We start from the raw sequence: 144179 nt of genomic DNA on the forward strand, positions 1-144179 counted from the left end.
CCAAACAACTCATATACTACACACTGAATGACACATTGAAACTTTTTCTCAGGGACTGAACTGTTGTTTTAACTGTTGAGTCCCCAAACAGATGTGCCTGTTGGCTGTATAACAATACATTCTCACACATGAACAGCACATTTAGGCCCCGTTCACACTGGTGAAAGTCAATCCAGTTAGAGTAGGTTTGAATCCAGATAGCCTGTCCACGCTCAATCCAGCTTAATCAGGCATGTTTGCTGTCCTCCAAACCACTAGGCGTGCCTCGTAATATACAGAGTCTGTTCAGGATCACGTGATCATGTGTCGTGCATTTTTTTTGTCCTGTGTCGTTCGCTCTTTCGTTTTTTGGGGGGGTTCAAAAAGCAGTTTATTTCTTTGTAGCATTGTTGAAAATAAACTCTGGGCAAAGCTGTAGTAGTTTGACAGCTGTTTATATACGGCTTTAGTACGCGACCCAAACACTGTCCCTGTGAACCTGTAAGTATGACGTTGCTAGCCGCATTTGCATTCAGAACTGAGCCAGATGTAAGCCAATCTGGCTTCACCTCCAAGAGGTGGATCGAGATCTATCGGGATATATCTGGATTCGCATTGTTCAGACTCGGGAAAAAAAACTATCCAGATATTAAAAATCCGGATTGATTTCCCCAGTGTGAACGGGGTTTTAGTCTACTCTAACCTGCTCCAGGACTATACAAGCTCAGTTTCTGGAAAGTCTTCACCTGCTGGACCCTCTTTTAGCTGCAGCGTCTGCCCCCGCTTTATTCCTTCAGCTCTATACTCAGGCTGACTGTGCTAACCTGGCAATAAACTGTGAAAAAATTACTAAAACATTCCATTTTTGCTATCAAATACATGCTTAACCAAGCAGCAACCCCTGGATTCCCAGAGAAAGAGCAGCATTCAAGAGCGTTTTATCTCAACCGACGACAAAAACAGAGAGAACATTTAAAATCAGTGGATGCTTTTTACACTATGTCCAGCATTCAAATGGTGTAATGATCATGTTGGAACTGATCTGAGTGAAACCTCATCATTTGCTTCATTCAGTGAGACAAACAAAGCCGCAGTGAGCTGCCATATTAAAACATGTATACAAAGTTTAAACCAGCGACGTTCTTCAAACATGCCTTATTTACAAATTCATACATCCCCTACATACATAATAAAAATGTGATTTTTCCCCATTGTTTCAGCCTCCATGTTGTTTCAGCCTCCCTGATGATGCATTGTGAACACCTGCAGTGCCGTTAGGACACAAGCTCAGAGAGAATTGAATATGCAGAGCCTCTGGACTTTAATTGGAGCATAATCAAATCTACAGTAGACTTCTGTGGCATGATTTATGCTGCTTTGCATTTTAGACAGCAAGAATGGAAATTTTTTTTTTTATATTAAAAAAAAATCTGCTAATTTAGGCCACTAGATTTGGCCAAATACCAAGAACACGGAAGGATACAGATGCTACTTGTAGTTTTATTGGTGCAAAACTTTTGAAGCTGCTTGTCCTACAGCAGAAAAACACCTGATGTCACATTACTGTATGTTTGGGGGGGGTGCTGTATTATGGCTGATTAAAAACACTCATACCTAAATGCCAGGATGGATCCTGTCTGCTGTGCTGTGCAGGGACTGCAAATCAAATATCCATTTCAATAATTCAGGAACCAATTACACAATTTAATTCATTGCCTTGATGTTTTTATGACTCTATGGTTCATAACCTTAATGTGGTAGATGTTATTAGCGTGCAGGTGTGAAAGCAAGAGACATCTAAGCGTAGCATGGGACGGTAAAGACACATACTATCAGACATGGTGTACAAGCTTTGATGTGTAGAAATGAACTGGAACTGTGCAGACGCCAAGGATTGAGCTAATACACGTCATAACACACACACACCGAGGCAGCACGCTACACTGCTACACAGCTAGAGAATGCACTGTGTCTTAATTCAACACCTTCAGATTTTTCATCTTTTTTTTTCTCTCATGTGTTGCTGGTTTTTACACCCAGGAAAAACAGAAATCGAAACTAAAAAGTGAAATCCAAAGACTGTAGCCTGGAGCGATCACTGCAGACGCCGTGATGCCAGCAGCTCCTCTCCCTCCTGTGTCCGTTTGGGTATCTATTGGCATAAAGTGATTAGACACCAGTCAGGTCGGTAAACATGAGCAGGCTGTGCACGGTTTACAAACAGGATTTTAGGGTTTCTAAGTTCAGTTTCTCCTCCCGCCTCTGCGCGTCTGTAAAAAGTTGCATCTTAACATCAATTAGACCCTTAAGGGAAAGAATGGAGCTGTACTTTAAAAAAAAGAAGCTATTAAACAAATGTGAATTATGGAAATGGCATTTTCAATCCATAGGCCTGGTTCTAAACGCACTCTGCAGGGACCATTTGGCCAGCGGGAACAGGTGACTAAACCTCCATTACACATTCATTTGTGTTTTTATTCAAATTTCTTATTCGCATTAAAAAAAAAAGGGGAGAAAACACAAAAAGCAAACAGAAATGAGGGAAATGGCTTTCACTGCCATTAGATAATGACATGCTATACAATATAAGAAGGCAGTTAAACCACTCAACACCTCTACATAAACAGCTTAACCCATTCACAGGTGCTAAAAGGGATAATCGCAGTTTTTCAGCAGCGTGATGTTTGATGCTGAGTTCAGGACTAAGTGAAAAACATTACATTTCCACCCCTGACTGACTCTCCTCTGGTTGTTAAAGGCCTAACAACAGCTTTAAATCACACAGCAAACCTCCCCGACAAGTAATTGCCAAACTTTATCTGATTAGCTAAGTGCAGAATATATTTTCTGTGGGTTCCGCCTCATCACGCTCATCCTGCCCTTTGTCGTGGAGGCAGAGACGAGACAGACCCAGATCAGAGCGTCGCCTGATGAATGTGTCCGAGATATACCTCACAGGTACCGCTTTACACAGAATTACAAATATGGCGAGGCAGCTTGTGACAGGGCAACAGTGCGGCTAGCGGTGTGCACCCAAGTGAGACAAAATACAGCCAGATAGTAAATCACTGGCTCTGGCTCCTGGGCTGAGAGCAGCAGCAGCAGCGGCGGCGGCGGTGGTGGAGGCAGTCAGACTGTTGAGCTGCATTGAGGATGAGGCGCCGTATTGGCAGTGATCTCAGGATGTGTTTGAAGTGATGAATAGTGGGACGCAAATATACAACATATCTGGGCATATCCAGTCACTCAGCATACAGCCAGGCTTTGCTCTTACAGGATAAAACCACCTCACCTCCTCAGTCCAGAAGAAAACCCCTCGAGCTTTCTGTTTCCGCTCAAACACAAACACTACCTGCACATTTCTGAACGGAAACAGTCTGTGTGCTGTGAAATCATTTTTACACCTGACCAGGATGCAGACTCCACTTTTGGAACTGAATGTTGTTGAAGAACAAATTGCCGTTAGCCTGCCATTACCATTGTGCCTGCTGCAGAGCCAACAGTACAGTGATCGCTCGCTATAACGTGGTTCACCTTTAGCGGCCTCGCAGTTTCACTGATTCTTTTTGAGTCTAATTTTCTGCATCCTGATTGGCTGTAGACCAATGTCAATCAGTCTCCTCGGTGCTGTGTTTCCTGTACAGTGCAGAATGCGTACTGATAGCAGGTATTGATCTTTGGTTTCATTCTATAATACTGGACTTATTTTTTACGAAGGTTTGAACTTTGAGGGTGTCTAAACAAGACAGAAAGTGTGAGAATGTTAATGTCTGTCTGAGAAAGGTGTATAAAGTGTGTAGTGAGGGGTTTTACAGCCTTAAAACATTGATAATAATTGTAAAAAACAAAGCGGACTACTTCAGGGATTTCGCCTATCACAGGTTATTTTTGGAGCGTAACCCCCGCGATTAACAAGGGTCCACTGTATATCTTTACAAACAAGTATCAAAGGAAAATGTTCAAGCGACAGCTTTCTGATAACTTCATAATTAAATGTTCTGTTACTTGTGAAGTGGACCAGATCTCATCAAGGTGTCCTGCAATGTAGGAGGCAGTCTACTGAGGTGTGGACCCCATCTGAAGGAGACGCTGACACATGACACAACAAGGCTGTCCCCTGCCTTGTTGTGTCATGTGTCACTACCTCCAACAGCCATTAGTCCTTCTTCTTCTTCTTCTAAAATCTTAAAACACAACAATGCTAACGAGCCTCAAGTGGTGTGCTATTTGAATTCAATGCCATGTATGGTGACAGAGACGTCATTCAAGGGTGCAATGACGGAGTGGATAAAATGATCTATATGTTGAAGTAGCTGCATAAAGCCTCCCTGCACTTTTCAATTTTAAAAACCTGCAACCCTTTATGTCTTCTCTACACTGTGTGATTTTTATCAGTCTTATAAGACCATTGCATGACACACTATGCGACGTGAATCTAATAAACTTTGGTTTGACATCAAGTTTGATGCGTGCAGATTGTACGATGACCATATCCTTAATGGCAGGCGACCACAGGTTACAACGTACGTCAAGATGCGAGGAGGAGGAGGAAGACGTGGATGCGGGGTGACAGGTCGTAGCAGCTGTCACACTGTGAGTCAGTCATCCTAAATTTCTGACACCGCTAGAATTTTATCTCAGCTCATCTTTGGTTGCAGGACGCTGACAACGGCCGGCGTGGAACCTGCCTCACAGTGCGATGTAAGACCACCGATTTAGAGCCACGACCAAAGATATCTCCACGATTCTCCTACGATGGTCATCTTTCGTCTGTGACAGGCCAAAATCGTGCAGAGTAAAATGGGCTTGAGCTGCTGGCGGAAGGTTTGGTTGTTGTCCTGCTTCATGGAGGAACACAAAAGGTAACACAACCAAAGGGTAACAAGGCCAACGACTGTAACAGCCCATAGGAGGATCTGCCCTATGTGGTCCGACCACAGACTTCCCTGGAGCCGTGATTTCTGACACCGAACCTTAAAAAAAGAAAAACAACTTCAAAATTTTTTCCTAGTCTCTCTTGGCTGCAGTTCAGGAGTGAAATACCAGAGCTAGAAATGAAAAAATCCCACATTCAATATCTGTACAAGAGAGTCAGGGTGTGTGCTCCTTACTCTGACTGTGTGCCACGTTGAAGAAATAAGAGGGAATGTAAAAAAAGTACATTTTGCAGACCTTGTCACAAGGGATTAAAGAGTATTGGGACATGATACACAAATATGACAAACTTGTGATAACAGTGACGGAATGGAATTGGAAATGTTGTACTAAGTTTAAAGAATTTCCTTTTATATCACACCCGAACCCACCCTGCTGTCAGAGTGATACACCGACTTCTGGGCTCGGCGCTGTAATATCAGAGGAGTCCTAATTCCTTTGTTGTGAGGTGTTGTTGTAATTTCTTTAACACTTCACATGCAGTGGTGAAGGCATCACTTCAGTTCAGCAGACCGGCAACATTATTAGTGAATATGTTTCCTTGTTTAAACAACACATCCTCACACACAAACAGCAGGATAGACTGATCACCAGTGAAGCCCAAACATTATGTAGAAAAGGCCGATGGAATTTTAGTCAACACTAAGTGACAGCAACTCCCTCACTACTCTGTTTTTACTTTACTGGTGTTCATGGTTTGGTTTGATCTGAGCACCGGGTTCAGGAAGAGGAAGAGTTTTAGATACAAATCTCAAAGAGGAGATTTAATGCTAACTATATGATGCTAACATAAAACTGCCAAAGGGTGCACATGAGGGTGGCCCCCGAAAATGAGATAAAAATTTTATCACCACTCTAAGCAAGCATGACTATTTTTATATCAATGTATTTATATCAAACATGGGAACTGGTTTAATAACGTTTTTTTTTTTTTTAAATTACATTAAGGATTAATATACCGTATTTTCTGGACTATAAGTCACACTTTTTTTCATCCTTTGGCTGGGTATGCGACTTATCCTCAGGTGCGACTTATATATAAAAATATATATTAGCCTTGTGCCCTGACGTTCATCACAGATATAATGGCAGCTGTTCTGTCCCTCTTCTGACGGTTCTCTTCCACCTCCAGCTTGTCCACACTTTGCATTCCGAGCATAGGTGACGCGCACATTCATTGAACGTGTGCTTGCAGCTGAAAAGATTGGTCGATAGGTCGCTAATTCCAGATATGAGCGCACAGTAGTCTGTCCTTTACCTATTTATAGGATGTTTATAGGCATTTCTGTGCGGTGAAGCGAATCATTTCCCCACGTGAGAACTTGTTGAAATGTTTCTCACTCTCAGTGCGTGAGACTTGAGAGCCCTGCAGCCGCACCACTTAAGTGAAGAGAAATTCAAGAGGCAACGTAACGCTAAAAACTTAGTGATTTTACATAGGCCCGCCTCTTGTGGTCGCCACAGAATAGACACCACTCTGTGTTTATTAATGGAGACAGCGAATAAACGCGCAGTGGCGCGTTTTACTACATGTATTTCAGGAACCTGACTGTACAGAAAATCCAAAGTCTGTAACCTGTGACCCAAAAAATTACAATATTTCAGAGCTCCCCCTAAAAGTCTCAAAGTCGGCTTTTCCCTTGGAGCTTGTGTCCTTTCTTTGGCTGGCACGACTAATAGTCCAGAAAATATGGTATAATAAGGACATAAAGCAAACATACAAGGTTTTATAAAAACCTTAATTAGAAAAACTTTGTTTAATAACACCTGTCCTGAAATCATCTCCTTTTTTTAATGTGTACGGCTTGTTATTTTACCAGCCATATGGCCGTCTCTCAGGAATTAATTAATTTCATTTATACCTTTGGAAAGATGGCCTTTCTGCGACGCACACACAGTGACATCAACATGCTGCAAACACGGAGCTCTTAGAACACCCTGTTGCGGCCCACCGTACTTCCTGTGCCACTCCTGCCAGACTGCATGAAAACATATTTACATATATTTTAAGGTTACACACACACACAAAGAGACACAGTCTTACATGATTCATTCTGCTGCTCAGTATTCCTCTGGGTAAAGGACATGTTCTCTTATCATTACCACTCAAATATATGGTGTATGATTAATGTAGGTATATAGTGTATATCTGGAAAAGTCTGAATTATACTTTAGTGATATAACATTTGACAGCCAGTGCTGTTTCCATCTGTGTTGTTCCCAGATGAGAAATAAAGGTTAAACTCCATCCTCATGGGGCATGTGTGACGGCTGTACATTATCTTATGACTCTCTCGGCTGCCTCATCAAACAATGCCATTATCCCTGATCAGTGTGTGCTACATGGGAAGATAAGACCCGCTACATTATACAGAGGTTGTATATACTGCAAGAGGCAGACAGTACACTCTCCCCGGCAGCCACATTAAATCACATCCTCTCAGCAGAAAGGTGTCTCCTCTGGTTTGAACTCATGTATAAGCCTTTGCAGCGTGGGGGCCTCATCTCCCTTTTAAAACACCTCCCATTCGTCCTCTGTGGAGGTCTCTGATGTCCTGCAGCACACATTACTAAACAGTGCAGTGCACGGATAGACTCCTTTGCAGATCCAAATTCTAATTATGTAAATGAAGAAGATTTTATTTTAAGATGGAATGCTGATGGTGAACTTTTCATTTTTTGGTGGGGGTAAAACATGATTCTGCTTGGCTGGAAGGTCAGTCGCTTTCTTTCATTAAATGTCCGTCCGTGAAGTATGGCCAACAAGGTATAATCACCGCTCTGTGTTAATATGCTTATCAAATCCTGGGTTCCAGGCACAGACGTTAGACGTTTCCTATCAGATATTCAGCATCAAATATGCACCGGGATCACTAGGGCAGTTTTGGGGACACTGCACCTGCTACAGGGTTCCTTCCTGACATCACATAAAGGATCGTGCAGCCTGAATCGTGGCTACGCCTGACTGAAGACATCATCTACAATCTGTTTGGGCTGAGGCGTTGTGCATTCTAAATGCATGCTGCAGAGGGAAATTACCCGGGCTCATCTGAATGTGTGTTATTCCAGCGCACAAGAAGTTTAAATTCACAATAAAGGCGTTTCAATGTAATGCATTCTGTCAGTGTTTGGTCTGCTTTATGGAACAGAAATTGTTTACTTTAAAGGTATGTCCTTTAAAGTAAACAAATTCATCACAAATTCATCTCACCAGGTTTCAAACTGTGTTCTTGTGGACGAACCACAGGTGGACCGGACTGGCCGCTATGCTTGTGAGGAAGTGCTGACATGACAGTTAAAGGCAACTTTTTTAAACACTCAGACTGAACACTAATTAGCATTAGCACGCTAACTCCCAAAGAGCAGCTGTGTTTTCCCTTTGGTGATTAGTTGAAGGCTGATGACAGACACATTGTAAAGTCTCAGTCTACACTGTGACCTTTTAACCTAACCAAATAGTTTTGCTACCTAATTCTATTTAACTACAGTGCCCCTAAATGTAGGTTTCTGCCACCTTGAAAAGGCAGCTGGAAATGTTGGTGATTAGTGACATCACAAATTCATCTCACCAGGCTTTGAGCTATACTTGTGGCCGAACCACAGGTGGACTGGACTGGTCATAGGCGTAGTTTTAGCATGGACAGAGGGGACGCATCCCCACCAATAATTTGATTACCTTCTAAAAATCCTCATTGGGTGCAGGAAGATCCAATGGAATCTTCGATCCCCACCAATGTCTACACCCTTGGGACTGGTCGTTATGCTTGTGCTGACATGACAGTGAGTAGCAACTATTATGTAAACACAACCACCAAACGCTATGTAGCATTAGCATGCTAGCTCCCATAGATCCTAAGCAGCCGTGTTTTCCCTTTGGTGATGACAGGCAGATGGTTCAGCCAATCAATGACAGAAATTGGAGGCGTGTATGTGAAATCATCACAACAGAAGCCAAGACACTGATGCGGGTTGGAGAAACTAGGCTTGTACCACATGGTAAAGTTTCAGTCTACACCTTACCAAGTAGTTTTGCTGCCTATTTCTATTTAAACTGCAAATATAAGAAAAGTGAGACAGTTGAGACTGCATAACAAGATCCCTTTCCACTGGAGGAGCAGTGGAAGAAAAGTGACCGTGCATTTCGAAGCTCCACTTAATGCAAAGGATAAAAAAAAGAAACTATATCTTTGTTGAAGTCCTGTAGTGATGCTGATGCAGTCAGAACAAGCACATCAAACCTCGCAGCATCACTGTCATCCCCATAATCACAGTAAAGAATGTCCGCTCCGCTACGTCTCTCCTCGGAGGAACTGTGCGGAGGAAGGCCTGCCAGCCATGCCAGGATGGTTTCACATATGATCCCCTGTCCAACGCACAGTGCATACCTGTTTTATTTTTAAGTTTGCCGCTAACAGAAAGTGAAATGAAATAATTTGTATTTATGCTTTACATGAAGGTAAAATTGGAATGCAAACTGAGTAAAGTGTTGTCTGGGGTTATTTTCATCGCTCAAATATTGAAACCAAAACACCGCATCATGCTAAACAGATACAAGCTTCAGTAAACCCTGCAGTGTTCCTAGATTTGTACCTCACAAACTCGTGGCGCACACAAATCTCTGAGCAGTGATAACTGTCATCCTGAAGGTCAAGACTTTCAATAGCCTGTCTTCAGAATCTGAGATAGCCAAGGTATGAAGAGATGGAGATAGAATAAGAAAAAATGATTATAGTGGAATCTGGCATTTTCTGGATGAATGCACTTTGGCACTCAGAGACTGATTGTGAGTGACACTCTATGACCAGTCCCAGCCTGTCTGAGCATCTGTGCTGTCAGAGACGGCGAGGGGGAGAAAGGGGGTCTGGTTGTGTTATCATGCGGCTGTTATTCTCCAGCTGAATAACTTACAGCTGGAAGATTACACTCGACAATGGTATGAAAGAATAAAGTGAGGTTGGCATTTCTTCCTCTTCTCGCGGAGCTCTGTCAGGTGACTTAATGCACTCCTGGCAGCCATGTTTGGAGACCTTTAGCTCGCAGCTTCACTGCTTTTTAACGGCTGATTGTGCTTCTAGACAAAGTGACAACTCTGTTGTGGTGAGTGAATGTATTAGATGTGGCTTAGATTTGCATTGGATTGATTCTGTGTCAGGCTAATGATGTCAGCTCGTTTGCTTGTGAAACATAGCATGACTTGCTATAACTGTCTTAGTTTTAACACATCAGATTTTCACACCAGATAATTAGAGCTACCAGAGCTGTGTGCGTGGCCAGGGGGATAAACCTCAGCATCCAGGAATGGAAACACCAAACACTGATTCTTATTTTGTATTTTCAGACTCATTGGATCTAATAAAATCAATGGGTGGATATATGTTTAAAAACAAAGCCTACACTGCTGGGCAGACATTGTAACTTGAATGCATGGTTGATGTTTGGCGAATGTTGTGAAATGTAGTCTCGAGGGTTACATATGCCGTATTAACAGCTGTCAGAAATGACCTCTGCCTCAACTGAAAGACCGGCAAAGATTTCCTCGCTCCACTATCCTGTGTTTATTCATTGCATTTATTGGGAGCCATACTTTAACTTATTTTTAATAATTGTCTTGTATTAATATGAACCTGATTTATATTATTTCACTGCAGATACCACGTTTGGTTTCTTTAGTGCTGTAGCTATGACAACAAGAAGCCTGTTAGCAGCAATAATGTCAGAAGGTACCATGAGTAACTTTGAAATACACATACCTTGTCATCCAAGGGATTAATTCTGTGCAATAATAATAACAGTAATTAGCCTGCCAAACCATTTCTATTTACTCAGCCAAAATTCTCTGGAGTCGCTTCCCCTCACACTTCCAAACCCTCTTCCACCAATTCTAACCGTTTATCTAACATGGAGTGGGATTCATGCGATGACCTGCTTCAACAATATATGCAGAGTTGCTAATAATGCCTTAGATTTTAAAGTTTAAAACTTAAAACCAACAGTTGTGATTCACAAGTGAATGTTTGGATGTTTTTCTGTTTTTCTGGCTCTCACTCGGACACTCACATGACCTGCTTCATATCTGTGATGGTTGCATGTCCTTCCAATTGCACTCATCACAATTTTATTCACACATTTCCCAAAATGTATGACACCATCTTGTCCTAGCAGAGCTGGCATTGACAGCGACAACTTTGACACTGACTAAAGTGATACAAACAAACAATCATCGTACATCCAGCACAAACATGACCTTCCCCTGTGTCACTTTTAGCTTGGTAGTCACTGTCACTGCCAGTTAGCTGATGCTAACTATTGTCAATGTTGGACAAGAAGGGGTGTCTGGTGTGGTGGAAAAATGCTGAATCATATCATTTGTCCTTGTATACTGCCTTGTTAGAGCTAATCTGACTACACATGTGTATGTGGTAGATAGAGAAGAACTGCACCTGCATCACACTCATAGAGGGTTATTGTTTGCAGCCACAATGTCTCACATGATGCCAGGGGAGAACCACTGAGAGCTGTGTCAGACCTGTTGATGTGCTTCTCTCCATGCATCTGCTTGTAATAAAATATAACTTATCAGTGAGTCTTTTCAGAATCTTTATTTTTTGCCACGACACTGGAAATATGTCAATAAAATAGCTGTTACTGTGGCAGTGTCTTTTAAATGATGCTAACTACAGCCAGCGTTTCATTTCCTCATTAGCACTGGTCTGGTTTTACAGGTCAGGGATATGCTTGGCATCCCCTGATAGAGTAGGAGTATCACGTCAAGTCATGTTGCATGGTCTCACTATGCATGTTGTTGTTTTAGTGCATAATTTCATGCTGTGCAGTGTCGATGAAAGACCACCTACAGTTGTTTTAATGTAGCATAAAATGACACAAAATGCCTCGATGTGAAGAACAAAAAGTCGCCCGCAGAGGCGCACTGTTAACATGCTACTCCATGTTAGCATGTAGCCTCACACATTAAAATAATTCATATAAAGTAGTTGCAAAAAAGTAGTATTACATTTAGTTTTTTTAAGAAAGGAGCATACTGAGCGGTACGGCACGGAAACAACCAGCAAAAACCCACTCTCTGAAAAGCTGCAAAACACACACCATGCTGCTATTGTTACCCAAATATTACACCTACAGCCTGAGACATTATGATTCACTTGTTTGCTCTGGCTGTCATTCATTTTTCAGCAGTTAGTAGATAGAAATTCTACATGACAGTCTTCTTTTTTAGGTATCTCTTTCTGATCTGGCTGTTTGGACAGTTTTCCAGTGGACCTCCGTGGTGTTGTCAGTTGTAGCTGCCTGGAGATTTATGATGCAATCGCACAGCCTCCATAGAAAAAAGGAAAGAAAAGTGAGCACGGCAAACAGCCATATCAGGATATAAAAGATATAATTCAGCTTAAACTCATTCCTGCCTGTTCTGCCAATAAGAAGGAGTCAAGACAGAAATGTTTGAATATAATATCAGTCTTTTTCATGCTGATAGCCTCCGCTGCCGCTCATTGTGGTACGGGGAGGAAGATAACATATTTGAAGGTGTGATCTGATTGGAGAGCTGCAATTGTAGGCTGCTGCATGAAACAAAGGTTTCCTTTGGCTGGGAGAAGCAGTTAGGCTGCTTTGTTCTCTCTGCACAGCTCCTGTTGGCTTGACCTAAGTCAGGATGACATGTTCACCTCCTATCCTCAGTACCTATTTCTGGATGACTGTAATTTACTCTGACATTGCTAGGGGCAGCACTTCCTCTGTATTACTCACAATAGAAAATCTCACTAATGTATTTTGGCTGTTATTTATCTCAGGCCAAAAAAAAAGAGGTACAGAAGGATAATATGTGTTTTAGATTATATACTGCACTGTGCATAAGGATTCATCCACATTCAGCAGCTCATTGAACATGAGCACAGCAGCAAAAAGCTCCTAAAACATGTAACAGAGTGACCTTCATTGTTTGCACTAAAGTACTAAAATCTTTAAAAAATATACTTCAGTGAAGAGCCGGGGGCTCTTTCAGAAGCACAGAAGTACAGTAAAAAGAGCAAAAACAGTTCACGTCAGAAAGAACCATGATTCACACTAACAGTGGAAGAACGGTCCTGCCAATGGGTGAGGGTGGCGAGGTACACCTGGACAGGTAATCCAGTCTGTCACAGAGTCCCCGATTCACCTAACATGCCTGTCTGAAGCCAGAATACCCAGAGAATGTCAGGAGAAGTCCTGCAGTATGCGGCTGGGTAGCTAGTCGGGTATTTAATGTCCCTAACAAGGTCGGTACTCAAAGAATCCGTCCACAGAGGCAACAGTAATTCAGGGCTTTGCCAAGGTGGTGTCTTAGTCTGGGCCTGGGTTCTATAACATGAGGACAGTCCTCCAGGCAAAGGCACCAACAGTTGGAAACGCAAACTCACAAGTCCATAATTCAGTCCAGGTCCAGTACCAATGAAGCAGTCCACTCAGGCATCAGTACAGACAGGGAGTAGGCAGGAGACAAAGTCCAAAATGAGGCAGTCAGTAACACAAAGGCAAGAGAGGCGATCGCTGGAATGCTCGGGAGTACAACAACAAGACGATCTGGCAAAGAGTCAGAGGGGGAACAGAGTCCGAAATACAGGAAGACATCCAGGTAGATCAAAGCGTGGTCTCTGTCACTGGTGGGAAAACCCGAAGGAGACGACAGAGAAAACCCACCCAGGTACGGAGAGAACACGCAAACCCAACACAGAAGGCCCGAGGAAACTTCCTGCTGTAACCTGACGGTGCTACCCTCTGCACCATGCCTGGCATCATGCAGTCTTATCCTAGTTTGATCATATCGTGGGTGCATGAAACACTTGAATCCTCTTTATTTTGAATATTTACAGTACTCAGGTTTCTGATCATCTCATCAGATGCTGTGTCCTTCAACTGATTGATTTCACCAGCGTGTTCAGAAACCTGAATAAAGTGTTTTAAAAGCATCTGTGATCCAAACATGTGATCCATGTGTCTGAAGTGTTTTCATAGACACAGGAAGCTGCTGCTTTAAGGAAAGAACAGTCTGATTCTTTTCGACATTTCACAGTCTCTGTGTCATTTTCACTGAGATTTGGAAATTAATCTGTAAATATCTCGTCATTACCTTTGAGAATATCTAAGAGGAACGCATGCTGAGTACTTTCATTTGACTGATCCAGCAGTACATACTTGTAACTCTCTGTATTTTTGGTGAACCATGAAGTGTGTTTTTTTTTCCAGGGACCTTTGGGAATATGTGGTAAAGTGAGGCCGAGTTAACTGGAAACTCATTTTAATCAACCTTTTTCTCACCACACATAATAGGCTACATTTTGCTATCTAGTCCATCAGGATAATCACCTTTGGTGTCTAATGGTGCAATCAGGTTTGAGTCTGTATCACAGTTTAAATCAAAGAACCTGGCATAAAAGGAGTCTTTCAGAGGTCTGAGGGTCTGATGGAGGAGGAGGGCCGCCGCAGCACGGCCATTTGAATAAAATATGCTTGAAGATTAAAACCAGCCTTTGCTGCCATTCTAAAGGGGAAACATGGGGAAATTTATATAATCAAAGGGGCGCTTATGAATGGCAGCGTGCTTTGCTTTGGATTGGAGTTCAATTTTTCTTTTTCTTTTTTCTTCAGCAGCAGAGACAAATTAAAGAGATGGAGATAACGTTCCCTCAAAGGCAGTCACTTATACTCGGGGCTGTAATGTTGCCTGCTAGACTGCGATTTTCTATTATTATTATTTTTTTGAATATTCTTTATCTCAGCATTGTGAGAAAAAAAACTGAAAATATTGTCAATCAAGGAAGTTCAAACAGAAACTCTGAGTCAACAGTGAAAAGCAACAAACACAATTTCAGGGTTGTGAATCTCACCGCTTGTTGTCAGATATTGATTTAGACGTGGAGCGAGCAAATTGACAAATTAACTGCTGCTGTTCTGTGATTCAGACTTAAAAGGTAAACAAGCCACATGCTAGTTATTATTATCAGTGATGTTGTTGTATTGCTGCGTTTCTGGAGCTCAGACCTGTAGCGACCGGCGAGATGCAGCCAGATCCTGAGAGGGCTGGGAGCTGTGCTCTATTTATAAAGCACGGGGCACTTGGCTGTCCTCATGAATAAACTGCAGTGGGATGACTGCTTCCCACTGGGCTTACAGTACGGAAGTGAATGGGAGGATGATATCCACTGGTGTTTATAGGCGGGAAAAAATGCTGGTGGTTCTATTTTGAATTATACTTACACTGCCAACTGGTAACTGATTAATATATCTATATATATATAATTTAAAGCAACTCAACTGCAGTCCTTTTTCCCATCTGGCCATCCTGACGTGCGTCTGTTCTCTAAATGCTTGCTCACCATAGCCTCTGAGCACCCAGTGTCCACAGCATTCAACTGGATCACACTATGTGTGTGAATCCACTGGTCCATGTGTGACCTCGACTTTTTTCACCTCCTCTGCCAAATGCTTCAGATCTCTGGGAGTATGATAAATGTAGTTTAGTTTAGTTTAGTTTAGTTTAGTTTAGTTTAGTTTAGTTTAGTTTAGTTTAGTTTAGTTTAGTTTAGTTTAGTTTAGTTTAGTTTGGTTTAGTTTTCGCTTATTTGACAGTTATTAAAGTTATTCATAATTACTGTGATATATACAGATATATAGACATATGTTTGAGACCTCGTGGCGCAATGGTAGCGCATCTGACTCCAGATCAGAAGGTTGCGTGTTCAAATCATGCCGGGGTCATGACAGTTCTTTACCTGAATTTCCCCTCAGGGATCAATAAAGTATCAATCTGCCTCTATATATTTCAAACACATGGCTGTTATGTTTTGTTGAACTTGTTTGCTTTCATTTTCAGTCTGTATTTCTCATTTTGACATTTTAATTTGAAATTTAGTTGCTGTATTGAATGAATTCCTCGCTGACTGCCTAGTTAGTTAGTATTGTTACCATGGCAACCTTGTTTTTTTTGTTCATTTACAGCTGTAAAGTAGTAAACATATTTTTGTTGTTGTGTGTATTTTACAGTTTTCTTGTGTTTTCATTCGATGCTGTGGAAGAGAAGAATTTTTTTTTTTCTTGTCAAACTAAACGTCACCATCAGTGACTCTTGGCTTTGGTGCTGTGTAAATTCCACATTCAACTGCAGCTTAATCCAGGTTAAAGTAATTCTAATTATTGAAAATAGTTTCTAACATTATCTGTTACAGAACGTTAAGGTGATGTATCAACAAAGTCCTTTTATATGAAATAGTCAGAATATGTAATTAAGGTGTAATTAGGTGTTAATAATATGTAATTAGGTGTTAAAAAGCAGAGTAATGTGATGGCTGTCACTATGATTATTTGTGTCGGTAAATCATGTCAATATTTCAAAAGGAAAAAAACATGCTCCAGACATGAAACACAATTCCAACTGAAATGTGTTCAATTGTTAAAATCATGATTTCACACGAAACAGTCAGGTGACTAGTTCACCTCAGTGCTGGATGAGACTTGGCTGGATGTACTGCAGGTTTGTATTCTGTCGTAATTTATCAGATATTGATGTTTGTCTAAGGTGCTGCTCACTGTCCTATGGGTTACATGTTTCACATGTAAACAGCCAATCAGTACAGTCAGTACAGTCCTCCATGTCTGCGGCAGTAACCATGATCGCCACAGTCATGTAGCGATGCTGAGGTTTCATATATTATGTGCACAGAGAGTGAACTGTGTGGGTGTACCGAGAGCAGGAACCTCTGTTTAATGAAGGGCGAAGGAGATGAGAGCGAACGCGATGTGAAGACACTGTGTTTGTATTGTCTGTGATGATTAATACTTCTATTGACCTTTGGATTGCACTGTAGCATAAAAGTCATGACTCAGGCAGCATGACTCAGGAGTGCACTCTGTGACTCTCTGCTGTTGGAGCATTATTAGAGTATGATATGTTTTTCTCTGTGACATCCTCAAACATGCAGTTTCCTGTTTAATCTGCCACTCAGCCATTAAATGTGTCCTCACTACTGAAGCCTGTTGCTTGAGAAATTCCAAATGGAAACCGGCGACAACGTTACAGAGTGATGCCAAAAAACTGCCAGTCACCTCCTCCTTATATTTAATACCACAACAGCAGCCGCGGTTTACTTTTTAATTCCCTTCTCCGACAAAGAACAGAACAGGCGTCTGAATTTGTAAACAACTGTCTGTGTTTTTTCCATCTGAGTGCTCTGATGTGACCCTAAGGTGCTGCCAATGGGATTGACAACAACAACGCTCCTGCAGGGTTTCTGGATTTGGAATAAATCACCGAGACAGGGCCCTACCCTCTCGGTGCTGTGCTCCCGGACACTAATATATCTCCCGTATAGCTCGCTGCCCTAGTCGCTCCGTTCAGATGAGAAAAACGACAAGGTGCCTGGAGGGGGGGGAGGAAATGAATTGCATGCATGCAATTTACTAATACATGGAAGAGATAACACCTCATAAATGTCGGTAGGTAAGAGGGAGATTTGACAGCGATTAATTTATTCCCAGCTACGCACAGCTTATGATGCAGACTGAAGGTGTGCAGCAGACATAAATGAAGACTATCGAGTTTAAATTCACACAATCAGCTCTGTAGAAAGGTGGAAAACAAAAGAAAGGTGATCAGCAGTCCAAATTTCAGATGAAGTGTTATTTAACTGTGTCGTATCTGCACAGCAGCTCTGAGCCTGACAGCTGAAACGACAAACACCTTTTTAGCCGAGGCGCTGTCACAGGAAAATGAGCCCGTACTTTTCTGTGTTCTGTTTGATTAGGTTTTGCCAGAAACGGTCGCAGCAGGAGACGGCATATTGCATTACACCCAGATTAATGCAAAAAAAGAAAAAAAGAAAAAATCCATGCTGGCAGATTATCCTATGGCTGCATCACATCTTATTTCACGGGTAAATAAAGGATCAAGAACACATTAGAGACTACTCTGGTATTTAATCAAGTTACAAGCTGAACATTATTTGCACACATGACATAATAAAATGTTTCATTTGAAGTGGATGTTAAGTATTCATGCCAGAAATCACATGACCTCTCAAAATATCTCTGTCTTTTTCATATTTTATGCCTCCTGCCTAATTTAAAGGAAAGAATTAGAGCATAAAATTACTTAGCTCTGGATGGGGGGAGGGAGGGGAGGAGCCGCGGACACACACTTGACATTAAGCGCCATCCTTTCCCTCACCCCGAGCTGATCCCAACAAAAGAGACACTCTGTGTTTGCTACACGATCTGAAGATGCGCCGTTTAATAAAACCTCCCTCAGGATCAGAGAAGTCTGAGTTTTTCGGACATATGAAGCCGTTCTGCACCTACTCACATTCAAACATGTAGTTCAGGGGGGTGGGAGAAGGATTACATGTTGCACAAATACAAGAACCTGATTAATTCAGACATAAGCTGCTGCCAAGCATGCAGAGCAGCACGTTCCTCATTACGGTCAGTAAGATTTAAACACAATCACTAAAACAACATGTTAAGATGGCGGCTGTTGAAGTGACACACATCAAACTATCTGCTCCGTGTACAATGTGTGTATCAATTTAGGGGAAGCTGCAGATTAAATTTATTTATGAGTGATTTCTATTTGGATTATTTTCCATCTTACACTCACAATAAACCAAAAACTCTGCTGCCTTAAACATTTAAAGCCTCCATGTAATCATATTTATGTGTCGAGGTCCTGCCCTATATGGCAGCATGAGGCCCAATGACTGCAGAATTATGAATATTTCACAATGTGTCATTTTTTTTGTGGAATATGTTGATGACTCAGAGATGCAGAATTAGCATCCAGTGAAACTCCTTCATGGAGCTCCCTGCTCCTGTCATCATTGTGTCTCCACAGTTCCCAGGACAGAGCTGTGTGATGTCATAAAGTGCAGCTGTGTACGTATTTGTTACATAATATTATATTTTTACAGTTTTATTATAGCTTTTGGAGTTTTTTATGGAATCATTCCATCTTTAATGGTGCTTCAGAGTCTCATTAAGATGGGTCCAATATTTATAAAGTATCTTTTAGAAACTGCGCTCACCTTTATTTCTTCTATCAAAGCTAAAGCAGATGATAGATGCTTAATTAATCCTGAGGGAAATCATCTACAGGGTGAATTACAAGTCATAGAATCATTGTTCACACCTGATTTTAGGATATACAATATTAATTATACATCAGAAGCGGCCTGGAAAGTATTTTTTTTCAGCGTTCCTACAGCTATAGACATATCAAGTTAGCATTCTTCTTACATCTTACAACACAGAGTCCTCAGATATGCACATATATACTGTATATCTATCCACAGGGGCTCTGCTGCTGTCTGTTGGATGTTTAATATCAAGCTGGCTGATGGCGTCAGTTGCCTCATGGTGTATGACTTCAGTGGTTACAGAAAAGTATTTTTCTTGTAAGTAAGTAAAAAAACGCCTAAAATTTGAAAACTGAATCTGTATCTGTTGTGTTAGGACGAGAAGAAATCTTTTAACTTCACGAATGTTACATTTGTGGCCTTTAGCTCCATACGACCCCGTTCATTCTGGCTGTCTATGGAACAGGATTCAGAACCTTTCCTCAAAGACAGCCTTTGATTGTAGTCCCCTTTAAAGGGTTCGCTAGGGCAGCGGTGAAACCGGTGTGACACAGGAAAGGTGACTAAAGTGCACCTCCTCTTCAGAGCAGACCAATCGGAGGTGTTCTTCCAAACTCCATGTGTTTATATGTAAATATGCAGAAACAACAGCACTCTGCCAGCTACAGCATGGGAGCTTTGACGTCAATAATGCATGTGCGGTATCTTTTCTGTAGCAGTAACCAAAATAGCATGTTGTTGATCAGGAAATAGTACAAAGCTGGAAGTGAGAACAAAGACTGCGTCTAGATGTGATACAGTGTCTACAGTCTGTGAGTACACTAAGGATGAATCGCTTTGCAGGATCATGAGGAGCACTAGTAAAGATATTTGTGACATTTGAAAAAAAAATCTACTCAGAACTTCACAACAAGCATCACGCTGCTGCACCACTGAATTCACACCCATTCTAAATAGCCGGCACAACTGAAGAGAGACACATCGACACATTTACCTAACGAGCCAAGGAACACGTGCAACCACACACACACACACACACACATTGTGATCTAACCAGTGCAATGACAGCCTTACATTCCCAGTGACAAATGATACATTTGCTGCCTGACGTGCTCCAGCCTTGTAATCTTAATCTCTCTTTCTGGCTTCTTTCATGTCGAGACATGAGGCATGGCTGCAAATGGTGCCCTGTGCACAGCATACACAGGGAGGATGCTTTTATTATGATACAGAGAGAAAAGAAACACTTATTTCTTTGACTCAAAAAAACAAAAAACACAAAGGCTCTGCATTTATGAGCTCCAGTGTAAATACACAACAATGCACTGAGTGGTGTATAGCTTGTTGTCTCTGTTGTAGAGAAGCATTTAATACAAAAGCTATTTGGACTCACTGTGACACGCTCATGTCATTGTATACATTGCACACATTTGTATGTATAAAAAAAAAGTAGAGCAAAGGCATTGACCTCTACAAGAGGAGTCACTTCTCAGCCTCCAGAGACTCTGCAGAGCAATCTCACTGCAGTGTAACAGGATGTAAAACATGCATGAGTAGCTCGTAGCATCATGGGCTGTGTTAGCTAAGCCAGCCTTGACATCTCTTATATAATGGTAATAGGGAATGCTACGTTGGGCTCTAACCAGTCTTTGGTAGTCTCACAGCGATTCCACTCCCAACATAAAATATTCCAGCTCCCTTCTCCTGTAGTTCTGCCTCGTCTGTTATTCTTTTATTATCCTTTTTTTTTGCATAAATAAAATGAACGACCTGCACGCCTCAAATGGACTTAAATGCACTGCCTCTGCTCACACCAGATGCACATAGTGCTCATTGCTCAGTCAGTCATTTCAAATGTAGGAAATCCATTAAACATGCATCATTGATTTTAAGCTGCATTTGCATTGTGTGCAGCCTTAGGTGTTAGAAAAAAAGAGCTGTGTTTTCACTGGCAAACAAAAACTCCAGCTAAAGCAGACACTAAGCACTTTGTTTTCTTCCAGTTTGGGTTTCATTATTGGCGCCTTTCATGAATTAATAACAGCGGGAGCAGATGAAAAATGACATTTCGCACTGCGGAGGCTTTGATTTTCCTCAGACCAGCGTGTTAAAGATCATCCAGTTCAGCTCCAGAGCTGCAACACTTGTTAGAAAATCTACAACTTTTTAAAGAATATTTCTGCAAAAAAAAAAAAAAAAAATCAGGTTATAATACACACAGCGTTTCTTTTAGGCAGTGCTGCTTGTGTTTGCACTGCTGGATCAACTCTTTGATTACAGAGTCGGAGTGTGGGATGTCACGCACTCATTTAGAAGTCAAATGTGGCACAGCCTACAGCTGCACCTCTCTGAGTGTCTGGCTCCAATCCTCCAGCATCGAGGTGGCAGCCAGTCTATATTTTGTTCTAAAGAATGCAATCATTTCCTCCAAACATTCATTTAAGAAAAAAAAAAACTTGTAAACAAAAGAGGACTCACGCCACAGACAGGTAAGACACACACAATTAGAAATGTGTTGTTTTCTAATTATAATCTAGACTGTGTGGTTTTAACACAGCATTGTGGCAGGACTGTTATCAGCAGCCCCAGACTTTCTAAATTTTTTAACATGACATTAATCACAAACACTTAAAAACAAAACTTTAAGCTCCAAACTTTAGCTATAGAAACAAATGTATTTATCTGTCCCTTTAAATCTCCTTGTTGTTGTTGTTCTGTCTCTGTCTGACCCTCTGTTGTGACCTCCATCTTCGCATCAGCACAACTCCCATTTCCTGATTGCATGCACATCAGATTTATTTGCATTTTATTTACAACAGACATTGATGATGTGTCTCCAGTGACCAAGATATCGCCTCTCGGCACATTTGCATACTCATGAGACCTTGAGACGGCGAGCACGCAAGTATACTACTGAAGTGTCTTTGAGCCAAGACATCGCGAGCAGCTCGAGGCGATCTTTAAGCTCGGAACAACACCCTGACCTCTGTGGAAACATACGTACATATATAGGAATCTGCAGCTTCTCACGCATAAAGACAATTCAGACTGTGACAGCTTTCCTCTTTGATTACACGAATAAAACGCAGAATATACACAGAGAGGTCCGTAACTGAGCTCGATTCATGAGAAAGAATCTAAGAGAAGGTTTCAGTGAAAATGCGGAAATTGCTCTCGACTGTGGCAATGATTAGTCTAAGTGCTAATCAATGTCAGCTATAATTACAGAATGTTGCAATGTCTGTTCGTGGCTTGATAAACTGTTTTCCTATCTCAACCCCCCCCCCACACCCATCACATTTTATTTTGTCTGTCGCTCGGCAGGACATAAAAAACAAGAAAAAAACTGGGCTGTGTCCCTTACCAGAGGGAGAGGACGGTCTCCAGAGAGCGTGTGCAACAGACATGATTATCATCCATCTGTTCAATTAACTGTCAGCTTTCTCAGAAATGAATGGGAGAAACTAAAGTACATTGATGAAGTCAGGAGACAAATTGAAACAGTGGCCTCGTGCATTTGAAGCCGTGAAATATTAAAATCGAAACATAAAATGCAAACAGGGGAAAGAAAAAAAAAAGGATGGATTTAGCTAATTTCCGACAAGAGCCCCGCAAAATATGCATAATATCGATATCTTGCCTCTCTGACAAGCGATAAGAATAATGAGCTTTTCTTCTTCCTCTGCTGGATTCAAGGAAATCACATTCTCTGTGTTACAGATGTAAGTCTCATTATCTGACCTGGGTTTCTCCACTTCAGTTCCCACAGTCTTTGCTCACTAAGCGCATCAGGCTGATTAAAGAACTTTTTTCTAGGAGACTAAGCCTGTTTTATGCGTGGGTCCTGCTGTGTTATCACACCACAAGCACGGCCCTGTGCTCGGGCGGCCAAACAGATAGGTAGTGTACAGCCCACGCATCCCCAAAGCTGCAGCTTTAAGTCAGACGGCAGCTCATCACCTTCTTCCATTCCTCAGGTTTCCTCTCCTTCAAACAGCATCGCACATAAACGCGCGCCGTGGTGCAGGCCCATCAAAGCATCCATGCAGTCAGCTGTGCAGCACTTTTACCAAACAGAATCACATCTTACAGCCGGCTGGCTTTGCTCATATTCACATATTTAAAGATATCAGAGGGGTCCTTTCAGAGGCAGTAACAGATTTCCAAAACTATGCCTGTGTTTCAACATTTGCTGCTTTTATCACTTTGAAATTCTCATATTTTTGCATTATTGGACAGATACGGCCATATAGAAGAATATAAAGATGGTCACTCCACCTTCAGGGGGATGGCTCTGCCTGCTGCTATGTAAACCTGACTCCACCTGATCAAAAAGACTGACTCTGAGTGGAGCTATAACCACTAATAAAAAAAAGGTCAGCAGCACCTGGTCAGCACCTTCATGGACACAGCAGGGCTTGTTCACACACAAAAATGACAGACATATCTTCCAGGATGCCACTTACAGGTTTCTGATGAGGAACTCTGAGTCTTGACCGATGTCGCAGCGTCTAAGTCCACTTTATAATGCAGATACAGGTGCTGAGGTGGCGCTGAGGTGGGCGGGCGATCGTAGAAGCAGAAGGTGTGCAATCTGAGTCGGCACCTGCCTCAGGATGCCTTTACTCAGGCTCTGTATTATGCAAAATATGGAGTGTTAATATCATAAAAATCATCTTAAAAAACATATAAATAGAGAGCAAAAACTGCACACACATCATTTGTTAGCTGTGTAGGTTGACACTTGGATAATATTTGTAATTTCATGGACAGATGATTCTTTCATATGGTATTATGAACCTGCCAACATAATCCACATATTCATTAAGGGACAGTTTAAATAAGCAAGCATTAAACAATGATTATCAGCCTTGATAAGTTTTTCTAATTAAATCAATTGTATTGGTTTTGACTTGTTAGTGCCTATATTTGTTATATTTTTTAACACCAGCTGGAGTTTAACAGCAGTTCCCTGCAAATATTAGACCTACTGGCTGGACTGTGTTAATGTAGCATCGCTCGTGTCATTCTGCAGCGGTCCCCGTTGGCTGGAAAGGTCACGCAGCAGATTTTATTTTCAAATGTTGAGTCCTCCACATTCCACAAACTGTGAAATGATGTTGGAGATGGCGTTTGATGGAGTCACTGTGATGGCTCCTTCCTGCATTCCATGGGGACGGCAAAAATATTGTCAGGTCAACTCATCATCAGAAAAGAGCCTCAGACCATCAAGCATCTGGCAGCCTGGTGGGACCGTGGCAACGTTTCCATGGTAACTATATGTTTAGTTAAAGGGGCTTGCTTTGTGGTAATTTGCATGCAGCATCTTTCAGTTATATAACTCTTATCACTTTGTATAAAGGCTGCAGAGACAACTGTTTGTTTTTTTAACCCAGTTTCAAAGGCGGAGAGATATTATCTTCAAATATGATTTTTTTTTTTTCTAATTAAACCACATCAGATCAGTTCTATTTTATTTCCTATAAACATTAAGGCGATATGCTCATCCTCCATCAGCAGACACCTTTCTGTTTGTCTGCAACAAAAGGATCCATTTTCCCTTTGTTATGCCATTCAGTGCACATTCCTCTTTAGAAACACAGCATGGCGCTTTGCAAATGATTCCATCAGTTATTTCTGCTGTAGTAGCTGCAGCATGGCTGGATTCATCCTACAGGATAAATAAAATAACCTCATCAGTGCTCATCAGTGATGTTCCTCCTCCTTCTTAGTTTAAATCTTTTGGCTTGGCTAGTTAGCACGCCGCTGCTAACGGTCAGCATACCAAGCAGGAGAGAAGGCTGAAAGAGAATAACTAATGTACTTCAACATTTGAAAAGAATTATGTGAAAAGAAGTTAAAGGGAGAATCTGTTTGATTCCATATAAATATATTTTGACTTTATGGGTCATGCAATTTTGCAGAAAATCAGGGAAATATTGTTCAGAAGCTGCATTTCTCTCAGTGCTGTAACCGTAGCAGCATCTCCAGTCTAATAAAAGCCTGCTTTGTCTTTAGACTATGTGCAGTTTTCCTTTCTATTTCACCCTCCCCACCATTGTTCCACTGATCTGTGTTGCTTCTGATGGATTTCTGTTCTCATGTTGAATTTAACCAGTCAGTATCCAGTTTTCACGGCCTCACAAACAGACAGAGGTCTTACGTGGGAGGTTCTGACACCAGTTGGCTGCTTCCTTCAACTCCACCCATCCTTTGGCTTGGGATTTATATTTTAAAATGTATGTGTCAGATGCTGGTTGACAAAGTTGCTAGGCAACGTGAGGTGTGGGGGGGACTTTGGGTCAGCTGAGAATGATATGAAATCCTACCTAGCCTGCAGAAGTGGGGCCTTCATAGGAGAGGCCGTGTCCTTTGAAGGATGCAACACCTGAAGTGAGACACAGATAATGTTTAATTATAATCATTTAAAGGGCAGCAGTTGTTGTCCAATAACCGGAAGGTTGGTGGTTCAATCCCAACTCCTCCCCAGTCATTGTTGTGTGTCCTTGGGCAAGGCACTTTACCCACATTGCCTCCAGTGCACTCACTGTTGTGTGGTGCTCTTTGCTGGGCAGCCTTAAGCAATTTCCCTGATGGGATTATTAAAAAAAATAAAATAATAAACAGACGTGTTGCAATGATAGCCAAAAAGCTACAGGAATGGTTTTCCCTTTAAAATGTGTTTAATGTTATGAATTTGTGTACCTCACCCTGCTTGTTAGTTTAGATTAGTAACTCTAATCTCAAAAAAACAAAAAAACAAAACAGCACACAATTTTTGTGAAGACGATCAGACAGAAACCAAACCTCTCTCAGCAGTAATTAACATTATTTTATCATGAGCTGATCTCAAACACTTTGATGTTGTCCGTTTGTAAGCCTGGCATTTGCTGCCATTTTTATTTCTAAGGGAATCATGAGTGGCTTATCCTTTGTACAATTGTAAGAGTGTATTTCAAGAGCAGGATGCTGTGATGGAGTTACAAGGTCATTCTGTCCAGACACGAAGGTCCTAACCTGCACAACACTTTGATCAGTATTTATGGGTCAGCTGCCGGGTCAGCACAGGCTGAAAAGCACAGCAGCTCCACCGGCGCCGGCTTTTCATGCTCCTCTAAGGAGGTTAGAAGCCCAAGGGGGACGTATGTTAGCATCAGCAGGGGAACATGCCTCGCTTCTCTGAAACATGCATTGGAAAGTCACACAATGTTAGATCAGTTCAGGGACAGGACAGCTCGTCCCTCCCATCTGAACCCTGTGGAGTCCTTCAACCATCATAAACATTCAAGTTTCCGGTAGCATAGAGTAAAACATTCACGCTGAAAGACTTGCAGGCCTCGGCTCCCCCACGCGTCCCAAAAGTGGTCCTTGAACTTAAGCTATTTGACTATCACAGACAGACGGCGGTATCCATTCCTTTCTACCATTTTGTTCCGTAGATTTTGGTTAGATCAGCAGAATCCACATGCAGAGGGAAACAGGCTGTAATCAATTTCACCATCCTGAAGTCTTATCAGCTGCAGCAGATCCTCTTCTACTTATTTATTTATTTTGAGCTATCTTCCTATTCTCAAATGTTGCTACCTTAGCTGGAAAAAAAAAAAAAAAACACACACGCACTTTTTCAACAACAACTTTATAAGGCAGGTTGTTACCAGGAGGTGAAAGCTGATAACCCCCTGGCATGCTCAGAGGGTATTATTCAAACTCATGCAGGCAAAGAGGCAGCACAGATAGGCTGCTGAACTGTTGGGGTTTTTAAACAGGAATATGAGACCAACATGACAGGATCGTGTTTTTTGTGATTGAGGGTGTGGATTTATTAATCTGAGGCTGTTGACTGAGGTTTATTTTCTGTTAGACGGCTTATATTCCTGCAGCACGCTTGATCTCTTTGAATCAGATTGCACCTTATCGGAAGAAACAGACTGTGCAGAGCTATCTTAAGATACTGCAGCTGGCTGAGCTCTCCATCCGTGTGTCGTTCGATAGGCACATTAGCCACATCATTATTGTGGGCCTATAGTGACACTGCGGCTTCTTTGAGGTAACCCCCTGTTGTCTGGCTTGCTAAATATCTAATTGAAAAGCAGATGTTTCTCTCACACATAAAGCGTTAAAGAGGATTGATCTCGAGTTGATTCCATGCCCCCACTGTGATAATACCAAAGTAAACAAGATGCACTTTAGCACTCCTGATATAAACAGCGTCCCGTCTCTGCGCTGTCAAACAGAACGTGCGTTCCCTGATCTTTCACAAAACAATACATGCTGCATGTGAATGTGTTAACATCTTTCTCCGCTGGTTTTTATCGCAGATGAGGAATAATATGACGTTTCAGCCAGAATAAAACATGGTGGTGGAGGTGACTGACGCCTGCAGCCAGGATTTATTCAGGCAGACAGAAGTAATTTTGTCCTATGTGCACCTCCAAAATGCTGCCTGTGATGAGCCCTGTGTCACTGCCCACCCATTTGCTGATAGCCTACTGGTCACTCAGCAACTCTTTCATTTTCTCAGTGCAGGCCTTTGAAGCCCAAGACTGAAATTAAAGATCTCCTGATATAACCCTTTCTTGGCAGCACTTCTTTCTCCATCTGGCTCAGCAGCTTGACTCCACATACAAGTCTTCTAGACTATGACTTACATTGTTTTATGTCACATTAACCCTTTCAACCCCACCTATAGGCTTTTGCATGCACCCAAAAATAAAAGCCATAAAACACTGTACTATCCATGTAAAAAAAATAATCATATTGCATATCAAATTAAACAGGAGAAACTTTACTACAAGCACATGTAAGCCATATTTACACACATCAAACATAACTCCAACACCATGCAAATCAATTATCAATCATCAAAATAAAACTCTCATATCAAAGTCAACCTGCCACATGGTTATTGCTAGCTCTCTGATACTTCAAGTCACACAAACAAACATGTGTCATATGAAAGCTGAGACTTTACCAATTGACACTGTTGCATTTGTTTTGCTATAGTATGAATATTTGGTCAATTAGAATTAGAGCAAATCTCCCAGGTGTTCCCTTTTGTTATGACACCAATAGTATTCAAATACACCTTGTGGTTGCTGAGATATACTCTGTTCGGTATTCTGGAGGAAAGGGTTAACCCAAGAATTAATGTAGATTTTTGTGTCAAAAGAGTTTTTGAGTTGTAGCAAAAGAAAACTTTTTTCCTCCATCTTAATCTTTGAGCTTCTGACCACCAGCTACAGATAATAATCCCCCCTCAAATGACAGCATAAAATATATCTCCTGCCTGCAGTGCATTTCCTGAAAGCTCAACATAAGAGCCATTGATTGAATTTGGATGCACATCTGATGGCTTTTATAATTGTTAATATTGATGGCGGTGCAGAATATTACATTGAAATTTGCAAGAACACAAGCAGAGAAATTACTTTTCCGTCTGCTGCCACGCTGTTAAAAGCATTAAAGTGTATTTATGGAGTGCAGATATTGTCTGACTCCCTTATTATGTGAATGAATCAGACCTTCGTCGGCCTCGTCTGAAAACTCAAATCATGTCCTTCTCTTATATTCTACACTGATTGATTAGGAGTACGCCGACCTTCTCCCACCGTGATTATCTGATTGTTGTAAAATGAGACAAATCTTTGCCTTAATGTCCAGAATTATAGAAAGTTTAGACAATGCATGATGGGGTCATTTCAGCAAGGTAGTACAAGTCCACAAATTAGGGTTTTTATACTCACACTGTACAGGACCAAGTGGATTAAGAGGATGAAGGGGGTGGATGGATGGATGGATGGAGGGATGGATGGAGGGATGGATGGATGGATGATTAACCCATGTCCAGATTGTGGGCTGGACCCTCACTTTATCACCTTACTTCCATCTTCACTGACTCACTGTTGGGATGACACACAGCAAAACAAGCAAGTGTAACTATAACAATCACTGTCATGGGGGTTTAAGACACACTGAATATTCCAGAAATCCTTTGCAGCACTCTTGCTCTGGTCTCTCTGCTTTGGAAAAGGGGGCAAATTGCAGCTTCCAAAAGCTTTTTTCAAGTGTGCCAAATGGCCTGACCCACCTCAGGCGCACAAGGCAGCTTGTCAGTCTGTAACTAGCAGCTATACTTAGCATGAGAACAACCTGAGGATAAAAAAAATCTAGAGTCACTGTGAAGCTTTCAGCCAAACCAGCTGGAACGTGGATCTGTATGATCTGTAGATTTTGATGCTTTAACGTGTCTGGTGGAGGACATCAGAAAATAATGATGATCCTTGTTCATTTCTTGGACCAGCTGCTCTACACAATAGTGCGTTTTTTGTCCATTCCAGTTACTTAACCGCAGCAACAAAAATCTTGCTTACTAGTTCATCTGCTGCAACCTCTAGTGTAGATGATTTCATTAAAATGCGACCTCCAAAATGGCCACTCCTGCAGCCTGCAGCTACAGATGTGCTTCTCAAACTCATATTTCAGAGATGAGTATCACCTCAGTTAGCCTAATGGCACACCTCTCGAGTAAAGAGTGTGTTTGTGTTATTTTAACATCATTTTTCGGTAAATGGCTTACAGACCCTCAGCTAATAGAACATATGCACGTATTGCTGACATGTTACATTTACCTGAACATAAAGAAGTATGATGGGGACAGCAATGCAGTGAACTTTCACTCAGGAGTCAGAGATTCCCTCTGACAGCACCACAGCTGGGTTTTGCATAAAAACTACTAAAAAGTACATTTAATAAAAAAGAAAACCAGTGGACACACAGAGGAATGTGCATCTTGTTCTGTTTTCAAGGACTGAATATCGCCCTCATGTGATGGTGATGATGCAGCATGTTTTTAGGCCATCCTTGGCCGCTGATAAACAGCTTTTTTAAAAGTAGGGTAGGAGATTTTGAAAACTCAGTGAGAGTCAGCCAGATTTCCAAAGTAAACACACGCCCCTTTCTCTCGGAGCTCACCCCGAAGCCACGCCTCCCAATCACATGGACGCGCATTACCTGAAGACGAGCTGCGGTCTGTGACTTCGGCCATCATGCACGTACCTCTCTGGTGCGCGCAGAGCAGGAAGAGAGTGACAACCAGCCAATCCTCCGGGTGGACCCTGCGCGGAGTATTGGCTGGTTGTCACTCTCTTCCTGCTGATCCTCCTGATGTTTTTAGTGTTTTATAGCTTCCACAGATGATTAATGTTCTTCGCTTTAATGCGAAACTGCCGAACTAATTGGTTGCTATCGGATTGTAAAGAGAAGTTACACTAATTGAACAAAAAGTGCCTCAGAATGAAATCTCCTACCCTAACCTTTAATGGACGTCATTACTGAACTGGACCATATAAACAAGCCTTGTCCATGCATACTAAACTAGTGCAGAAGGACTCAGCGCTGTGTCGTCTGTTTAAGGATTCCTGCTAAATCTGGGATGGTGAATTTCCTAGAAGTTTATCTCCATGCTCCTATTCATATTCTGAACAGCCGGCTTATTTTAAGTGACTTTTTTTTGCATTAATATGAAACCGAGAGTGACCGTTTGTGTCACTCCTTCCTGATAAATATATGCTAATAAGCAGCTGGTAAATAAATCATGAAATATAAATAGAAGTTAATAGGCTCCAACAGAAAGCATGTGTCTCTCTGCAAACACTTTTAATGATGCATTCCTTTGAAATAAAGAAATGAAATCGCCTGCCTCGGGCAACAGTCGAGAACAGCCTGAGCACGATGCAGTCAGCATTTCAAAATGTCCAAACTAGATTTTTGTATTTACTTTGCATTAATTTACACCAAGTCCAAGGAAAACAACATTTCCTCTGAATCCATTTCTTTTTCTGTCATCACCAATTTCAGCTGTTTTTATTGGTTTATCAAGCATGTGTGTGTGTGTGTGTGTGTGTGTGTGTGTGTGATTACTTGCAGTCAAAAGCACAGAAATGACAAACCTGTCATAAACAGTACAAACTGTCTCACAGACAGAACTAATACTTGTTTTAAACAAAATAAACATCGGGGCTATGAAGATCTGCAAACACTCACTCCACAATGAGCCGGGTTTAATGCTCCCAGCATAGATGATAGACAACGTAATTACTGTGCATTAACAGGTAATTTGGTTAACTTAATGCTGAGCCATCAAGCATCCCGACTGGTGGTTTGAGACTGTGATGGTTACATGGTGGCGGAGCAGCTGTGTCACCTTCAGGTGTCTGACAAGTTTCCATTATTACTTTGCAGAACTGCTGATGTAGTCTGCATGCTGACGTTTTTTTTCACATTACTTTTTGACCTTGATATTTGCATCACCTGTTTTTTTGTTACTCTCTAGATACTGAGTCTGCCCTTAAAGGCGTGGTTTGTAGGCATTTTAAATTGTCCTTAAATATTCCTGAAGCTAAGGCGATGGAGAGACTTCAAGGGTTTTACAGCACAACGGGGGTTGTTTTCCAGCATAGTAAATCCTTGTTGTATAGGCCCAAGAAGGATGTCAATTGTATTAGGGTATTTTTTTTTATCAGGGAGGACCTGCCTGCAGTATTTTCTGCAAATTTGTGAAAGCACATGTGCTAAATGGTTTCTTTGAATGCTGGGTTTCAATTCGTTCTCCACTCAGCAATCAATTCAGCAAAGTGGATTTTTTTTTCCAAATTTCACAAAAAAAAGCTTTTGGCATGAAAAGATTGTCATACCCAACCAGGAAATATCAGAGTGAATATTCAACCGTGAACAAATGAAACCATTTCTATTTACAACCTGAATTGATTGGATCCAAAGCAAAATCATCTCTGGCTGACACACGTAGACATCATCAACATGAACGCTTAGGCCTATTTTTAGCTCTGATGAGTGAAATAAATGTGGCCTATTGCCCTCAGGACTGTTCTGTGATTATGAAACCGTGAGTGATTTAAGAGCGCCCGATAGCACCTTCAGATTCATCATCTCCTTTTCATGTCAGAGGAAATCTGCTCTCTTCTGAAACATCCACATTTTAACAAGGAGGCCCCGGCCAAAGTGGAGAGACGGCCCATCCCAGGCTGCGGGAAGCTGAAGTGGCTTGAAATTGAGTCCACTGAAAGATAGTTAGAACCATGTAACTTAGCATGTCCTGCCATGTGATCCATCTCATTATCCTCAGAGCTCAGATCTGATCCTGCTGCCACTGCAAAAGCGCCTCCGTGCTGAGATGTAGCTCTCGGATCTGCACTCACAAAGATAATGCAAGCGCAACACTTCTGCACATTCTCAGCTCCAGATCAGAGTCAGACAAGTCACATGTGAAGGAAATAATACGACACTGAATATCAGGAAGGAAGGACAGCAGGAGAGGCTGTGGTGCAGATGAAGGTGATATTTTGGTTGTAGAAGATAAATAAAGATAAAAACTGATTGAGTTTGATGCATGCATGTCTCTTCCTCCATCTTAAAGCCAATTAACACAGTGGGCTGTATCAGATTGTACAAAAAGGTTATCTTAAGGGTAGGGTAGGAGATTTAGACTTTTTGTTAAATTAGTGTAACTTCTCTTTACAATCCGATAGCAACCAATTTGTTCGACAGTTTCGCTTTAACCTCTTAATGCTAGCAAATGCTAGCTAAGCTTATTCTAGATTTTATTCTGATGCACTTTTTGCCTGATAGCAACCAATTAGTTTGGCAGTTAAGCTTTAATACGAAGAATATGAATCATCTGTGGAAGCTATAAAACGCTAAAAACATCAGCCAATCCTCCGGGTGGACCCTGCGCGGAGTATTGGCTGGTTGTCACTCTCTTCCTGCTCTGTGCACACCAGAGAGGTACGTGCATGATGGCCGAAGTCACAGACCGCAGCTCGTCTTCAGGTTAATGGGCATCCATGTGATTGGGAGGCGTGGCTTCGGGGTGAGCTCCGAAAGAAAGGGGCGTGTGTTTACTTTCCAAATCTGGGTGACTCTCACTGAGTTTTCAAAATCTCCTTCCCTACCTTTAACATGAGCGGGGCACCGTTGTTGTAATAAAGTAATAAAGTTTTATTTTGGATGTTACAAGATAAGGAAATAAATCAGAGGAAGGATGACTGGTCATATCACTGCAGCTGTGAGAAGGCTCAGACTGAGAAATGCTGTAGCATGTTTACCTGCAAAGTTTACAGAGTGTAATTACACTCACTACCAACAGGGGGAGACAAATACGACACGCTGTAGATTTAAATACAGCACTTCTATCTATCTATCTATCTATCTATCTATCTATCTATCTATCTATCTATCTATCTATCTATCTATCTATCTATCCATCATTATGAAGATGCTATTTTACTAAGACTTAAGAAAAACAACCTTAGATTCCTTTAGTCACATTGATAGCAGCTGAGATGAATATGTTGACTATATAACATAGAATTATCCAAAGTTTCCTCTTCACCTTCACACTCACTGTAATATCTCTCCTACTGTTGGACTCCAGGACTAAATAACAGGCTCTGTACCTGCTCAGCCAACACAATTTGAAATGCTGTAGGCCATTTGTATTTCTTTGGTCAGCTATCATTTTTGTGTTCCAGCTTGGTTTTAAAAAATGAAAACAAACACAGCATGGAGGAACATATTGAAGAATTATGTTGTTTTGACAGTAACAACCTTTTGTTATGATTTAGAGACACCGTCTTCTTTTCTAACACTCTCAAAACACATATTTTTACTGTATCCGTAAAAACATATCTCAGTTTTAACTGCATAGATCTGCTCATTATTCCTAAAACGATGAAGCATTAAGCCGAAGTTAACAGTGTTAAATAGAATCAGCTTCACTCAATTTAATGATTCCTGTTTCCAGTCAGGCTCTGAATGGAGGTGCAAACAGACTGTTAAAGGTTAAATTTACATCCAATCCATTTCACTTTATTATAACATTAATTATACTTTACAGGCCAGTTCAATGAATGCCATTAAATATGGAAGCAACACCGGCATAAAATATTCTACATCTCACTTGACAGAAATACAGATTTGCATTTTGTCCCTGTTGAGGTGCAGATTATGGGCAGAGGTCAGGTATCAAATGCATATTTAAAATACAGAAATTGTCCCGTGTTTAAAGCTTCTTATTGTAACATTTTTCCATCTTTGGCCATGGAGGTCATTTTTCCTTCAATTTGTCTGACACTGGGCTACCGCCGAGGCTGGATGACTTTCATTCTGGGCCTCTGCAGGACCTCCTGAGAGCTAGACTCTCAACAAGATTGCCTGTTTTGGTCTTCCAGTAAATCTGTCCCTTTAATTTTTCATTTGAAGAAAAGCTAATTCAATGTCAATAAAAAACACTGCAGTCTTTGAAAGATAAGACCTTTCTGGTTGAAAATAAAGGAGACCCATAGAGCGCGCTGACATTTTCTCCTCTGTCAGGCTGTTTCTGTCCATGCTGTGCTGCTGTGTGTGTGTTTTTTGGAACATGAACATGTCATCACAGACCTTGCTGCTACGCACTGTATGAATTATGTCTACTGCCTTAAAGGTTGACTTTGCAGCACTTGTCAGTTGCTGTTTACAAACACAGCACTCAAACTCTAATACTGAAGAAGAGGTGCAGCGGGAGACAAGCAAGATGGAGGCTAAATGAAGGGAGGGAGTGTTTGTTAGTGAGAACAGAGAAGGAAGGAGGCAGCGGAGAAAGAACACTTCTAATGGTCTGAAAGCGGTTTTGACCCCGTTCACACTGGGGAAATCAATCCAGATTGATCGGGATTCGGGTCGTATCTGGATATATCCGGACTGATTTCAATCCACCTCTCGGAGGTGGCTCTAGCCGGATTGGCTCAGGTCTGTACCTAAACGCAGCTAGTGAATCCCGCTAGCGATGTGATACTTCCGGGTTCATGGGGACAGTGTCTGGATTCGCGTACAAAAGGCGTATGTAAACAATCGTCGAACTACAACAGCTTTGCTCTGAGTTTAATTTCGACAGCGCTACAAAGGTATGAACTGCTTTTAGAAATGAAAAAAAATGAAAAATGAGCGACACAGGACAAAAAAAATGCATGTGCACACACGGTCCTACAGCAGCCTGAACGGACTCTTACGAGGCGCCACCTAGTGGTTTGGAGGACAACAAACAAGCTGGGTTAAATTGGATTGAGCATGGACACGTGTGTGTGATAGCCAGATTTGAAAATAGGTCTGATCGTATCCAGCTATCTGGATCCAATCCTACTCTAGCTGGATTGACTTTCTCCAGTGTGAACAGGGCCTTTGTGCATGCAGACTCACAAGGAAGGTTCACACTGCTGGATTGTAGCTGCAGGATACATCTGATCCTGTGTCTCAATCAAACAGACACTAACCTGCAGCTTTTAATACACCCAGAGTGCAGAAACACATGATGTAACTTGACCATTATGTTTTTATAGAATCCCACTCAGATCCCACAAAGATCTCAAAGACTGTAGCCCTGAACAGAGCAGATGAAAACAAATGGTGGAAGTGAGAGATGAAATCATCAAGTCTTTCTGATAGAGTCAGTCATTTCTTACTATAAATGGAGGAGGAGGAGGAACAGCGGCCTGGCAGGGACCCTGTTTTGCTAACACACAAAATAGTTCCATGATAATAAATGTAATGTGGATGAGTCTTTGTTCAGGACAAATCCAGCAGCCTGCTTCTATACAGTGAAGATTTCTCTATCAGATGTTTTGCAGCCGGCGGAAAATGCACAGTTTTGGATCAAAAGAGCTGTCTGCTCTCCAGAGAGGCAGACTTGGGTTGGACCCAATGCAGATTTCATGCTATTCTGGACTGCAGAAAAAAAAAACCTGGATGATTCTGTTTTGCTCCTCAGCACTTTGCCAAAGTTCTGACATCATTTTTGTGCCCACAATTGCAAGTTTGTGACAGCTTACATTAGGGCACCAATATGACAGATGTCATGTTGTATAAATCAGGGTTTGCATCACTGGAAGAGGTGATGACAGAGCTGGGGACTGTTTATTGATATATGACATGATGTAAGTGAATTAGGTGATTCTTTTAGCATTATAAAGATGATAATTACCAAATTAAATTATTGGGGGGGGGGGTTTAAAGACTGAAATTCTGATCCAGAAAATTGAGAATAAGAAGCTTTAAATCAGCCAAAGAAGAAAAAGGTGAGCAAAAGGAGCAATAAAAACCATCAGATCCACACACATGTTGATTGTTGAACACAAACACTGCCTCACTAGCCCATCTAGCATGCCGTAGCATGGTCTGATGCTAGCCGGTTAGCATGTTAACTTTAGTAGATGGGACATATATGCATCTTTGACACACTACAGGTGTTATTTCTTCATTTTTAGTTATGATTTGTGTTCATTTTACGCTAAATATCTTAAAAACATTGTGTCTTTAGAGTAATAATCTGGTAACCTTCTATCTTTAAATACTGCCATCAACAAATCCTCCCTCTCTGAAGTGAAATGAATCATCGCCGTTGATTTGACGCTGATAAATGAAGCGGAGGAAGCTTCATTTCTTATCTTTATTGGGCTTTTCCTCTACTTTATTCATCACTACTGTTTTTTTTTCAGAATTGATATTATCATGCAGGACAGTTCCTAAACCTCCATGGAAGCTCAGGTGTTGCCTTGGAGCTCCGGCACAAAGCAGGAGTTCGGAACAAGTGTATCAAATTTCATCAGCTCGCCTGTAAATCAATCACCTCTCAGCTGCTCGATGAAAGGGGGCGTCAGAGTTAATGCAGCGAAGGCAAGGGGCCAAACCTGGAGTCGACCAAGCATCCACAAGCACCTGAAATGAATGAGATGCCTTGCTCAAAGGCACACTACAGGGTAGTTATCCTTGAAGGAACGGATTTTATGTCCTCTCCATTATATCCATATTTTCAGACTTCCCGTCTGCAGGCAGCTGCTGCTCTGACCTTTATGAAGTAAGGCGATTATCTTCCAAACAGTAAAACAATGCATAAAACTGACATTCTTAATTCATATACTGTGGTATATTTTATTCATAAGCCTGCAAATACTGCTTGCTGTGTTACCCATATATATATATATATATATATATATATTTCCACTTTGTGCACGTGCCTCGTCAATAGACTGTAATACACTTCAGCTGCAAAGCACATCCAGCTGACATGATTGCATTTTAGTGGAAGCCATTACTCTGGGATAAGCATGCAGACTTTCAAGCAGCAGTGCTTTTGTTTTTCTTCACAGCTTTTGTATTTGCCAAACAAAATGTCAAGCGATGAGTTTATCTGTGTGCTCCCCCCTCTCTCTCCCCTCCTCCCCCTTCTCCATGCAGGTGTGTGTATTAACCGCACATTGTTCACCTGCAGAGGACAGTCTTTGTTGGATGTGAATTGTCTTTGTGTGTGATTTATGTGGCCGCTGCTCTGACCCTATAGTCGGCAGGGTTCAGGTCTCATTTGTCAGGCCAGGTCAGTTCTCTCACTGTGCATCCACAGCAGCTCATTCCCACCGCATGCAAACCTGCAGCCAACATTACAGCACGTCACTCCTCTTCCTCTGTAATTATCTGAAGAACTACTGTCCACAAGAGGGAAGTGTTATCACATCCATCCTCATCCTGTTCATTTGTGGCTGGTTTACCTTTACAGGCAGGCCAGATCCTGTCTGGTCGCTACAGGAGAAAGAAAGAAAAAAGGATGAGCTGGCTGTCAGTGAGTGGGGAAAGGGGAAGCTGAGCTGACTCATGAGGTAAAATAGATTTCCTCCAGTGTCACTTCCTCTGTTTCTCATTTACAAACCATTAGCTCACTTTGTGTATGGATCATAATTTATCTTTCATTGCCCCTGATTTATTTCTTAGTCTTGAGGTTTGGGGTTGCTGCGAGCGTCATCCAGGGTGTTTCCCTTACTGTACTTCATCAATTATTCACACATCTGAAGCTTTTAGTTTGTGGATTTCACCAAACACTGTGTTTAATTTAGTAGATTTGTTTTTATTTTGGTCTCAATTTGCAGAAAAATGGGACAAAGTGGCATTTTTTGATGCATTTTTTTGTGTTTAACTTCACCACCTGCATTCTCATTTAGAGTCAGAATTCAATTAAGTTTTCTCGGCATGTGAAGTCAGGACTGTTTTTAATGTTTATTTAAATTTAAATGTTGGGTCTGAGCATCGTTTCCCATCAGCCAGACAGTCAGAGGTTTCAGGACTTCATTTGACAAGTGTTGTTTCTCTTCAGCTTCCCACATCATCTCCTTTCAGTTCTCCTCAGTGCATCCATCTCCATCCTTGCTCGCCATTTTATCACCTTCTCCTCCAAAATGTGTCCTTTATAATGACCCCTCCATAAGTTGAGAGTCCCTGTTTTTCCCAGGCTGCGGATAGGGGGGCACTGAGCTGCTGTAGTTTGCACACAGGCGACGCTTTTGCTGTTTTGCAGGACAATCCAGGCTCCTCCCCTTTTGCTCAACGTCATCCGATCCCGATCTCTCCCAAAGCGTCAGCGACATAGTCAGCAACACACACTGTGGTGGCAGATCAGCGGGCGGCGCGCATAGCGGGATAAAGCTCCACTGTACACTTCATCTACCCGGAAAGGAAGGAGGAAAACAAAGGGGGCGCATCGCACCCTCCGTCTCCAGAGTTGAAGCAACTTCACCGGCCTGGTGTGCTGATTGTCCAGCTGGCTGCAGGACGGAAGAACCGGGAACTTAACGGAACTAAAAAAAAACAGGGACGGTGCCCGCTGATAATCTCATAGGTGCATCGTGCGTTTTTGCAAAACGTCAGAAAGAAAGAGGCGACGTTTTCCCTCGGAAGGAAGGAACTCTGTAAGTGTTGGAAAGTTCCCAGCACAGCATCGATCGAGGACCTCCCGCCCACTTTACCTCTGCTCCACAGCGCTGGGAGAGGGGGAGAGAGAGAGAGAGAGAGAGAGTTGAGCAGGCGCTGCGGTGGATGGAGTAACAAAGGCTGGATGGTGAAACTGGAAGAGCTCCTTTGATGAGAACCAAACACTTCTATCTCTCCTCGCCCGCTCCTCTCTGAGACACTTCATCACCTTCAACACGACACAGCTGCAGCCACTTGGATCTCATTTTTGTTTTTTGGGCAGGGGGGGGAGACCCAGCCAGGTTGTGCTTAAGTGCAAACTCTCCGCCAGCCAGGGGACCCGCCGCAGACGTGTGAAATTGATGCTTTGGTTACGGAGACGCGCACAACCGATCCTCTAGTTTTTGCGAAAAAAGTCTCCTGCTGCTCAGTGAGAGAGGTAGACTATATAGCTCGGGCCGGAGTGGGATTTGCAGAAGTTGCATGCGTGGTCTTTGTCGTCTCGAGTGAGCCCTATCCATCCACTCTCAGGTTAATCAGACCAGATCCGGAATAGTTTGAGGTGCCATGGCGATGTGTGCGGGGATATGGTTGCTCCTGTGGGCGCTGCACATTCAAGGTAAGCCGCCGCAGACTCCAGCAGGGAATGATCTGCCTCATTTTATCATGACCTCCCTGCTCTCCCCTCTCTCTCTCTCCCTCTCTCTCTCTCTCTGTGCTGCATGATGTTCTCTGATGATAGACTCAATTAATGCATGAATGTGTGGGTCGCTGTGATTGCATGGCTTTTGCAGGGAGATGTGCAAATAAGTGAGAGAAATGTGTGTGTTTTCAGTCTTAGGATCCAGCCCCTCTCTAAACGGCTGCAGAATACTTATTTGGCTGCCAAGTGATGAAGTAACGCAGGCAGCAGGCAGATGGCGACATGAGCGAGCCATGTAGGCCAGCAGCCTGCAAGTTTTCCAATATATTTCATTGGAAAGGTAACTGAGTGCTCTGGAATGATCACTGAAACACTCAGATAGTTGAATAATGGAACAATAATTATCTCTATATTTGATTTTAATATGCAGACTGCCTCATGGTGTATTGACATTTTGTCTCTCGGTCACATTGAAACCAGTTCTGTCAGAATAATGTGTGTTTTTAGGGTGTGTGTGTGTGTTGATGGAGGCACTGGGAGGCTGATAAATGGATAAATGAATGTCAAAATATGTTGACATTGATCAGGCTGACATTAAAGCTTCCCAAAGTGGGCCTAATTATTTAAACACGCCTGTATTGGAAGGAGCGTCATTATCCTGGTTATATTGACAACTGCCTAATTGGAAAACAAAGCAGGCCAGCAGCAAAAGAAACACTATGTATTCACACACGTGTGAGTGTGTGTTGTGGTCCATTAAGGCAGCAGGGGCTTAGCTGAAAGTTTACTGGTTTGTTTACATGTAGGGTGGTTAAATTCTGCACAGCACCTCCATTATAAAGAAAGAAAATGGAAGAGGGTCAAGTGTGGTGGAGAGATGTCAGATCGTGTTTCCGTCCTCCCTTTTAAGCTTGAGAACGAGCTGAGATGTTAACCTTGTTGGAAGCTAGTGCTCCTTGTGGCGTCATGTGTTTAAGACTGATTGTATACTTGATCAAAAGCCCTGTCTGATTTATATTGAGATGATCCCTTTGCTTGTGGAGAAGATCAGGATTAGCTGGTTCCCTTGGGATTCACGGTGGAAATTCTTTTGAAGCTGTTCAACCAGGGGAGTGGAAAATGTCTCAAAAAAATGGCACTTAAAGCACTCTGGAAACGTCTTATTTGAGTAAAGCAGGAGGTGTTTTCTTAATTAGCTGCCACATGAATACACTTTGTTCCCACTTTTCTTTTTTTTCTTTCTATTGCTGTAATTTATTTAAAAGCAAAGTCACTACATAATTAATGTCTTCAGACATCTTCATGCAGGGAGGAGCTTTTTTTTTTTTATCCCAGCAGCTGTTTGGACACGTTTCTTTTGACATGCAAAAACAAGAATGTGTTCTTTCACCCCGAGGTTAAAGGACATCGCCATAAATGCCCACGGTCTTTGATGACTTAATTGATATACAACACGTTCCAGACTCTTCCCTCATTACCGAAGCACAAACAAGTGGGAGAAGGGGGCACCTAATAAATGCAAGTAGCCTGTTGCAGTTATCCACAGGGGGAAACCATTTGTGCTTGTCATGGTAATAACCATTTGTGGGAAACATGGGAGATGCCAAAATTCATAAGCAGAGAAATATTCTGAGCTGCAAGCCAAACAGATTATCAAATAAAGGGAACATTGAGAATAATAGATGTGTGAATAATAACAGCAGCTCTTCTATTAGCACAGGGTCTCTCCTGTATTCCACACTGATATTTAATTGAGTGTGAATCGAGTTAGCAAAGCCAGGTGGTTGTTTATGGCTCGGCTCCATCACCCTGGTCCTGGTTCTGCATGAGCCCCCTTATAGATATCAGTCTATAGAGCCGGGATAAAGGAGATTTTACAGCTTTAATTCCTCATCTTAGTTGGATTTAGCATTTGGGAAATGAATGGTAGACGAGCTTCAACTTTGACTGTACTATTACTCAGGATGGGAAAATTGTGTAGCCGTGAATTATAATCTTGGTAATAACTTGGCAGCGTGCATGCGAGCTGAAATCACTCTGCTGCAGACCCCTGTTGTTCGAGTCTGTCAGCCATTTTTTTTTTGTCACTGTCTCTCTTGAATGGTGAGTAGTAAGCTTCTCCACTAAGATCGCAACACAGCTGCTTTATTTTGTGCATCGCTGACCTTTAACTGTGTGTCTTTGTTGATCCTCACATGACACCCCCCCCCCTTCAGAGATGTGAATCACAAGCGATGTTTCCTGTCTCATCCTGACATGCTGCTTTTATTGTTTCAGCTATTAAGGGTCGCCTCCGCCGCTAACTACCTGATTTATATGCACACACTTGTCAGCAAAGCCTGACGCACAACAGTTGATTTTGGGCTTTTTGACAAATGGTGGCATGCTGAGCTGCAGTTGGGTTTTGGAAGTCTACTTTTGTGTTGAAAATGTCAGGCACTTCGGTAGGATTGATGGATTGATGAAGGATTCGGGGGGCTGAAGGACGATTGCAGGCCTGTAAAAGCTGATGACTGAATGCTGGAACAGGCATGGAAGGAACACTGCTGGCCTTTTGGAACATTGTAATTAGCATTTTGACTTTGATTTTTTTTTTTTGCCTCTCATGAAGAAAACTCTAATTGCTGGTCTGTGGCATTTTGCCTTTCATTCGGATGACAGTTGTGATATAATGAAATGGAGAGCGCCACTATAGGATTGTCGGGGGCCTTGATAGTTTGAGTGCGAATGCAAATTGCTTTGATCCCCGTTCCTTTGGGGGGGGGGGGGTCTCCCTCTTGGTCCCCGCTGAGGTGATGGATGGGAGCGAGCGCGTGGAGTCCTGGGAGACTATAGCTTGAGGAGAGCTGACAGGAGATTAAGCCTCGCTTTTTTGCCGTAGGAACTAATGGAAGCACTTGGCCGCTCAAACTTCATCTCGTTGTGCATTTTAGCTCATTGTGGCTGTGCTGTCAGCTCTTTAGCAAATCCGTCTGAAAACACTCGTCTCTGTAAAAATTCCTTTTTGTGTGTATGCTGTGATTCTGGAAAGAGTGGAGTGGCTCTTCATTAATTTCTGGAGCAGTTCTCAAACAAGTGTTTTGTTGTTTTCTTCCTCACACACACACACACTGATCCATTTCTCTTTTCTTTGTAAGTTCATGATGCACATTTCCAGCCCCCTCTGGTCTCTGCACATCACAAAATAGATGAATAAAACATGACGATAAGCACTGAGCCTAAATAATGGAAAGGTTATGACAAAATGGAGTGTTCCCTGCATCCGGAAGACTGCACAAACAGTATTAAAGACTGAATGAATGTTAAATAAAGTTCACCTCTGTAGTTTATATGCAGGATTTTAGTCATGATAAGGAGTGAAAGAATGATTCCAGGCCTCCAGTGAGGAGCTTACAGCTCTTGTGCATGTCTCTGTGATGATGAAATGCTTTGGATCTGATCCCCCCCCTCTTCTGTCAGTGAATGAAGCTATTTTAGGGGATCAGGAAGTTTAGTCAAATATCACAAGTGATGTTTGTCCCAGACAGCAGCTGTCTAAAGTTGCCAGATAGCTTGTTTTGTGAGAACACGCAGTTCAGGATCATATTCTGTGTTTTTTGTGGGGTTATTATTTTGGTGTCTGTCAGGTGTCCTCTCCTGCTCCTTTGCTGTCTTCACAGCAGACAGTCAGCCATATTGGATCCGGATGGAAAACACATTTATCAGCAAGCTGCAGCTGCAATGTTATGCTTCAAGTCGTTGAAATTCTTCTCTGTTTCAACTCAAATCGCAGTATCAGCAAAAGTAAAGGGGGGGAAAAGGAAATCAATAGAAGGGATCAAATCTAGCCCAGAGCTTTTCTGATTTGGCATTAATCCGTCGAGTCTTTTTCTTTCTCTTTAGCGGATCCTTGTCGAGGGATTAAATGGTTAAAGTCTTGTTCTGCTCTCCGAGAATGAGAATAGAATTGAGTAACCACACTTGTTCCATATTTTCCCTTTGCCATTTGTCAGATAGGCTTATTACGGGTCCCAGGTTGATGTAAATCTCCTCGGAAGAAAGTAAATAATCTCTCACGTTGGAGGGATTCTGACAGTCTTGCCAATAACTTGTAGAGCTTCTCTGCACTTTTTTTTTCTCCTCTCTTGGTTACTATAGTTACCACCCAAAAAAAATCAAACGTTTTAGTTACTAGCACATGATTTCTTCACAGGAACTGTTCCATTTCTGTTTATTCGAGGCTGCCGTGCGAAGGGAATGCAGCTTTTTAATGCATCACGTTAATGTTGTGTGTTTTTTTTTTTATGCAGTCGTCTTGTATTTTCTGCTCCGCTGGTTTAAAATAAGAAGCCATATGGGAATACCATTCTTTCCTCATTGTGTCTGGCTTTACAACTGGGGCATTTAGTCATGGGCTGATCAGGGATTGAGAGAGTGGATAATTCCTGTTCTTCTCACTAAGGCTGTATGCCTTTAAAATAAAGCAGATCTGATGAGTGCAGCTTCCTCCACCCCCCCCCCCCCCCACCCACCACCTCCTCCACCACTGCCTGAACAAGTCAATTTGAAACAAGCAGCAGGGCTGATGTGCCTCCATTAAGGCGAGCTACTGGAAACCAGTCAGAGAACAACCCTGCTGAGTCTGAGGGGTAAAATGGATACTGTAAAGCTGTGGTAGATGGATTCTGTTTTTCCAGCGATACAACCATCAACACAGTGTCACAGAAAACATGGCCAGCTTTGAGGTTCTGCTCTGTTCTACTTTGTGAACTAGTTGAAGTGAGCTGATTTTAGAAGTTGATGGAATTGATGCTGTTGCTGTGTTTTCTGCTGTTTGTCTGAATTTTTGTGCTGACTTGTGCAGTCTGCGGACAGGAACTGGCCTGCAGCTCTGCCTTTTACTGCCTTGGGTCAAACCCACGTTTCAGCTGGCTGACATATTACAGCACTACGAGCTGTAGATTATCATTCAGACGTTGTTCTCGCCTCTTTTTGATATTTCAAAGAGAGGAAGAGAGATGAGCTGTAAGTTTACCAGTCAGGCTGCATCTATACTGTATTAGATATGATCAAAACAGCTACATCACAGGCGGCCAAAGTTTTCTCATCGGGGTAAACATTCCAGAATTTTAGGGTCTGCTGATCCTCCATGGGAGCTAATGACTCAGTTGCCTGGTTAAGACACCTCCACCAGGGCAGGAGGACGACCCAGGACTCTCTGGAGGTCTTACATCTCCCTGCTGGCCTGGGAGTGGCTGGGGATTCCACGACTCACTGGCGGAAGTTGTTAGAGACAGGAAGGCCATCTTCAACTGGGACTAAATGGTTGTATTAGAATAAATGGATAACTGAGCATAGGTGGTTTGAAATTCAAGTGAAAATTCTGACTTTATTTCTATATCATGACCTAAACAGGTCAACTCATGAGACACCGAATGCTGGTACAGACTCCAACTTCTGACTCAAAACATCCACGCTGCCTGAAAAAACCACATCTGTCGATCCCATTACAAGCCTTCCAGCTCGCCCACTACACATGCCATGCACTGATAAATACCCCCAGGGGTCAAGCTGAAATGGAATATTGGCTCACAGAACAGTCGAATCCAAATGTCGAACCTTTCGAAATTAAAATAAGAAAAATTACCAGCTGTTTACTCTCGGAATGTGGAAATGTTCAGTATATAATGTTCAGTGTCATTGTGACACACCGCTCAGGTGTTCAGGAGGCTCAGACCTGCTCTCCTGCCAGAACTTTACACTTTCCTCCTTTTACTTTCTACAAACTTGGATGCACCTCCTCCCCCACCCGCTCTCTCTGTGTCTCCCCCCCTCTCTCTCTCCTGTCTCCTCACTCTGCCTTTGAGTACGGCGTGTGCTGAGAGTCGGCTTGGTTAGCATTTGATACAAAAGGGGGTTTGTTTCATGAAATGTTTCCCTTTTTAATGAGTGATGGTGTTCGCTCATTTAATATTCCGCACTGATATCTCTCCGGGAGCTGACTGTGCTTCAAAGCAACAGTGTGGTTGTAAATGGGAGTGGGTAAAGGAGGAGGATGGGGGGTGGTGGTGGTGTTAGTATGGGGGAGTAGAGTAGGGCGGGAGGGGGGGTGCATAGAAAACACAAACACAGGTTTATTTATTCTCCCTGACATATAGCTAAGCTCCCAGTGTGCTGCAGCCTGGTGCAAAGCTCCTTAGTGTCCTCGTCCCGTGTGCTGACAGACTATCAAAAACATGACTGATAGCAGGTCACTTCATATTCTCCTCTGCGTCTTTCATTTATGTTTCCTTCATCCCCCGGCTTATGATCGCCTTTATGGATAATTGGTCGGTTCAGATACATCTTGACTGAACATTCCTTTTATTTCACTGCCTGCGTCACGGCTGACACACACACACAGGGCCTGGTATTATTAGTGAGATTGAGGTCATCCTACACAAGTGGCAGAAATTCTTCCTGCTGCCCCGTACAGTTCAACTTTGCTGTGAGGGGAGAGATAAAGATAAACACAGCGATGGCCTGCAGTTTGGCATTGATCCTTCCATTTTGTTAGCAGGGTCTCTGCCAAAGCAACTAATGTAGTCTGCTATTGATTCCCCAGTTTTAAGCCTGGCTGAATATTACTCCGATGTTGCATGTTGGAGGTTTTCAGGAAGTCAGGTGTGCCAAACGGCCTCCGCCTCCTTCCTGTATGTACGTCCTGTCTCTCTCTCTCTCTCTCTCTCTCTTTTTTTTCAGCTGGCAGTGCAGTGTATGCATCCATCAGTGGGTTTTTGTATTAAATGCGTGTGAAAAGGCGGTGGGTGGCAGGGTGGGTGAGTAATCTAACCAACAGCCCCGCCCCACAGCGAGGATGGGAAGTCTATTTATCCCTTTTATCGGGAGCTGTACCGGACTGCGTCAGCGCTGCACCTATTTAAACTCTTGACTTGTATGCATGAAAGCAAAGCTGTAAACTGTGATATGCTGAAGGTAAATTTACTCCTCTGAATGCAGCACACTATATTACGCACATCATATTCCAGCAGAGGGAAGAAAACAACACGAACGTACATACCTGACGTTTATTAGGAGCAGCTTATATGAGCACTGAGCAGAGGGACTCATAAATACAACATGTGCTCGTGCCCTGCTCACATTTGAGATCTACATCACAGAACATGCACACAGGGCTGCTGTAATACACCCCTCCATATGAGACCCTGCTGCTGCTGTTCCTCACTCTGACTTATTAATATTTCATTTTAGCCAATATTATAATTGACATGTTTTAAACTAGACGAAGATTCTGGACTATAAAGATTAGAAATAAGCTAATTATGCAACAATAAGTGACCACAAAGTTCAATTCTAAGCAAAAAAAATCAACAATCATGCTGTAATTTAACCCCCATAAACCTTAAAATGACCTCCCATTGAGTTTTAAATGCAAAAAAAAGAAAGAAAGGCATACCGAGGGCCCTTTAATGCATCACCGGTGAGAAAATACAACCAAATGTTGCTTAATAATTCATCGAATGCACTTTATTCTACCTCAATTAAAAACAAGCTTTTTACACTAACAAGATCCTGTTAAAATCTGCACACAACTGGAGACCCACGACTCACTGACTCACTCTGACTGGAAATGTGCTGTTTTTTCCCCCTAAATTGGTAACACCTGTTGGCACTTGGCACAAAATACGTTTGAGTGCCGTCCTTACTTTTTTGTAAAAATTAATGTTTTTTTTCATCATGGCCGTGCTGTTTCTGTAGAGATAACAGGAAAGTGGAAATTACCACAAACTGATTTGAGAGTTAATTTGGTCGGGTTCGCCTCTGTCTGCCTGTAACAGCAGAGGTTCTTTGATATTGTTGATTTTATTTTTTAGCTTCGAATGTAAAATAGTTCTGGTAAAAATCAACATTTCCACAAAGTATGAAAATTATGCTCCTGGTTTGTGTTAGGAGTGCATGGCACTCAAAACCACAGGGTCTGAGTGAGAAGAAGACTGTCATGGTTCCATTTCAGGGGGAAAAAACCCTGCTTGGTTAGGGTTAGTGAAAGATTTAGTTCGGAGTTGACCTCAATCTCACTGCCAGTCTACATTGACATTTTGTCTGGTTTACTTTTTTTTACTATTTCCCCTGAAGGTTATCATTTGTAATGCAGAATAGTTGCATATGAAATGCCGGCTGTACCTCACACACACACACACACACACCTCTCTCTTCTCCCTCCTCACTTTACTTCTTCTTCCAGCTAAATAACTTTGCCAGAGGTTTCCACATGGGAGCCTCCGCTCCATGCCAGCATACGTCTTGCTTGGCTTTGGGTTTGCAAGTGGAAATTAACCAGTGAGGAATCTGGAGAGAGGCTTTGATACCAGTAGAGGAATCATGCAGGGGCCATTTTGTAGTTCACAGCAATTGTCAGCTGAGCCATGAAGATGCCAAATGTCATGTAAGGCCAAAGAAACAGAAGGCTGACAAGAGCGAGGGGAGAGGGGAGAGGGAGTCAAGGGCTCCCCCTGTCTCCCCCGCCCACTTGTCGAACATATGGGTTACAACAGTTATATGATGATAAGTGATGCAAATGTAAGTGGCCACAAGAACACCCACTCACTGACCTGGCACCTACATCAGTCTCACAGAGGAAGAGTGAGAGTAAACTGTGTGTTTTCCTGCTTTTATGTGAGTCAGATTTATTTTCCCCACTCCATCCGTCTGCCCACTGCCGTAAATATTTATTTCACTAGGATGCAGTTGTTTCAGGCTCTCTGTAACACTCTTTGTCTGCATTATGGAACTGAAAATAGAAACTAAAGAGGAACAAATGTGAGAAACTTGATATAGAGGCTGTTTAATACCGCAGCAAAAACCTCCAATAACCCCCCCCCCCCCCCCCCACACACACACACTCATACCCTTCAGGTTGCCGAGTTTCAAATGGTTCTGCGGAATGCGTCTTAAGCATCGCACTTTCCTTCCTAACTCGTGGCATAAAGAAAAGGGGGGGAACATAACAGTGTAAATGTAAAGAGGAAAGAAGGGGGAACTACAGGATTGAGATTTACATGCAGCGCCTGCGGGGGGTGGGAGTTCTGCAGCGGGTCATGCTGTTCCTGATTCGGGCTACGTTCCAAGGGTGATTCCAGTGCTCCTTGAAATAGTGTTCTTGGCTGACGTTGTGTTCAGGCACATTGGGGCTGCTGCTTGCTGGAAGAAACGACTTGTGCAAATAAAAAGTTCATTCAATTCTTTCCGGCTCATTAGGTCTTTTTTTGTTTCTGCGCGGGAAGCCTGTCGACCCCCCAAAAACCAACTCCTCTTCTCCATTAAAGCTATCTTCAAATAACTGCAGTGCTTATTGCATAACTGCAAGAATGTTATGACACATTTAAAGAGAAGTAAATTAAATTAAAAGCTTCATAATGTGCTAAAGATCACATTGTCTGCTAAATTAGTTTAATTAAAGCCTTCCTTAATTTGAGTAATGACTGATTGAGAAGCTCAATCTGATCTTTTTACAAGTGTGGGTCCAGAGCGGAGATGAAATGAAAGTGTATGTTTCAATAGACTCGACTCAGTATGCGATGGAAGTATTCAGGGGGGATGAAACTGATTGGATTTGCCCCACATTGCCATGGGTGTGTTTCATCCCTGCTGTTTGTGAAATTTTTGGTTAAGCTGGAAAAAAAAAAGAACCAATTCCTGCCAGAGTGAGCGGAGCGGAGCTCTAGTGGAAGTAATCCAAACAAGGGGGTGATTCTCTGTCCTTATATGAGATTTAAAGGGTTAATCCTATTGATTTGGTTGTGGGATTTGTCCGTGTAACTCTTGAGGAAGTTTCTCGGACCAGATTCCGGGGCAGTTTGCTCTCCCCCCCTCCCCGCCCGCCCGCCTCACCCCACGGTGTTTTCATTCTCATACTGCTGATGCTTTGTGACTAGCATGGGGTGGGTATTTGTTTTTGCTGGGAAGATCCACGTGCGTGCGCGTATGCATACGTCTGTGCGCATGCCCGAGAGGCAGAGGCCGCTTCACGTTGTAGGCCCCCCCCTCCCTTCCTCCCCTCCAATCCTGACCCACTTTCTTTTCCCCGCTCGTCTCTCCCTCTTTAATTGCCGCGCGGCACACTGAGGCCATCTGCTCGACTGAGGCCCGTCGCCATGGAGATGCTGGGAGGCTTTTCGGATTTGCTGCGGACTGACCAACAGGGAAATGGAGGTCAGGGAATGGGGGTAGGGTGTTGGGAGAGTCACAGGGGCACCACAGCTATGTTATAAGGCACCGACAGTGCCATACAACACCTGTGTGCAACACTGTCAGGAACTGACGAAGCTCGTAGGTGAAAATCAAAATGCCAAACATGACACCCATCACTTTAGATTGGGAATTATGTGGATTACCCCTGATAAGAATATAGACAGAGATTCCAGCTCAAGTTTCACTTCCCAAGGACAAAACAAGTTCCCTGAATATTACAAACCACACATTCTGCTGCGAGAGCAGTTTTACACAGAGGGTTATTTGTCTGTGTTAAGATGACTGTTTCCCGAGTCAGATGTGTATTTAGTGTCATATCATCTGCCTGCTCCGATCACACCCAGCTGCTCTTTTTATCCTTACAAGCCGCCTTTTGTATATTTTGCTGCTCCTGCTTATTTCCTTTCCAATGACACGCCTCAGTGAAGAAGCAGTTGTGCTGTGTTTCCAATTAACACTCAGGCGTATTTCAGAGCTGTGGCCTGCCTGGCTACTAGGTCGTCTCCTGCTCCTCAGCCCGTCGGCTGCACCCACTTGGATATTCCACGCTTGTTCCACAGGATCATTTGGCCAAACAGTTAAAAATGTGGCATTTTATTCCAGGAGAATGTTTCACTTAAACGTCTCTAATGGAGTCTCGGTATTGACCCTTTGGCACAGCAACAGTGCTGAGCTTTGGGAAACACTCTTTATATTTACTCCTCTCTTAAAGGTCAATATTGGTAGCCGTCATTTCTGTAGTGCCATTTATAGGTCAATACCTCATTAGTAATCTGGCAGAGTTTGAATCAAATAACAGCTGCTGTCTTGTCTGTGTAGGTGTGCTGCAGCCCCTTGAAGTTCACAGGATTCTGTTACTCCAATACAAAATCACCTTCATTGTTACTGAATCATATTCAGAAATTTTATGAATTAAAAACAATATGTTGTCTGTTTCCATAGGACAAGTTTTTAATCGGCAATACGAAACTAGCAAACAAGTTGATCTGATAATACTCCACCAGTGACCAGAAAGTACCAGCTTTCCCTGAACACACCAGTCACCACTCCAGCCAAAACAATGCAAGCTGCTTTAGGGCTGTGACTGAACCGCATCTTTAATGTAGTCAAATGTATTATTGAGGAAGCAGACCTCCTCTTCCTCATGCATCGTTTACAACATCCTGCCCTGTGCTCCCAGGCTGAGATCATGTTTATCCAGCAAGTCAAGGGCGTAGTTTTAGCATGGACGGAGGAGACACGTCCCCACCACCAAAAAACAGATTCTCATTCGGTGACGGAAGGGTTAAATTCCGTTCTTTTGCGGCGTCCTACCAATAGATCTCCTCCTGTTCCAAAGCCATTGATATTCTGATTCTGATTGGGTTATACCAAGGGCTCTGGTCTGACTGTAACGCATATGGCCATGTGATTGGCTGGTTCATGGCAGCTATAAAGTTCGCTGATGAAATGAGTTCATCATAATAATAATTGTCGGAGTCTGGGTCCCCACCAATCCCCAAAGCAAATCTACGCCCTTGCAGCAAGTCATCATACAGGTTGGTTGTTGGATGATTCTTCTACTACACAAGCTAGCTAGCTGACCATTGTGGTCTTTACAAGTAGAAGGCTGGTAGGTGGTTAGTGTGGAAAATTAGCAGAAATAGTTAGGCTATTCATTATTGTCTATTTGTTCAGAGAGATTTAGTTGACAGTGATACAACCTGAGCAGCGAATGTTCACACTCTGCTGGATGCAGACAAAGTTTGATGTTTTTGTTGTCAATAAAATCAGTTTAAGTGACACACCATTAGTACCAATGTAAAGCTGCTAATGGTGCTGCTTCACCTCCAGTTGTTTATGTGACCGGTAATGTGGCTGACATGTAACGTCGGAGAGAGTAAACCATGACGGCTGGTGTGCACCTCCTCCATAAATTTCTACTATAATGTGCTGTCTGGGTTACAGCGTGTTTCTACCAGATTGCTTAACAAGAGTCAGACCTCCTACGAAGGCTGTCAGAGCGCTCCGACTTTGATGCCGTCACCATCTGCATAGATGTCTCAGACAGCTTATTTTGCTCCTCCATCACCCGGCAGTGACAGAGTAACACAGAAGGCTGTGACAGCGGAAAAGGTAGCTCTGTCAATTTAAACTCCAGCCGGCGCTTGATCTCTGAGCTGCCCAAATGTACAGTCAGAGCTGAAGTTAACAAGACAATGTACCCAGCGCCTGTAATTGGACCGAGGCCCTTTTCAGCAGTGTGAAAAGATAGAGAGACCGTCTGTCAGCCTGTTCTCCAGTCAAGGTCATGATGTCGAGTGCTGGATGTGTTGTATTTTGCTACCGTGCCCTTCATCCTATCACAGCTTACCCAGCTGCTGCTGTGCAAGAGGTGGATGGAAACAGCTCCGCTCTGCCGGCAGCTTGCTAGATTATGTGCTCCGAGAGATTAATCAAATTGTATAATGTTAAGAGTGACCACGAAAAAATTTCATCCAGTCAGTCTTGCTGACATATGCCCCTTAAGCTGGGTTGAAAGTAGTTTTGTTCGTCCTTGCTGTTGGGGGGGGGGGCACTGGTGCTGCTGTGTTAGAGCACGGTGGCGGTTAGCTGCAGAGAGGCCTTCCTCCAGCAAAACATGCTGAGCGGGCAGAGGTGCCTTTGATTTGTGTAACCAGCGACACCTGTCTCTTTTCCTGATTTGACCTGAGCTTTGCATCAACCAGCGTGTCTGTGTGGCTGTTTATGCTCTACAATGGTTTTTCATTTCTCTGTTTATGGACAGCCCGGAAGAAGAAAGGCTGTTTGCTCTTCAACAGAATGCAATCCACTCCACCACTCAGCAAAATATTTATTTATTTAGGTACCCTCCTCTATGCCATTTTTGGTCTGCACAGTCCCTGGAGAGGAAAATGCATTAAGCCACTCACTGTATTTACTTGTGTTGGATTGACGCTGATGTGTGAGGGCAGGCCGGAGGATGGAGGATGGGAAATTGATCATCGGTGAATGAGTGTCAGGGGAATCTTGACATTCGCAACTGCTTTTCACGCTCTGAGCTCAGAGAGAATCCATCAGGCATAGACTGCTGCCATCTGAGAGTACAAGTGCTTACCTTACAAATTAAGATGTTGTTTGTTCAGGCGTCTGCACTTCAGTGATGTGTTTTATTTGATTGTACAGGATAATTAACTCACTTGTGTTGTTTGTGTTCTCGTGTACTTGGTTATTGTAACTTGAAGTAAACACACATTAAGGGCTGGTGAACCTTGATACATCGGCAGATGTGTTATTTGGTCATATGCAGTGTTAAAAAATAGGAAGTGTTCCCAAGCAGAGAGTAAAATAATGGAAGTTTACAAGTTTATGGCATTGATTAACCAAGACAAAGAAAAAAAAGTCCTTCCTAATGAAGTCTGCCGGCTTGCAGCAGCACCTGCATTTTTATGAGTCCTCTGCAGCACATTAACTCTACATCAACAAAGCATCGTCCTCTGACTTCCAGTCAGTCGGCTGCAAGTTAAAATAAAATCTCATGCACAATTAGCTGTCTTCAATCACAAGCACCACAGGATCAAAATAAATAATCCTCCCCTACCACAGCAGGAGGAAGTGGTTAAACAGAGCCGGTTGCAGAGATGGCCGTAGCGATGACAGTGTATTTATAGGGATACTGGGCTGTTAGATAACCAGAGGTATTATTTTAGGGACAAATAAATAAATAAATAAATAATATAAAAAGGGGATGAATGGATTAGCATTTCTATCAAAGAGCTTTTGCACAAAATAGTCTGTCATTTGTGTGATAGTGTAACAGTATATAGAGCTATTGTGGATGAGCTCTCTCTATTGAGTATGGGAATGACAGGTAATCCCTTCACCGGTGCAAAGGCCTGCTTTATTTATCACTGTGACACAAAGAATGTCTTTAAAACTTAAATTCAGCTAAGAGTCTGTTTTCTGCAAATAAATACACGCCTGAATTATGAATGGTGTCCCTGTTTTTAAATGTACCTGCAAGATAAACAAAAGCCAGGAATGAAAGGACTTATCTGTGCACCTTTGAGATTTGCCTTCCCACACACACACACACACACACACCGTGAACAGAGTTCTCATCTGACAACTTCAAATGTGAAACCCAATGAAAACTACCATTAAAAGCTGCTGTGTTGTATTTTGAATTAAAGGCATTTCAAGGATGGGTAGATCTGGATCTCCCAGGCATGAATAAGCCCTTTGTGCTGCATGTGTGTAGACCGATTTGTTTAGCGCCTCATGTAGACGAACATCACGGTGGTGTATGTGCATGTAGACTTTATGAATAATGAGAGGATTACAGGTTTGTCATTCTCTATCGTTGCTGAGTCTAAAACTTTGCTCCCACAGGTTTGAGGCCATTTGTTTGAAACTGCAAAGTCATTATTATTATTATAAATTTTGAGCTCAGCTCATTCCCCTTAGTTAAACAGATCTTTAATTAAAATTCAAATGCTGGGCACCGGATTAGTTTTGATGCTATTTTGCTTAAGTCTTAAAGCTAAGAGTTCACCTTGCTCTGTGTTTTCAGTCAGGTGTTGTTGCTATAGGCACCTAAAAAAAAAATTCTCAATAGTTAATTAATTTTAGTGAATTAATATTCTTGACTAGTCTTTCAGATTATTCTCCGCCATAACCTGAAGATTGATGATTCATATTTATAGGAGGCTGTCAGGAACCGTCAGCCTCATGCGAATCAACAAGTCCCCAAAACTCCAGAGCTGCTTGATGTGCTATAAATCAAAGGGTGCGCAGGGAAAAATCCCACAAAGATGAATAAAAGGAATCCAATTAGAAAGCTTTCTGCAGGGAGACTCACTTTGTGATGTATTAGTACAAAGATGTTTACTCTTCCCCCCCATTCTATTATGTGTTTTAAATATTGGAGGAAATGAATATGTCCAAGAGAGTGAATGAGCTCAGGCAGCATGACTGCAACTCATGCATTACAATGGAGTAATGTGTGCAGGCTTCTCTTTCATGCAACACTGCTTCATGCACACACACACACGCACAGAGCAGTGAGGTACTACTACACGATTCAATCCTCCAGAGCGCCTTGCATGTGTAGAAGTATTTTTAGCAACACACGGCGCTCCATGCTTCCAACGCGATGTGTCAGGACGGTAACATGTTAAGGATGCAGTCAGATGGTCCTTTGCCCAGAGCTCTGCAGAAGGGATGTGTTTGTCCCCAGCACTGGAGGGGGTGGGGGTCACGTGCTGACCTCATTGTGTGCACGAGAATAAGTGCGCTCTGCAGCATCAGAGTGCAGCTCCCCTCCACGTAACGAGAAAGCGACTTATCTCAGCGTTTATAGCTAATTGATTGATTTCCCTGGCACAAATATCCTACACAGAAACGCTTCTGTCCTCCTGAAGTCGGTTAGAGAGGCAGGCGAAGTAGGAGGCAGGCGAAGTAGTTAAAAAAAAAAAAAAAGGGACCCCCACCCCCATCCCCTCCCCTCCTCAGAAAACGGAAGGATTTAATATTTTTATCCCTAGAAAGGAACTGACACGCTTTATTACTCTTTGCCTCAGCACCCCCGCCCATCGCTCATAGAGAGCTGTGAGCTACAGTACTGCTATGGGAAAGCACTTAGCAATGAAAAAAACACATTGCCTCTGCGTAAACACAGAGGTTAATGTCTTATTTACAAGCCCCCCCCCCCATGGTTGACATGTTGGCACAAGTGTCATGCTGTCTCTTTGAGGCAATGCAGACGAAGGTGAAGAGGAGAAGAGCCATATCCATCTTCCGCCGTCTTCTTCACTGTGCCTCACCCCCCCCACCCCCTTCCTGGACCTTCAAAGATTGCAGCTGGGCCGCTTTCTTCACCGGTACATTAACTCCTGCAGCCTGTGCTGCTTCACTGGAGCAGATGCCGCCAGAAGAAAACAAAGCTAACAGGCCATGGGGTTAATCACACTCATCTAGAGGTCTGTCACTCTGTTGCCAGGTGTGTCACACTTAAAGTACACTTGGCTTTCCTTTGTTGCCGCTCTTTGACCTCAGCTTTTTACACCAAGAGCGGTGTGTGTTTGTGAGTATGTAAAAAAAAAAAAAGGAAAAAGAAAGAAAGGAAGGATCTATTCAAGGCTCTGAAATTGTTACAGCTTAAATGTCAAGTTTATATGCAAGTCCTGCAGAGGGTGAGGTAAGCGAGGGGGTGGAGAAGAATGAAGCTGATGGAGGGGGGGGGAACCCAGCGATGCGGCCACGAAACACTTGAAATATTTTTCCTTTGGTTTTGTGTGAAGCTCATTAAACGGTCCCTTAAAAATCTGCTCAGTCTCTGAGTGCATTGTCGACAACAACAAAATACCATCGAGGCCAAAGAAGAATCTCCAAACACTCCGAGCTGTGTTTTAGTCACTGTGTTACAGCTTCACTGATTTCACGTAGTGTCCCCCGCCTGTGTTCATTTTATCTTCTTCAGATTGTTACACAACACTTCATATATTTCTGTAGGACTGTTATTGCTTCTCCTTCACTGATCTGTGACATTCGGATTGTAACTCAGATGGTATTGCTTGTGACAGATTGTGTTTGAGTAAGGCCAGAGTTGTACATCAATATGCCATTGAGATTTTTTTTTTATTATGCTGCACGTTGCCTTTGTCTAAATCTGAAGACAGCATAGAAGCAACTTATCCTTCAGAAAATAGCTCCTTTTGGCAAATTGCGCTCATTGGAGAATGGGTTTGATACCTAGTAACCAACATCAAGGTTGTCTGTGGGCCTTGTGTGTTGCTACAAAACACAATGTGGAATTTCCAAGCTAGTGTTGCCTCGGTGAAATTCTAGTTAAGACTGTTATATGCTTATCACTTCTCTCTGTTCCCAGTGATGCACTTGTGTGGTAAAATGCCAATTTTCTCCTTTGAATGCATCTCCTAAGACACAGCTGCCTACTCAGATAGCTAATGGCTGTGTTTTGTGCTGCGGTGCTGTGAGCCGAGTGTGGCGTGATGGCATTTGTTCTGTCTGCCCAAGGCCTGGTCTGTCATTGTGTATCAGGCCAGCCAGTGGCCATGATTCACACACATGAACCCTCTGGGTGCTGGAGCTCACCAAGAAGACACAGTGGTTTATCGTTCAGCACTCAGAAATACATGCCGGGTGGCGGACGGGCGGATGGGCGGTGGGGTGGGGGGGTTAGATGGTGGTGGTTGAAGGGTGTGGTAGTGCTGATGAGGAGGTGTTAGCGAGTGTGTTCTCCTCACAACAGCGCAGAGCTGCAGAGCTGTTTTTCACATTTCATTATTGCTGCACAGATTTCCTCTGCCATCTAACAGCGCGTCTGTAGCATCTGCTTCCTCGGATTTGGTGTTGATGTAGTTGATCTCTTTGGGCATTGGCCTTTTGCTGTGTCGGCTCGGTCACAGCACTGATCAGAATTCTATTCGGTCTAACTATTGTTTTCAGCTTTTGCACAACTAAACTGCACCACTTCCTGTGCTGCAGGAACTACAGAACAGCAAATCCTGCAAATGTGAAAAAGCTGTTACGGCCTATACTGGAGTCATTTCGTAGTTTTATAAATGAATGAGTACATCCAGCCAAAACAGCTGGATTCCCTGACATTTCTGCTGATAGTTAGCTTCCTGTTTCCTTCCTCTGATGGCATCATCTCACACGCCGACGTGTTTTCAGAATCATATCAATAGATGTCAGAGGCGCAGAGACCCCCTCCTGTTCACTGACAAAAACAGTAGCCGTTGTATAACATCATCTATCATCCTGGGGGCCTTTGTTCAGCATCCTGTCTCATACGGGGGCTAGCAGCCAGTGTGAGGGTGGCATCCTGTTTGACAGGCCAGTGCAGATGCTAAATGACAGTGACACAAAGAGGGGGCCCTCCACACAGGTCCTGACAGGGCTGTTTTCCATAGAGAGGAGGCTTGACTTGACTTAAAGGCCCAACCCAAAATCAGATTACGGCCCAGCTCTTGACACCTCTTTGGCATGGTTATAATGTTTGCAGTTCACCTCAATAGGAACTGATGCTAGGATAGAAATGTGTGTATGTGTGTGTGTGTGTATGTTTCTGTGCACTTGAGAATTAAATAGCTTGAAATTCAGCTGTTTAACTTTTGGGTTGTTTTGAAATCTGAAGGAAAACTATTAACTCGACATAATTCTGTGACATCCATCCTGCTGAAGTGTCCTTGAGCTAGAAACCGAGCCATTGTGAGTCTTATTGTAAGTCACTCTGGATAGGAATATCTGCCTCAAGAACTGTAACAATAATATTCATTATGGCGGTTCAGTTTACCTTGTATCCATTTGTCTCTGGTGCCCTGAAGGAGCACTGCTGCTGCTGCTGCTGCTGCTCTAAACCCCCTTTTGTTAAAATGCTGAATATAAAACTCTCATATCTGCAGTCAAATCTGTTGTTGGGATATGGATACGCGGACATGTAGTCAGATTACACAGCATTGCCATAATTTGCAAAGTTGTTTTTCTTGCTCAGGTGTGTCGCGGCTGGTTTTGGATTTACATCAGTTGTGTTTCTGCTTGTGCAGCTACTGTATCAGCTGAAGGCTGTAATCTTACAGGATTAGTGTATTGTAAAGGCTCTATGGCCTCATATAAAGCCAATTTCACATGGACCTGTCTTCCATGTCTGCAAAAGTTTAGTTCTTGACATCAAAAAAGTATCAGCAGACTTCTTGAGCCATCAAACATACATAAATGTTCTGTCCAGCACCAGGGAGAGAGCTGAGTTATATTAATGGCTTCATTTTAAAGCTCTTTCTTTCTTTCTTTACAACTTTGATGTCCAGTCACTCTCATTGTGTGGTGTCCATTAGCGGGAAGAAAAGCTCTCCTTGATTTGCCTCTAGTGAAATAAATGAAAAATATAAATGAAGGATATGTGAGGTGGTACGGTGAGGATGAGCCTCTTTGAACCTGACAGTAATAAGAATGCAGATAAAAGTAAAGGACGTGCAGCATTGCACAGTCACAGGTGACACAGCCTCCACCTGGAAGCAGCATGTTGAAACATGCACGCTGGTTTTTAGGCAAACGGCAGAGATGAAGTCACTTCTGTTTGTCAGCAGAAGCAGGATTTGTACAGATTGTCCTCTCCGCATACTCACAGCCTCAAACCGACCAATCACAGGTCAGAATAAAGACAACGCAGGAAGTTAAGGTTGCAACGTTCGTGTCCTGTGTCACTTATTTCATTTTCAGTTGTGTTTGGTGAGGTTTGAGCACCTACTTTACTTGGTTACCATGGTGACAAGTCTGTCAAGTAGTAACTCAATATGTTCAAGGGGCTTGTAGAACATCAAACTAGACCCAAGAACGTTCAGCCGATTGCCACCAAAGCTCTGGACCATCCTACATTCTTTGGGATAAGATGAATTATTACAACAGTCGTAAAAAATGTGACCACTGCTGTCATCTTCCTGCCGAGGATGAACTGTGCCTTTTGTGAAGTAATGGCACTCAGGATTTGGGCCCGGGGTCCAAAGCAGACAAGACTGATGGGTTCTAAAGCTGTCATGATCTAAAGGGATGCCCAGTGCAGATGATGAGAGGCTTTACATTCAGCTTGTTTTAACTAAGCACATACAGACGGACTTCTTTTATTTAGTCCTGTAAGGGTTCAGCCTGGCTCACATGAGCGTCGGTGGAATATTTTTTTTTTTTTATTATCTCCACTTTCCTGCCCTATTTTAACAGCGGCAGCTCAGACATCATCTCTGGCTATGAGCTAGATTTCTGTTCAAAAGGGTACTTCACATTTGCCATTAGGAAAGATATGGATTTATGCAGCCGTGCTATTCAGTATCGAGGAAAAAAAGTGGCCCCCGTATCTCCAGAGAAGTGCAGGAATTGCAAGTGTCAGCTTTATCTTTCAGTAGCCCCGGCGCGTGACATTTACCCGAGCATTAGCCACTTCTCTGTAACTTTGTGGACTGTGGGGATAATGCACAGGAGGACTGGATGTTACAGGTCTCTGCCATAATGTGAACTTGCTACAGAAATGTTGAGAAACTAAAGGCTGCCCATAGCCAGCCCACCACAGGGAAGGCTGACTCATCAAAAGAGAGCTGCACTTCCTCCTCGGGGTAGAAGTTTTGTTGGTCCAGCCTTCTGCCTTTTTATTTATAGTAATAACCTGGGGAGACTTTGTCGTCCAGCTTTTTGTCAGTCTGCATCACCGGATCCTTTAACTGTAACAGCATCCCTCCCCTCCACCTCGCCGTTCTTTGCTGCAGAGCTGAAATTCCACTCTGCTTACTCTCTCTCGACTGCGATCATTTTTTTCATATGCTGCTGCACACGTCTTCATTTACATAATAAAAAAGACTCTCTGCAAGCAGAGAATTTAGTTTCAAGAACAAAAATTTAGGTGATTACGCAGACATCCTCAGATGAGTTGCTAACAAGTCTTTTTTTTTTGTTTCAGTAAATGAGGATTTTTTTTTGTAATTTCCCGTCATAAGGATCTAAGAGGCGACAGGTGAGAAGCGTCTGAAAAAGCCTGCTGCCGAACGCAAGCTGTTTCCTGTGACAGCTTCATCTGTGAAACCATATTCTCCAAGGGCTCAAAGCCTGCCCAGGGATCACTGAGACCGTTTAAGATTACATGTCTGCTGGCAGGGAGCAGCAGATAGGTGAAAATAATTGGCTTCGTCACCAGCCACCCCTCCACCTCTTCATACCCCCCCCTTTTTTTTTTTTATCTCCCAGCGGTGACGACAAAGAGAGTGACATGGCGAGGTAAGAGGAGCCCAACCTCCAAACACCACCTGAGCTACTACTTGTCTAATCTGCAGCGACGCCGTTACCCGGCTCCTGTGGCATATAATCAACAGAGGGAACCCTTCTGCCCCCACCTACTGATTGGGTGTAAAAGAGGTTGCAGACCTAGTTTCATGCAATTAGTGGAGGAATGCCAGACGCTAATGGAACACAGAAGTGTTGGCAAAGCATTATGATGGGATTGTTGGGGCCACGGGAAGTTGAGAAAAAAAAAAAAACGAGGACATTTGCCCAGAGGAAGAGGAGCACAGTACAGTATATGAAACAATAAACTGGAATGGACGTGGGGGAAATTATCCACACGCAGCGTGCTTTTCTTTTTTTTTTTTTTTTTTGAGGGTTCTGGGGCCTATTAGCATTGTGGGAAAGTGAGACTGCTCAGTATAACATGATAAATATTATTGAAGTAATGCAGATGGTTAGGCGCATGGGAGCACTCTACAGGGGAAACAATACTGAATGGGTATTTCTGTAGTAATTATGCTCTAATTTGTGTTGACGGCAGATGCAGTGTTGATGCTTCCTCAAGACTCTCGGCCAAATCTGATTGGTGACAGCAGAGGGGAGGAGACCCCTTTGTGTTCAGACAAAGCAGCTCAGAACAAAAAACATGAGAACATCATAACTTGTGAATTTTAATATGGATGATTTAAATGTCACGTTTAAATATATGAATATCATAAAAAAATAGTGTTTTTAAAAGACGAGGCTGAAGGGAAGGTTAAGACGAGTCCTTAGCGAGAGCAGGCAGGATTCAGGATGGTGTAAAAAATGAGTGCAGTAATACTCATGTGTAAGTAATTTAATGTATTTATGTAGTTTAACATTAACGGGGCACCCTGTTGAGTCTGTCGTGCAATTATTGTGTTCTGTGTTCAGCAGACTTTTATGTTAAATATAAAGGAACTGCAGCTATTTTCTAGCAGTTTGCCTGCCTTTATTTTGATTAGGGGGATAACCGTTAAGTTTATAACTTCCAACTGGCTGAGTGACACAACAAAAGTGCCAAATGGTGGGCGTTTGGGTGCTCATGGCTGCAGGATCAGACAGGAAGTAAAAGAAGCACCATGAAGTGCTGCTTTCTCTTTTGTGTTTGTGTTGTTTATCTCAGGGTTTTTGATGAGTTTGATTAGTTTTGGTCAATATTTTGGCCCGGTTTATCCAAATATGGCTGAAAAACGTGTGTTCTTATGCTGTAAAGTTAACCCTTTCAACGTGGAGGTCAATAGAAAACTGACTCCTGCAGATTTTGAGCACTTTAATGTTGGAGTCTGTTGCTGTTATGTTGATGCCATCAGACCTCTGTGTAAATGATTGGGGCTCTTATTATTACTATTAGCTGCATTAGCCGGGCTGGTGTCACAGACACATTCATGTCCATCCACGTGTGGAGAGATGCTGTGAATGCATGGTAGCATCACATCTATGTTCGATGCTATCTCTGAACCTCACAGGCGTGTAGATGAGATGTAAGTGATAGCTGGCGGGTGTGGTCTGTGTTGTCATTGTGCACTGTGCGGTTCAGAATGTCAACATGACAGTGGGAGTGGTGCGAATAGAAAACGAGTAAAATAAATGGTTTTCTGAATGTTTTATTTATGTGATGACTTATCAACGGGGAGTCGTGCAACGAGCAGGCGGATGTACCGGGGGGGCCGAAGTGGAACACTGCTAGTTCAGCAGTAGTTGGGTTATTTCTTGGTTGGCTCTGTGGCATCCCTGTTAGCGCACCAATTAGAGGACACAAACCATCACAGATCACACCAAAGCAGCTTAGATAAATTGGGATATTTTCTGTAATGCTCTGAGGCAGAAAGGGTTTGTAATGTCTCCACCTTCCCAGTAAATTAGCAGCTTAGAGGAAGATCCGAACATTTTCTCCGGCAGTCTCTTTAAGGCTTTTTTTCCCCCTCTTTGTTTGCCCTTACCCCCTTCTTTAAAGAACGCTGCACTGCCTCAGTGTCTCTGAGGGTTTTAAATAAATAATCACAAAATGCATTTATCAGATGACAGCCCTGGCTTTCCTTCAACCACCCACCCCCCTCTCAAACAACACTCGTCGTCTCCAGGAAGTTCAGGTTTGAGCTCTGACAGGAAGGACAAGTCCCTGCCTGCACCCACAACGACAAACCAACTGTCTCCTAGCCACTGTTGAGACAATTACTCATAATACTGTGGGATCAGCCCGGTGAATGGGGCCGTTGTTTAGCTGTTGCCATGCGAATATTCCGTGCGTTAATCATTCTTGATATTCCTGAACCTTTACAGTTTACACAGAGCATGACACCGGTTCACAGGGAGATAGTGAGATATGACAGAACTGTCAAACTATGGAGGCTCTGAGTAAACTCACAATAAAGCCATTTGTTTGAATGCAAAAAGAGGCAAAAGCAGCCGAGTGGGAAGAGAAGGTGCTTCACCCGCAGTAATGCTGTGCCTCTGCTCATTGTCCTTGCTACATATGTTTGGGTTTCATGTGTGGTTGGAGCATTTTTTTATTGCCCTTCAGACACACACGTCTCCTCATGGATAATGGCAGGGGATGGGCACTGAGTGGCTGTCAAACCTTGAAGCTTGTTTGCACAAAGCAGAGGCTAAGGCGTTTTTTTTTTTCAGTGCTCGTGAGGTTTTTTTCAAGCGTCTCATATTGGCCATGTCGCGGTTAGTGAAATGTGTAGAAATTATATGTGACTCTGGCCAGAGAGTAAGCTGCGGCAGAGGCGAGCCACACCCTGCTCGCCCACACGTCTGAGCCAGACCAAATCAAGCAAAAAGCAAAAAAAAAAGATCAGCCTGGGTGACATCAGCTGTGGACGGAGCTGTTTAACCGGTCTGTGGATGGGAGTTGTAATCTAGAAAAGCCGTTAAACTCACCCCCCCGGTGTGTGTGTGTGTGTATATATGTACTTTTGTTAAAGAGGGAGTGTTTGTACAGCGCATATCGCCTTTAGGTCAGTGTTTGTTTTTGGGAGAAGTGTGTATTGAGTGGGTTATTTACTGTAGACACTGAAAAAGCTGGGGATTAATGTGGTCAACTTTGCACAAGTGGACCCTGTCGCAGGGCTTACAAATGTGTTGGAAGGGTGATGATACCTGATCATATAATGAATAATCTCCATCCTATTGTGTGCTCAAAAACCTGTCAAAATTACACAATTTATTAAGGAAGGAAAACAGGAAAAACGGCCAAATTTTGAACTTTCCAATTGTTTTTGAATGCATCGTCAATGCTTCAGATATAGGGAAATATAACTTAATGAATATACAGTTATAAATATACAAACAGACAGTGTAACTATAAAACCATGAATGAGTGTTTGACTGATGTGCAGGCTTTGGTGCTTTAAAGGGTGTAACTGCGTGTGTTTTTTCTTTATACGAATGCTATCGTGTTGTTGGTGCAGCACACTGCAGTGAACAATGAGCCCTCTGTGACTGACAGTGTGACAGTGTTCCCAGGTGGATAATGTTTAAGAGACTGACCAAGCATAACGCTTTACAGCCCTTCCAGCTGATGCTTCTTCATTTTCACAAAAACAAACAAAAGTAGCCGAGTCACCTTCAGGTTTAGAAGAGTTTCAACAACATTTTGTGAGCTGCCTTTTACTTGATGTGTTTGTGTGACGGTGGATTGTATTGCAGCTTATTTTTATTATTATTTTTTAGTTGTAGTGTTACTGCCGGGTTGATTGATGGGAACAAACATGTCTTAATAAGTGAGTGAGGAGTCCAGGGATGAATTACCTGCTGTTAATAGAACTGTTGATGTAGAGCCAAAGGCAACGTGGACACAGATATTCACCATTAGATCCAGCCTTTCTGCTTTAATTCAGCAAGAACACATGATAAATGTCCTTTGGTATTACTGTTTTTCAGGGATGGAATGGGTGAAAAAAGTATATTTGTTTTATTTTTTGAATATTAAAGGCGTCAATTTCTCCTCTTTGCACATATTATAGTAGAAATTTGACCTGAATTTGAATGCACCACTTGCACGTTCCCATTTTGTGCTGAACAACTGTTTCACCGCGGCTTTTGAAAGCAGCAGGATGGGCTCTGACACCATTACCTCCCATTCTGAAATATCACCATTTCACACCGCATACCATGAAACAGCCTTATCACACCGACCTGCCCTCTCTGCCTGCTGCTGCTGCGAGCGCTTCTCCGCTCTCACTTACAGTTCACATGTTTTACCTCAAATTTATGGATCCTTTGTTTACAGTCCTATCTTGTTGTTGCGTTCTTGCTCTGCAGCCTCAAAAAGCTCTTGTTGTTTTTTATTTATTGACTTCCTCTGAACTGAAGTCTGTCTTCTCTTGAAGTTATTAAGCCGAGAGACAAACACCTAAAACAATAAAAAAGGAGCGGGCGCGTTTCATTGTTGTGTTTTTGTACCGAGCGTTGCTTGTTCACACGTTTTATTGGCCAAAATTATTAAACAGCTTGCTCACAATTAAACTTGTTTTATCTTTTTTGTGAATATTGAAATCCTGTGGGCTGTTTTTTTTAACGCCCCCACATTACGGAGTGCCGTTTCTCCTCAATGGCACATCTGCTAACTGCATCTGTGAAGCAGGTGCCAAGGCCTGGAAACCAGGTGTGCTGGCGAACATGACCTGAGTATTACTCAGGGAGAGCCGTCGTGCGTCAGACAGAGCTCACCGATGTTACTGTGTGTGCCATTTTTTTAAGACTTTCTGGTTAACACGCTGCTTTTTGTTTTCTTTGTTGAAGTTTGTCACATCTTTCACGTCTTTGCACCTCACACCATTTTCCCTTCTACTCAAGAAATCAGAGCATTTCTGCATCGTATTGAGAATAAAAGCACACAGTCACATTTCCACAGAAAGCATGACAACAATAGATTTGGCTCCAAAGAGAGACACACTTAATTTGTACAAAAAAAAGAGAGAGGACTGAATCTTAGCTTGCTGTAAACACCCGGTACATTATACAGCTTCTGTTGTTTTGTGCAGCAGATGCCTAATATCATGTGAGCACTGTGGCGCTATCTGTAGCAGCCCTGTCACAACACATTCAATGGATTTAGATGATATTTGTGTGGAAAGAAGGAAAACCGGTCACGACCTGGAATATACTTTTTTCCTCTGTTGTAGACTGCTTCTTTGTCTAAACAGAAATAGGACCACACATGCATGGCTGTGAATGTAGGCCCTGTTTATAATAAACAACACTCCGAGTTCTGACACGGTGCTTTGCATGAGCTTTTTTGGCATTGATCTCCATGGAGACATTCCAGCACATGTTTACACAACACTGAAGTATGAAACATACAAGACTCTCACTAAAAAAAACAGATTGTATTGATTTTTTTTGTGCTCATTAATTGTTAATAAGTGCATCAAGATGAATGAAATGTGACACATTCCAGAATAATTGCATGCACATTACAGTATAAATACATATTTTTGCTTGATGGTCCTGCACTGTCCTTTAATTAGCTTAATTAAATCATTCAGATGTGTTCTCATCATGGTCTATAAATAAGCCACATTTTTATTCAGCTGCTCCTCAAGGATATTTTCTGCTGCTTTGGTTCCATAATGCAGTTCTAAGCTGTGCACTGATGCTCATATGAAAATTTGATGCACTACACGCTTGGTTCTCCCCCATCGCGGCGCAGGGGCAAAAACAAGCCTCTGCCTCCTGCTTTCACATTTGATCTGGCATCCCAGCTGTTTCTCTGCTCTCTGTCTTCCTCAGCAAACTCCTTCTTCTTCTTCTCTCTCTCATTTGCCCTCTTTTTTTATTCTCCTCATCTCTTTAAATGTGCAAAAAATCATAAATTACAGGCTTATGTGTCTCTAACACTGGTGCTGTGCCTCCAGACTAAAAAAAAAAAAAAAAAAGGAGGCAGTGAGAAGCTGATGCCTCCTCTTCATGAAAAATTCACCCTTGACTGACCTTTTAGGTGTCAGGAGTCGCAGAAGCACTGAACATGGTTTCTGGGTGCTTTTAAGAAACTACCCGGGGGGAGCGCTGCCTAACTGTCCTAAAATGCACTTATAGAGCTAGCGCACACACACACACACACACACACACACACACGTTCTAAGACAGAGTTCCTCTGCCTTTGTCGTCAAAGAAATCCTGTCCAAATCAAAAATATGTACAAATATGTGGTCAAATCTGTCAGGTACAAGCTTAATGTAAAATCTGTCGGCCAATCAGAAGCTGTGAACAAAAAGCAGCCAGCATTCTGCAGCCATGTGTAAAAATAAAAGCTGTGTTAGCACCACAGTTATTTTGGACACACCAAACTGGTGCACAAAAAATGGAGCACATTCTGACATCACGAGCCAGAAACTCACATCTGCATGTCAACATCAACAAGAGCTTCTATGCAGGCTAAAGTGCACAATGCAGGGGAAAAAATCAGGCTTTAGTCTGATTTGATGTTTATTTTCTTCCTGTTATTTATTGCCTACAGCAGCATTCTTTATATAGAAAGTTGTAAAAGAGCCCAGAATGCATTGCAGTTTTTTCTTAATGGTGTAAAAACAGCTCATTTCCTCGGTGTGCACGCCGGTGCCGTCTCTTTGAAACGACTTTGTAAACTTCTAGCAGCGTTCGCTCACACTCACACTTTCACTTTGCTGTTCCGTCATCAGGAACTTTATTGTTTACAGTGTGGGTGTTGTACATTCAAACGGAGTGCGGCGTCTCACTAAACACACTCGGCGAATAGAAGCGTCGTCTGATAAAACGACTCTCTGAGGAATGAAAGTGCTCATCTCCGTCTCATCCCACCGTTTTTTTCTATTTCTGTGTCTCTCCCCTGCCTTACTTATTAAACTCCCCCACCTTCTGTCAACGTGCCATCCCTGCACTGTATATTAGCGGCAGGCCACTCTCAGCTGTGACAGTGTTTGGGGCTGTGTGAATGGAAATTCAGTTACGTTACTGGTTCTCCTGCTTTTGGCCCCTCACGGGATCTGTCACTTGACTCCTCACACACAGAAGCCATATAGTCAGTGTAAACATGTCGAAGCCCAATCTCAGGGCGATTGCCTCAGCAAGGTCAGTGAAGGACGATGTCATCTGAACGAGAGGACACACACACACACACACACACCTTAGGATGTGGTAATGCTGAACTGCTGTTTTACTCTTGCTCCGACTTATCGAATATTTTAGTCAGAGCTGAAATTTAAATGTGTCCCGGCTGTTGTTTTTATTCATTAGCAGCTCCAGGTTTAGAAGGAGGTTATTTTAGGTCAATGAATTCTGAAAAGACGAGACCCTTATTTTCTCAAGCTTAATCCTGTTTTATCTAAATGACTCTTCCCCCCCCCAAAGCAAAAGTTGTACAAATATTCAGCCAATTTCAGAATTAAGTGCTGCGAATGTGCAACAGCACTGAGAGTCTTTCTGCAGTCTGCTGCTCTTGAAAAGTTTGAGGTTATTTTAGATAGAGTCTGGGTCATGGGCAGCATATCTGTTACTACTTCAAAGACAAATAGCAGAAATTCGTCCAAGAAAATAAAACAAAAATAATGGTGGCTCTCAGTTTGCAGCTGCTCTGATAAGAAGCAAATATGGGTCAAAGTTAAATGTCAAACATCTACGTGTCTGATTACTGCAGCTGTCAGACGCATCAGCCCAGGAAGAAGCACAAACACTGCAGCTTTATGTTATTCATGGCACAGTTTTAGACTCTCAGCACTCTCTGACAGACCCAAGGATGCCATTAAATGCCAGAATTATTGTGGAATTTAATAAGGAATGCTTCTTGGAGGTCATCATAACATAGGTGGAGGCGTGGGTTAATATTCAAAGGGGAAAAAAACACAAATTTATGACAAGAGGGTGTGTTTGTGTTCGTCTAGGAATAAAATCCTACGTTTCAAAAGAAAGGAGAAAAAAAACACATTTTGAAGGATTATACAGTCAAACGTTGACCTACAATTGTAAACCAGGAAGTGGCAGGTGCAACAGAGCAACATTTCCTTATTGCTTAATCTACATTGTAAAGTGGATTAGCTCATCTAATTCATGTGGAGGCGTATCAGGTGGCTGCTGTAAAAAGAGGCCATGTGCTTTCCCTCCACTAGAAAGACTCGTATGAAGCATACGCCTCTAATGCGCTGTTCTGTTGATCACTTTTGAGAAAAAAATCTAGATTCCATAGAGCAAAGGGCGCCCTTTCAAAATAAAAGCATCTTTTTTTGTTAGTATTTTATTTTCCTGCATGCTTCAGCACCATATCTTCGTTATACTTTTCTATTGCAGACCTTCAGTAGGTGGTGCACAAGCTTTCAAACATCCCTGACTATCAGCTGACAAACAAGCTGTTCAGTGACTGTCTGGACTGTGATTGGATGGTTACATCAATGAGCCATGGGCAGAAAAACTAAGAGCAGCTGAGCTTTATGAGGCCAGGCGGTGCGGAAAGTGTGATGCTTTTTAAAATTCAAATAAAAGACAAGGCAAAGCGCTGCATTCCACGCTCTGATGTGTGTGTGTGTGTGTGTGTACTTAAAAAACCTAGTACAGTAAAAGACTGTTTCTGGAGTAGAAGTGTGGTATTGGTGTGTATCTCCTCCCTGTAATTCAGACACTTGGTGGAAGTGCGTTGCTCCTTTTGTGCACACAGATAGCATCCATCCAACTGTTACCCAATCCAATTAAACCACCATCCACCCCGCGGCTAATCAAACTTTTAATTCTCTTATAGTGCCTCGTTCTGTAATTGGTTTAAGTAGTCAAACCAACAAACAGCGCACATCTAGACTAGTAATCCCCTGTGAGCCACACATGCTGACTCTGCTAAATCAGCTCGTGAAACTTAGAGGAAATCTGGGACCAGTAGAGGCCTGTCATGGCGTATTTGAAGAAGGGTTAATGGTTAAACTCTGCGGGATGAAGACCTAAGCTGTAGGAGAACGATTATACTGTAAAACAGGTTGCAACATCATTTTATTCTTAGCGTTTGTGTATCTGGTGTGTGTTTTAACAACCTGCAATCAAACATAATTTGTAATTTTCTTAGTTTTGAAGTCACAATGGGACTTTTTCTTCTTCTTTTTCTTTAATTTGCGCCTCCAGCACCAAATGTTGTTTACTTGTAATTACTTGAAAAGGTGTGAGAGTGATGAAGACGAGGGTGTGAACGTCTCAACTGATGTTAAAGAGAAGCTGTGGGTGTGAACCGTGGTCATGGATGTAACTACTAGGTGTGTTAAAAACATGCACAACCCAGTCTTACAAAACTACGATACACGAACCTACACAGTGCACAGTCATGATCTGCGCATGTTTTGAGTCCTATTCTGCAGTAAGTCAGATTTGTACTGTAATTTTGTTGTCAGGGGGTGAACACACGCTGCTGCAGCTTTGTTTGTGTGTGTGTGGGCTGAATGGTAGCGCAGTATAAAAACAAGCAGAGCTTCTCAGTCCCTGGGTGAACATGACGCCATGTGCATGTATGAAACTCTGGATTTTAATGCCATACAATAAGAACACCCATTAGTGAGACTGATGCAGACGCCATGGATGTGGAAAGTATAAATTAGGCTTCAGCCAGCTGGAACAAATCCTGACAGAAGTCTGCATCATGGAGGCTGGGGGGACGTATCACACGTGACTTTCAGCGGCTTTCCTTCTGATTCACTTCTCATTTTCTGTCACTGTTCAGTTTCTTTCTTTAGGAAAATATACCTGGTTTGAATTCAAATGCAGCATTTCACCACTGAAGGCCCCATGTTTATGGCTGTGAGTCAAAAGGAAACATACAGAACAATGTACTGTAGCCATGACATGCTTCTCCATATGCTTGTGCTCCAAAACAAATATGTAACATGTGGACAGAAATATGCTCTTCGTGCCCTAACATGAGGAAATTCCTCTTGTGGGAATTTATCACTATCTTCTGTGTATAATAGGCACGCAGAGGTTTTGACAGCTTCTGCCACTGTGGAATTTTTCGTCAGCCTTCCCTGCACAACTGTACAGTGGCCTTGTGATGGCTTTGAGGACCAGGACAGGTCTGAGCATTCACAGTGACTGCTACCAGAATGAAGGAGATCTTGAGCTACTGTATTCTTTCTGACGGCACAAGGCGCTAACAAACCCCCCCTGCAAAAAAAAAAAACAGGCCTTTTGTAATGCCTCTGAGCTGAGAGTGGGGGAATTATTGCGAAACTACAGGCAGAAAGCTCTGCAGAGCGATTTGAGGCCTGTAAATGGTGGTAATAGGCTCTCTAGCTGAGATAGAAATGGCCAATAGAAATGATGTGAACCATAATCTCAGAAGAAAAGCGCGTTGCAGTCACAAACCTTTGTTGACTGATTTGTGAAACGCTCCCTGGAGTTTGAGTGCTGCATTGTTTGCAGTCACAGGACTGACTCATTTTAACATGCGCAGGGTAAATCATGTCTGAGCAGGTTTGCGGCGTCAGTTTTGTATTGAAACACAAGCAGCTGGCTGCACGGCCTGCAACTCTTACACCCTGACAGCAGGGGATCCTTCAGGTGTTCACCGGAGTGTGTTACGGGTGCAGCCGAGCCAGCTGATACGAAGGTTGAGAGCCATCAGCGGAGCTGAACATTGTTTCACACTCACACTCTGACTGGCTTAAAAAAAAAAGAAGAAGAAGAAGAAGAAGAAGCACAAACAACCTTGAAGTTGTGTCCCGTCACAGTTCATCAGCCAAGCAAAGTCAAGCGGGCTGAGCTGTGGGAAAGAGGGGAGCGTCACCTCATCCTGTCCAGGCCTGCTCACCCTGCAGGGGAGTGGCAGCACATTAACAAAGCACGGCCGCCTCCGCCTCCTGCGACGAGGAGCCAGAGAGAGCAGCCGGGCTCTGTCCTTCACCCACCTAATCAGCCAAGGAGTAGGACACAGACCTGGCTGCCCTGCGTCCTGCTAACAAACTGTCAATGAGGATGCTTGTGCAAAAATATAATGCGAGATGCGGCTGTTTCTGCTTGGCTAGTCTCACGGATAGAGGGCGGACGCGGCCTTGTCATGTGGCATTCTTCTAACTGGGTCACAACAAGTTCCATTTTAGTGCAGCCGAGCGAGATCTGCTCGTAGCCAGAAAATGGCTGTATAAATATTTAACAGTTTTTTTTTTCTCCTCTCCTCACAACAGCAGGATTAAAAAGGGAACGAGATATTTGTATTCATAAAAGTAAATTGCATTTCAAAACTATAGCAAAATTATGGCGAGTATGATAATTGCTAAATAACTAACTGTTTGGGGAATAGGAAGACAATGCACTGTTAATTGCTGCACACAATCCACCGTATGCTCCCACCTCTCAGGAAACAAATGTCTTTGATCATCGTTGGAATGAAAAAAATATGCAGTTAAATCTAAATGCATCTGCGATTAATGCTAGTTTGTTGGATAATCCACTTTCATTAGAAACAATAAGCAGATATATTAATCAACTCACAGAGGCTCAAGTGTTGTTTACAGGCTTTTTTTCTGCTGCTGCTTCTTTTAACTGAAACATATTTAGTCAGAATGAGTGACAAGTGAGACACAATTAAAACCAGTCACATGTTTCCATCATGTTCTTTCTCATGGTCGAAGCTACATCACCATCAGCCGCTGCATTAGCATGAGAAATATAAAGGACGCCATCGCTGATCAGTATAAAGACACTGAAGCCTGATAAAAACACTCAACACACACACACACACACACACATTAAAAAACAAAACCTTCAATTGTGTCTGCCGTGCACCAACTCATAGCCTCCAGCATCTGCAAGCTCCATGGACACGAACGCATCTATTATGTATGAAGGGTCGGCTGTGTCACAGTGTAGCACGTGAGTATGTCCGCTGCAGCCAGATAAAAGCAGTCTCGGTCTCGGTATGAAATCCTTCAGCACACCACCGGCCTTCATCACCTACTGATTTATTAGATTATATTCAAAGTGTGTGACAGTGTTTTATGGCCTTGCAGGAGTCTCTACTCCCATTTTATTATTACAATGTGCTCTGTAAAGACTTCATAGAAGGCTCCACATCTGCCTCGTCACTGTCACCCATCAATAATCAATAATCAGACGTTCACCCCATGCAGCTTTTTCTATCATGTACATCTCAATTCAGCACCATGATTCATTCCTAGAAAGCTTCTGTGACTTTCTCCATTTTTAAATGATCTCCTAAACTCCATTTCCTATTTTCACACATGCACAGCAACCCTGCAATTTCCCAGACATTACCCAGCATGGCTGCATGATGCCTTAACGTCATGACTGTATGTTACATGGACTAAATCCTGTCCCTCTATCCAATACACTGTGTTTAACATCCCATACAGCCCATTGTAAATAGAGCAGGTGATCTGCTTGCTAGGCATCTGACCAATTAGTGACCCTAACAACAACAACAACAACAACGCCGATATTGAGGGTGTAAACATGTGCAGATTTGTCAAAGGCGGCTAACAGCTAGCATCGAACCACCACTTTGGTTTGATGGTAGCTGATAGCCGCCTCTGTAAGTGAGGGATCCTGTCAGTCTTCTATGTTTGTAGCCTAGATAACCGCTGTTGTGTATCTGCATTGCTGCTCATCACAAATAGCAGCTTCAGCCAAAGATACAGTGATTAATGTAACTATTTCTGCTGTTTTCTTTTCCTATCCTAAACATATCCATCATTCTGAAATTAACACTGGCTGTAATTACCACATTGATATGCATGGAAGATTAACGCACAACACACTGTAAAATTATAAATAACTTTAAACAAGATTAAACACACGATTATGCCCACGAGGGATAGCTTCACCTGTCACAGCTCGCTGCCCTTTATTTCACTCCTGGCCTGCATTAGCCCATACGTCAGGTCTTATTCTAGCATTCACTCACAACACAACACTTTCAGCGCACAAATGCAGTTTTGTCAGTTGTCCAGACACCAGCGCTGGGCTCATTTTCTGCTCAGACATTTTCCAGCAGCCTCGTGAGTCAGGGAATGAGTGTAGGGGTACGCTGGCAATCTGTGAAGGACAGAGTGAAGATGAGAAATCTTCACCCAAGCTATCATTTCCAGGCAACACCACATGGTGCACGATCTACGGCTGAAGACTCTGGCATTTATAATCCTGGTGGCAGAAAAGTCTTCCCCAGGCGTCTATAAAAATACCCGCTCTGCGGAGTGAAGATGTGATTGTTAATGAACAGGAAACTGTAGAAATCTCATTGTTCTAATTGCTGCTGGTAATTACATCGAACATTACAGATAAGTGTTAAGGTAAATGGTAAGAAGCATTACTGCATGACTTATTAGGCCATCTGGCTCATGTCTTCAGTGGGAAAGGGTACTATTGGCAATCCTTCCCAGGTCAAATGACTCTGTGGTAGCCACAGGGTACTTAGTGGCTCCATTAGGATGCAATGAATACACGACACCAGGGTAGACATGCTCGTCTGACTGTAACTTCTTCAACTGGCCTCTTTGTGCCTGACTTAACATGTTTGAAAGTCCTACAGGCTCACACTGAAGAAAGTCAGTCCAGCTAGAGTAGGATTGAATCCGGATAGCCTTTCAGCTGGATATGTTCAAACCTATTTTTTTTTTTTTTTTTTTAAATCTGGCTATCACACGCGCGTGTCCGTGCTCAATCCGGCTTAATCCGGCTTGTTTGTTGTCCTCCAAACCACTAGGTGGCGCCTCGTAATATACAGAGTCCGTTCAGGCCACAGTAGGACCACGTGTGCGCTTGCGTCATGCTTTTTGTGTGTGTGTGTGTCGCTCGTTCTTTCGTGTTTATTTCAGTTCAAAAAGCAGTTTATTCCTTTGTATCCCTGTGGAAAATAAACTCGGGGCAAAGCTGTCGTAGTCTGACGGTTGTTTACATACCTCCGAAAGGTGGATCGAGATCTATCCGGATATATTATCGGATATATTTCCCCAGTGTGAACTGGGTCTTATTTTGATGTAAATAATAAAGCACATACTGCTGAGTATACCTTATATAATACAGTTTGACATTAAAAAAACTAACCCTGCAACATCTTTAAAACAAACTTTGAAACGTATAATTGAATTTCATATATTCCACCCATAGGATTCTCTCTCTGCTCGTGTAGCTTCAGGACATCTTCCTCCTTCTGTCCCTATGACCTTGCTTTAAAACTCACTCCTATAAATAAAACACAAAATGCATACAAGAAGAAAGGGGCCAAAGAGCAGCTGCAAATGGAGATGTGACCTCACACCTTCCCCAACAGCACCTTCACCCTTTCCCCCAGCTTCACACCTACCTAAAAAAAAAACAGTCCAGGATGAAAGTGTGAATTTGCTCCTTTCACCTCACTACATCTTCATCAAACATCTAAATGTGGAAACACAAACTGATGAGGCGCTCCTGGAAATGACGTTAACATCAGTAATTTAGGGTCACACCTTGTTAACCAAACAGAAAACTGTCTGAGTGTCAGTCAAGCATTTACATGTGGTCTGTTTGAAACGGCTCCTCATCATTGATTTTCATTTACAGAGGAAACCAAAAATTGTCAGGGTAATGAGTCCCTTTAGTCTGATAAATAAGCAGGTCTGACACTGATCATTCCTGCTCGACAATGTCTCTCTTTGTTGTGTCTATTAAGGCAGTTTTGTATTTTCTCGTTTGATAAAAGCTGAAATACAATGACTGAATCACAGCACAGAGACACCAGCCAGGTGACTGCTGCTGCTGCTGCTGCTGCTGCTGCGACCGGGCAGGGATTTAGAAAATGGAAGTCCTCTGGAGATGAAGGCTAGTGATGAGTGGTGTGTGGGACACGGTTTGAGATATCTTTTGGTCAGAGGCACCCAACCTTTGCGGCCTTATCCCATGGCTAAAGCTATGGTATTAGGTTTCATTTTAAAGATTACTGTGAGATACGATGTCAAAAGAAGAACAGTTTCTCTTGTGTGAGTGAAAGGGCCTACACCAGAAAGGGATGAAATTGCTGAGGTATACACTGCGGCAAGTATCTTAATGCACCATCATCCAAACTCAGGCTGGAGTAAATTGAAATGTCCATTTGTGGATTATAAGTTGGGAGAGCATGACCAGCTGTTTGAGTTTGTGAGAAAACGAAAAACTGGTTACAGTGAAGAGAGAGAGAGAGAGAGAGAGAACGTGAAGCCCCAACTCTGTGATTGGGCTAACTTATTTGGAGAGGCTTCAACTGAACTTCAAACATCTCTTTAATGATCTGTAATCCTTTGGCAAATCTTCAGTGGGCAGCCTGGCTTTCAAAGTTATTTCTTACTAGGATGTGGAAATCCATGATGAAATTAAGTCTGAAACTGGAAAATAAATAAATAAATACATGTAGAAATATGCGCTTGTCGCTCTACATTTTATTCCTTAAAGCAAATAGGAGCCAATGCTAAAGAAAAAAAGGAAAAAACACTTTGGCTTTTTGAAAATAAAAAGAGGAAGAGGCAGGTAAAAGGTTGTTTGCAAGCCAAAGCAGAAAGCAGTGCTGTCAGGGGAGAAAAAAAAGAAGAAAAAAAAAAAGAAGAAGTTCAGGTTGGGTCTTAATGGAGCCATTGATCCTGCGCCAGTGGAGGACACACCCAACAGGGGACTGGCTCACAGCGAGGAGACAGGTGTTCGCTCGATATCTGTCCCACTTCTCTGACCTTAAAGCTTTTAATCAGCTCTGCCAGGGAGCTTGTCAATCCTGTCAAACAATGAGCAGCCCACAGTATAGACACAGTGAGGGAGGGTAACTCCAGGGTGAGAGCTCTAAATAATACTGCCGCAGCCCGGAGGAAAAACCTGTATGTGCAGTGTAACGGCTGTCCCAGTGGAAAGGCTCCGGTCTGTCAGCAAATTTCAAAGGCTGCTAATGTCACCTGTGTGAATCCATCAGGGGGTTTAACACTTGTTTTTGGCTTCAACAAGCTTTTAGGTTGACTGTCGATGCAAAGGTTGGAAACCATACCTGAAGACTCGTTACCCTCATCCACCCTCAGCTGGACAATTCTTTAGCTTTCTCCACCAGAGCTAGTGGTTGTTTTGGTTTCGTGGCTCGTGTACAGCTGGTGTCCTTGAAGCAAAGGGCTTGTAAACTCCACACAGGTCCAGCCAGGACGCTTCTCACTGTGAAAGCTAACCACTGCACCACCTGTATTAAAAATCATGCTAACTGAACAGTATGTAGGAAAGACATTTCCATGACTAATGCCATGTGTTCGCCTACTTTCTGGTATAAGCAAACGTCAATAAAGACCAATTTTCTACCACATATACACACCCCACTTGTAAGTTAATCAGGTTTTGAGGTCCATGGAGGGACACTCGGGCAGCACTCGCTGGCTGCATGCTGGCACTTAAGGGTTAAGACTTTACTTTCTTCAGCTTGAATTGCAATACAAATACTGCGCGAGAGTAGGGCTACAATGATTGCTCGAGTAATATTCGAGGATAAAATGCATCGACAACTAATTTAGTACTCGATGACTCATTTAGTGACGTCATTGGGGATGATTCTCTTGTGGCGTAGGATGATCAGCATTTTGGGCGCAAGAGGTCCCGGGTTCGAGACGTGAATGACACACACACACGTTTTTGGCGCCGGGTATGGAGGCGGTCGCGGTCGCGGGCTGAAGCAATGAAACTGCAGCGGTCCAAAGCAGGTATTCACCTGCTGCTAGATGCAGCCGTAGCTATGGAAAAACTATGACATTTTCCATCGCAAAAATAATCAGCGAGTATCCGAGTATCAAAAATACTAGTTTGTTGCAGCCCTACACGAGAGCGCCTGCGCTGTCACACTTTGAGAAACATTTGTGACAACGTCTGACTTCCTGTTGATTGTTGTATACTCTCTAAACTAAACAACACAGAAATACTATTACTTAAACAGCATTGCATCATGGGAGACGGTCCCCTCGCCTGTCGACAAACGCAGCTTGCTACTCAGACTTGTGTTTCTCCGTCGGTTGAGTGACAGGGATTTCTATATGGCCTAATTGAGTTTGTGTGGCTGCCTGCTTCACTTTGCCTGCTTCTGATCAATAGTAATACACGATCAGGATTTGTCAGCTATACTTTCTTTCTTTCTTTGTTTTCATCAAAGCCGGGCCGGTCAGAAGCCGCTCCGTTCTCCCTGGCTCATTTCACTCTGCATTCTCTCTGCAGTTTGGAGTCCGAGCTGGCACGCTGTGAAGTTTAACTACAGAATATCTTTTAACACGCGGGGTAATTACAGGCGCTGCTTTGATTGCCGTTAATAGCACAGGCTGTCAGCAGAGCAGTCACACAGCAGTCACACAGTCACAATTTGGCCACACTGAAATTGCATTGAACTGAACAATTATCTCCAGTCGAAGGCAGACCTTCGTACGTTTTATCTGGACGCTGCTTAGTATTAAGTTTTAGATTGAGATTTGTATTGAGCGACTGTTAATCCCACCGCTTGTAATTTGGCTACAGTTTTTATTCAACACTTCACTGAAAGTGTGGAATCCCACACCTCAAATCTCACCAGCAGCAGAAGCTACACTTAATTCATGAGCTCATTTCCTCACGCTCTTTTTTTTAATACCCACAGCCCACCCACTGCGGCTATTTAAAAGCCGTCCGATGATTTTTTGATTCCTTTGATTGATTGCAGCTCCCGTTCTGTCTCTCTGCAGTCTCAGTGTAGAAGGGCCTGTCCTGTTTTTCTTTCCGTGTAACATCTTGTGAGCATTTACCGAATGGTTTTTGTGTCCCGGGTCTCTGTGTCAATAGACATTGTTAGACATCTAACGACCGGTGGAGACTGCAGTAACTTATACCAGCCGACTCAGTTTTCAGGCTCCTTTCCCCTTGCTGTGGCTTTGTGGTTCACTACTTATGTCTCTGTGCCAGTTGCTTTTTCTCTTGAAAGGCCAGTTGCAAACCGAGCAGACAATGAAGTGTTACTATTCCATGTGTTCTTTAAAAGCTTTTCCCTTAAAAAATAATGTCCCAGCATGAAGAGTTAAAGGTACAGAGGCTTGAAATATGGCTTCTCTTATTATTAGGACTTTAAAGCTTTGTTTATTCTGTTGGAAGATTTAATGGTGGTGTTATAGTCACGTATACGCTGGAATCTGTTGTAATGTCCAGCATAGGGTTTGAGAGATGGTACTTTGAAAGGTACTGAGCTGTGAGAAAGTATATGATGAGACTCAGAGGCCGCTGGGAAAGACAATACTGGATCACAGCTGGAAAGCACATGCAGCAGAATATGAACACGGGCCTGAGATGTGGTGAGCATTCCAACGGTTATATGTATGTGGAACATGGAGCCTTCACTCGCCTTGGAAAGAGGGGGCTGTGGTCGTGGTTTAGGAAATGGTTCAGCCCCTGGTCTCGGAGTTCTGCCGAGAACCGCTGGATTTCATAGAGGGTTTGTGATCAAAACACACATGAAAAGGGGGGGGGGGGGGTTGGAAGTATCTAGCATTTATGCGGAAACCTTGTGTGTTCCCATGTAGCCATCTCTGCCACATGTTAGCATCAATCTTGCCTTTTTGTTTACATGTCATACGAGCTGTTCTTGCTTCTGTGTTTTTTTTAGAGAATCCAGGGCAAGCTGATGTAAAAAAAAAACCAATCCTATCCTTCTGGCACTCAGGCATGTCACCGTCACAGTACTGCAAAGAAGGCCTATTAAAAAGTACACACGTTACCAATGTGAAAAATCACTTAAATAACAAGATAACATGTGCAGAGATAAAAGTGTATCAGCATATCTAACTTTATCAGCTTAAGTAACTCTGCACGTTTACTCCTCCGGTGGTGAAGTCAGGATACTAATCCATGCCTAAATGATGTGACTGCAGGGGAAAATTCATAATCATGTTTATTTGTGCTTAATTCCTCGTACACGTGCACAGAGATGACAGGTTTCTCACAGGGTTAGCTCTCTGCTGCTGCTGCTGCTGCTGCTGCTGCTGGGTGAGGTGGTTTTATTGCTTTCAGTTAGTGCATGATACAAACACTGCTAATCAGCTAAGGACTAGCTATTGTGACAACACACTTCTCGTGTGCACATGCACATGTCCCATGGTGATCATGAGTCAGACACATACTAAGTGTGCTTGTTAATTGATAGCAGACTGGGGCTCCAGCCCACTGCCCACTCCAGCTGGAGTGTGAATTCCCTCTCCTATATGTTAATGGATCTGTTGTATAAATGGCCTACCCTAGCAGAGCAGGAGGGGAAAAAAAAGAAACTAGCTCAGTGCTATTACACACACAGCAGCGAGCGGAGCTGTGTGCACATTGCCCCTGCTGTCCTGTTTATGTCCCAACCACAATTAGAGATGCACTTTGATGACAGCCAGTTCTTCTAGTTTTTTTCCACCGATCCTTTTAAAAATGCATGATGTGCACAACATTAATTTATTTCAAGAACTCTACGGAGGCTATGCTGATATAACTCGGAGCGGAAATGTCTGAAAAAATCACAAGTGACTCTAATCAAATATTGATTGTGCGTTCTCTTTTCTTGCTTTAATAAGCCACTGGTCATGCAACAGCGCTCCTCGCTATGCGTATACTGGACCTCTTTCTATCCCCGTAAGGCTTCCTCTATACTACAGCTGGCCTTTGTCAAGAAAGAAAACAAAGTCCAGCAGTAAAGGTCGACACAGGTCAGATGCCAAAAACGATCTTCTGTGCTCTCGCTGACTATTTCTAAAGGTCACCTTGCGGGGAGTGTATGGATTCACACACCCATACTATGTTGTTTTGACTGAGCACTCACATCCCACAGCACATGCCTATATTTCCATTCTCATGTACAGCCAGTAATTGATCATCTGGCTTCAGCTGAATTGTTGTTTGATTTTTGAAATCTTAATGTTTTATAATGTATCCAACACAAGTGCTTGGCATAATCATATGGAAATATTCAGTGTTTGTACTCTATGCAAGACTTATCTTTACTTGTGGACAATGGAACAGATGGTGTGAGAGAAGGATTTGTCATGCATGGTTGTCCAGGGCCCAGACTCTTTCTCAGCACTTTTTGGCAGGACTTTATATGCATTTCATGCTGTATTTGCCGAGTGCTTAGTAGAGGTATAGGGTTCTGCTGTGGTGGTGGTGGAGGCTCACACAGAGCCAACCCCTTCCTATACACCCGACTCCAAAACCATTCTTATAGATAATCCCGTGTGCTTCATTGTCCGATGCATATTCAGTGAGGATGTTTGCACTTTGAAAAAAAACAGCCTTAATACTGAGTCATGCGAGCATAAACAAGCTGCTGTCACAAACAGGGGTGATTAAACACTGCAACAAATGATCATCTCTCTACTATCCGCTCTATGTACTATATCAAGTTTAGTGTATTTTTCTAAGTGAATAAATGATAAATAAATATGCTTAATGTCTTCCCGTTACATGCTCTGAGCTTTATGAACTCAGTGTTGACTTGCAGTCGACTATCCCTCAGCAGTTGTGTTACTCATTGTGTTTTGTGTCAGTAGTATAAGTGGAGGCAGCCTCTTTGTCACCCCATGCTAATGCAGAAATTTCCACAGGAGGTGTGTTGCCCGCGGCGGCGTCTCTCCTCCGCTTTAATATCCTGAGTGCTGTAATCTGCTCACCACGTCTGACCCACTGTGTGTGTGTGTGTGTGTGTGTCACTCTCACTGCTTACCCTCCTCCTTAACTCCCCAAAATCCCCTACATCACATTTATGTAACCCCACCCAACCTCAACTCCTCCGTGCGCAAAGCCTGTACCTGCAGTCGCCGGGGCTCAGCCTGTCTGAGACCATAATGCATCACTTTGCAGTGCCTGTGGCCCCCTTTTCATTTATTGATCGGCCTCTCTCCTATTAAGACGTCCAACAGCTGCCGCTGTTTTGAAAGCCCAGGGAAACTTTTGCATTATTGAAAAATAACCAGCGCACATCATCGGGCGCGCTGAAGCCCTTCTGTGGATGAGATGCTTTGTTGACTAATTGTCTGGTCTGTGTAAGAGCTCCCCAGCGTCCTGGCTTGAGATCAGTCTGATAAAGCGTATTATTATCTGGCTGTTATTGCTCTCACACCACAACATTTTATTTCTTTCAGACAGTCGCTACACCTGGATCTGTTCCCGGCTTTAGTCTCCAGAGTTTCAGTCAAACACACACGACTCCGACATTCATTTACCAAGGTGGGAGGGGGGAGGTAGGGAGGTGGTGGTGGGGGGGGCTGTGCCTCCCTTTCACTGGTACCCTGCCTTTTGTTTATTGACAGTCGCTTGCTATCTGGTATCAGTGGGTGATGTCATCTCAGCATTTGGTCAGGTAACGTCAGAGCTGTTTATTTTGTGTCACAGAACCGAAACTGCGGCGGCCTTGTTTAGTTAAGCTGCAGGGTGGGGGTGGGGGGGGGGGGGGGGGGGGGGGGGGGGGTCAGAGCTCTGTGATAGTGTGTTTACACTCAACATGCTACTCTCTCTCTCTCTCTCTCTGTAGGGCAAAAGCCTTATTTTTGGCCCAGCTTTATTTGTCATTGCCACGGTCAAAGACAACTACAACCCCAGACTGCTTCTAGCATATTCTCTATTGGACTACAATAATCATACTCGTAATCATAATATATATATATATATATATATATATATATATAAAAATAAATAAATGAATATATAATTTTCAAAGAGCTTGGTGAGGGGTTTCTGAAAAGGGTGTAATATACTGTGTCATCTAGATCCGCTTGAAATCGTGTGATAACAAAATGGAGTAGTGGTGTTTTCCTGTGTTTCATTCAAGGATGAATCATTATCCCTGTGAACTAAGATGAGAAGCTCTGTTGCAGGCGAACTGATGCATCCCCTTGACATTTGAAACGCCTTAAAGCAGCTCGAGGGGCGTGTGTGTGTGTGTGTGTCTGTATAAGTGTGTGTGTGTGTGTGTGTGGGCTTGTGCTGTGAACCTTGCGTTGCCTCAGAAACGACGGCTGCAGCTACATTAGGTGAGAATCTGTGCACATAAGTTGAATAGCCGAGGCTACGCACTGCCGACCCCGGCGCTGTAATTTTATAGCCCTGGTGGGAAAACAAACGACTACTGTGTCACGGCGTTGGGTCGTAACGTTTCCTCCTCGCTCAAACAAACAGCTATCACAAATACTTGAAAATGTAATGCGCACAGCGCTTTTCATGGAGCCATCCCAGATTGGGAAGTTGCCTAACATAATAAATATACCCGATAATCATTACCATTTACAGCACAGCAGATGTTACATTGTCCTCAATGAAGGAGTGTGTTGTATAGAAGAAGCATTTCAAATTTGAAGCAGATAGTGGAAAATTAGGAACAGGTCTACTAACCATCTGTTCCAGTGAGGTTTCGCTTGCCTCTGCAGTTGAATGTTTGCTTGGGGAGACAGGGTAAAGAGAGCTGCTTTGGCAGGTACACCATTGTTTACCCAAGAGACCTGGCTGAAGCACCATCAAATAGTGTCTGAGTGTAGATTAAAACACATTCTCTGACACATAGTGCTCCATCGCAAAAAAAAAAAAAAAAAAAAAAAAGGCTGAATGGGAAAGCTAACACTAAACACACAACATGGCTCCTCCTGCTTAAATGAAGAGGCCTATCTGGATGCATGAAAGCCCGGAGCACAGCGAGATAGCTTCCAGTTATATCCCTAAGAGTAATACCATCATTTATTTTACAAAGCATTTTCAAAATCACTCCTATTTGTTATGTAACATCAGCGAAATGCCACTGGATGAGCTCTAAATTACTCACTGACAACACAAAAAAGGAATAAAAAAGGCTCCACTGGGGGAATAAACAAGCAGCTAATGGGAGGTTTGTGTCTGTGTGTGTGAGAGAGAAGATTTGGACTCCCCCCCCCCCCACTAAACAGCCCCATGTGTGGCCGTGAATATGGGGAGCAAAGAGAGGCCTGTGCCATCGCCGTGGGAACTGGGACTACATTAAACAGTCATTATCCCGAGTGGCTATAGCCATGTTTTATCTATCAGCATCCCACTTACAGTAAGTCAGAGTGGAGGAACCAAAGCATATCAAGCAGGAGGAGATGATGCGTCTTCACGCGGTAAGCTCTAAAGCTCGGCAAGAATCTAAACAGAGCCGCAGTACAACAGTTGTCTCCACTGTATACAAACTTAAAATTGACCTGCTGGCCTGAAAGGATTATAGTGTAGGCGGGTAAGCACCGTATCCAGTTACTTTCCTTCATCTCCACCTCTGAGAGGACGACATTTAGCTGCCAGAAGAATGCAGTTTAATGACATCACATCACACATTTTCGTGGAGTTTTTTGAAGTCTTCAAACTTCAAACGGCGATGTCTTGCTGCCATTTGGGACTGACACTGTGCCAAGTTGCCTGGTGCAGCTTTAAATAGAAGACATTAATGAGTGCTTCTTCTAAAATATGCATTCAGTTCTGTTTAATCTTTGCCTTCCATGCTCTGCAGCGGCTAGAGGTGAATTATTCTGAACTTTATTTGACTTGTGCACAAATGGATTTCTTTGGATGTGCATTGCTAAAAGAGCCAATAATGGTCTTTTGAAATATTGCTGGTTGCTGGCCAGACAAAAAAAAACATCAGTTGTGAGATGAGTTGCCAAACAGCAGTTGTTTAATGGAACAGTGGCTTCTTCGGCTTCAGGAGACGGCATCCTGCTTTTCAATTTGGACTTTTATGGTGGCGATATTGTTTCATATGTGGAGAAAAGTCTGGCTAAACATTGCAGAAAGCAATATTTGGATTGGGTACGTGTAGTATATTTGATTCAGAGGCTTCATTGTTGCTTCTCTGCAGCAGAGGGAAGAGGCGAATATTAAATGTTAATGTTCATTTCGATTGTTACATAAAAGAATCAGTGTTGTTGTTCATTATTTATGTGTGTTTTCCCAGCTCTGTAATAAAACGTCTAAATGTGGCTAATTTGAATACGTTGGGCCTGGCGGTGTCTGTGAAACCCTGCAGCCCTGCAGGTCTGTGTTGTCTTGGACTTTGTCCACCCATCATCGGAAGGCCATTTGACTGAAGGCTGCTGTTCGCTTCAGCTCCTCTCGCACAATGTCCAGTGCGCCCTATGCAAACAGCACAAAGCACGTGCTTTTTCCTGCTTCTTGCTGCCCGACAAACCGGATCTTATTACAGTTGGACATTCTGTGTGCAGCTCTGTGTCGAGGCCTTAGGAGTCTCTTGCTTGCTATCAGTACAGGGCCAGACGGTACAGCAGCTGTTTTAATAGTGCCCCCTTATGTCGCCCTTGATCCAAGTCGGCTCACCTGGTGTGAATGAAGCCACTCTTTTTTTTTATATTCTGCCAGCTTGGATGTAACTTGTTTGTTTGTCCTATTGCTTCTGCTTCCAGAAATAGGGCTCCTCTCCCCACTGCCAACTCTTGAGGCAGTGTGTAGCCTCAGGTGTATTAGAGCATGACTGCCCCCCCCCCCCTCCAGCCACCCTGTTGTCAGTGTGAGAACAAAGCAACAGCAGCAGCACAAGCGATAATGCCGAGCCAGCCTCAAACCTGCAGCACACCTACAGATCTCCCTGAAGCTCCGCCTCCCTCGCGTCTCCCCCTCGCAGTTTTGTGTCTCCACCACTTCTCTGTCTGTCTCTGTCATTGTTCCCCCCCACCCCTTAATAAAATCTACCTACATGTATGTGACTCTGCTTCTCTACAGCTCTGCCACTCTGTTGTGTAGTCTGTAATTACAGCTCTACTGTGTGCTCAGCCAAGGACTCCCATAGTCCTTGAGTGAAAGGGGTCCCAGTAGGCGCCCCTGGTCCTTCACGGAGGGGATTTGGGCTCTGTGGCTGTGTAATTATGCCTATTCCTCTGGTTTCCATTTGCGTGAGCGGCTGTTTATTTGGTTCAATCTGAGTCAGGAGCTTTAGACTCTAAGAAGGGAAGGGCGAGTGAGGGAGGGAGGGAGGGAGCGAGGAGCTGCTGTGTTCACACAGCCGACCCCTGCCGCTATTGTTTTAGCAGTGAAGTGAGTGTGAGGTCTGACCAGGTACATGTTTATGAGTTTTTACAGCCCCCCCGTGCGCTTACCACTCCCCCTCTACACTCCGACTTAAGATTAAACTTTAACTAGTGTTGTCACACTGTGAATTGTGTTTTGCTATTTCAAAAAAAAAAAAATCATGCTATAGCTGCCACAACTGGTAATTGAAGCTGTGATAAAATGGCATTGCCCCGGGGTGCACGAGGACACAGGTGGTCCGTAAGGTACAGATGACAAGGTTGCCAGTCCTCTCTGTCAAACTGTATTAGCAAATCAATCTGTCATCCTCAAATCCCCCAAGTTTAAGTCTCTATAGACAGGACCTGACTGGATGTGGTCAGAAGGAAATGAAAGATGATGTGCTCTGAGTAACTTCAAAATGTTGTCAGTTTTTTTTAATACATGATTTTATGTAGGCAGCAAAAGCATAGAACAATGGAGGGAAATGGTGCTTCTCGTAATGCACTGTTTTCCAGCAGAAACCATTCAACCCGAGGGGTTGTGAGCATGCTGAGAAAGATGGAAAAAAACAGCTCTGTTAATCTTAATGGTCTTTTACACAGAGTCTGCACTATTTCCTGTCTTCATGTGTGTATTGTGCCCCAATGTCCTTCGGCTGACTACCTGCAGGTTTTTACAAGAGAAATCTTAACAGTGGCTGCTTGAGACGGCTCGACAGCCTGTGCACGCACAGCGCTCTCTCTCTCCGCTGCTTCGGATTCTTGTAACGCTGACGATCCACCACATCAGATATTGTATTCAGGAATGGATCTCTCATGTGTTCTTAAAGCCCCCTGTGGAAACTTTATTTCTGAAGGCAGCCATTATCCGTTGCTGCGGTGCAGCTACTTGGTGTGTTAAAGAGCCACTCTGTTTGTGGCGCATGTGTTTAGGCCCCAGATCCTCCACTTGAGGCCACACAAACATATTTCTCTGTGTTTATGACTGGATTCGCTGGTGGCTTCATGAGTCCGATGTGATTAGCGGAGGGAATTCCAGTCGTTCTTCCTGTGGGTCCTTGTCTATCTATAAGAGGTAATTATAGCTACTGCTGGTCGTAAATACAAGCCCTGGCAGGGCCTGTTGGACCAGGAAATGGGATGTCATCAACACTTCACCTGGTAAGCAGCATAAATCAGAGGCTAAGATAACAAAGACCTGTCACAGGCAACAGGATGCAGGAACCCTGCACTAACACATCTGTTCAGACTGCTGTCACTGCACACACCTACGTCAGGTGTGAATGAAGCTTGTAGTTGTTTTTTCCTACCTCAAGACTCAAGTGCAAAGAACCAAAAAAACAGGACTGGAGCAGAAAGTATGGTGGACAAAAGAAGAGGCACAGAAATTACTCTTAGAATCAAACTAGGCGCCTGCTATCCCACCTGTTTTTACACCACTCCCCCCCACTCGACTGCTTGCCCCATTACTGGTCTTTTGGCTCACACAGAAGTGGCCATCCCCACTCTGAGGTCTGGGTTTGGGTGAAAAGTTCAGAGTAGATCCACAGTGAGAGGTGATGCCCCCTATTTAAGAGGTCTAAAAGGCATGTCCAGCTGGGTTGGCGACCCAAGGGTCATACCAGGACTCACTGGAGGAATTATAGTATGTCCCAGCTGGCCTGGGATCTGCTAGGCAATGCCGAAGGCAGAGCCAGAGGGAGGGAGGGAGGCCTGGGTGTCTCTGTCCCCCTTTTAACTACCACAAGCCCGATGGTGGTTTTAAGATAAGATAGAATAGATTTAAGTTGTTCTGGGTGATAAAAGTTTGTAATATGAAATACTATCAAACAGTACTCGCTTTCTAAATGATAAAGATAAGGTTACAGTCAGGAAGAATAATTCTAGGAAAAGCTAATAGGCCCGATAAAAACAGAGAATTTGACACTTCAGTTTAGCATGAGGTCAATATTATGCATAAAAGGCTACACCACAGGCGAGTTTAAAGGTCCATCCTCCCTAATTGACCGTTTGTTTTGCTACCAAACTCCTCACAGGCTGAGATAGTAAGGGAGAGGTGTGTAATTACTGGGCTCTTAATATACCTAATGTGTGTGTGTTCTCATTGTTTTGAGTGCTTACACAGGCCTCCACATTGTTTCTTTTAATAAGAGCTCCAGGCAGTCATTGAAGTATTTGGGAGTAAAAAGTAATTAAAATTACAATGGTCTTCCCAGCATGTTGCTGGGTGGGTGGAGGAGAGCGGCGGCAGCAGACGAAGACTTGGCTCTAACTCACTGCCCTTGTACTCATTCATTAGAGATGCATTGGTTCTCGCTCGGCCCTCCCATCTCATCTAAAACAGTACCTCTGTGGACAAAGACAGGCCTGTATGGATGTGCCCATTATGTTAATAACAACTCCCCCAGCTTTGTGCACACAGCCAACAGCATGTAGCAACTTTTTATGCAGATGTATAGGGAGCAGATGTGTTTGTGGCATATGTGTGTGTGTGTGTGTGTGCTGGTGGTGAGCTGTGCGTGCATGCACTACCTAGAAGGCTGAATTGACTCCTTGACTTTCAGTGCATGTACTTGCTATTGACTGCAGTGCTTTGCTTGGCCTCGAACACTTGTTAATCGTAATTAAATGGGTTTTTTTTACCTTCTCCTTGTCTGTTAGGTGGCAGTGGACAGATGGTACAGATGGACTCCAGTAAATCCGGCTTGGTGGGTTCACAAGTGGAGCTGCGCTGCATTTTCAGCAACAGCAACCCGCCCGTCAAGATCTCCCAGGTCACCTGGCAGAAGCTCCTGAACGGCACCAAACAGAACGTCGCCATCGCCAACCCGGCCTTGGGTGTGTCCGTGCTGCAGCCCTTCAAGGAGCGGGTCAGCTTCAAGCACGCGGCGGTCCGTCACCGTACGCCCTCGCTGGAGGACACCACCATCGTGTTCTCCAACCTCCAGCTGTCAGATGAGGCCGCTTACATCTGCGAGTACACCACGTTTCCTGCAGGCAACAGGGAGAACATGGTCAACCTCACTGTGTATGGTAAGAAAAAAAATCTAAATAATTAGCGAAGAAACGTTAAATACATTCTATATAATGAACATTTAAGCTTCATTTTTCCACCAGGAACAAATTAGCAGACCTTCAGCAGTGTGGCTTAAAAAGATTAAATATATGGAAATTATTCTACTGAAAAAAGTTTTTCCCTTTAAAATGTTTCATTTCTCTCCAAAAATTCAGATTTGGATGACATGAGAGACAGTTTGCACTTTTTTCCTACAATAAAAAAAAAAATCAGAAGGGACGACGCTGCTTGACTTAAAATAAAAAATTCAAAATCACATTTGTTTTTCTCTGACAGAGATGGAAAGAAACATCAGAGCATGCAGTCAGTGATTGCACTGTTAAGCTTCCACAAGCTGTAGAACAAAGATGGATTCTCCAGAACAGATTGTGTTGTGTTGTCAAGTATCTGGTATAGACTGTGAGCCAAGATAACAAAAAGAGGTAAAACCAGCTGATACATCAGTTAAGACCATGTTTCCTGGAACATGTTTTTTCATGTCTGATGAGTCAACATGGGGGTTGTGAAAACTTTGCTTTCTCTTTGACTTTGGGCGAATCTGATAAGTTTAGGGTCACAACTGACATCGTCCTGCTCAGTGAAAATGTGAATGAAACAACAGGTTTACAGCTCCGCTCTGTTACACTGCCACAGGCTTTTGTAGGCTGAATTCCTCTGGAATACCTCAAACCAGATGTTTGCTGAAGCTCTCAGTATAACTACTACTACTACTGTTTACATGTCTCCAATCACTGAGTGCCATACATCTGAAATCATTTTGACAAGATATGATCGACATGTTATTTAACACCAGTCCCAAATGCCTCTTATAATACAGGAAGCAGCCCAGAGAATATATAGTCAATAAAATGGCAGGTGAGGCGTAAATCAATAAGGCCACTTCAGAGTGTGTAATTTGGCTTGAATAGCCTCATCTTCTAGGGAAAAAAACAGAGTGCTTGAGATGCAGTTTATCATGGAAAGAGGTCTCTTTGAAAAGGTTCTGCACTGACTTTGATTAAAGGGCTAATTAGAAATTAAGTGTTGGTGTGTTTTCCATTAAGTCCCAGCAAAAGAAAAAGCACTTGGCATAAGTAGTCCCCGTTTGCCAGCCGCTCGGCTTCTTAAGTCAGCTCGGAGTCCACATTTTATGTCACTGAGCCTCCCCGAGACTTTCTTTAGGCTTCAACGGCTCAGTCAGGAACCTGTGTGCAGATAACCGAGCGGCAGCGTTCAAAGGGGGCCTCTTCACAGCCTGTCTCTTTCGCTAGAGCATTCACTCAAGCTCGAGCTTGCCTTTTGATGTACTAAGAGTAGATTGCTAATTGGCAACTCACAAAGGATTCAAATTGGATGACTGCGCATTTGGGTAGGGAAGTGGGTTCTACATCTGAGAGACTGACAGAGGCTTTGAGGAGGGAAAGAGGCACAACTTTGTCTGATTTGAGTTACAACATCATTTTCATCACAGACTCACAGTTTAATTGATTTCCTGCTAGTCGACTGTAGGTGAAACAAACACTCATTCGCTTTCATGTACAATTAAAACCCTCCTGCTCCCTCCACAGCTCGGCCTATGACGCAAATGACCTTGACGACCCCCACGATTGTGGCCAGGGCTCAGAAGCGCAAGATGACTGTGGCCACCTGTGTGTCAGCCAACGGGAAGCCCCCCAGCGTGATCAAATGGGACACCAGGTTGAAAGGCGAGGCCACTTTCCAGGAGACCCGCAACGCCAACGGGACGGTGACGGTACGGAGCAACTACGTGGTGATACCGAGCCGCGAGACCCACAAACAGAAGCTGACATGCATCGTGACGTACCGGAGCGAGAAGATCACAGAAAGCGTGGTGCTCAACGTGCAATGTAAGAACTCCTTACATCCAAATACAACATGCAGTTCTCAGGATATTTACTGTTTTAGTGTTTTTTGTTGGATTTTCTTGCAGCCACAAGTCATGTATGCAACATGACAGATTTAGTTTCATGTTATGAATGCATTGTGCATCAGTTCAAGTGTGCATTATCTTGAGGATATCATCTCAGGCTGATCAGCAGCCTCTTCAGGTGAGGGACTGAAGGCGTTACATCACCCTCTTCAAAGCCAGCAGACTCCATTGACAGAAGCTTTAGTCATTTTACTTCTCAGAACACAGCTGTTACTGCTGTCTGGCTGTGGTGTTTTAACTTGTTAATGTGGACCCTGGAAGCAGACTAACCGATGGAGGCAGGCGGAGACCAACAACTCCTGTCCCCCCTTAAAGTAAAATTACTGTTTTTGTCAATGGAGACTGCTGGCTTTGAAGATCGATTGAAGGCTTCAGCTCCCCGTCACAAAAGGCTGCCTGACCGCAACACAGAATGGTGATAATTTCCAAAATACAGCCTACTCTCTAACTGCTATTGATTACTTAAGGTTGCTAAAAACCATTTCTCACCCACAGCTGCTCATTGCTCAGAATCAGATCTATGCACTGACTTTTGCTTATGCACAAAAAACCCAACCACTCCTTCTCATCACTAACATTTTAGTGGACGAATTCAGGTGTTTCAAACCTATAGGTGTGTTATAGGAGCACGTACTGCGGGGGGTGGATGAACTAACATCAGCATGCTTTCTTTGCAGATGAGCCCGACGTGAAGATTGAAGGGTTCGATGGAAACTGGTACCTGAACCGTCAGAATGTTCAGCTGACCTGCAGGGCTGATGCTAACCCCCCTGTCACAATCTACCAATGGAAACTGTGAGTCTGACTAAAGCGTAACAAAAGCCCTTAAGGCTCAGAAGACAGCAGGGATACGTGCTGTTTCTCTCATGTTGTATTTCAGAAAAAAAAAACGCAGTGTTGTTGTGTAAAGGCGTGCTAAAGCACAGGCAGGCAATTTTACAGAATGGCTGTGTTGAGTGAGGCTGTGCCTTCTCAACACACACACACACATAAATGTAATCTTCAAAGATAAAAACACACTAACTTCCTTCATCCTCTCCAGAAATGTGTCTCAGTATATTTGTTTGTTTATAAAACGTGTAATGAAGATAAGACTATGGGACCCGAGGCAGAGCACAATGGGCCTATTACAGCAGCAGCACACACCCCTATCTGCCTGATGGTCACAGATACGGGGAGATAAACGCAAACAGAACACGCTTGGCTTTGCTTTTGGGGTTTGGCTTTGAAGTCTGAAGGGGGCCAGCATGCAGGTAGAGGGGTAGGATTGTTAGTGTGTAGTTGTGTTCTCTGGAGGACACAGAGGCTGGGGTTTGTCACACACACACTGAAGTAGGAGCTGTGGATTAAACCAGCATACCTCATGGCTGACATCAGGGTTTTTTGCCTCAGAGAATACACAAGCAAGAGATACAAACATGGTTTACAGACCTTGGGGAAATTGCTAAATAACATCAGGTGTGATCTGTTGGAATGTTTGTCATGGTGAAATGATAAATATACACACAGAAATATGGAAAAATATCTCTGCTGATCGAAGGCTTTGCTGCATTTCCAGAAAAAGTCTGTGACGTTCCTTGAATATAAATTCAAGTATTATGGTAAAATTGAGAGATGAATGTAGCAATTTGTCCTTTAATTGCTCAGTGAGGGCACAGTTCAGAAATATGTCACTGGACTTGAGTGGATGTGGATTAATAGACCATTGTGCCCTCATTGTATCTACTCTATGGTCTACTGTTGGATTTTAATGAGGCATGGGGAGGTCTCCCTCCTCCCTTTTTTCTTTGTTATGCATAGATTTAGCTTTCAGGCCAGAAACACACACACACACACACACACACACACACAGGGCAGCAGCAGAGGAGGACAAGATAGAGAAATGTTACTCTGCTTGGAATTTTTTTTTCTCTTTTAAAGAAGAGAGGGGAGATTTAGGGAGATCAGGGGAAGATAGGAAGAGAGGAGGAGGGTGAGGAGATGTGATCTAGAAAGACGAGGGCACTGTGCTGACAGATAGGAGAGGACGGCCATTGCTGCACTGAAAATGAGATGCCAAATCTGTTGTGAAGGTTCCCCTGGGCTCCACTGTGGAGGTCAGCACAAGGCTGTGACAGAACCATCCAGAACGGGCTGGCAGGATTGCGTCACAGATGCGACTAACTAACACACACGTACATGAGAGGTGTAGCTAAGCCAATAAATAAATGAATGTCCACATTAATTCCCCAGGCAGCCAGTGCATATAGCATTTATTGTATTCACCGAGCACATACTGCTAGCAGCTATAATGAACACATCTTTATTCTTACTTTCTGCAATCAATGCTTTTTCTTTCTTCTCTGACACACATATATATATATATATATATATATATATATATATATATATATATATATATATATATATATATATATATATATATATATATATATATATATATATATATATATATATATATACAATCCTTGAAGAAAGCATCCGAGCATCTTTGATTTTTTTGTTTCCTTCTTTTCTTGGAGCACAATGCCGGAGCCTTTTTTTTCTGAAAATGGGTTAATAGGGAGCTTCGCTGGAAAAAAGGATGCATCCTGTTTGAACTTGGCTGTTTGTTTTTTCAAATGTTTGTTCGTAGGGCATCCTTGACTTTCCGTGCACATATCTGGAGTCTGTTTTAAGTGTGGATTGTAGTTATGAGTGGGCGCCAGAGCAGTGGGTGGGGGAAGGGCAGCCTGAAGAGCTGTTTAGTCTCCAATACAACTCCATTACTTATGTGATAAGATTAGCTTTTTTTGCTTCCTTGAAAAGCAATTTTCAGTTGTTCAAAGATAAGGGATTCAATAAATAAGAAAGCAGTATTATTGTTATTACTGAATTTCACAGTGTGATTACTTCAAACCCTGCTTTAATTAGCTAGCTTACTTATCTCTATTGTGAAAATGTGATTCTATTAGGCACGTCGATTAAAGGGCACAGTAGGACAACTATTCTGTTCGTTAATTTCTTCAGTCACCAATAGCTGCAAATGAAACTCACAGATTACTTAATGGCCCTTTAAATGATGCTGAAGTGCTGGTTTACTCTTTAAGCATCACAATCATAATGTCTCCTAAGCAGTTGCCTGTTGTTAGCCTGAATTTTTAAATATTTTAAAGCTGTAGTGTACAACTTTTCCAATAAATAGTGCAGATTAAGCATATTATATATGTCCAAACTGCACTGTGTGGATTTAAATCTGGTTTCTGTGTCAACTATTCTATTAGGGGTTGACTTTTATTTATCTATCAGCTTTTAAATTTAGTTTGAGGTTGTTTTATCAAATGATGAATCAAAAATCTGTCATTTTTTTAAAATTACAACTGGGTCTGAGGGCGGTCACTTCCTGCAGGGCACACAGCTGCTTCTGTTGCAAAGAACCATCCATCCATACCTCTTCTTCAGACTGCATTAATGTGTGTTTTTTAAGCTAATTATCTCACGGAGACCAGCTTTTATTAGCGGACAGTGACTTTTAATGATGTGCTTCGTCGATAGAAGCATAACAAATGTGCTCCCATGCAAAACAAGGTCCTGCACGTCCTCGGTGTGGCACAAAGTCGCAGTCTAAGGGTCCTCTTTCAAAAATGCTTCCAGACTTTAGATGATTTCTTGGCCACCACAATTTTAAAATGTTCACTGTGCTAGTTCCCTCATCTTCTTCAGAAAAACACAGTCCACATAAACTCCAGAAACAGTCAAAGAGGTGGAGCGCGAGTGAGGCCGAAGCAGGAAGCTTGTGCTGAGATCGGCCTGTCCCCTGTCCATGATTACTGTTAAACTTCAAATAATAGCCCGGGCCCTCTATTTGCCTAAAATTGTCCCTGCTTATATTTGGGACAGGCGGCTATTTGGGGCAGGCCTTTAATTATTCTGGCGAAGAAGCCATCCAGAACTAGCTGAAAAGCTGTCCACGTCCCTTCCATCATTAATGTCATCGTACATTTCTTTAGCCTTAATCCTTATCATCGCGAGTGCATGTTTATGTGTCTCCATGACAACTTTCTGGTCGTTAACTGACCATTAACCAACTATAGATCCTGCAAGATCCACCCACAGAGGTCCTGAACACATAAAACTCAGTTTCCCAACCAGAAAAGTAGCAGAACTGAAGAAGCCACTTGGGGGAGTGGTGAAACGTCTTCAAAAAACAATCCTTGAGTCCAGTTGCCTCGATTTAAACTCCTTACCTTATAAAAAAATCAGACCCGGCTTATAATTGAGGCCGGCCTTTATATGTCCAAATCCATAATTGGACCTGTAAACAGGACTGGTGTCAGTTCAAGACTCGGTTATTATTTGAAGTTTTACGGTATGCATAATTACTTAATATAAGTAAATGAGCAAGTTTTAATAAATGTCTATGGGGACTGACTCACTTTTGAGCCAGCCTCTAGTGGCTGCGAGGTGAACTGCAATGTTTTCACTTCGGTACACCATGTGTGTGGTCACACTGTTTGTGTGCACTCTCTCTGCCAAACAGGGAGACAAATATAGGCACTGTAGCATTAATATTAACAATCCGTGTGGGTCCTGAATTAGGAATAGTTTGTTTTTTAGATTTGTACACAGATTTAAAGACACCTCCGCACACTTCTGCAGACTTCTAGTGAAAGGAGGATGTCAGGTTGTTGTAACATCCACACACCCACATCTTTCCTCACACATCACACATACAGTATGCTCGCAGCACATGAGCAGGCCAGCCAGACCTGAAAGCATCCGCATCACTCTCAAGCTGTTTGTTAGTCTTTCATTTTTCTGCCCCTCAGGCCTCACACACACACACACACACACCGCACACACAAATGCAGACGCCTCTGGTCGTGGCAGAATCTGTGATGAATCGCAGTTTGCCAGCCTTTCATTTCTGCAGCAAATCAATTGGGCTTTGCAGAACTCAGCATTTGATAGAGGCTCACAAGGTAACTGATTATTGAATCGTGACATACTGTATTGGGGGTTGTTTGCATCTCTATTGCGATTGCTTCGCCAAGGTGGCCAATGAAAAACAACTCAAGCGTAGCTCTTTCTATTACTTATGTTCTGAACTATGGACACACACACAAAAAAAATACTTTCTGTTGTTTGTGTTCTGGTTTTTCTCTCCATCAGGTACACTTAGCCACATGTGGATCAGCTAATTGACATTTTATAATGAATTAATGAATGGTGTCTTCCCCCTGTCAGTGGAGAGCCTTGTTAAAAGCCTCTTTAGTGAACCTCGAGTGCTTGATGTGTGACCATTGTTAGCAGGTGACTTAATCTTGTTGCCTTGTCAGTGTATTTTCTCCCCTCATTGTAATAAATGGAGCGCTGTGTTGTTTTAATGTCCTCACACGCAGCTGCCCCTCAGCCCAAGAGTGATGGGGGGGGGTGAAATCTTAGCAGCATCCTTATTGTTTAAAGGTCTACAGACAGACTGGACAGCCATTTAATATATTCACAGTTGTGTTTGGTAACATCACTTTAGAAGCCTGGTCCATTCAGAGCAGCTGATGAAGCTGATCGAGGAGGAGGAGGAGGAGGAGGGGAGGAAGGCTACAGGAAGCAGCTAATTGTCATGAAATCTGATACCTTTTTACAGCCAGATAATAGAATGAAGAGTTGGTGCGTTCATGAGCCGTGACCTCAAAGTGTGCTGACCTGATCAAAGGACACGGGCGAGTCTGAGCGCTGTAGAGACAGTGAACCATAAAGACAAACACCTCGGGCAGGAGAGCCGGGCTGCGCCCCTCAATGACAGGGCCAGCATTTGGTAGATCCTGAATTTATCGCTTGATCAGCTGCCTCTCCTGACAGCTCCCCTGAGTTTTGAGTTCAGCCATGTGAGCTGCGGTGAGAAAAGGAAGCCCCCCCGCCCAGTCACCCCGTCACCCTCCTCTGCCTGTTTTGTATTCCACATGCCAAAAAGGCCGGTGTCCTCAAGCGTCTAGCTATATCTCACCTGTTTGGACCTGCTGGGATTCCCTGTCCTCATAATTTTGTTTGGACTTGATGGATGATGGCAGAAATACAGCGCTGTCAAATATTCTTGGTATTTATCTCACCCCCACACGCACATCTCTTTGTTTGGCACTAGAGACTGTGTTTTTTTCATGCGCTGTAGATTGCTTTGCTGCATCTGGGAGTTTTTGGGGAGTAATTTAGCCTTTTTTATGGTGTCTACATTATTGCCTCTCTCTATCTCTCTCTCTGTGTGTCTCACCACAGCTTGAACGGCTCCCTGCCCAGTAATGTGGAGATTAAGAACAACACCCTGTTCTTCAAGGGGCCTGTGACCTATGACCTGGCTGGAACGTACGTCTGTGACGCCACCAACGGCATCGGCACTCGCACTGGCATTGTGGACGTTAACATCACAGGTAGGTTGATCGTTTCCGCTCTCTCTCTAGTAACTCTGGCATGGCTTCATCATCAATGCAGCAGCCCTCTGAAAAATGTTTGTCAGGCAGCCTCACACCCCCAACCTCTGTCCAAATAAAAGACAGGCATCAGTGCACATGCACAGGTCGGATGATTGTACCAGCTCAACCGTGTGCTTTCAGTGTGGATCCCGCTTGCCTCGGCTGTGCAGCACCCTGCTGCAAAGTGTGGCAGGTTAGATGTGTTTGTGCGTCAGAGCTGCACACACACACAAACACACACTAGACACACACACACTCACACACTGTGAGAACAGCCGCCCCCCACCCGTCCTGCCCCTGTTACACATCCAAGCGCATGTGTGTGTGGGAGCAGGTCTATTATCAGCGCCTAAAATAACATCAAGGAAATTGGGGGTTTGAGGTGAGGGTGCTGTATTGATCATAGTTTGCTCGCATCACGCTAACAGTTCTCCGAACAGCCGTGCCTGCTTTGCAGCTGAGCTTTGCGCTCGTTCTTTTGTCTCTTCTTCTTCTTCTTCTTCTTCTTCTTCTGGGGGAAAACAAAATGCTGAACAAAACTGATTCAGTTTCCACATAATTGTTGGCACACACGCACTGTGGTTCCTCTGGGTTCATATCTATAGGAGGCTATATTTTGCACTCAAAGCCTCAGATCTGACTTTGCTATACATACAAATGTGGGGATCTTCCTCTAATGTTACCAGACCAGTGTGTGTGTGTGTGTGTGTGTGTGTGTGTGTGTGTGTGTGTGTGTGTGGTATTGGGAGACTGTCACAGTTTTGCTCCCTCCCTCTCTTTTACTCTCTGTGCTGCTTGGTTTCTGGGAAGCCGTGGTGTTCTCACTCACATTGCTGTGCATGTTGACTCATGTTGTGTCTCTGGAAACGCTGTGCTTGGTGTGAAGTGAACAGCTGTGCCTTACAGTATCATTACAATCCTTGTTTTTTTTCTTGTTTCCGCTCTTTCTGCGTGTTGTTCTCTAATACAATGCAGCTCTGTGGGATATGATGTCAGTGCTAAAAGAAGGCGTGTCGGTGATAATGGACGTACTTAACATCAGACAGGAACGTGAGGAAGTGATCTGCTATCAGGAAATTACTGTTTATTGAGTACCTGTGTGCAGCTTGGCTTTAAAAGTCCTCTAAGGTCAATTGGAAAGGCAAAACAAAGGCACCAAAGTAATTTTCTTTTTCTGCTTTTTCATTGATTGCTTAAATTAACAAACCACGTCGCCACTGTCCCGGTCGTCTCTCTGTTTATTCTCATCATTTATCCGTATACTTTTTACCGAGATGAACAATGCGTGGGTAAATGATTTGAAGGCGTTTGTGTGCATACAGAATTGGAATCGAAGCATATTCTTGTGTTCTTTTTTTTCCACACGTGCCTGCGTGCTGTGAAAACGCTCCTCAGCAGCAGGCTGTTGTTCGTTTCTGTCACGTTCTTAGTCATTGCATTTAACCATGTACATCAGGGCATAAAGTATTTTCATTTTCCTCCTTGACAGCTTGATTGTCACGTCTCCTTTTGCTAAAAGAAGTCCATCACTGATATTTGGAGTCACACTTAGCCGCCGTCCTGCCAAAACATATCTCGCTCAGTGGTCTCTTTGTATTCTCTGTGGTAAGTCGTTGGCAGGATACAACGCTGAAAGTGTTGTTTCTATACTATTTGATGGCAAAAAGTCCTGAGATTCTGTTAAGGAACACATTCCCAAAGGGTACCGTATGAGCCTTAAAAGCATGTTGCCAGTTCCCATAGTAACAGGGATAAGTTAAAGAGAGAGAACAGCCAGCCTGTGCTCTGAAAGCCTGGGCTTCACCGTGGCGCCCCATCAAATAGACGTAATGTAAGAACAGCTTATAAACAGCTTCAGTTGATTTGAAACATTAGTATCATTTGCTGCTTTATGACACAAACAAACAGGGACAGAGCAGCCCTGCCCTTGTTGTCTCATTCAGGTGCGACACGGATCTCTTACAGTGCTATAATGCTTGCGTGCTGATGTTGTGAAACGTTAGCCCGTCTCGTCAGCAAAGACTCTTTCACCACCTCTCAGGCTTCACAGATGTATGCAAAGGAATATAGTAGCTGTCTGTGTGAATGCAGATCAGCTTGTGGTTGCATCGCTCAGCTTTACATGAATAAAAAAAAAAACTCTGTCGGAGGTGAACTCCAGGGTGGGTTGAAGCCTTTCCCACTGCTTTTTGGGGAGTGCTGTGTGCAGCCTTGACATTGCCTGTGCATAATGACCCAGTGGCAGGGGTGTTAGAAGTGTGCTGATGCTTCATTAACTTCAAAGAGCATCTTTTGTGCCTCCCAACAGCTTCAAACAGGCCTGGCAGGTGAGAGGGAGCCCGCCGCTGGCTGCTGTTCGAGGCTGCAGCACTGGGCTTCAGTAAAGCGGGCTAAGTGTTCTCTGTAGAACAGGAAAGCGACCAAGCTTCGATATATTTGTTCAACAGAAGTGACAGCTTCTCAACTAGTGGGAGACATGAGATAATCACTTAAAAAAAGCATCTTTTAATGGATTTAGAGGCTCTCAGGTGAAGCTGCTCTTTTTAGCCTGTGGTAAATCATCACAAATATGACACCTGAGCACCCTGACAGTCCTTCCCACTTCACCATTGTGCATAGTTTTGTCACTGTGAAGATCTAGATTTATCCAAATGCACTACTGCTGCCTGCATTATGCATGAGTTTGGCAGCGGCGCTCTTTGTTTTCATTTTGAGTTTAATTTTTAGATTGACACGCCAATATACACCTGCGGGGGGAAACAAGCCGGCTTCCAGTGTCAGGAAGATAAAATGTCTGTGACAACTTGTTCCTATCACGGAAAAGCTATTTTTTTTCTCCTCACACTGGGATGCAACACTGATGGAGCACTTATGGAAAGAGTTTTTTAATCAAGCGGCTCAGTTTTCATGGTCAGATTTGTGGGAGCTGCATAACTGTCGCCTCAGCAGATAGTGGGGGCTACAGAGCACCTTGTTTCAATTAGTCTGGGGATAGTGTGTTTGCTGTGGAGATGGCATCGACTGGGCTTAGTCACACGGGCTACAGCGCCTTTCTCCAAGGACATGTGTATCTGCAGATATAGTGGCACTTGTCAGAATCTAATGAACCACTCTCCTGTTTTAATCAATCCTTGCTCTCAGGAAAAAGAGGTGGAGGAGGAAGTCAGAGAGGAAGGGGATGGGAGGGTGTATAGCTGGAGGAGTGGGGGGTGAGCTTCGTGTAAAGGGCGTCTTCTTTAGCAAATGCTTCACTCATTTACATGCAGTTCAGAAATCTCCTGAGAGAAACTTGACAAGTCGTCAGATCTGATTAATCAGCTAATTACTGCCGGGCATCAGAGGCCATGTCAAAAAATAGAGACAATTAAACAGCCTCACAATGAAAGTTATTTTTGATGAGTCGTTCTCAGAAGCTTTTCAGTGTCTAATAGAAACGCCAGTCATTCCTGGAAAAATATTGCAGCTGAGTAAGCCACAGGAAGAGAGGGAGAGGTCTGAATAATGTGGTTAAACCTCAAAGATTCTCCCCCAACTTAAGAGAGCGAAATCAGTCTTTCATTAAGATAATCAGCTTTCCGCCATGACACTCTGTTTTTCTGAGCTCGAAACAAATCGATGCTGCCATCTTAAATTTCTTTCCCAGCGCCTAATAAGACGTGATGAATGGCCGTTTGTGTCAGGACGGCCTTACAATTATGTCATTATCACCCCTGAGAAAGGAGATGTGTGGTTTTATTTCTGGCAGCACACAGTGTATGTGACATGTGGGAAAAATCTCTGTGCAGCACATTTGTTTACCCGCTTTTAACCTTGAGTCTCCCACACAGCATCTCTGTGAGATAGGGGCGGTGCTCGGGCAAGAGACAATGGCATAATTCCCACCCTATTATCAGGATCAGCTGTGAGGGATAATATCAGATCAGCGAGAGGTCAGCTCGTATGTGAACCTTGCGATGATTCTCAGCGGCGTTAACTTTCCTGCTCCTTTTTTTTGTCAGGAGCCGTGGCACCGAGCAGCTCTGGAGAGAGGAGGAGAGGTGCAGTCGGCTTTGCTACAAGCGCTTTACCACTCGGGTTAGAACGGACAGAGTGAGAGCGTTCTCTTCAATTTAGCAAGAAAGCGTGGGGATGGATACTTTTGTGAGCACGGGCAAGCGGTGCCGACATCTGTTCACGCTCGCCTGAACAAGCAATAGTTGGCTCCCGTGTGGGAAAATGAAGTTTAGCGCGAAAAGGGGGCAGGGGGAAATCTTAATCGTGTGCTGAAAATGAGGTGAATAAAAAATGCTGGCAGTCGAGTGGTAGGGGAGAAATAAATAAATAAATAAATAAATAAATGAGTGTGTCCATGTGACTGAGGGTGATGCTTCAGTGGGTCTGATTTTGGAATTTAGATGAATAGGTAAAGTGGATTCCAGAAATGAGCTCCCAGGCAAACAGCATCTGTGAGCGGAGCAGAGGCAGAGAGGTGGAGGAGAGGGCAGGAGGCTGTTTACAGGACTTTATGTAACAGTCTGTGTCAGCTTCTGCTGTTCACTGCTTGTCACTGTCTCTCTCTCCTCTCCCAGTCCCGCAGTTCAATGAGATGCAAAGACAGTCAGACACGGTGACATGGTGGGAGGGGGCTGACACACTTTAACAAATAAAAACAATCACCTCTGTGCACCGATCACTGGCTCCATGCAACCAAATGAGGCTATTGTCAAGACCATTAAACATGTCTATGTAATGATTCCAGATGTTTGGCAGCAGGTTGGCCGGGAAACAGCAACGGGTAGCTGGCAGTGGCAGAAGGAGCTTTCTCAGCATCAATCTAAATGACTTGAGTTAAAGTTTAAGCTGACATTAGATGTTAAAATTGCCTAATTACAGACTGGCCTGGATAAATAACACATTTTACTTACAGCTATTTATTAATCTACAGTGATTATCAGCTATAGACGCAGATGGATTGGAGGTCCCCATAAGGTTGCAGACGAGGTCTAACATGCATGTTATTTTAGACCTTCAGATGCCATTCTTGCTTAATGCTAACATCAACTATGAGAAGAGGTTCAACATATTTGCTGCAGCTGCTATTGTTCGCAGCTAGTTTTCAGGTTATGTAGAGTTGACCGGGTGTTAAACAGATAAATATGTAGTAGATGTCACTGTGGAGCTGCACGGCTGCTGTAGTCTCACCTTCCCTTCCCTCTCATCATAAGCTCTCCTATCTTACTGATGTAGCTTCTTTAAAAATACTATATTGAGGTTTGAACTCCCTCCACTGTGTTGTTTCAGGAAACAATGCATCGTTAGGCTGTAACTGAAATTAAGGAGGCTTGTGGCAAAAAAAAAAAAAAAAACACAAGCTGGCTGGCTCAGCTTTTTCCTTCCTGTCCCTCGTGTACCTGTAAATAACAGCAGGCGTTGATGGCGGGGCTGCGAAGGAGGCACGATGGTCTCTCCTCGCCGCCGTGGGATCTGTCGGCTCTTGCAACGTGATAGCGCACTGATCTCACCGTGTGATAAAACTGCGACAAGAACATCCTTGAATGAAACAAGTAAAGCGCCATATATTACTGACATCTTACAGCGGCGCCGCTCCGTGCAGCCATTTGTCTCTTTCTTTTCTGTGACAGAGACAAGAAACATTATGATGTCAGCTTTGCAAAAGGCTCCCCTAGCAATGTGAAATTTGTTTGTCTTCGGCTGTCATGGTGGAGTCTCTCTCAATCTGTGTGCTATAGCACATTGCGCTGTCGCCTTCTCACAACGCCGCCTGCATTATTCATAGATCCAAAGGCCACACGTGTATATCTTGTATATTATTACTCCCACTTCAAGTAGACACATGCTGCCTGTCAGACAGGTTGAGGAACATTTTCGGTGTCTTGGTCTCCTGCTGCCCCCCCGCCCTGTTAGCTTCTCATCACCCCTGAACTTCCACAGGCCTGGGAGCAGTGTGGTCTGCAGTCGATTTATAGCCCCTGGCCTCCTCACTACAGGAGGGGGGGGGCTCGGTTCTCAGAACCCTGCCAAGATCACACCTCATTATCCAAATGAGACATTAGCATGGGCCGCTCTCTCGCCTGCACAGCGTAGGCCGCTTCATAGAGCCTCTGCTGTGTTGTGTTCTGCCAGGGGAAGCACTGAGGGGGAAGACATTGTCTCTTTGCATAAAATGGAGGAGCGGGATGCTCACTGTGAAAAAAAAAAAAGAGTCTTTTTCTTTTATTATTTAGAGAAGCGATAGCCCGGCTGAAGAGTGAAATGCAAATGTCACCAGGGGAGAGCATGTGAGAGCAGAGCGGAGCAGCTGAGATCGTAGTGATTTATCTTAACATTTGTTTCTGCATGGCTTGCCGTTTCTGCTCTCCCGAGGATATGCAGTAGGAGAGGGATGTGGCAGACAGATGGAGCAGGGGGATTGGCTGAGCCCCTTCGGCCCAGCTCACCTCCTCCTCCTCCTCCTCCTCCTCCTCCTCTTCCTCTCTGTCCACCCGTGTGGTGTTGGATCTGTCACGCCTCCCTGAGAGCCTGATGAAGTAGGTCAGACGCTGTCCCAGGGTCTGACCACTGGCTCCAGAGCTGCTGCTGATGCTGTGTGGTGATTCACTCATCACACACACACACACACACACACACACACGGCTCCAAAACAACAACAGTGAGACAAAAAAAAAACCTACAGAGGAAAAAAGCTGATGGAAGGATGGTGTGGTAAACAAACTGCTCCCCGACCTTTCCTGGCTTAACATGCAGATTTGTTTGCTGCGTGTCTGCTGACCTAATAACTCATCCGTACAGCACTTAGTGCTATGACCACATGCGGGCTAGCAGGGAAAATAGAGATACATAAATAATGATACCTTATGAGCAAACATGATTTTTTAAAAGAGCATTGCTGTTCAGATGTTGGCGTTAATATTCATTGCTCATTAAAAGGTGCATTCAAAGTGATTATTACAGGCCCTGTAGCACAAAATGACCATGTTACATCTGCAAGGACGCCAACAAAAACTTCTACAAACGACCTCCGTGTGGGGTTTTTTTCTGCCAGCTTATCTTAACTGTACATCAACATATATGTCAACCAGAGGCGCATACCGTTTCGCTGAAGGCAGATGAAGCAGCCTTGTTGTTCTGTCAGGTTTATCCTGCATGTTGCTTCATGTTCACACATACATGCCTCAGATGATGTCACCCATGTTTTGATGCCAGTATTTCACAGCGTTATCACCCTACAGCACATCCCTTGCTTCTTATCCATCGGCTTTTGACAAGGAATTGAATTTGAGTCAGAAGGTTTTAAAGGTGCGAGCATTTACCTACACATGAGATGAGCTTACTGCCCTGAGATAGCAAAATATATATATATATATATATATATGTTGACAAACGGGGTGAAATGGGAGATATTGGACAGGAATATGCGATAGAGATTTGCCTTAGCCGCCCCGGCTGCATGTGAAATTCCTGTCAGTGATGAGCTTTTATACATAGTGGCAGCATTATATCTCCATGACTTCACAACCGCTGGCAACTGCAGACAGGAGAAGTAATGAGGATCTCTGAAATCACTAAAATTAACATGTCTTCTCTGATTGTCCCCCCCGTCCTCTCTCTCGCTCATTATGCCTGTCTTTATTTGCTGTTGTCACTCGCCAGCCCCTCACAGCCGCTCGCTCCATCTTCTTTTCTTTCCCCTTCTGTTGCCACTACTCAACTTCTCAGAGTAGCCCTCTATTTTCCTTTTCATCTTGTCGTCTGCTGCTTGTTCCTCATTTAGTCCCATTAGAACGCCACTCCCTGCACCACTCTTTTAAAATCCTCTCTCATTTTCCCAGCCTCTGTCATAACCTTGTCCAAGTGATTGCGCTAAGTCTCAGGAATGTTTGTACCTGTCTCCCTCCTTCTCACTGTTTCATGTGCAGACATGACTGGAGCACACCTCGAAACAGGAACAGTATCTGCAGGACAGAGTTGTGAAACAGTTTCCCCTCACTTCACAGTCCCTGCTTCTGTTTCAGACTCTCCTCTCCTGCAGTATAGTCCCTTTGAACATTTCCTGCTTTCTGCTGTCCTGTGGCTTTACAATGAAACAAACTGTTGTTTTCTAAAAGCCACAATTCATGTCCACAACATTTGCTTGTGACTGGCACGGCATTTGTTTACCATTTGTTTCTTGTTTCAAGACTCACTTCTGTTTTACACAAATGACTCAGACCGAGAGCAGTCATGGAGTGTTTAGAGGTAGTAAATCATCCACCTCGATCAAGTCAGATGTTGAGAGTAGTATGATTAATCCGAGACAAAGCGGCGTGCGCGCAGCTCTTAAATAGCTGCAGTATTTCATGTTATTCATTACCTGTTTGAATCTATCATGCTTCTGGATTGAATTATATCCTTTCATTGCACATCCTGTCGCCTATTAATCTCAATGCTACATTTTTAGTCACTGCACCTCAAAGTTGCCTCACTATCTGACTGTGTGTTTGTACAGTGGTGCCTTTTGTTGCCTGGAACAGTATCGGGGCTCTTGTTGTGCTGCTCGGGTCTCTCTTTTATCCGTGTGTTGGCGGTTGTTGCCAATAGCGAAGGAGTGCTACTGGAACGCCTCCTCATTCCTCCATGCTATCGAAAACACCTACATATAACCCATTTCAAATGGATTTTTTTTTTAGGTTGCCTAATGTGATTAGTTCATACCATAACCATTCTAATTTCACATACATTCACGGCGTGCATCAGCTAGACAAAGCTGCTGAAGTGGATGTGTTTTTTTTTGTGGCCATTTTCTTATCTTCGTGCATGCACAAGGCCGGCAGTGTGACCTTGCAGAGAGATGAGTGCAGGGCAGAAGTGTGCAGGATGACAAAGTGAAAACAGGCAGTCCTCTTTGTACCTTTTTTTTTTTTGGAGTTGCAGAATGAAAGCGGTGTGCCTTCTTTATGCTTGAGTGATCTGATGAGCAGTTCCTTGAGCTTCTTTTTTGCTTTTGAAGGGATGTTTTACTGCTAAAAAGATTTGAAAGTCCTCTCATGAAACTCGGCTGCATAGATTCAGTAAAAAAAACAAATGAAATCGGTGCTACGTGATGAGAGAAAACAGAAAATCAATCAATTTCACCAAAAAAAGGTAGAAAGAGGCACCAACATGAGGACACAGAAGTAACATTACTCCAGTCACACTCACTGTCCAGCTCTCCACTGTCCATGTGTGGCCAGAGGCCTTTGCACAACGTTACAAATGATCCTCACCTGCTGGCAGTGCACGACTCCCGACTGTGATGCATATTTCTAATTTTTTCTGCATCATTCTTCCTCATACATGTTATGTCTAGGTCTGGCATGGCACTCTGAAGCGTGAGGTTTGAAGTATGCTTTGTAGTCCTGACACTGGCTGATGATATCTGGGTGCAGGCCACATGTATGGAAAGTACCTCGGTCACAAAGCTAGAGCCTCACTTCCATCCACACGTCAAGAACACATCTTATTAAGCCCTGTTGTGCTTTGATGCACCGTCCAGAAACCCACAAAATCCCTGCGTGTTTACAGCTGCTTTCATGTCCACAGTGTGCATAGACAATGACTCGGTTTAACAGTCATGATTGCTGACATTCTTCAAATACGAGTGTCAGGAGGTAGAGTTACTGGATCCTTTACAGGAGCAGAGATGACAGAGGGCACCTTTGAAGACTCTCTGCATCATCTTTTACTGCTTGCTATTCTGCAGTTTAAATGGGCCGGCCTTGTGTTTTTTTCACCTCTTTAAATGGTGGTAAATGAGGAGTCTTGGCAACCTTTGAAATTCTAGGCTTAATTAAGATTGAATAAGGCGACTGATGAGAGCAGAGACACATCCTAGCAGAGGAGGGCAGTGGAGGGTAGAGGAGAGGATTACAGGGGAATGTTTTTTCTCTCTACCCCGGCAGTCCTCTGGATTTTTTTTCACCCCCTGTTTGGGCTTGGTGGGAGGATGTGTTCTCTAGCAGGGGTGACCTGGCTCTGCTCTCTCATTGATGTGTGTAATGAAGGCCTGTGTCTGAATAATCCCATTAGGTGGTCAGATTAAAAACCTGAGCTGATATTTGAGACTGTGCCCGGCACCGCTTTAGAAATTGGAGAGCTTTGCTGTCGGGCCCTGGGAGAAGAAGAGCAGCTGAGGAGAGCTGTGGGCTGTGTGTGTGTGTTCGGGGAGGTCGCCTCATTGGACTGATAGGAGCGCCGCTGAAATGAAAGCAGGGAGGGGAAAGCTTCGGCAGCTTCTTAACTTCATCCTTTTATGCCCAAATTATGCTCAGAGATTCATCACTTCCACTGAAGAGCAGTTCTAATCAAGTGTAATGGCTTCAACTTAACAGTTTAGTGCAACAATTTGAGAAAGATTTGCTGCTAATGTGTGCGACTTTATCTCTTTTGTTGCGCCGTGAGGACGGCAGAGGTTGTCACGTTTGTCGCGACGTTCTGATTCGACTTACTGAGAAGCGCCGCGGATGATTTCACGTCTCCAAAGACGTAAAATCTAAACCTTCATTTTTCTTCAATTATGATCAGTTATTATTCACCGACCCTGTTTTAAAGCAGCGCTGACGCAAGCCTGCTATCTCACAGTTGAGGCATTTACTCAGTAACAACCCTCCGTGCAGCCATTTTACAGATAATTTGTGCGCATTAAAACTCAGCTGTTAGTCGTACTTCGGGCGTGACGTGTTTGTTGAAAGCTGAAATTTTTATATTGCTGCAGCTGAAGAAATCTACTGTTTAATTCCTTGTTGTTATCAGATGAACACTGAGACTTATGATGATATGATGTGTTGTAATTGGCTCGTATCAAAAGATAATAGCACATAAATTATAAGGAGAATCTTGTCTTGTCTTGTCGCACACTGCATACAAGCCTCTGTTTGCCCTCCTCCTCCCTCCTCTCTTCTACACCATTTGTTTGGTAGATGGTGTTACTCTGCTGCTCTCTCCCACCTCCACCTGTTTTTTTTTTGTTTTTTTTTTTAAATGTACCTCTGCTCTGCTGGCACTACCTGTGCGCCTCGAGGCTTTGATCACATTTCAGATAAAAGTGTCTTCTGACTGTGCTGCTCTGAGGAGCTTTGGACGGTTTCAGGTGAAGACGTACATGTAAAGGACATCACCAGCAGCTTTAGTCATGAGTTCGGTTTGTCTCTCTGAGTGGGCTCTGTGCTCTCTAAAATGGTGGACAGAATGTGATGGCTTTCATGTCAACATGTGCAACAGCTACACTGATGTGTTGTTGTTGTTTTTTAGCCTGTTAGTAGTTAGTAGTTAGATTTTGGCAACAAAAATACCCGGTTAAGTTTAAGGACAAAACAATGGTCTGTGTTCAAAGACACATTATGCCACTTTAACCCTAAAAGCTCCAGCTTTTGAGATGGAATTGGGAATTTGTCACTGACAGATAAATCATATGAGCTACACTCTTCCTGGTTGCATCTGATTGGTCACATGAAGGCTGTTCAACATGGCCGCTCGTTTTCTTTACATTTCAAAAATAGGTCAGCTGAAGGTGTCTTTAAAACCCACATGTGTGTAGTCTCGATAGGCACGAGTCATGCTGGACCATGCTCATTTGCATAAGGTAGCAGTGACCTCACCTTTATGCAAATGAAGAGCAGCAAACATGTGACACAGAGTGGACTTCCTGAGTCCACATTTCCCTGTGAGGTGGTGCTCTGTCTGAGCCTGTCTGAAGTTTTTCTTTTTTTCTTGTACTAGCAGCCGTCAGGCTGACATCTCAGTTATTGTGTCGAGCGAGCCATTCGTCTTTTTCACTCTGCTCCAGATTATGACTCATTTAATAATTTTCTGTCTTTACTGAATAATATATATATGTGTGCGTGTGTGTGGGGCGGATGTGCTGTGTTCTTTTTGCTGTGTGTGCTCTGCTGCCTGAATGGAAGAGCTTCATGTTTATCAGCTCCCTGAATGCATCTTGGCTGTGTATGCTTGGCTGCTGATAATCATCTCTGGCAGTGCTCTTTCATTTCATTAGCACCGCGCTGACGATGAAGACGTCGTACGTTGTATCATTTTATGCTGCAGTGTATTTTTCAGTATGTTTACTTTGACTCGTACCGAACTTCCAGTTTTTACATTTATTAACTGAAAAAGCACACGGACTAATTCTTCTGCCGTTTGCCTATTAAAAATGTTTCATTTTCCTCCGCCTTTCCGAACAGAGAAGAAGTGATGTTAATGCATGCTGACAAAGCTTCATTCACTTTAATGTACTCCGTCGTTTTACTCTTTGATGCTGCTGTGCGGTGGCTGGCTGTTTATTTCATTCTTTCCATGTCTGAACTGCATGTGACTGTTCGTCTCTGAGCCTTGCCACAGTAAAGGCTTCCTTGGGGTTGGGTGGGGTGGGGTGGGATGGGGGGTTGTCATGTGACCGGGGGTCCTTCCTTTCCCTTTGCTTTTCCGTCCTTGTCTCCCTTACTTCATCTTTCCTAAAAAAAAAAAAAAATCTGCACCTGCACAAATGCACCTCCTCCCACCAGAGCACTGACACACTCCCTTCCATCTGTCTTTTCCTACCCAGAATTCCCTAACAACCCGCCACCTGGGGGCTCTGAGATCCCGCAGGAGCAGCACAATGCTGGTGCTGCCATCGGGGGCGCCGTTGGGGGAGTTGCCCTGTTGGGCGTGGCGGCCATACTGCTCTTCGTATTCCTGCGCCGCCGCCAGCGCACCTTCAAGGGAGACTACAGCACCAAGAAGCACGTCTTTGGGAACGGGTACAGCAAGGCTGGCGGCCTGCCCGCCCATCCCCCCATCCCTAAGAACCTGCAGTACCCAGACGACTCAGACGACGAGAAGAAACCCGCCCAGATCGGCAACACCGGAGGGTTCGAGGCGAGCGAGCGCGATTTTGACGGTGAAGCGGAGGACCTGAAGAGGCCCTATTTCACTGTGGACGAACGAGAGAGTCGAGACTACGACGAGCGGACTCTGGCTTTCCAGTATGACCCTGAACCTGAAATAGCCGATGATATGATCTCTCAAACCGACGGCTCTGTCATTTCTAAGAAAGAGTGGTATGTGTAGTGGCATGCGACAACCAAACCAAACAACCCTTTGTCCCTCCACCTGCATTCCACTGCACCTCCTTCACCTCCCATCACAACCCCGCCCTCCCATTCGTCAAACTGCACCACCACCACCACCACATTCCTACCCCCCTCTTCTCTCCCCTCCACCCCCCCTCACATCAAACCCCATCTAACTAATCTCAATTAGAAAAAAAGCGTCTATTTAAAAGTGCTAGCAACATCAACTTCGCAAGCGTCGGTATCAGTTCCATCAGGTGAAAGGGGAAAGAATACAAACTAAGGTATGTACATGGACTCGTTGAGAGGTGGTACTAGTGTATTCTACTTATTTTGTGTATTTTTTCATGTTCTAAATGTATTAAATGTATAAAAAGAGAGAGACAGAAGTTTTTGCTGAGCACATTTGTGAAAGTCCTACACTGGATGTACGATTTTTTTTATTTTTTTTTCCACTAGCATTGCCGTTTTTATTTTATTTTTTGGTTATTTTTTTTTTATATGATTTCTAATTTGTATGATTTTTAAGTGACCAGAGAATTGAGAGTTAACTGTGTGACATAATAATTACAGGTGGAGTTTTAAGTGTTTGTAGATTTGTGATCAAGATGTTTCTGAGAAAAAAAAAAAAGAAAAGACAAAAAGACTTGTATCATTTCTCAGTGGGGTTAGTGTCCATGGGATTAACTCATTTTTATACATTCTTACTGTTGTCCAAAGACATGCTTAGTATGTATGTGGAGCCCTGGTGTGTTTATGTCATTAATTTGTCAGTCTACTGAGCCATATGGACATGGCAGTAACGGATCAATATTATCATGTTTTGTTTTGTTTTAACTAAATTCCATTATATTAGTGCCCTTATCGGTGAGGCAGTGTAGCTGTGGGAGAGAATGGCTACAACTGTATCAACACACACAACAGTCATGTTGGTGAGCCTCACAGGGAAACCTTTAATAACGCTCTGAAATGTCATGATTGAACAGGCTGCCCTGTGTGTGCACCAGCTCCGAGTCTTACCACTATAATGTAATGTCTGTTTGTGTGTGTGTGTGTGTGTGTGGAGCTGTCATAATAATCATGTTACGCTCCGACTCCTTTTTATCAATCTGGTGTCAGTGGAAAGTGTCGGAGGAATTTTCCCAATAATGACTCTGTCTCTCTGTATAATTGTGACTGAAGAATTGGCTTAACACAACAATGTTTTTTCTCTGAGGAGTCCTCCGTGGACACAAAGGACACGGGACAGGCGGAACAAATGTCCGTGTTTATTCACATGTAAAGGGAATTGAGAGAAATTAAGATGGTGGCCGTGCTGGAGTTTAATAAGTCACCTGCTGCTTTTATGATGTGTGTGTGTTTTATTTTTTTCTTGTTCCATGTTTTATTTTTTCTTCGGGTGATATTATAAAAATACTGAATTGTTCATGTTGGCATCTGATTCTGCTAACGGGGGGACGCACTGACCCCCGTGTCTGCAGGCATTACGCGTAATATATCTGTTTTTAACAAGTGCCAGTGGAAGCTAGCATAGCAAATGACTTGTTTGTCTCCTCAGCACTGAGGTCCATTACACACACAGACACACACACACAGAGGGAAGCTCAATGTGAAAAATGGGAGAAAACATCTGTGGATATAAACGACATATCTGGCTGGCTCTGAACAATATAAATACTGTATTAAGCCTTACTTTATGCATGTTGTTTTGTGTGGGAGTGGGAAGTGCACATGTTGTTTCTTTTTTTTTTTTTTTTTTCCTCTATCAAGTGTATTTGTCCTCATTTGCAGCTCAAAAGACGACATGGAAGTGTCGTCAGTATTGACAAAAGGTATGATTTAATGGGCAGACAGCAACACTATTGCCATTAACACACACACAAAAGAAGTATATAAATATATATATAATAATAATATTAATATGAAAAAATAACATCTTTGTGAGAGCAGACCTCTCTGCCAGCTGGAGATGTGAATGTTTCTACAGTCCATGCTTGTCTACTGTATGTTTTTAGATGAGCATGTTAATCATGAGCCTCAAACTATATTGTACTTTTAACACAAATTAGCTAAGTTACACAGTGTGGGGGGGTGGGGTATGGTCTTCTTCTTATTAAAGATCTCAGTTTAGTTGCGTTGGGTTTTCTGCAGCCTTGTGTGCGTTCTTCTTCTGTTTATCCACTGCAGAGTGATACGTGAGGTTTCAGAAGGCGTCAGTGGAGGGGAAGACGGTCGCTATTTTTAATGTGCAAAAGCAATTTAGAATTTTACAGCACAGCAGACACATATCTAAAAAGCACGTTTTTTTATTTGATTTCTTCATGCATTCAGTGCCTATCAGAGCTAGGAGAGGTAGATATTTTAAGTTATTCATGCTCAGCTGAAACCCGAACTATAACACGGACTGCAGCGTTTGTACATTTCAGACCAATGATGGCTGTTTACTTGCAGTGAGGTCAGTGTTAGTGGAGTGGGTGCTCCGGCTCGGTACTAACATTGTGTTTATACTTGATCTTTAAATCAATCGATCTCCTTAAAAGCTGCATTCGTTACCATTTTAAACGGTGGCTAAATGGCGAGACTGCACTTATTCGCGCTCAATTCTGGACAGGTTTGCAACTTTAGCCGCACATTTGTAAGCACAACAATTGAATTCTAGTGAAAAAAAATCCAAATAAATCAATACGACCCCGTTTTAAAGCACAAATTTAAGCTTTCGTGTGAGATGCTTAGTTTTTTTTCTCGCTCTCACAGTGCCGTCGCTGGCTTCTTTCCGCTTCGAGTCGTCACTCGGTAGATGTAACCACGGTCTTCATGTCGTTGGGGTGTTTTAAGTTACTATTTTTGTAATACTGACTTGTAACTTCATTCCATCCTAATCTACTTTTTGTATTCAGTATGTTCAACATTCCACTGTAAATAATGTACATATAAGGTTGAGATTATAGTCGGGATTTATTTAGGGACCCTGTCATGTAAAATATACCTATTTTGACTGCAAACACAGAGACTCGCCGCTCGCCCATGGATAGACGATGCATAGCTTATTTCCAAAGTCCCCACCCACCCTTAAAGATGCTCCTCTAGTACGTTTTTAATACGCCAGTAGTGGCTTTACTGTCATACAAAAAAAAAAGGGGGCGATGCATACAGTGTGTCGATTTAAATGTTATGGAAAGAAATTGAAAAAGAGAAGAGAAACTGTCTGTATGCAGCCATGTGAATGTATATTTCTGAGGGTGTTACACAAAAAAAATAATCTCTTGTTCAATTGTGATGACCCAGTGAAGTAACTTGTATTTGTTTTAAGCATTAAATGAGTTCAATAGTCAACTGTCCCGGTTCACTGATTGGATAGATGTGTGTTATCTGAATATGGTTTTTGCAGCAACATTTCTTATCAGTGTGTATTGATCGATTGGTCCCAGTAGTGTCTCCCTGCCTCGCCTCGTGCTCTATTTTCTTTTTTTTTCTTTTTTTCTGAAGACATAAAGCGTTTCTTCTGCAGATAAATCAGATTCAAGAAAAAGATAGATGTTGTTAGAACAACATGTAAATCCAGCCAGAGCCCTCACTGCTCCCTAATCAATTTTATTTTGGGTTAAATCTCATGAGACACCCAGCTATTAGACAGAGCCATTTCACAGATTTACAATGCTGCAATCCAGCTTTTGAGAATTAATGCGCTACAGAGAGAGAGGGCGGATCGTGCTGGATGTTTCAACACGTCCCCCTGCTAAGCATCAGATATATATAAACAACATCAAAAATGATTAGGAAAACGTCCAAGCACTGTGTGGACAGCGTGTTTTAGTTTCACCGCACAACGCCTCACGCTGCACTTGTGAAGTTAACAGACGACAGATTAAGGGAAACATACAGTTTATAACGAGACTTTGATGGTTATCGCTGTAGCTTTGGGTGCTTTTTGCCTTTAATTGGAGAGCAGGAACTGTCAGGCAGATGCTGATACTGAATTCAGAGCTTAATGAAGCTACAGTGATATGATGAGAGAGGCCCAGTGTAGAGCCAGACAGATCTGTCTCAGACTGTGGGACTCAAGTGCAGACATCTGCACTGCGCACATTAAGAACAGCCCAGAGTTTGCAGCTGTTGCCATCCATTTGCTAAAAGAGCCCTTTGTAGCCCAAGGGGCTTTGATGGCACATAGGCTTTTAACATGCACGGCCGCCTCGTTTTTTTCATTTCCCTGCTCTGCCTGACAGAGCCGCGAGAGGAAACCTACAACATTCCCTCTATCAAAGTACTTTTAGTGAAGAAATATGGCTGGATTTTTTTTGTTTTGTTTTGTTTTAAAATATGTTCCTCGTGGGCCCTGTAAATTTAAAAAAGCGAGTCTGTTAAAGGCACCTCTCGTCGGGTTTGTGATGTCACACCATTCAACACAGTGTGAAATCACAGAATACAAATTATGCTATCACAGTATTAAAGGCCTATAGAGAAAATGGAAAAGGATCTGACTGTGCCCGCCATGGTTTATGTAGATTATGTAGATGCTTTCTCAGCTCATCATTTTATATTTTATGGCGCTAATAAGTTCAGACACGTAGTGAACTTGAAGCTGAATAAGTACTTCTGTTCAGCCCCCACCAGTTGATGAGTTTTGCTTTACATGTTTTTTTTTTTTTCTCCTGATGAACCCTGCAGAAGTCGGTTCCATTTTGCAGGCCACGACTTGCTCATTAAACTCCAGATTGGACTCTTAAGATTCGTCGGTTATCGCACGTTGCTGGAAACCTTTTGCGACTCTGAATAGTTGAGCTGCCAAGTATTGGAAAAAAAAATCAAAAATCAATCAATCTAAATGACTTTAGCAAAGCAAACGGAGTGATTAAAGAGTTAATGATCATAGTGTATATGCATTCATTGGGCTGGATACTGCAGGAGGAGAGTTGTAGCTGCACTAGTTAGTCGGTTTGTAAACACATCTGCATTCTGATTTTCCTCAAATGAGTGTCTCTATTTAACATCTATATTAAAAGTGGACTCTGCTGTGTAATGAAATGTTCTCCCATCATTGTTATCAAAAGACACGATGACTTCATCTGTGTAAAAAAAATCAAAGAAATGCCTGTTTTTCTGTTCTCTTTCTTCTTGTTTTGATAAAAAGTTCACGCTTCTAGAAATATGTTTGTTGTTTTTTGCTCTTGTTTTCTACCTGTTTTCAATGTGTACACTTTGAGGTTACAGTTGGGGTTGTCCATAATAAAAATGTGTTACTATAAAGGACACTGTCGCTCTCATATTCAACATTTGTCAAATAATAATTCAAGAAACGTATTCAAACAGCTGCAGCCTCACAGCGATCACAACCAAACACCAGCTTTGTTATGACATTTTTTTTTACAGGTTCTCCAGCAACTTCCAGGCATGTAGGCGTAATAAACAGTGAATTTGTAACACTGCATGTATGTGGCGCCACAGTAGTATGTTTAAATGACATCACTAATGAGCTGAGCATAATTCCAGAAGTAATCTCCGCCCTCACTGCTACTAAAAACACATGCTGCTTCATATCGATGGAACTCCACCTCTAGCACATGAAGGCACTGATAAGAAGCACGTCAGCTTCTAGCATAATGTTCCATCTGTAAATCATGATCCATGCAGAGTCAACATGTCTCAGCCATGTTTAGTTTGAACTAAAATGACGACAAGTCTCATTTAATCGTTCGATCGAATCAACATGTTAGCATGCTGCGCTCAGCACAGGCTGATTAGAACTGGGTTACTTCTGCAGGTATAAGTGAGGAACAGGCTGACTGACCACGCTGTTCTTTAGCTACTCAGAGTGGAGGATCATGGGAATCCAAGCAATGCAGCGGCTTCTGATCCACTCCAACATGCCAACAGAACAGCGTGTCAGGCGATGCCTGAACCAACCAGACACAAACAAGCCGCTGCTGCTCCTCAGAACCATGCTAGAACCTCGAGTCATCCACATAACGAAATGCCGGCTGCATACATGTGGCGGCGGAGAACAAACTGTGTGAAAATCATTAACCAGTTTAATGTATAGCTTCGTGTTGCTGCCCAAGTGGTTCTTAGCTTCAGTTACTGCACCAGTATGTTCAGTACTATATTATTATGATGCACTATAGCATGCACTATAACTGGACTGTAGCGTGGGCTAAGTGTCGCTATGCTTTACTGAGCGGAGCATGAGGTATTTCTATAATCATATACCTCATTATTATGCAGTACGCCAACAGCTAAAAGCAAATGTATGATGCCAGTAAACACAGCGGTCATACAAGAAATCACGCTTCTAAAAACCACAAACCCAACATTCAGTGGCCAAACTATAAAGGAGCTGTGTGTGTGTGTTTTATAGCCTATTTGTCACTGTCCTCATACAAGGGTGAGTGTTGAACTTTAAGAGTTTCACCATTTAAAAAACAAAATGTCAGCTGTTCCACACTCTTTCTGTGTCCTGAGTCCAAACCAAACTACAGCTGCCCGATAATCATCAGAAGAAAAAGCTGCTGTTGATATTTTCTCCGTCACTTGTGGTATTTTTATTGGTCGTCCGATCAAAGGTGTCCTGAGATGACTGGCGTCCGTCTCTGCATTTTGACTGCTGTTTACGTCTCCTCACATTTTGTCTCTCAGGCAACGAGTGGCGCAGTGACATGTTTGACTTGGAGCGCCATGTGAGGCGCGTCAGTCTGAGACATGTTCCCGCTCTGCAGTGAAATGCACTATGGGAACGGCCACTTTTTTTTTTTTTTTTCTACCCGTTGAAACCGCTCTCGACAACGAGCTGCTTTCGTTGCACAAAGAATAGCCGCACGCAGAAACAAACCCTGATGAAAGGACCCAAAGTGCAGTTTCTACACTCGGACACTGACACCTGGCTGAGTGTTTCTACCATGCTTAGAGCTGGATTCATTCATTTAGGCCTTATTCAGTTCCCGTGTTTGTTTTTAGGACAAAAAACATTCACATTGTGACTGCAGCTGTGTGCACATGGCAGGAAGTGGTGCACACTTTGTGTTGCTGTCCTTGCTAACCCCCTCAGTTGCCTCTCGCCTCCTCTGATGCTCATATATCCTCAGCCATCATGTCAGAGTGAAGCGTTTCCACATCACAGCATCATTCACGCCGGGCAGAGCTGACCAGCCAGGGGACGGATGCTCATTCAGAAACAATGACATCATCGCCTCCCTCCTTCACATCCTTCTAAACCAAATACTCTGCTGCTGGGACTCGACCCGGGTCTCCCGGCGTCTTCTACCTCCACGGGCTCTCCACTGGGAGAAGCAGCTTCAGTGCCTCCCAGCAGCTTGAACAAAAACTGAATATTAAAACAAACATCTTCGGATTATAATCCACAGGGAATCACAACCTTTAGCACAAACATTACCCTCACTCTAACTGCAAATTACAGACTGCAAAAACCACACACCGAGCTCTACAACCACCATATCTATTACTGGATTCACTTCAAATCCAACACTCACAGTTTCCATGCAGGATCTGGACATAAAGACAAAAGTATGTGGACACCCAGCCAGTGTGTGTGTGTTTGCTGGCGTCCATTGTCCTGTGCAGTGGTTTTGTAAAGTGTGATGAAGGGCGATGAGGTCAGGACACGCAAGTTCTTCCACAGAGAACTGGGAAGGAAGCCGACAAACACACCAAGTTATCATCTGATCATCAAGTTTGTGAGGTTACCAACATGATACTTGTGCACATTAAATGTATAAAATCCCAATAACACACCCAAGGATAATCAAAACTGTCTAAATTAAATCCAAATTATAAGCTTTTTATTACCTCTGACCTCTGACTAGAGCCTGAACATGACAGGACTCGAAGGTTCAGGCTTAATTTCTATCATTTTACACAGGCTGCACTCGACTTGCGTGGTGAATGAGCGCTCGTGATGAGTTTTGATTATTATTATCAAGATGTTACTGAGGACTTACTTTGTATCTTTGTTCCAACTTCGGCCTCTGGCCTATGTTAGTCATGATAAATGATGTTCAAACATGTTTAAATGACTCATTTCTGACAAAAGGCAAAAGAGCTGTGTGCGTGCGCATATTTGTATAATGTCAGGCCGCACATGGCGTCCATTAATGTTTGGTCACATCTCACTAGTATCCGTGAGCAGCAGCAGCACACACATGCAGTGCTTTAATAATATACTGCCAGAGCTGGCAAACACAGATCAATGCTCATCACTTCTGTGGATCTGTCAGAGCAGAGAGAATCACAAAACAGTGAAAATTTAGACCACGCCTGACGTGATTGATCGTCAACAAGCTGATAGAAATACCTCAAAATGACTCGTCTTTTTTTTTTTTTTTTGTCTTAGCTTTAAAATATGCTGCACGGGAGTCGTAATATGTTTTCCAATTTGCTCTCCACCCTGCTGAATATTCTCAGACATTGTTTTCTCAGTTTCGTCTTTGTTTGATGAAACATGTTTCACACATAACCTGATCGATTGGGCATGCAGTTTACGCCCCACTGACAGACAGAACAAGCCAATTCTATTTCCAGAAAATGTGAAATTATAATGAATTGGCAATTATTTGGATTAACCCAGGATCAATCTGCTGAAATTATTATTGCCTATTATTTTGTAAATGAGACGCCTCATAAACAAACTGCTCCGATCCCATGAATAAATTTGTTGGCTTCTTGAGGGGATGCTAGCAAGTAGGTGCTGCGGTCACACACACACACACACACTCACACACACCAAGCCCTCACATTTTCAGGAGCAGTCATGGCATGAGCAGCTCTGCTATCCAGCTGCACATTAGTGCTCTCCAATTAAACTCAGCCATCCCAGAGCAGAACGAAAGGCCTAAACCCTCGGGTGAGAAAAGTGCTGACAACCCTCATCTACAAAGTCCTGCTGGGAATACTCTGTCCCTGTGACCATTTACCCAGCGTCAAGGAAGCAGCTAGCTCTGTGTGTGTGTGTGTAGCCTTCATCCTTTTGTTGGCCGTCACTTTTCTGTCCTCAGTCTGACTGACCTTATGCTCGTACACAACAACTCTCAAATTGCAGTTTTTGTCTGCATGACTGTAAAGTTTGTGGATTTTGTGGTGTTGGGCTGCACATACGGGGATTTGTGTGTGTGTGTGTGCATCATACAAGCCTCATCTTGTCATACAGTTAAAATGAAAAGTGCCCTTTGAATTCCTGGAGGAGCACGATGATGAAACAGATCGTGTCTGCCGTCCTACCAGAGAGCCTCTGCGGCACTGAGGCGGGGCGTGGCAGCAGAAACAGCCCCCTGCTGTAATCAAGTATTAATTGGAGACATTATGTTTTCATAATTTTTGGCATGGTTTTGCTTTAATTTTTATATATATATTAAATTAAAACACATTTCCCTTCATTTTAACTCCTTAAGAGAGCTACTGTATCACCAGCATTCTTCCCTTGCTGCAAAAACAAGGTTGTGGCATCATAAAAGAGGAAAAATATGTCCCTGCTTTAATGAAATATTAATTTGTAACATCATTCTGTTCTAGCTTTGCCTTTTATTTATTTTAAAAACCGGTTTCGCTTCATTTAACTCCTTTAAAGAACTTTTCTGTGCCTATTTGTTTAATTGCCTTTTACTTTCATGTTATTTATAATCACCAAATTCCTTTGTATTTATAGGTTGTGGAATCATATCAAAAACCCCTCGTGCTCTCCAGCATCATAACACTGTGTGCACCCTGTGTAAACCATCAGCAGCAGCATTCTTTCTTTAACAGAGACGCTAATTAGGTCTCTGTGCTGTCTCTATTGACACATATCTATGAAACCTTTCCTGAAGGCTGAACCCAGATATTAGCCAGTGTCCTTGGAACACACCCTGCATGAATCTGCCCCTCTCTTGCCCTCTCTCTCTCTCTCTCTCTGGGAGAGAGACTGCATCACAGGATGAGTCAAATCTCACTCAGCATCATTATGTCAGTTGGAATTAAAATTCCCCTGCCCCCCAGACATGAAAGTTGGCCATGAAACGAACCTTCACCTGTTAAAAATCACAGACTGCAGGGGAGAGCAGCTCCTCCAGTCCACGTTCAGAATGATTCATCAACCCAGTTACCACTGAGATCCAGCATCTGACAAATGGGACAAATGGGGTAAATTAAGAATCCACTGTCTCCCACCCCCCCCACACTCTCTCTCCCCTCACTATTGACTCTCACAGCTTTATCAGTGTACATTAGTGTCAGTGCCAGTCTACATTTAGACTAACTGTGCCAGAGGAGGCAGCCCATCAGCGCATGCAGGCATGTCTGTCGTCATGCAGAGCCAATGACCCTTTGTCAGAAACAATCCTCATCAGCGGAGCCACCAGGCCGAGGCTGAACTGTCCGGTCGTTATGGCACTGAGACTGAGACTGTCCTCGACAAATGATACCAGAGGGGAAGTGGATGAATTCAAACTGTGAAACTCTAACAGGCCCAAAAAAACAACACAGTGTTATCAGACTGTGGCGCCGCAGAGTCTACCTGAAGCTCAGTTCTCCTTTATTGTACAGAGCTGTACATGAACAAGTCATGATAATAACAGTAATTGGAAGTTTTCTGTCACCTCTGAGGGACTTTTGGCTTAAATACAAAGTCAAAAATATGTCCATAATATAAAATAGATGGAGTTCAAATATTGGGCAAACCAATGTTTTATTAAAGTTGATAAATAATCACTTTCCTCACTACCCTTTCTAGCTGAACCGAAACATCAGAATAAAAACGTATCATGCCAATTATTAGTACCATTGCATCTATGGCTATAACCGTGTACTAACCTCACTAAAATCAAGGCATTGCAAGTGCACAACTTAATATTAATGTTTTAAAGAATAAAGCAATTATAAAATATTTATTTAGCACATTTAAACAATGCACAATATAAAATAAAATAACTTTTGCTTGACCCCACTCATGTGTACGTTATGTGTGCGTTGTATTTAAATAAAGGGCCAGTGCATAAATTAACATTTTGTCAAATTAAAAAAATGTCCAGCAGAAAAATAAATCTGATGTCACATATATAGTAAATCAGAACAGAATAGCCTGTCTATGATTTTTTTGAGGCACTGCAGGATCTGACTGAACACATCAGACAGCGAGGGGGCGCTGTGCGCTTCCCCGTCTCCAAGCAGTTCTACGCATCCACGCGGCCTGGATCACAACAACATCCTATTTCGGCCGAGTTGTTTTGGTGAAAAAACCGAAAATGCACTTTTAGGCCATTTTCGGCCGAAAATTCGGTGCATCCCTACTTGAAATACCATAACACCTTGTATAGATGCACATCTAAAATCTTTGTGTCAACTTTTGCAGACGACGACTCGCTCGACTTCAATAAAACTTACTAAATCATGTAGTAGCAACAACAGTATTCACTCCAGAAGATCAGAAAAAAAAACTAGACACATCTTTTTCCGTTGAACATATTTGCAGCAACCAGGCAGATTCATTATTATATCACTTTTATTATGTACAATTCAGAAAAACACCTGGAATCCCATGGCAGCCATGGCTGAAAATAAGACTGGCAGAGATGCTGTAGGCAGTAGAGGAGAAGGAGCTGATGTGTGCCAGGAGGGACATTTGCAGGTAGCTACAGCGGTGGCCGACTTAATCACTCAATTATCTTTGGGCTCCTGAGGTCATCAGAGAATATTTAATTGAGTCCAAAGTTCTACATCTTACAGCGGTTCATGTCTTGGGGAATCTGTAGCTGCTGACTTCGAAGCTTTGACCCCTAAACTCTCGTCTTTGAAAGTCCAGAGTTACTGCTAACAGAAATAAGTCTGCTAATCTGCTACATATGCACACACAGACAGCCATTGATTAGATCTCACTGCTATTTGCAACTTCATCCTCCAAAAGCTGATCCTTGCAAAAATGCAAACAAACTAACTGATCCCCACAACACAGCCAGTCGCCGCTAATTCTCCTGAAGTGTCATGGCCGGTTGCCATGACGAGTCACAACCAATTAGTTGCCTCAGGAAGACTGGCTCTCTGCAGCAGCAGCAGCAGCAGGTTTCAATAGCCAAACCTGAGGTCAGACACCGAGCCCACATCTGCACACTGACACAGTGAGCGTCTCACTGCACTGGACCTGCTTCAGCTACTGGACAAAGACTGCAGATAAGCGATCAGGCAGACTTAATGCAACACTACATGAATGCCTCATACTGTTGACGATCAGGCCATGTTGTGCTTTAATTACTTCCCCTCAGTTTACACTTGTCTCTGTGATAAAGAGGAGGTGCAGCCGAGCACACTGCACCTGGGCACTCTCTGTTTGTTCTTCCTTGAAAGATGTGTGTTAGTATTTAATCATTCTCCAGCTTCCTTAATGATGTCTTTACTATCAACAAACTCTACCAGCAACAGGAGACAAACACACACACACTGGCCAATCACAGCTGCTGGTGCAGGTTTGTTGGCTGCATCAACAGGCTTTGTGGGGTGTGGTGTGCAGTACAATGTTTGAACTTCCTCTTTCATTACTTTCATGGATGCTGGTAAAATGCAGTGTTTGAACTTTGGAGGTGTGTTTTTGTCAGAAATCAGTTTGGGTTAAAGCTACAGTGCAAAATATTTGTCTCCCTCTTCTGGCAGAGTGAAAAATGACACAATGCACATACACACATCACACATGCCTACTAACACTGGGACTGTCCCATAGGATCACAGCTAAGCTAACCAAACTCAGACACTAGCCTACAACACATGGACTATGATAGCTTACAAGGAAAGTCGGAAAACTCGTCTGAGGCCTGGACGTATCATGTCTCATTATGTAGTCCATTACATGTGTTCATGTGCAGTGCTGTCAGAATATTGTGCTTTAGGTAACTAAACATGCTGAACTGTAGCTTTAAGGGACAAATAATCCTAAATAACAAGCAGGCCTATAGTTATACAGTATGTTTTCTGGTCAGGGGATTGCAACTTATGTTTTTATAGCTTTATTTGCTAATCAAAGTTGGAAATGTGTTAGCATAATTGAATGCTCACAGTGACTGATGACATGTTTATTTATGGTTCTCTCTGAGGGCTGATCATCACTCGGCTTTTTTTCTGTGCTTTGTCGTCTTGTTTTGCAGAGACGTTGGCAGCAGCCTTGGCCTTCAGAGGCTTTTCTGATTCATTTTACTTGTTGATCTTTATTTATTACATATATCGTGCTTATTGTGCTGTTTGTGTTGCATTAGCAACCCTCTGTATAAATCACAAGAACATTTCTAGACTTTAGGTTTGAGTTTGTTCCCACACTGAGATTTCCGTATCTGATTTGTTTATCTATCCCTGCTTTGTTTTATTGTTCACATATGTGACTTAACACAGATGCTCAGCAGCTTGTACACTAGCAGGCAGCCATTTCTCGGTACACTCATGCTAGGAAAGGCTACGTGCTGCCTCACACATCTATCCTGAGGCCCTTACATGTGTGTCTGAGAGCAGCACAAAGAGCCAGCAGTGACTCAGTCGGCGTGTGCAGGTATCGACAGAAGGTCTTCCTGCCATGAAGTGTCTTGTCAAAGGGAAACGTGATACAGTACTGTTGATTTAGCAGGTTTCCTTCTTTCAGTGAATAGCTCTGTGGGGTAAAAGCTTCCTGTTTGAAGAGAAGGTATTCACTAGCAGCAAGTGGATGCCGGCTGCTTGCTTTAAGACTGGCTCGGCATAATGTATCTCCTGACAAGAAAGTACACAAGAAAACAAAGGTCTGTTTCAACTGTAGCAGCATTCAGAGGATCCGGTTACTGCACCGAAGCACCCTCTGTTTATTTGTTCCTTTTTTTGTATAGACTAAATTATTAGCCCTCCTAGGAAAATGTCATTCTTTTCAATTAGTTTCCACAAAGCAAAGACATTTCAACACTCCTTTGTACCACAGCATTTACCTGTCCAGGTAGTTGAAAGCAAACCAGAGCGTCTAAAGAGCCTAAAACAACTGAAGCAAAGACTAGTGAATGATTTAAGGGACTGAAGTGTGTCGTTTGGCCACATGAAACTAAACTAGAGCTCTTTGCTCACAGAGATGTTGCCTTTGTTTGAAGAAAGAGACTCAGGAGACTCACATCAAGAGACTCCAGACTGTTATCAGACACAGAGGATGCACAGCTGACTGTTAGCAGAACTACAGAATCAGAATAGTGTGTGAAGAGGGTTCACATTACTAGGAGTTTGCCTAAAACATGAAACATAAAGCATATAATAATAAGAAGCGTGCATGGGGTAAAAAATGTAATCTAACCTCAAATAAAGCTATAAACTGAACAGAAATGGAAAATATTTGAAATAAAAATGATATTTTCATAGGCAGGGTAATCATTTTATCTCCAACTGTACCCTGGTTAGAAGATAACAGTACATGAAGTGCATGTCCTCACTATTAATATGACGTATTTCTGGCCTTCAGTTATTAATAGAGGGGTTTCATTCACACTGTATGTATGGCTGAATGCTTTTTCTACCATTCCAATGACTTGAAGTTGAAGGATGTTTCCTTGTGAGTGGCCCTGGGGCCCCAAACCGCAGCACTACATGTGCTCGTGTCACTGGAAATAAAAAATAAAGTACGGGCACACATTTATCAGCTGACTGCGGTGTGTGTGTGTGAGAGAGAGAGAGAGAGAGAGGAGGGTGAGACACGCTTTATGTGGCCTCGGCTCTTTCTTCTATACGTCACCTTAATGGTGACCAGAGTAACCACCCACACACTGCCCACTGATCATCATTTATCACTTCTTTGAATTTAAGGCTGGGTTTTCAATAGACCGGTCACAGAAAAAAAAAAAAGTAAAAACGTGCCACAAAAAAATAATATTTATTTCAAACATCTTCTGTCAAATAAATAAACAGAGTGTGTGGTAAATATGAATGGAATATGGAATAAATACTGAAATAAAATGACGCTATCAGACAAATCCAATCCCTGTTTATCACTAAGACCCTTATGTAACTTCTGTTTCACCTTCCTCACTGTCACCGTTGCAGAAGTGTCTGCTCAGTAGTGGCTGCACACCATGCTAACAGCTAGCTACTCTGTCTGGGAACCTGCATTTACATATATTTTGCTTAATTATTAAATTAAATTATTATTAAAATAATTATGTGCCATTTAAATACCATACAATGTGTGTATTGTTATAATAATCTAACCATTTACTATTTCTCACCATTGTAATATTCATAATAATATTTATATGTGAGCTTTCAGCTAGAAACAGCCCATCATCACTTATATAATCACTGCACTTTTCCTGCTGGTCTTGTGTGGCCGTACGTTTACATTGTGTAGGCCTTTTTACAAAGCCTCAAAGACAGATGTTGGATATTAGATGACAGAAAACTGGGAGCGGTGGAGTCATTAAAGAGAAAAAGAGTTCATCAGTTCCAACACACACACACGCACGTGTTAGAGATTACAACGCTGCATCAGCTGTAGTCACTACTCACAGACAGTGATACATAAAATAACGATGCCCTCCAGTGCAGCTGTAAACACGGTGTTGGAAATGGACTTCAGTAAAATTTATTGTTGTTAAATGGAGTTTCAGCACTTGGGAGAGATGTTATATTACAAAACACGAGGCGATGTCTGATTTTATTATTGTTGGCTAGATTGCTAAATCTGATTAAATGTGTCTGTGGAGCAGAGGAGGAGGAGGAGGAGGAAGAGCAGGAGCTCCAGTGTTTGTATTCTGACTCAGAGAAGTATTCCAACGACAGAAGTCCCAGCTGCTGCTATACAAACTCCAGAGTTTCCTCATTTCCTCATTTCATTACAATATCTACATCCTGTCTCTGTTGGCTTTGCTGAGCGCTGACGGTGGTTTTAACAGCAGTCCCCCATAATCCTGTGTGGCACTGCTCGGTGTCTTGCTATCAGTTAATAGGCAAACATTCCTCCCTTTTTTAACGAATGAATCCATCATGTTTGACAGTGACTTGCATATATAATAATACATAAATCCTTCAAAGTTGTAGTAAATGTCTCCACTGTGGTCCAAACTGGTCCTAACACGTAGTGAACATGGACTGTATGTAAAGACTGATGGGATCATCTGGATCACCCCCTGGTGGCGGGCTGCAGTATAAGGTCATACCCCCGCCAGGAAGTGGATGGGGCACAAATCCCACTCAGTGACAGTTTAGTATTTGCCACCCTGTTCTGTGTTTAAGTGCTGATTTCTTATATATGTTCATATTTAATTACTGTATTTGTCGGACTATAGGTCGCACCAGCCAAAAAATGCGAAATGAAGAAGAAAAAAAGCATAGATAAGTCGCACCGGACTATTAGTATTAGTGGTGTGGCTGCAGGGCATTGAGAGTGAGACACACGCATTTCAACAAGTTCTGATGTGGAGAAATGATTTGCCTTACCGCACAGAAAAAAGGCAGATTACTGTGCGCTCATATAGCTGTCTGGAATTAGCGACCTATCGACCAATCAGAAAATAGAATTCCTTGTTGCCAGGGGCAAGGGCAAGGACTCAGCTGCAAGCACATGAACATGCGCCTCACCTATGCTCGAAATGCAAAGTGTGGACAAGCTGGAGGTGGAAGAGAACCGTCAGGACAGGGACAGAACAGCTACCATTGTATGGGTAATGGGACGTCAGGAAACAAGACTATTTTAATATACAAGTCACACCTGAGTATAAGTCGCATACCCAGCCAAAGGATGAAAAAAGTCTGACTTATAGTCCAGGAAATACGGTAATTATTTTTGGCTGAAAAGGAGGAAGTAACGTTGCAGTCAGAAGCCAATACAGCAGCCAAGCAACGAAAAAAAGTTGAGGGGTGTGCTTGATGGAGAAATGGTAACGTTCAGAATTGCAGTTCATCCTGCAGCCACTAGTGGCTGGCTTCAACAGTGAGTCAACCCCCATGTTAAAATGGCCACCTTTACAGCAGACATGAACAGCCTGGTGTCTATTGATTCGTTTTTGGGGGTGGATCTTTTCCCACACAGACTCAAGACACGTGGAAAGTGGGTGAGGACATAGAAGCTGTGACTTTAGCTACATACTGCCAGTGGGGGTTGTTTTTGACAGAACAGTTCTTGACCTCTCCTGTGCAGACTCATGTTTGTACAGCGCATGGAGGTGGAGTCAGGTTGTCCAGCTTCATATTCAGTCTATGACTGTGTGACAACAACGTCCCGAAGTGCAACAGGGTGGTTAAATGTATTTGAAGCTCTTTGGCTGATACGAGCCAAACGAGGCTTCAGACACAGCCTGTGCTTCTTAGTTGGATTAATGCATTGTTGGTTTTGCATTTTGTGTGATTTATCGTTAATAAGGAACATTTAGAAAGTTATCCTTCACAAAACAACACATCCCGGCAGTTTGAACGATGTGACAGAAGCACTGCAGTGGACGGAGGATTGATTGATTTTGGTAATTTTGGCAGAATATGAAGCCAGTTGTGATCAGAGGCGTGTTTGCTTATTTAATGTGAGCTGTAAACATCAGATCTGTTGCCCGATCCTTTCAAAATGTTTCTGACCACAGAGCGTCTGATTCAGACTTCACTGCTTGTTTCTGTCAGGAGCTGTGAACTGTATTTACTAAAGTCTGGTCGGCACGCTTTAATTACAATAAAGATCACGCTGCTTTGTTCAATTTTACAAAATGAAAAAAATTCTGACAACTCTAGCTGCAGTGACAGCGCATGAACAAAGCTGAAAATACCGCTGGGCTCACGAAGCTGTGCTGCAAGGAGTAAAAGGAACAATCCAATCAAATCGAATGAAAACAGAGAGGACTTTACACACAGACTTCTCATCATTGAACACATTTTATCACCCCCCTATCAACAACAGTGATAGTAGCACACTAAGTCATGCTAATTGCTACTACTATGCATAATTATCAACAATATGAATTTAACTGTGACCAATCAGCTTCCTGTGAGGAGGAACACGCAGCTGTAGGCGTGCTTTAGGAGTGATGACAGCAAAAACTGCTCCCTGTTAACGTTTAAAGACCCTCGGCAGGATTCTTGTGTTCCATCCAATCACCTGCCAGTGTTAACCTCTCACATACAGCTCTGTGCAACAAACCATGTGGAAAGACACTTTCTGTGGATCAAAGCAACACCAAAACTGTGACATTACATAGACTAAAATGCATCAACATGCTACACAACATGTGCCAAAGTGGCAGAAGTAAGACTGTATGAAGACCCAGGACCGGGCATGCTGTCACGTTAAGGTAAAATGAAGAACCTTTCTTCAGATTGTTGATGAAGATTCTCAGTCATCCAGGTCATCATACGTAGAGAAGGTTGAAGCAAGGCGTCTGGACTTGTAGAGTTTTCTAGAAGACGTTTCGCTGCTCATCCAAGCAGCTTCATCAGTTCTAACTGTTTGGTGGGGAAACATGGTTTATATGTGGTTACAGAGGACCACATATAAACCATGTTTCCCCACCAAACAGTCCAGACGCCTTGCTTCAACCTTCTCTACCTTTCTTCAGATTGGTGCTTGTTACATCTCTAAAATAGTGAAAACACTTGATGCTATCTAACACATTTATCTGTGCAACTTAATCAGCATAAAAGCATACTAAGGAACAATGATGCATCAAAACTATGGATGGAGTGAATCCACCAAAACACAAATATATAGAAATATATGGAGGATAGGCTCAAATACGATGGCTTCTTGCGTTGCGTCTTGTGTTCCTATGTGGCTAGCAGGTTAGCATGCTAACTTCAGCAGGATATATCTGAACATGAATAAACTTTGAAGTGACGTTTATGAGCTATTGATGCAAAAGGCACAACGGTTTTATGAGACACTGATCAAAACAGCAAAAAAATGAATTAATATACAATTTAATTAACATCTCTCCGACGTCGTCATGACAAAATTGAACCTAATGAGGCTTGTGTTCTACAGGTAGTCTTTGTTACAGTGGTATTGTGTTGGATTGCATAATTTTGCCTCTGTAATCACACGCTGTTATTTATCTGAAGTCGTGTTTCTGAGCAGATGTGCCCACGTGAACGTCAGCAGCTCTCTGGATGTCTCCCGGCAGCGTTATTGCAGAGATGCTGGATATGATTTTGTGTACCTCATAATTAAGTGCCTGTTCATCTATCGGGTGATGTCTCCTTTTTTTGCCGGCCTGTGCTGCTGTGTCTTTTTTATTTTTCAGTCATCTATTTTCAGGCCAGAATGAATCAGCCTCTCTCTCTGTGCTTTTTTGTTCATTTTGACACCCGACAAAACTCATCGCCTCTAAGGGAATTGGAGTAGAGGGTCTTGTTTTGTTCTGGCAGTTCTTTCAGGAATGGCCATCAATCAGGTGATCTATTGTGTTAGAGAGAGACCTTTCTCTATTGAATTCATGACTTGCTGCAAAAAGCAGATGCTACAAAGGTATTGAAAGTTTGCAGGCTACATTATAATCTGACGTGAGACAGACAAGGGGGGGGGGTGCTTCATAATGATTTAGCTGCCAGTTGATATGTCAAAATGAGGTGACCCCATTGGACAGTGACGGCATTCATATTATATCAATAGTCTCTCATGGTTATTCTGCACATATTATCATGTCCTGGTGCAAAGATTCAAAAGCAAACGGAGCAGCTCAGATTATTGTTTTTCCAGTAATGGAAATTAAACTGAAATGGAGCACTGTGATAAAGTGTCCAACTTAAACACTTTAAGCCAATTATTGTGAAGCAAAATAATTGTTTTCCATCAAAAAAACCCACAATAATCTCTTAGATTGCAGCTGTTTAATCATCGGGACGCTGAGGTTTTTTTTTGTCTGTTTGCTCCATGATAGACTGTTGAAAAATGAGCAATCTTTTCCAAGCAGCAACCAAATGTTGATAGATTTTGGTAAAATGTCAGCAGGCTACAACAAAGGAGGAGGAGGAGAAGGAGGAGGAAGGGGGTGATGGGGGGGGGGGGGGGGGGGGGGAGTCAGTTTGGATCGGAACATTTCGCCTGATACTCCGGGTGATGGATGAGAGCAGTTGTAGTGAGCTATCGTGAACACATTTCCCTCTTGTTTCAAGGACTGCAGAGGAACTGGGGATGGAGTTTGTAAAGTCTTAATCTGCTGGAACCGGTGGCCAGCTGGGCTTCTCATTTTTATTTATTTTAGATACTTATACTAGATACTTATGTGCTTAAGGACACACAAGAATGACTAGGGAGGAGTTGGGATCAAACCACCAACCTTCCGGTTATTGGACAGCCCTGCTCTACCACTAGGCCACTGCTGCCCAACATGACGGCACAGGAGCGGAAAACTAGATCCAGGTGAAATCCTGACTGCATGCGTCATTGCACATTTATTTTAGGCAAAGAAAACAAAACATATTCTGGCCCACCACCACCCCCCTCTAACCTGAATGTGGGAGCCTTTCTCAGCATTTTGGGAGCTCTTCACTTACTGAGTGGTTTATCACTAAAACATGCAAAAGCCCTGAGCAACAGCAAGTGTTTTTTTATATATATGGATCCAAACACAAAGTAGAGACGCTGTAAACTGCTTTCCTCTTATCTGAACAATTTTCAGCTCTTCATGCTCAATCTCATCCGGAGGGCAGCACATTGACTTTTTATTTTTTCAGATTCTACCGTATAATACAATGTGCTTTTTTTAATGTCTTTAAAGAAGATGTTTCAGTATCACACGGCCACTCAAATCCTCACTTCCTCAGATGAAATTATCTTTATTGTATATTTTAGCTATTTATTATTATTATTATCTGATCATCCATATGCTCATCTCCTCGTTCTTTTTATTAATATTCTATTCGAGATCTGTCGGCTGGTTTTCACACTGCACTGTAATTATCCGGGTCCCGGCTAATGACGGCAGCCTGCGTCTCTGGTGCCACGGTGCTTGTTAGGAGGACATTCATACGGTGTTCTGTGTGGATTAATGCTGAGTGAACATTAAAAAAAACTGTTCCCACCCCCTGCCAGTCCAGGCCAACATGGCTCCCACACAGTGTCTGTTCTGAAGTCTCCTGTGGACCAGTTTTGTCAGCTGTGTGGTGTAGGAGTGGGTAATGACATGCTTACTACAGATGTCTCTTATGAGTCATGACAGGCAAACAGTGGAACCCAGCCGTGGATATTAATTTCTCTGGACATGGCTTGATTTGAATGATGACATGAGGAAGTGAGTTTATGAAATAATATAAGGGGGGAAAATGGTGGCTCTAAGTGCAGCCTGCTCACTGCATCATAAACCCCTACTTATCTTCATATCAAATTAATTACTCTTTGGAATATATAATTGCACTTTTTGCTTGTTTATAAGAAACTACAATCACACACACACACCATTAGAAACCAAACCTGTTTTTGTTCTAAGCTGTAATCATATTTAGTTGAGATGTTTTTGGGGTTTGACTCATTTTTGGAGCCACCCTCATGTGGTCACTAGAGGAAATGCAGGTGTAAGCACTAAATTTTTAAGCCTTAGAAAACACAACTTTATAAATATCCTGTTGTATAATTATAAAGCTTCATAAAGACTCTTATAGCACTATCTATAAAGATCTGCACTTCCTCAAAAGTGAAGCTAAAAGATTGCAGCCGCCATCTTGAACCGATGATCTGCAGCTATGACATCTTAAATGCCTAAACAAAGAAAACCCGCTAGCTGCATAGACGTGTTGTTTCTTGTGTTATGTTCCACAGCAGTGAAATCCTCCTGAGAGTTGTGAGGTGTAGAAACTACCCATTGTGTGTTCTATGATGACATGCAAGCAATCAGATTGGGTAAAATTTAAGCTGTGATTGACAGACGCTTATCCAATCAGATCCAAAGTATTTGTGTTTTGCTGAAATGTTTACATAACTTTTCAAGGCAGGTATGTGCAGCACAGGTTAGCATGAGCTTTCTAAGTAAGGCACAGAAGCGTATGTTCCCCTTAGATAGAATATATCGTTAACAGTACATCTTCATTTGGATCACTATACATCTGCTAACATCATTGAGGCGGGGTTTATGACCTGTACTGGAACAGGCCAACAGGGGGCAGTGCAGAAATCCCACCTGAATCTGACATGTTTGAATTAATAATTTGATTTAGGAAGGAACGTGCCTCTGCTTGATGGACAGATGTTTCTGCTAGCCGCTGACAGTTTGCTGCTTACCCCCCCCCCTCTCTCTCTGTAAACTACATTCAGCCAAAATGTGAGTGAAACTTCAAAACATTTCTCCAATCTGTGCTTGACATTAGAGGCAACAGGAGCATGCCTTAACTCTATGAAAAAAAAAAAACATTGATGGACTAAAAAGAGGAAGGACTGGTGGCCATCATTATAATGGCCTCCGCTTTGAGTCCAGAGTGAGATTAAGGGAAAGGTTCTCCTTTGAGACTTGTGAGATAAAGAGTTCATCACTCCCGATGCCCTCGAGAGACTCTGCAGAAAAGATTAGGTTCATGTGCCACTCAATTATCTGTCCCCTTAAAGCATTCTCTTTGAGGATGCAATTATACAGAATGGATGTGAATGAGACTGTTGGACACTGTGATGTGGGGCTGGCCACTGGAGGAGCTTTTAATTCAGTCAGCTTAATAGAACACATATGTCTTGGCAATGTTTGTATTTTCATTCGGTGGAGAAGAGTCGTATTCTTTATGGAAGAAAAAAAAAAGAGGATAAAAATGTGGGACAGCATGCTGAGTGGAGGACATTTTATTTTTCCATCTGTTCAATTAATCTGCCATTAAAGAGAAAGAGCCTATCCACAGTCTTTGTGTTCGTCTGCCACCTTCCCCTAATTTGATTCTGCTGCTGACCGAAAACAAGTCGGACATTGTTGTTTTCCTGGTAAAACTATCATGATGGTGTTGTTACAGCCTGACTGCAGGGTCTCGGTGGAGAGGTTTAACTGTACGCTGCCTGCTCCACCAGATCAGGTTTCTCCTGTTCCCCCCCACTGAATCTCCCTCAGGCCCAGCTGCCTGGCAAAGCATTCATGATTAAATGTGAGACACGAGCCATCCTGCCAAGAGAAGGCAGGAGGAGGGGCTGCTGGCTTTAGGACGACCACAGTTTGGAATTTCTTTGCTGTTTGTCATACACACGGAGAAAAATGAAAGCAGATGTAGGAGCAGGGGGGAAGGGAGGGAGAGAGGCAACCATCAAAGACAAGAGGCCTCTCAGGCAATAGGAACAAATCTAGAGCAATATTTATAAAGCAATATATGCAGGGGTTTACCTACACAAACATTTCTCAAGCAGTCTCATTGGCTGGGCCAAAGCTCGGCAGGCTGGGTCAAGAGAACCGCTGCTTCTCTGGCTAACAGGCCAAGTTATATTAGAGCTCCATAAACATTTCAATTACATGTGAAGAGCAGGAACTGATTATTTTTTACATTGGCCATGAATGAAATAACTATGAACAGGATCACTGAACTGAACTGAACTGAACTGAAGCACAGTCTGAGCTCTGCAGTGCCGCCTTCAGCTGGATTTTTCCTGCTGAAGGACACAAACGGTCAGCAAGAAGCAGACCGGCTGTTTTCTACAGCATCAGGTCCAGCAGGTTCAGGCTGCAGCCTCCTGCACAAACAGCTGTAATAAAACCACTGTGGGCTACCTGCCCGGTGCCACACTGCAGCCAGGCAACATGAGCCACGAGCTGCTGAAGTCAAACATGCAGCAGCTCCAAGAGTAAATAGAGGCCAAATATTTCAAGTTATTGGAGGAGTAAACGTGTGTTTATATGGCATGAGCTGCACTGTTCTTAAACAATAACACAAAACACACTCTAACTACGTCTCATCCTGCATGCCAGGGTGGTTTAGAGCTCACACGTCCTTTTCACGCAGCCCCAACCAGCAAATAAAACCAGAACAATCCTACAAAACAAGTCAACACACCAAAACAATGGAAGCAGTCCTCTGACTATATGTTTCATGGAAAGAAGTGCGATGCAGCGCGAGAGTTCAAGCAACCTCCCAAACCCTGCTTTCAAAATCCAAGATGGCTGCTCCACAGATAAACAGACAGGAAGTCAGCGTTCATCAGCATCTCTGTGTATTTGTGTCCTTAATTATGTCCCCATTGTGTAGCTGTGTTGCTGCTGAGTCTGACTAACAGAAGCCTCTTCGCTCACCTACTCGTTGTTCTGTGATGCCTTTCCCCCTCGTCCCCCAGCCGCCCACAAACATGACTGACGTTCAGTGTTTCTACCCTTTAGTGGTAAAAACAGTTTTTATTCAACATCTAAGTTTCTGTGGGAGCACTTACTATCCTGTAGCTGCTTTGTTAGTCATTGAAACACACACACACTAACCCAGTTATTGCTGAGGTCTTGACTGATCAGCCTGCTTCTGTTGCATCCAGTTTGCCCTGAACTTGTGTTTCTTTGTTTCCTTTCTCTTCTCTTCTTTTTAAAACTTTAAACCCGGCGGCTTGGTGTAAAGATTTTTTTACTTGACGCTCACAGTTTTCTCAGGCTTTCCTTCCATATTTAGCAGAATGTGTTGCAGCTGTGTTCGATCACATGGAGGAATACGAAAGTTCATAATTAGTGTCCTTTTTTCAAAGAATAGGAGCTTGCAGTGTAGCTGGTGTGAATGTGAGAGCAGAGAGGTGGGAAGCAGCTGTAGGATGGGACAACGCTCCACCACACTGTGGAGAAAATACCAAAGATTCATCTTCACTATGTCGACCATTAATGCTATCCAGGATTATTTACGGCCTCCAGAAGACTATAAATCCAAATCATATCCGGGTCACTCCCACTGCTGAGGACAATGTGTTTATATTTTTTTTAGTGGATGGAGTAGATCTGATGTAAATGAAAACAAACTGCGGACCTGAAGATTTATTTATTCCCCTGACTTTATGGTAAAGTGTTTTAATAATGTTCGTTTTTAAAAAGAAGATAATTACAGCACATACTTGTGCCTCATCCTGCATTGAGAGCTGCAGAACAATGAGACAAACACTTGAATTAAAAACGTGTTTGGGTAAACCTGGCACGGCGCCGGCAGATGCATTTTGTAGCATTTGTGTTGAGCTGTGTTTTGTTGTGTGGCCACGGGTATGTTCTGCACAAATCTGATGTCTATTGCTGAGACGTGAGGGAGGAGGAGGCGAGAGGAAGGAGGATTGCTGGAGAGACAAAGAGGAAGAAGCAGCAGAGCTGTCTGATTGAAGTGTTTGATCCAGGTCATGCTGCGGTTTAATCATTGCAGCCACTGTTGGTGGGTTGTTTTATAAAGAAGTGATGGTTGTTCGGGTGCCTTCTCTCTAGGACCTAATTCAATTGAAGAATAAATGAGTTCTGTTGGTAATTTGGAGATAACCTGTGCAGTGGCCAAGCTTAAAGGAAGATAAGAGACGACAGAAATGAAGACAAGAAAACGAGACAATTTTTCAGCCTGCCAATGCCAAATTAAACTTTTCCCAGCTCTCCTGAAACTTTAATTAAAACACACACTTGCATGCACATTGTGTGCACAGGTTCACACAATCATGATCGCGCGGTCGCACATTCGGCTGATAATCCCAGAGAAGCAGTCAAGTTGTGTGAAAGGGATCAGCAGACGCCAAGCCTGACTGGAAGATACTGTATATAGCTTCTCTATCTGGCCCTCTGTTGTTAGGATTAATCAGCCAGGTGCTCTCTGGAACTCAGTGGCCCTTTCAGTCATAAAACACAGAGGTGTAATGGAGAACTTTAAAGGGTCAGTTCACTCAAAGCACCTAAAGACAGGATACTGTGTGTTGTTACTGTGCAGGTTCTGGGCTGAGGAGAGTTAATGCTCAGCAATAAGATTTTTTTTTTGTTTAAAGATTAAACAAAGTTTATACAGATGAGTGGTTAAAGGTCGGGTAGGAGATTTCATTCTGATGCACTTTTTGTTAAATTAGTGTAACTTCTCTTTACAATCCGATAGCAACCAATTAGTTTGGCAGTTTTGCATTAAAACGAAGAATATGAAAAAAAAGGAAGCTATAAAACACTAAAAACATCCGGGTGGACCCTGCGCGGAGGATTGGCTGGTTGTCACTCTCTTCCTGCTCTGTGTGCACCAGAGAGGTACGTGCATGATGGCCGAAGTCGCAGACTGGTTGGGAGGCGTGGCTTCAGGGTGAGCTCCGAGAGAAAGGGGCGTGTGTTTACTTTCGAACTCTGGCTGACTCTCACTGAATTTTCAAAATCTCCTACTCTACCTTTAAAATATTTAAAAACGATTAAATTAAAAATATAAATTTATATGTAATTCATTCATTGTTTACTTCATTTTGAGAAGCTAGCATAATCGGCAAGACTGCCTTGCTCTTTTGATTTCTTTGATCGCGGATCGATTGCTTTTGCCTTGCCCCTCCTGTATTTTCTTCATTTAAATAAACTTATTATTCCTCTTTGTTTTCCAGGTAACATTTCTACAGTTTAAGTGATGATTTTTTGATGAGTTAAGCTGGAGTTTTACGGTTTTGAGTATGTTTGTGAGCTTGCTAGGATGCTGAGTCGACACATAGCTGCATGGCATGCAACTACTTTGTGATTGTTTTACAATCTCACTTTATTCAAGTGAAGGCTTTTATTGCGAGGACACAGCACACAGTCACTCTGCGACTTCTACACTGACATCTGGATTAACCCTGCGTGCTGCTTTTGACTGGTTAATGATCTCTTTTTCCACCAGCGTGCTGGTGACACTGAATGTGATGCAGTACAAAAATAGTCCTGTTCTTATGTTTGTTCCTTTTTGTTTTGACAATGAAGAAACAAGAAGACAGGGATTAAAGGAAAAACAGAGAGATGAGTCTCACGAGCGGTCAGTGCGCACAATACAAGCTAATCATATCCAACATCTGGACAGCGGTTTCAGATAGAAACACAATCTAAAAAAAAATACATCACTGTGGTCAAAATGTGTGTAAATTATGCTAAAAACTGCAGTCTAGCTGCACCTGAGGAAGTTTCAGATCAGACATGTAATCAGTGTCTAACACTGAACTGAGAAAAGCTCAAGATGGCACATGTGGTGCCTACAACACACTTTATCAGAGAGCACACATTCACACATCACTGGTATCAGTGCAATATTTTAACAAGCACAGCTGCATCCGTCGCTGCTTTTATCAAATCAATGCAACATGTAGACCTATATCCAGGAGTTAACAATCAGCTGGACTCAGCATGGTGACAACGTTTCACCATTTCATCAGAGGCTTTGTGAGTTCTGCTGGCCCGGTGAAGAGGTGCTGATGGAAGATCACACTGAAAGTGGGAACACAGCTTTCCCTCCTCTCCTCTAACTTCTATCTATTTATGGATCCGTGATGATTACAAAAACAGTCTCCCAACCTCAAAGCAAACATTCATGTAGACTGAATGGATCATCTGTGCATCTGGTTTTTGTGAAGCTAGGCTGCCCCACCGGGGTCCTCACTTCCAATCCTCCTTGAAATTACAACTGTTGCAGCTCCACTGAAACCGAACAAAGAAACATTTGGTCGTAAATGACGCTGCGGAGCCTCCACATGGTAGCGTTTTGTGGATGGGACCATTTAGCAAGTTGTCTCTGGTGCAGTCACCCCTTCCTCAACCCCCCCCCCCTCCCCCCTCCATCTCCACCTCCCTGATTCCCACATGGTTACCAGTCAAAGACCCGCTTTGCAGTTGTGCTCATCATCTCCTCTGGCAGCGCGGCGTGATGATGTTTGTGTGGCGACGCTCTGATCTTGTAATTAATGCAGTGTCGAGGCATAACAAGATGCGACGCGTGTACGGGCCCAGTCGGATCCGAGTTCAGCTTTTGTCTTTGTCGCATTTATTTCAATAATTCATGCATGTTTCACATAAGATGAGCTGTTGTTTCTGTTGATTGAACAACAGCAGCATGAATCCACAATGCATGCACACATCAAAAGCCAAGCGAGCGGAGTGACAGCATTTTAAACAGAAGGAAAAAGTGAGGACTGAAGTCTCATCTACTCCTGATGAACTGCGTTGCTTACTGTCAAGGTAGGGTTAAGGTTAGGCTGTGTACTTTGGATGCTGAGATGAACTCCGGGTGTGTGTTTTTTTTTTTTTTGCTGGCGCTTGGTGAATAATAAAGTATGTTTTTACTGGGTCGTATTGACTTCTTTTGTTTTTTCTTTTTCTTTTTGCCACATCTGAGTGGTTTCCAGAAGCAACAAACGAAGGCCAAAGAAGGCAAATATGTAAATGTTTAAACCTGGTAGATTTTCTTAGTCTCCTGTGCAATGCAAAAAAAAAACAACACTTTTATTGAAGTGTGCTTATTTTTAAAAGAGAACTGCATGTATATGAAAACAATAACAAATCTTTCCCCTGTGATGCACTCACATTACTGCTCGGCTACAGCTAATTGCAGCAGTGAATGCATTTTTCTTCGACTGCGCCGATTCCAACCACTTGCACAACCTTCATTTCACTGCAGGTTTTTTTCTCTCTTTCTCCTCACTGATTTCTCACCACAGATATTTTTTGAGTGACCACAGCTTGAGTCTTGAGATTCCCTGGCGGTATTTAGTGGTGGAAGTAAGTAGCTTCAGCAGCTCGATGAAATGCCTTTGAAACTCTGGTGTCTGTCTAAGCACTGTGTGCTCAGAGCGGAGCTGAACTCGGCTGAGGTGAGGGGTGAGGAGGAGGGTGGTGGTGGTGTTGGTATGCGTGCAGAATCACAATAGTCATCCCTGAAACGTGGTCCGGAGCAGATCTGAGTTCAGGGCAGCCTCTGTGAGTGAGAGGAGAGATTTCTCGCTCTCATCTGTGGCGAAGAGGACGTAACCTCCTCCTTTCAACTTTAAACCGCCGAGCCAGACATCAGAGGGCGGGTCAGGTTTATATTTACGTTGGCTCATTACCGTGTCTGTCCATGGGAAATGTGCATGCATACCAGCGCACGGTCAGAGCGAATTAAAAGCACCAAATTTTTGGGACATATTTTATTCTGCATTCCCTCTCTGCAGAGTCATATGAACACAAGCAGACCAGTTCCCTCTTAAGGGATTTTTTGGCTGATCTTCATGATAGAAAATAGCTCTCCTCCTCCTCCTCACTGACCATATTAGCCATTAAATGGTGGTTTGTGGTGACGGGTCATATTTGTGTCTGCGGTCACTCTTTGCAGCATCAGCACTTGTTTAAAAAAAAAAACGATACCTGTCGGACACACTTGAGTTCCTTTCCTCATATCACAGCACAGATTTCTGCTCCATGTGGGGATTTCAATTCTGCAACAATAACAGATTGGCGACACCAATGTGTTTTCTTAGCAGTGGAGGTGGGGATTGTCAGGATGCAGAAGAATCCCCTGTGTGATTTCTGAGGGCTTTATTTCCACTTGGAAAATTCAGTATGCACCCATACTGTGTTATTCTCCTTAGCTTCATCCTATGTGGGAGAAATGAATCCTGGATGAAAGCATTTCATCCATCCATCCATCGATCACTCCTTCCACCAAGACCACCACATCATGTTTTTCAAGCGTTCGGAGTCCTTATAGTGACCTGGCTTCCCATAAAGCAGAATGAACTGCACATTAGTGCCAGTGAGTGGGATCTGCATTCCACTCAGGCTCAAGCAGTGAGGCTGTGTAGACCGGTGTCGTTGTTCTGGCTCACTAACAGCCGTTATATTTACTGCACACTGATTGATTTTTATGCGTTTATAAATAAGGACGTGACGTCTTAAAGCTTCAGGTTTCTCTGAGATGTCTCGTCCCCACAGAAAAGCTCGGCCTGACTCATCAACAGTGATTTTTTTTTTTATGGCAGAATATTTTTAGCCTTTCTTTTTCCTGTAACTCACACAGAGTTGAATCAGTGTGGTGCTTTTATTCTCGTATTTACTCATGTAGAAAATATGTCTTTTAGAATGTCATCCTGAATCCTCTGATTCAGGTTTTCCTCTGATTTAAAACACATCATGACTCAAACTGGCCTCATGGATCTGATATGCAGAAAGTCAGGATGAGACATCTCTTCGCAGGATTTGTCTGGATCTACTGTGATTATCTATACACTTTATCTGCTCTGTCGCTGCTGATTTTATTCAAAAAAATGTTCTAGGTGAACCATGCCAAATGTAAACAACAAACATGGCCGCCTGTGGCAAGCTGCTGTCTCTTTTGAACACGGAACAGTTTGTTTTTTATGTTTTAGGGCACTTTATGTGACGTGCCATATAAGAGCACATCATTCAGAGACACACTTCCCCCCCCACAGCTGTCCTGAGCGCTGCACATACCTCTGAACAGTAACTCAGATTAGTCGTAGGTTGCTGCTTAAATGGAATTCAAGCGCTTGTGATAATGACATAGTTAGTTGTGTTCAAAAAAAAGGACACAAAAACTACACAAAAGGCTTGGCATTGAAGTGCTAATGTGAGTATCTAGCTGTTAAGAACGCTGCTGCTTGGCAACTGTCAGCATCAATGACCCACAGATGCTAAAAAAGTAGCATAAAATACAGAGATGTCAGCAAAAATGTCAAAATTACTACCTAAAAAAATTCATCAACCTCTTTAGGTCTAAAAAAAAAAAGACGTCTCTGGGTCACCAATGGATCACTTCTTTGTCCGGTTCTAACTAGGTAAATGGATTCCTGCCTCCTCCTCCTGTGTTCCTGTATTTGAGCATGCGGTGTCCTCTGAAAGCCCCCGAGACTTTCTGCACCGAGTCAGGCTTCCACACAAATAACAGATAATGTAAGATTCTAAAAATACAAGTGGGGTGAAATGAGAGTTCTTCCAGCACAGCATCATTAACGTGTTAGATTGCAGGCAAGCTGCGGATCATTCTTTAGGAAATATGCTACATTTCATTTCTTCAGTGGCTTCCAGAGCCTTTATGAAGATGCTGCTTTTTAACCCTTAAAATGAGGATCAGACGCCCGTTTGCCTCAACTTCATTTCTGACTGCCAAATGAAACATGGAAAAGTATCAGCAGGCAGGTCTTACCATGTCTGAAGACATGTTTGTTTACTCCTGTCTCTGCTCCAAGCTGAGACAAGATGGTTATCTCTGCGATGGTCATCTCTTCAGTCTTTTCCTAATGATCTGTTTTGTCTTATTTCAGAAGAAGTTGGGAAAAGTTCTGGCCTCAGGGTGTGTTTTTGTTTGTTTGCGTGAGTCGGATCACTTGTACTCTGGAGTAAATCTGGGGCTGTGGATCATCTCTCTGATTTCGCTCGAAGCTTCTTTTTTTTCATAGAAGTACATGGACAGAATGCATGGATGGACAGGTTTCAAGTGAGAAAAGTCGTACTGACAGACACTTGAACTGACTGCATGGAATAATTAATTTGGCTACATTAATACTCAAAAAACAAGGATACGTGCATATTTCTCTCGCTGCAACGCAATAATTGCTGAAAATGGCGCCCGCGAAAGGGATTTAAGATTGTTTTTAATTCATAACCTTAACCAGTTTTGTTTGTTTGCCTTGTTTATTCCTTGACAAAAACTAAACTGAACTACTGGCAATAATGAAAGTTAAAGTAGGTGAAAGGAAAACAGCTCATAGCGTCAGGGGGACTTGAACCCCGGACTCCTTACCGCCATCTGGTGGCTGTATTATCACATGTTGATTAAAAAAATGACAATTTTACTAAAAGAAATGAACATTCATGTCAGCATGCACAAGACAATGGATGAAATGACATGACTATTTCACTGATGGGGTGAGGCTGTCGGCTGAGCTCTGAACGCTCACTTGATTCACCTATTTCTGTGATCAATCACAGCATTAAGACGTTGTTTAATTAAGAATCGTATAATGATTCTGACATATGAGCTCACTGACTTTGTGTGTCCACTATCCACAGTCCATCTGCCAGCCCAATGTCAGCTTTATGAAAAACTACTGTTAATCAGCATATTATTAGAATGTAATCTGCATCAGGAGGATCCAATTCATCATGCAGATTGAATTTATTGAACGTCAGAGCTCAGGTGCGCCTTCGACCTCTTGCAGCAGATATTTTTACCCTGAGTCACACCTGATCTGTGATCTCAGCGGAAAGCCACGTGACCACATGTAAATGTTTTATTTCAATGCAAATGTCAAACCAGGCAGAGACAGAAGGTGAAACCTGTCACCGGTGAACCTCCTGGTGTTCAATATGTGTCATGTACCTGCAGCGTCTTTTACAGGTGTTTTTGTTTTTATCCTTGGTGTTAAGGTTCCCTTTGTTAATTGCTTTAATGGGTAGACACACTTAAAATACTTACAAACACACGTGCACAAAGGCCAATAATAACCTGTTAAAAGGTGGAAAAAAGACCAGCGATGACAGACACGCTGAGAAAAAGACTCGGCGGAGAGGAATAAATGATGAAAACGTCAGACAGGAGAGAGGTGCTTTACAAATGATTGTTGAAATTCTTATTCCTGCACTGAAATCACTCGGGGCTGCCGGGAATCAATGGTCATTTTCCAAAGAGAAAACAAACAGTCCAGTCCTAGGAATATAAACATATTGTACCCCTGCTCTAACTCCAAACACGTCTGAGCGTGCTCCAGATGAGACGCTGGCTTAGCAGTGGAACCACACCAGGAGCCGGCCTCTGGGATGGGATCTGCACGCTCCCCAGCCAACCAAGAGTTGCTAAATTGAAAACCTCCTCTCCAACATATCCAGACTGACTAGGTCTGTTGCTCTGTCAGCTTTTAACCAGGCAAAGGAAATTACAGTCGTGACCTTATGGCGCTTGCCAGAGATAGACAGTGAGAAGTAATTTTGCTTACACGGAGAAGAAGGTGGGAAAGGGAGGACAAGCTAAGGGAAGAGATCTGTATAAGCACTCGCAAGCCCTCCAGTTTAGAGCTGAGAGCAGCCAATAAATTAACATTCAACACATAGAGGAGTTCAGCTGGGGCATGAAAGGGCTTGAGAGTGAGAGAGTGCCTGCTGTAGTGGACTGGGAGCCCTATCACTGCACTAACAATGCATGGGCAGCTCTTTTTATGGGAGCCAAGAGCTTGTTTTCAGATTAGTGGCCATGCACAGTGGAGGAATCTGCAGCAGGCTTACTGTACACTTCAAAACGACAGTCTATAGGATGATCTGTGTGTAACCAGCATATATATATATATATATATATTTTTCTAATTAAAGTGCTGGATTGTACGGGCCAGTGGGCAAAATGGATGAAAAGTTATGTAGCTTTAAAAATAAGCTATTACATCTTGACAGCAGCCAGCGGCTTCCTGAAGTTAATAAATGAACGCAATTCACTTCCTGGAGCGATGCTGTGGTTTATTCCCCCATTAGGAGGCGGTGGTCCACCCTTTCCAATCATTCTTTAATTAGAACTGTTGTTATTTGGGCTGTCACAGGAGGTAATACCTCATGACAGCATCGGCATCAGCCTGGCATCTCGCAATCTCATATTCATTGACAGGGGCTTCGGCGCCACTCGCCGTCGCTTCAGGACTCAGCGGTGCACCAGACACCTCTGATGTGTGTGTGTGTGAGGCTACATGGAGCTCTCCTGCTCGCTGTGCTGACTTTGAGTGTTTCGGTGTGGAAACATGCTAAGTGTTTTTTTTTTTTTTTATTGAAGGCTGGTGATTACTTTCCCAGATTGCCTTAACGTACCATTGAGTCGCAAAATGTTTACACAGGAATGGAGGAGAGGCTATAAAGTGAATCCAAATGGCTCAGCAAGCATTTATTCAGCCATCCAGTGACATCCATCCATTACTCTCTCATCCTCAGTTGTAAGCGCCAGCTAAAAATAAAATATGGAAAAAAAAAAAATGCAATGAATAGCCATTAAGACTTGATGTCTTTCTCAGCTCAGGTGTTTTTCATGAAAACCCAGCAGGTGCAGGATTGTTAGCTTCATAATGGGCTTGGTTTAATCTTAATAAACACATCCCATGTGTTAACAATTTATCCTTAATGAAGTGCTGCCCTCTGTGGAGTGATGTCGTACAGCAATCACACACCATCACACAATTCCCTGGCTCCCGTCAGCTCTCTTTTGATGCACGAGGTCGGAGGAAGCAGACCATCAGTGTGAACACAGGTGGAATAGAATGCAGACCTCTCTAGAGGGTAAACTACTGTGGAAAAGAGGATGACATCAGGAACCCCTTGCTCCCAGAGGAGAGAGCTCTGGAAACATTGAACTTTAACGAGATTACCAACCCGCGGAGGGGGCAGGAGAAGGAGACCAAACAGCGCATACCGCACGGATGTTGGCAGCAAGAAACACAGATTTATGAACTCCATT

The 144179-nt window shown here is 43.1% G+C and overlaps 1 protein-coding gene and 1 non-coding gene across 2 annotated transcripts; both read left to right on the top strand.

Moving 5' to 3' along the window:
- The first annotated feature begins 15594 nt into the window (after window positions 1-15594).
- trnaw-cca (transfer RNA tryptophan (anticodon CCA)) lies at window positions 15595-15666 on the top strand. Its single transcript has one exon. It is a non-coding gene; the product is annotated as a tRNA-Trp (tRNA).
- Window positions 15667-38500: 22834 nt separating this feature from the next.
- On the top strand, window positions 38501-113442 carry nectin1b (nectin cell adhesion molecule 1b). Its single transcript, XM_028419150.1, has 6 exons — window positions 38501-39435; window positions 88083-88454; window positions 90045-90344; window positions 91105-91222; window positions 96677-96828; window positions 109430-113442. The coding sequence occupies exons 1-6, from the start codon at window positions 39384-39386 to the stop codon at window positions 109933-109935; spliced, it is 1500 nt and encodes a 499-aa protein (XP_028274951.1). The 5' UTR covers window positions 38501-39383; the 3' UTR covers window positions 109936-113442.
- Window positions 113443-144179: the final 30737 nt, after the last annotated feature.

This window comes from Parambassis ranga, chromosome 13 (genome assembly GCF_900634625.1).
Source record: "Parambassis ranga chromosome 13, fParRan2.1, whole genome shotgun sequence".
NCBI classification, from domain to species: Eukaryota; Metazoa; Chordata; class Actinopteri; family Ambassidae; genus Parambassis; species Parambassis ranga.

Coding starts and splice junctions, on each gene's coding strand:
- nectin1b (XM_028419150.1), top strand. CDS start 39,384: ATGGCGATGTGTGCGGGGATATGGTTGCTCCTGTGGGCGCTGCACATT. Junction 91,223..96,676: donor ACAATCTACCAATGGAAACT/GTGAGTCTGACT, acceptor GTCTCACCACAG/CTTGAACGGCTCCCTGCCCA. Junction 96,829..109,429: donor TGTGGACGTTAACATCACAG/GTAGGTTGATCG, acceptor TTTCCTACCCAG/AATTCCCTAACAACCCGCCA.